Raw genomic sequence first — 144,179 nt, forward strand, 5'->3', positions numbered from 1 at the left:
CCATAAGGGTGGTGTCATCTGCATATCTGAGGTTATTGATATTTCTCCTGGCAATCTTGATTCCAGCTTGTGCTTCTTCCAATCTAGCATTTCTCATGATGTACTCTGAATAGAAGTTAAATAAGCAGGGTGACAATATACAGCCTTGATGTACTCCTTTTCCTATTTGGAACCAGTCTGTTGTTCCATGTCCAGTTCTAACTGTTGCTTCCTGACCTGCATACAGATTTCTCAAGAGGCAGGTCAGGTGGTCTGGTATTCCCATCTCTTTCAGAGTTTTCTAAAGTTTATTGTGGTCCACATGGTCAAAGGCTTTGGCATAGTTAATAAAGCAGAAATAAAGCAGAACTCTCTTGCTTTTTCCATGATCCAGCGGATGTTGGCAATTTGATCTCTGATTCCTCTGCCTTTTCTAAAACCAGCTTGAACATCAGGAAGTTCACGGTTCACATATTGCTGAAGCCTGGCTTGGAGAATTTTGAGCATTACTTTACTAGCATGTGAGATGAGTGCAATTGTGTGGTAGTTTGAGCATTCTTTGGCATTGCCTTTCTTTGGGGTTGGAATGAAAACTGACCTTTTCCAGTCCTGTGGCCACTGCTGAGTTTTCCAAATGTGCTGGCATATTGAGTGCAGCACTTTCACAGCATCATCTTTCAGGATTTGGAATAGCTCAACTGGAATTCCATCACCTCCACTAGCTTTGTTCGTAGTGATGCTTTCTAAGGCCCACTTGACTTCACATTCCCGGATGTCTGGCTCCAGGTCAGTGATCACATCGTCGTGATTATCTGGGTCGTGAAGATCTTCTTTGTACAGTTCTTCTGTGTTTTCTTGCCACCTCTTCTTAATATCTTCTGCTTCTGTTAGGTCCATACCATTTCTGTCCTTTATCAAGCCCATCTTTGCATGAAATGTTCCCTTGGTATCTCTGATTTTCTTGAAGAGATCTCTAGTCTTTCCCATTCTGTTGTTTTCCTCTGTTTCTTTGCCTTGATCCTTGAGGAAGGCTTTCTTATCTCTTCTTGCTATTCTTTGGAACTCTGCATTCAGATGCTTATATCTTTCCTTTTCTCCTTTGCTTTTTGCTTCTCTTCTTTCACAGCTATTTGTAAGGCCTCCTCAGACAGCCATTTTGCTTTTTTGCATTTCTTTTCCATGGGGATGGTCTTGATCCCTGTCTCCTGTACAATGTCACAAACCTCATTCCATAGTTCATCAGGCACTCTTATCTATCAGATCTAGGCCCTTAAATCTATTTCTCACTTCCACTGTATAATCATAAGGGATTTGAATAGGTCATACTTGGATGGTCTAGTGGTTTTCCATACTGTCTTCAATTTAAGTCTGAATTTGGTAATCAGGAGTTCATGATCTGAGCCACAGTCAGCTCCTGGCGGCGGCTGGCACTGGTGCACTAAGCACGGCGGAAGCGGAGCTACCCCACGTCCGAGGTCAGGGGCAGAAGCCGGGAGGACCCCATGCCCGAAGGGCGGCAGCCAAGAGGAGTTACCCAACGTCCGAGGTCAGGGGCAGTGGCCGAGAGTGCCAGGCTACGACGGCGCAGGAACGGCCGAGAAGAGCTACCCAAGTCTGAGGTCTGGGGCGGTGGCCGGGAGTAGCTATCCCACGTCCGAGGTTAGGGGCGGCAGCTGAGAGGAGCTACCCCGCGTCTGTGGTCAGGGGCGGTGGCCAAGAGGAGCTACCCCACGCCCCACGCCTGAGGCCAGGGGTGGCGGCTGGGAGCAGCCACCCCACGCCTGAGGCCAGAGGCTGCGGCTGGGAGAACCAACCCCACGCCCGAGGCCAGGGGCGGCAGTTGGGAGGACCAACCCCACGTCCAAGGAGCAGTGGCTGCGCGGGTGCAGGAGGGCCTAGAGAAGCTATCCCACGTTGAAGTTCAGGAAGGGCAGCGGTGAGGAGATACCCCTTGTCCAAGGTAAGGAGCAGCGGCTGCGCTTTGCTGGAGCAGCCATGAAGAGATACCCCACGCCCAAGGTAAGAGAAACCCAAGTAAGACAGTAGGTGTTGCAAGAGGGCATCAGAGGGCAGACACACTGAAACCATACTCACAGAAAACTAGTCAATCTAATCACACTAGGACCACAGCCTTGTCTAACTCAATGAAACTAAGCCATGCCCGTGGGGCAACCCAAGATGGGCAGGTCATGGTGGAGAGATCTGACAGACTGTGGTCCACTGGAGAAGGGAATGGCAAACCACTTCAGTATTCTTGCCTTGAGAACCCCATGAACAGTATGAAAAGGCAAAATGATAGGATACTGAAAGAGAAACTCCCCAGGTCAGTAGGTGCCCAATATGCTACTGGAGATCAGTGGAGAAATAACTCCAGAAAGAATGAAGGGATGGAGCCAAAGCAAAAAGAATACCCAGCTGTGGATGTGACTGGTGATACAAGCAAGGTCCGATGCTGTAAAGAGCAATATTGCATAGGAACCTGGAATGTCAGGTCCATGAATCAAGGCAAATTGGAAGTGGTCAAACAAGAGATGGCAAGAGTGAATGTTGACATTCTAGGAATCAGCAAACTCAAATGGACTGGAATGGGGGAATTTAACTCAGATGACCATTATATCTACTACTGCGGGCAGGAATCCTCAGAAGAAATGGAGTAGCCATCATGGTCAACAAAAGAGTCTGAAATGCAGTACTTGGATGCAATCTCAAAAACGACAGAATTATCTCTGTTCATTTCCAAGGCAAACCGTTTAATATCACAGTAATCCAAGTCTATGCCCCAACCAGTAACGCTGGAGAAGCTGAAGTTGAACAGTTCTATGAAGACCTACAAGACCTTTTAGAACTAACACCCAAAAAAGATGTCCTTTTCATTATAGGGGACTGGAATGCAAAAGTAGGAAGTCAAGAAACACCTGGAGTAACAGGCAAATTTGGCCTTGGAATAGGGAATGAAGCAGGGCAAAGACTAATAGAGTTTTGCCAAGAAAATGCACTGGTCATAACAAACACCCTCTTCCAACAACACAAGAGAAGACTCTATACATGGACATCACCAGATGGTCAACACCGAAATCAGATTGATTATATTCTTTGCAGCCAAAGATGGAGAAGCTCTATACAGTCAGCAAAAACAAGACCAGGAGCTGACTGTGGCTCAGACCATGAACTCCTTATTGCCAAATTCAGACTTAAATTGAAGAAAGTAGGGAAAACCACTAGACCATTCAGATATAACCTAAATCAAATCCCTTATGATTATACAATGGAAGTGAGAAATAGATTTAAGGGCCTAGATCTGATAGATAGAGTGCCTGATGAACTATGGAATGAGGTTCATGACATTGTACAGGAGACAGGGATCAAGACCATTCCCATAGAAAAGAAGTGCAAAAAAGCAAAATGGCTGTCTGAGGAGGCCTTACAAATAGCTGTGAAAAGAAGAGAAGCAAAAAGCAAAGGAGAAAAGGAAAGATATAAACATCTGAATGCAGAGTTCCAAAGAATAGCAAGAAGAGATAAGAAAGCCTTCTTCAGCGATCAATGCAAAGAAACAGAGGAAAACAACAGAATGGGAAAGACTAGAGATCTCTTCAAGAAAATCAGAGATACCAAAGGAACATTTCATGCAAAGATGAGCTCGATAAAGGACAGAAATGGTATGGACCTAACAGAAGCAGAAGATATTAAGAAGAGACGGCAAGAATACACAGAAGAACTGTACAAAGAAGATCTTCACGACCCAGATAATCACGATGGTGTGATCACTGACCTAGAGCCAGACATCCGGGAATGTGAAGTCAAGTGGGCCTTAGAAAGCATCACTACGAACAAAGCTAGTGCAGGTGATGGAATTTCAGTGGAGCTATTCCAAATCCTGAAAGATGATGCTGTGAAAGTGCTGCACTCAATATGCTAGCAAATTTGGAAAAATCAACAGTGGCCACAGGACTGGAAAAGGTCAGTTTTCATTCCAACCCCAAAGAAAGGCAATGCTAAAAAATGCTCAAACTACTGCACAATTGCACTCATCTCACATGCTAGTAAAGTAATGCTCAAAATTCTCCAAGCCAGGCTTCAGCAATATGTGAACCATGAACTTCCTGATGTTCAAGCTGGTTTTAGAAAAGGCAGAGGAACCAGAGATCAAATTGCCAACACATGCTGGATCATGGAAAAAGCAAGAGAGTTCCAGAAAAACATCTATTTCTGCTTTATTGACTATGCCAAAGCCTTTGACTGTGTGGAGCACAATAAAATGTGGAAAATTCTGAAAGAGATGGGAATACCAGACCACCTGATCTGCCTCTTGAGAAATCTGTATGCAGGTCAGGAAGCAACAGTTAGAACTGGACATGGAACAACAGACTGGTTCCAAATAGGAAAAGGAGTTCGTCAAGGCTGTATATTGTCACCCTGTTTATTTAACTTATATGCAGAGAACATCATGAGAAATGCTGGACTGGAAGAAACACAAGCTGGAATCAAGATTGCCGGGAGAAATATCAATAACCTCAGATATGCAGATGACACCACCCTTATGGCAGAAAGTGAAGAGGAACTCAAAAGCCTCTTGATGAAAGTGAAAGTGGAGAGTGAAAAAGTTGGCTTAAAGCTCAACATTCAGAAAACGAAGATCATGGCATCTGGTCCCACCACTTCATGGGAAATAGATGGGGAAACAGTGTCAGACTTTATTTTTCTGGGCTCCAAAATCACTGCAGATGGTGACTGCAGCCATGAAATTAAAAGACGCTTACTCCTTGGAAGAAAAGTTATGACCAACCTAGATAGCATATTCAAAAGCAGAGACATTAGTTTGCCAACAAAGGTTCGTCTAGTCAAGGCTATGGTTTTTCCTGTGGTCATGTATGGATGTGAGAGTTGGACTGTGAAGAAGACTGAGCGCCGAAGAATTAATGCTTTTGAACTGTGGTGTTGGAGAAGACTCTTGAGAGTCCCTTGGACTGCAAGGAGATCCAACCAGTCCATTCTGAAGGAGATCAGCCCTGGGATGTCTTTGGAAGGAATGATGCTAAAGCTGAAACTCCAGTACTTGGCCACCTCATGCAAAAAGTTGACTCATTGGAAAAGACTCTGATGCTGGGAGGGATTGGGGGCAGGAGGAGACGGGATGACAGAGGATGAAATGGCTGGATGGCATCACTGACTCGATGGAAGTGAGTCTGAGTGAACTCCGGGAGTTGGTGATGGACAGGGAGGCCTGGTGTGCTGCAATTCGTGGGGTTGCAAAGAGTCGGACATGACTGAGCGACTGATCTGATCTGATCTGATCTGTTGAATGAGGATAATAGTATATCTGGCACACAATATGTGCTCAATAAATGGAAGCTGCTATTGTTATCACCAAAGATAACATCCCAAATCAGAAAGGTGAGGCCAAGCTCAGTTCCCAGCTCAGGTCCAGCTCCAGAGCCTACCTTTCCTACAACCAAGGCCCCGAAGACCAGGGCCCGGTCGATAGGGGAAAGCCATGTTTGGACCCTATCATTTCAACAGTGTATGAAAAACACTGAACTGAGTCAGAAAAATCTATTTCTACTCCCCTTTTGATAATCACCTACTGTGTGACCAAATGGAATCCCTTTGTCTTTTTAGGACCCAGTTTCATGAGAACTTTGATTTGGATCAAGAGTTTTCAAACTGTGCCCGCAGCGGCCTAGGGCTCCACAAGAGAGGCCTGAGTATTTCACACATCTCAAAATTCTAATTTTTAAAATATGTTTAAATAATTTTTGAGCTATCCTTCAAAAAACACCTGCTCAAATAAATTCTTCACCCTATTTTAACCCACAAGACATCATTAGTTATTTTGCCACTGGGTTAACTAACTCTGGTCTGGGATCTAACTAAAGCTTCTTCTGCCACCTTTGCTTAATGGAAGGCCATCCTGAGACTGAAAAAAAAGAGCTGTTGGAAAGGACCACAGTGTGTAACTACTCATTCAGTGAAATCAAGGTTGTCTAGAGTCTGTGCAAGCAGAGTCAAACCAAGATGTTCACTGGATCTGAGACTGCTATAGGGATATAGGAACATCATTCACAACCCTGAGCAAAACAGCCTCATTTTTTTTTTTTTATGGGAGGGTTATAACTTTTATTTCTGAAAGTTAAAGTAGATACAGCAATATACAAAAAAAAAAACAAAAAAACACAAAAAACCCCACAACATAATAATATAAATTTTTACACTATTAAGTAAGTATACATTGGAATTTGAATGCAGTGGCCAGGACAGCATCTCACAAACCACCCTATGGGTAGGTTAGGCATCCTTGGGAATCCCTTGGCTAGACAGGGGGCTAGCAGAGAGAATGCAGGCAGGTTCTTTAAGGGAGGGTCTCAGCTCCTCTCAGGGCTTTTGCTAATATCAGGGTTAAAACCAGATACTTATACGACCTAAGAGCCACGGATTTTACGATTTCTGCTCCAGCAAAGCCAGGATTCTTGCCCCAGGTCCCTCATGTTAAGCTTATTTCCATCTAGAGAGTTGGAGGGGAATCTCTCTGCATTACCTGTCAACCCCTGTTTGTCTTGGAGAGAAGGTCTTATCCCCTTCAAAAATTGGCGAATTTGGGTGTAACGCATAGCATCCCTGGAAACTCTGGTCAACTGAGACAAGATGGCTGTAGCCAACCCAATCTAGCTGTGCTTCTGGGTCTGAGGGGCCCCGTATCACAGACCATCCCACATGCTACCTATGTTCTGAGATGCACAGTACATGCAGTTGTTCTGCCTAATTGTGGGGCCCCTACAGGGAGGAGACAGTCACCAGTGCTGGGGGGAGGTGGGAGTGTACAGTCCCTCACACAACAGACAGACCCCGAGCTTATGATTACAGGTGAAGCAGGGAATCTCCAAGAAACTGGGATTTAAAACTTATTGTTTTAAAGCTGTGCTGTTCAATAGAACTTTCTGCGATGGAGGAAATGCTCTGTGTCTATATACTGTAGTCAGGCTTGCCTAGTGAACACTTGAACTGTGGCTCATGAGACTAAGGAGCTGAATTGTTTTTATTTACATTTAATTTAAACTCTAATAACTTGGACAGTGGCTATCTGGATAGTCTTTAAACAATTCTTTGACATTTGAACTTGGAAAGTTAATTTAGACTGTTAAAATAACATCTTCATCTGTTCTTCATACTGGAGTTTTCCCCAGTTGTCACATTTGAAAACAAATGATTCTTCTAAAAATTTTGCAAAAGCAAACAGATCTCTAGGAACCCTTTAAATTCTATGATTCTTGACCAGAGACACAGATTGTTACTGACCTGGGCCCTAGGACTCTTTAATCAATAGAAATTGATAAGAGACCAGATAAGAATTTCAGGCAAGACTTTATTGCAGTTTGTGCTGCAGCAAGAGAGAGAGAAGACAAGAACAAGGTCCCTGAGGAGAGCTGCTTGGGTCGTTAAATGGGGTTAACAGTGGGGTGGGGGGGGGGGGGGTAGTGAGGATCCATGGGCTGGGCAGGGGGCATTGCTAGGTGGTCTGCCCACCCCCTTGGTAATACTGAGTGCAGGACCTTTCCCAGTACCTCACTTTTGCCCCAGGCACCACAGAAATATCTGTTGGTTTATGTCCTTTTTGTATCCTATGTTCACAATTGCCCCAGCTGCACATGCGCACAGTTATTTTCAATCACCTACAGTTCCTTTGTTTTCTTTGGCTCAAGGAGACTTTTGTCCAGGTGCAAGCGCTTCAGTAAGACGGTCCCAGGTCCAGCTATATTTCACCCGCAGAAGAGACTCCTCCTGGGATACTTTGCTCTGTAAGTATCAAGATGTCTATGATTACATGAAGAAAGGACTAGACTAGTTTTGCCTGGCCTGAGTGGAGGCAGACATTATCCAGGGGCAAAAGTCACAGAACAACCACATGGTGAGGTAGTCACGTATTAAATAACTTGTCTAGGGCTTTCCTGGTGGCTCAGTGGTGAAGAATCTGCCCGCCAATGCAGGAGACACGAGTTCGATCCCTGGTCTAGGAAGATCATACATGTCTCGGCACAACTAAGCCCATGCACCACAACTACCGAGCCTGTGCTCTAGAGCCTGGAAGCCATGACCACAGAAGCCCAAATGCCTTAGAGCCCATGCTCCTCAACAAGAGAAGCCACTGCAGGGAGCAGCCTGCACGCCGCAACTAGAGAGCAGCCCTTGCTCACAGGATCTAGAGAAAAGCCCTCACAGCAACAAAGACCCAGCACAGCCCCCAATAAATAAATAACTTGTCTAAGATGACATCACTGGTAAGAAGCAAAGTAGAAATCAAATCCAGATCTGTCAAGTTGTCAAACACTGGGCTGACTTCCTACTGACCACAGCACTCACGGCTATATTGTTTAAGAGAGAAAATACATAAGAGGGATGCTTCCAGAGCCACATGCTTGCCAGTCTGCATTATCTCCCTGGAACTGGGCTTTAAACGTCTCCAAGGAAGGTGAGCCCTCTGACCCACCAGGGTTGCAGGCAGGTAAGGGTGAGAGAAGTCGCTGCTTTAGGTGAAAACACCTCAAGGCTCCTCAGTCTTGTCATAAACTCACCATAAAACATCCCACATCTCATCTTGTTCTCTCCAGTGACCAGTAAGCTCATTGTTCAATGATTTGATTCTTAATAATAATTCTTAGTAATATTCTTTAAATTTCTCCATAATAATTCTTTGTATTAAAAAGAGATTTTCCTCTGAGAACCTAAAAGTACTCTATTCTATGTACTTCCCTGAAACCAGCCAATGAATATAAATTTGCTTCCATTTTTTTTTTCCTTTTCATCAGATTAGGAAACTGAGGCTCAGAGAGATGAAGGCTGAGGGACTAGGGGGTTGGTAGGACTAGGAACAACCTCTAGCCAGGTCCCAACCAGATTTCTCCCATCCTTTGCCCAGTGTCCACACCCCCTAGGGTTTTAGTTAGAGTTATTTCTTCCAAAGGGGCTTGGTTTTGCTCCATCTTATCCAAAAGCCCCTCACCAAGTCACCCAGAATCTTCCCAAGTATACAGAGTGGCAAACTTGGCAAGTGGAGGCAAACTTGAAAGTGGAGAAAATTTACAGAAAGATAAGCTATCGCCTTCTCACTCGTTACTGTCTTCAGCAAAATTCCCTGATTATGTGTGTGTGTTGTACTGTTATTAGTGCTAAGGAAAATGGAAAGAACACGACGTTCTCAAAAGGCTCACAAGCTAGCAAGGGTTACGAAAAGGAAAGGAAGCAGTTTAATCACTTGACGAAAGCACCTGAAGAATCAGGTTTCCCTTGTGTTGTATGGCCATGTTGTTTAAGGGCAAACACTGAAAATGTTCTTTGGTCTACCACAGTCCCCATCACTCTGCCCACACAGGTACTGACCCCAGACCAGCTTCACTCACTGGTGCCGCCTCTAGGACCCAAAATGCTGGTGAGTTTGAGGCCCCTACTTTGTAAAAAGAACACTGTGATAGGAAAAAGGCAGAAAACATAAAGCACTACAGGAGCATTCAGGATAAGACACCAATTGTGTAGCATCTAAACCAAGTCTTCAGTAGGAGCCCACAGGGTGAAGAAGAGAGGTGGGGAAGGGCACCTCGGACAAGGGGTACAGCCGGTGGTCTGGGGACCTGGGAAGGGGTGCTGACATGTTTGGGGGACTGTCAGTGGTTGGGCCGGAGATGGCAATGGCACCCCACTCCAGTACTCTTGGTTGGAGAATCCCATGGATGGAGGAGCCTGGTAGGCTGCAGTCCATGGGGTCGCTAAGAGTCAGACACGACTGAGCGACTTCACTTTCATGCATTGGAGAAGGAAATGGCAACCCACTCCAGTGTTCTTGCCTGGAGAATCCCAGGGACGGGGGAGCCTGGTGGGCTGCCGTCTCTGGGGTCGCACAGAGTCGGACACGACTGAAGCGACGTAGCAGCAGCAGCAGTGGTTGAGCATGGCTGACATATGGTAGTGAGTAGAGAGACTGGTGTTGGAAAGGTAGGTTCCAGCAGATTCTGAAGGGCCTGGTAGTCCATCTCTAAGGCATTAGAACTTTCCTCTGTAAACCTGCAGACCTTGAGCAGACATTGGATTGGGAGAACTAGAAATAATTCCAGATTAATAAGATAGATAACTCACTAAAGTTTGGAAGTAGCCTGTGTGCCTGCATGCATAGTCACTCAGTCCTGTCCCACTCTGTGCAACCCCGTGGACTGTAGCTGTCCAGGCTCCTCTAGCCATGGGATTTCCCAGGAAAGAATACTGGAGTGCATTGCCATTTCCTCTGCCAGGGGATCTTCCCAACCCAGGGACTGAACCGTATCTCCCGAGGTTCCTGCATTGGCAGGTGGATTCCACCACTGAGCCACCAGGGAAGTCCTAATAAATGAATGCATAGGAGGTGGGGGAAGGGGTTTTCCAGACAGAACTGTTCCAGAAGCTCCGAAACAGCTCACTGCTGCTGACACATAAAGGCTTCCTTTTTGATTGAATATCTGTAGCTCTCACATTGTGCCTTTGAAGCTAACACTTTCTTATTAGAAATGAATGCATAAATATATCTACCACAATCCAATGATTCCACTTCTAGATATTTATTTGCCCAAGAGAAATGGAAATTTATGTCTACAAAAGATTTGCTCAGTGATGTTCACAGTCACCACTTTTTTCAGAATAACTGGGAAGGGCCCAAATGCCCATCAACAGGGGAATGGAAAAATAAATTGCTGTGCCTCCATTCAATCGAATACTACAGAATAATATAGCAAAAAGAACTGAAGATAAGGCTCAGCCTCAAAAGTGTTATGTTAGGTGAAGGGAACCAGACACCCCCCAAAAGTACATAGGAATGAATGATTTATATATAAATACATATACTATATTCTAGAAAAGAAAAGGATAATCTGTAGTGAAAGAGCAGATCAGTGGTTGCTTGGGGTCAGGAGCAATAGGGGGGAAAAGGGCAGAGGTTGACAGGGAAAGGTTAAGGCCTGTTAAAACTCATCAAGCTGTTTACATCTAAGATCTGCATACCTATCTTTTACATGAATCATATTAAATATTTTTTTCACCTTGCTGTACAGCAGAGATTGGCACACTGTAAATCAATTATCAGTTCAGTCGTGTCTGGCTCTTTGTGACCCCATGGACTACAGTGCACCAGGCCTCCCTGTCCATCACCAACTCCCAGAGCTTACTCAAACTGCCCATTGAGTTGGTGATGCCATCTAACCATCTCATCCTCTGTCGTCCCTTTCTCCTCCCACCTTCAATCTTTCCCAGCATCAGGATCTTTTCAAATGAGTCAGTTCTTCGCATCAGGTGGCCAAAGTATTGGAGTTTCAGCTTCAGCATCAGTCCTTCCAATGAATATTCAGGACTGATTTCCTTCAGGATAGACTGGTTGGATCTCCTTGCAGTCCAAGGGACTCTCAAGAGTCTTCTCCAACTCCATGGTTCAAAAGCATCAATTCTTTGGCGGTCAGCTTTCTTTATAGTCCAACTCTCACATCCATACATGACTACTGGAAAAACCATAGCTTTGACCAGACAGACCTTTGTTGGCAAAGTAATGTCTCTGTTTTTTAATATGCTGTCTAGGTTGGTCATAGCTTTTCTTCCAAGGAGCAAGTGTCTTTTAATTTCATGGCTACAGTCACCATCTGCAGTGATTTTGGAGCCCAAGAAAATAAAGTCTGTCACTGTTTCCATTGTTTCCCATCTATTTGCCATAAAGGGATGGGACTGGATACCATGATCTTGGTTTTCTGAATGTTGAGTTTTAAGCCAACTTTTTCACTCTCCTCTTTTACTTTCATCAAGAGGCTCTTTAGTTCTTCTTTGCTTTCTGCCATAAGGGTGGTGTCATCTGCATATCTGAGGTTATTGATATTTTTCCCAGCAATTTTGATTCCAGCCTTTGCTTCATCCAGCCCAGCATTTCTTATGATGTACTCTGCATATAAGTTAAATAAGTGGAGTGACAATATACAGCCTTGACGTACTCCTTTCCTGATTTGGAACCAGTCTGTTGTTCCATGTACAGTTATAACTGTTGCTTCTTGACGTGAATATAGATTTCTCAGGAGGCAGGTCAGGTGGTCTGATATTCCCATCTCTTTAAGAATTTTCCAGAGTTTGTTTTGATCCACACAGTCAAAGGCCTTGGCAAAGTCAATAAAACAGAAATAGATGTTTTTCTGGAATTCTCTTGCATTTTCTATGATCCAACGGATGTTGGCAATTTGATCTCTGGTTCTTCTGCCTTTTCTAAATCCGGCTTGAACATCTGCAAGTTCACGGTTCACGTACTGTTGAAGCCTGGCTTGGAGAATTTTGAGCATTACTTTACTTCAGTTTTAAAAAAATAAACAAAAATGAATTTAAAGAACTTTAAGTAAGAGAGGGGAACAGGGACCCAGACAGGTAAGGAGAAAAAGAACCGTTTGGTACTAGCAGAGGTGCGCAGACTTGGTAAACAATCCCGGGGGGTGGGCGGGGACGCCAGGGGCGGGACCCCGGAGCGCCGCGGGAGCGGGCCTCCAGGAGTGCAGTTACTCCTCTCGGACGCTAGGGGGCGGCGTGGGCAGGGGAAGGGCGCGCCGCGGTGACCCGGGAAGTGGCGGCGAGGAGGCGGGCCCGTGCGCGGGAGGCCATGTGGGCGCCGGCGCAGCCGGGAACCGCGCGGGTCGCCATGGCGGAGCTGCAGCAGCTCCGGGTGCAGGAGGCGGTGGACTCCATGGTGAAGAGTCTGGAGAGGGAGAATATTCGGAAGATGCAGGTAGCGGGGCGGGAGCCGACCCGAGGTTGGGGGGCAGCGAGTACGGCGCGGGATTTTCTGCCCCTTGCCGCAGCCGCCTCAGGATCCTTACGCACTACTGCCTCCCAGCCTGCAGACCCGGGTCGGGGTGTCCCTGGGGTCGTCGCTGCGTCCTTGGAAGCACTGCTCACTCTTAGAACTGGAACTTCGGCTGAGCGAATGAAATCTGTGCGCCCTCGGCACGCGCAAGGCCGTTTGCCCGCCCCCCACCCCCCAGGCCAGGCCGGGTAGGGGGTGTCCCCTCGCCAGGGTTGAGAAGCCCCCTGGAGTTAAGGTGTTCAGCCTCCCCCACCTTCCCGTCTTGTGCGGCCGCTTCGCAAGTGAGCAGCCAGAGCCCGCCCAAAGAGCACCGCCAAGGTGAAAGACCGGAAAGCCTACGGTGCTCGGCCTCCTCAATGGCCTGGTCATACTCGGCTCACGCAGCGATGTCTCATATACTGTTCCGCTTTGATCCCCTGAATGTTGTGCGGCTGTTGATCCCCCTTTCCTGACCGGATTGTGGGTTTCGCTTGTCAAGGTGTCCCTGGAGTTAGTGGACCAGTTGCCCCCTGGTGGATGGTTACTAGATCGCTGACCTCTGAACCCTGTGGTTTAGGCACCTGGTTTTCAGAACTTGGCCCAGTCTCATCCTCCACCACCCTCCCCGTCCATCCAGCCTTCGGTTCAACAACTGTCAGTGAGCTAGCGGCAATGAAACACTCTGCTAGGCACCGAGGATAATATTTCCATTCGTGGTTTTAAGCTCTTGGTGTCTATTCTAAGGAGACGTGCAGGTGCGACGCGCCCCCTAGCCTCTGCTGCACTCGGTGGTGGTCAGCTCTGCACGAAGGCTTTCCTGCCTCACCCGTCTCCACCTTCCCCCCCAGGGCCTTATGTTCCGGTGCAGCGCCGCCTGTTGTGAGGAAAGCCAGGCGTCCATGCAGCAAGTGCACCAGTGCATTGAGCGCTGCCACGCACCTCTGGCTCAAGCCCAGGCCCTGGTGACCAGCGAGTTGGAGAAGTTCCAGGTGAGGAATACCCCAGCCAGACCACTCCAGCCCTACGTGCTGCTCTTTTGCAGATGACAAGCGTTGGTTCAGAATTCTTGGCTTTAGTGTCTTGTTTTTGTGTTAACATCTATGACAGTCCTATGTCTGGCTAGTCTTTACAGGGTTTAAAATTCTGGAAAAGGTCCTAGAGGTTGAGTGCTGTAAGAATTTACCATAGAAACAATGCAAAAGGGAGTTCATGACCAAGAGCCTTATGCTTTTTTTTTTCATAGACATCAAATATATGTCTACTGTACTGTATGAAGCTTTGTAAAATATGTTAATTCATTCTTACAATAGCAGAATCCCCAGGAAAGTGGAATAAGCCAGTCTTTAAAAGGTACAGATTAGAGCAAGATCCTACCATCATTTTGTGGGTTTTCCCACCCAGGATGCCCCTACTTACTGATGCTCCTGTGTCACTAAAGAGCAGTCATTTACATGAAGCATTATTTTGGTTGACTTATTGATGCCTGACTCGTAAGCCTCTCTGAGGTCACTAAGAGCCTCCTCTCCCCCCACCCTGCCCCATATTTCTCTCTGGAGCAGCAAAGGGTGTCCCCAGCTTCCTTTTACTCCCTTCTTCTGGGTATACTTTCCTGAAACTTGGGTGGAAGAGGGCCCACTTCTGAATCAGTATTTCATAGCCTGGGATTCTGTTCATGTGGACAGATTTATATCCAATGTGAAACATTTTTATATTCTATATAAAATTCTTCAAAATGACTGGCACTGTAAAAGGATAACTTCTCCAAGATCATGAAACTCCAAAGGGTTTCTCTGTGTTTGACACTTTATTTTACAAGTCTTTCAAAGTTTGCTTCTTGAATTACTGTACAACTTTCTCTTCCATTCATTGTTCAATCCTGCAATCAGACTTACTTTTCCATTGCGCCAGAACCACTCTTTCCACACCCTTCCATGGGGCTAAATCCAATGGTCATTTCTCATTCCTCATCTTACTCAGTCTGCCTGCATCATTGACACAGTGGATCACTCTCCCCCTTGTTTAAAAATATTCATTTGGCCACCAGGATACGATAGCTCACTCTCCTGGTCTCCCCCACAACCCTGCTCCTTTCTTGTTCTCATTTACTGTCTTTTTTACTCTCTCCAATCTCTGAAGAGCACTGGAGTGCCCAGGGTTGTGCTTGGACCTCAATCTAGTTCTGTAGTCTCATAGCAAATATCTATATACTGACAACTCCTGCATTCATGTCTTTGGACCAGCTTCCCTCCGTATCCAGATTCATATATCCAGCTGTTTCCCCAACGTCTTCACTTACTTGTTTGTCCATCTCCCTCCACTGGAATATCAGTTCAGTGAAAGAAAGAGCTTTATCTGTTTTACTCATCACTGTATTCCCCAACAGTAGGGTCCCTAGCATGTAGTAGAAGCTCAATAAATATTTGCTGAATTGAGTATTTTTCTGTAGTGATGCCAGACCTTATAAAATCAGGGTGTTTGAAAGTCTGTAGTTGAGTAACAGTAGCCTCTAGTTCCTTCTTACTTCCTGGAAGGCACTTCTTACAATTTATTCGGTCATTCAGCTGCTTTCTAGGAATGCTTTGTCTGGGCCCTCATGGTGCCACCGTCTGTTTTAATCAGGAGAGTCTTGGTCAGTTCCACTATAGTGTCCCTTTAATTGATCAAGATAATACGCATCAAGCCAAAACACATGGTATAGAACGTGGCACAGGGTAAGCACTTGGTAAACGAAGGTCAGCCTTTCAGCTTCTCTACCCTTTCCCTTCTTGCCACAGGACCGCCTGGCCCGGTGCACCATGTATTGCAATGACAAGGCCAAAGATTCAATAGACGCAGGGGGTAAGGAGCTTCACGTGAAGCGGCAGCTGGAGACCTGCGTGACCAAGTGTGTGGATGACCACATGAACCTCATCCCAACCATGACCAGGAAGATGAAGGAGTCTCTCTCTTCCATTGGGAAATAGCTGTCTGCCAGTGGCCATCAGGGCTGAGGGCAGGAATCAATTTAAAAAGAGGAATGGGGATTTGGGTCTCCTTAATAAGGAGAGTTGATGAATGAGGAAATTAAGAATGGCAGCAAGTCTAAGGCCTGTGTTTCTTTCCTCTGGACGCTGGTTCCTTTGTGTTTCAATCCTAGAAAGTGAAATGGAAAAAGAGCGGTGCTAAAATTTGGGTCACAGATAGCACAGGAGGTTTGTTGTAAGCCTGAATTTCATGTGGCAAGTACTTCTCCTGCCAGTAGGGAGTCTCCCTTGTACCAAACCAGGGCCCTCCAAGGTACCAGATCCTCTTACTGCACAGATAGCAAGAGACTGGCAGGTTCACGTAACCAGCTTATGGTCTAGTGAAGTGTGAAAAGAGGTGTTCTATTTGGTGTCCACCTGCTGTTGACCAGAATGATCACTACAACATTTTCCACAAACTAATAAAATCCATGCAGTCACTAATGTAGAAGGGGGCAGGGGGCTTCCAGGGGGTTTGTTTTGCTTGTTTTTCTTTTATAGACAAGGGCATGACGTTAAAATGTAAAGTTGGGAGAGGCAGTTTGGATAAAAACTTTGAAAGGGTCCCTGCAGGTACTCATTTCTGACCATCAAGATGTGGATGTGTGTTTCATAAAATTCTTACACGTTACATCATTCAGCGGGGAGACCCTGCAAAAATGTAAGAAGCGACTTCACACTGGTAAGGGAAGCAGGTGCTCTCCCTCTCCCTGGCAGCCGTGGTGGGCCCTGAGGCCGCCTGCGGCAGAGTCAGCCGAGCGGCCAGACAATCTTAGAGTGACACTCAGCCTTGAGGGGAAACGGGATTTTGACAGTATAATATGCTCATATTCAGGAATGAACAGTGAAAGAGGAACTATTAGCTACTTAATTAAGAGGGCTATGAAGGACGGGCTTTGGAAAAATCTGCCATGAAACAGGATGAAAGCCTAAACCCAGTGTTGCTTGCTTTGCCCCCTGAAATAAGAGAGCTTTGTTGAGACAATCCCCTGGCAACAAAAAAAGTCAAGGGAGGAAAAGTAAGCAACTCAGGGATGAACTGTGGCCCCTTTAGAGCGATAAAGGGACTGCCCTCCATCACCAAATACCACTTTTGCCAGGGCCTTGGCTACATGCGTTGTTCTTGCCCCAGTTCTGGCCCCTTATCATTTTGATAAGGACCTTGTATTTTTACCAACTTACTTGAAATGACAATATTGTCTGCTGTTTCAAGACTGTGATATATTTTCCTAGTGGTTTGGTTTTCGAAATAAATAATTAATTTTCTTCCACTATTGTGTTTTTTCCCTTATATCTGGACAGTGAATATATAACTTTGTCAGGATACTTTGTAATGTGTGAAATAAATTTAAGATGTCCCAGGGAGTGAAAAGTAGTTACGTGTTTCAGTCCGGGTGCCTATAAATGAGAACTTTGAGGACATACTAGCGCACTGTGAATGTAAGTCTGTTAATGTAAAAAGACAAACTGGAACGCTGAAGAATTCAGTATCCACATCAGGTCTCTAGCTTCCACCGTGGAACTAGGCAGGTGGCCCTGCGCTTCCCACACCCCTCGATCAGTTGTCTGTGTTTGCCTTGTTCTCATTCAGAGGCTGTTACTCGACCCAAGAGCTCGAATGCATATCCTACCGTTCGGAAGACATGGTTACGCCCCAGGAGAAAGGCTGGCTGTTCTCACTGCTCCTTGCAGGTCGTCTCTGGCCTCCAAGGTTCATCCTTTCCATTTCCTCTGCCTGAAGAGCCCTCTGGCCAGGCCCAGCATATGCAACTTCTACCTGTCAGAGGCAGGCAGGATAAGAGCTCTCCAAAGATGTGCTCATCCTAATCCCTGGATCCTGTAAATACACTCCCTTGCAAGGCACAAGGGACTTCACAGATGTTAATTAGGTTACAGACCTGAAAATGGGTTGATTAGCCTGGATTACCTAAGTGGGCCTGATCCAATCAATTTCCCTAGCTGAGGTCAGAAGAGATGAGGCAGAAGAAGTTCCAAAGCATGAGAGGATTCAACCCCTGCTGCTGGGGGGTGGATATGGGGCACATGGAAAGTGTGAGGAGGGATGGGAGTGGCTGCACAGACCCCCAGCTGCCAGCCGGCAAGGAATCAGGACCTCAGTCCTGCCACAACAAGAACTGAGTCCAGTTGACAACTTGAATAAACTTGAAAGCAGATGCCTCTAAAGAGCCTCCAGAAAGGAACACAGCCCCGCCAACACCTTAACTGTGACCCTGTGCAACTAAGCAAAGGACCCTGCAGCGCCACATACCTGACCTACAGAGCTGTGTGATGACAGCGCTCTTGGCAACTCCAGTATGTGGTACAGCACGATTAGCTATTGTCACCACGCTGTACATTACCAAGTGTAGTTTTAACACACTAAATTTGTGGTAACTTGTTATGGAAGCAATAGGAAACTAACATACCATCCTTTAGCACCATCACTCGGTACAAATGCCACTTCCACGAAGCCTCTGGTTTCTCTATCTATTGGTGTGTCCCCTGTTAAGTCTCAAAGCATTCTGCCCCCAAGCCTCTTCAGCCATTACCATGGTCCACCTGGGTTATATAATTAGGGTTATTGACATACGTCATATTTCTCCTACTAGATGATGTGACACTCAGGGCAGTCACTTCAGTCCTGTCCAACTCCTTGTGACTCTATGGATGACCCCGCCAGGTTCTTCTGCCCATGGGATTCTCCAGGCAAGAATACTGGGGTGGGTTGCCATGCCTTCCTCCAGGGGATCTTCCCAACCCAGGGATTGAACCCACACCTCTTACGTCTCCTGCATTGACAGGTGGGTTCTTTACCATTAGTGCCACCTGGGAAGCCCACTCAGGGCAGCATCGGAGCCTTATTCATCCTCCTTCCAGGGCGTAGCACATATATGTAGACTGCTAAATTTTTCTTGGAAGGATGTTTCACAGCTTGTATGGCTAGTTATTGTTTAGAAAAATGGACCTAAAAATATTTGTGACTATAGAAAGGAAGGGCTGATTGATGAAGGAGACTGACAGCATAAGAAAATTAGAAGGGACAACAGTCAGGTAGACAAATCTGGGGATGGGGACAACAGAGGAGGAGATGGTTAGATGGCCTCACCAAGTCAATGGACATGAGTTTGAGTAAATTCCAGGAGTTGGTGATGGACAGGGAGGCCTGGCATGCTGCATTCCATGGGGTCGCAAAGAGTCAGACACAACTAAGTGACTGAACTGAACTGAATCAGCATGAACAAGCAGAAAATTATGTCACTGATGAAGGGACAAGATAGAGCCCCAGAAAATCAACTAAATGAAGTGGAGATAGGCAGCGTTCTAGAAAAAGAACTCAGAATACTGATAGTGAAGATGATTCAGTATCTTGGAAAAAGAACGGAGGCAAAGATTGAGAAGATGCAAGAAATGTTTACCAAAGACCTAGAAGAACTAAAGAACAGAGATACACTAGAAGGAATCAATAGCAGAATAACTGAGGCAGAAGAACGGATAAATGACATGGAGAACAGAATGGTGGAAATCACTGCCACAGAACAGAATATAGAAAAAAAAAAGGAACAGAAATGGAAGACAACCTAAGAGCCTCTGGGACATTAAATGCATCAACATTTGCATCATAGGGGTCCCAGAAGGAGAAGAGAGAAAGGACCTGAGGACATATTCGAAGAGATAATAGCTGTAAACTTCCCTAACTGGGAAAGGAAATAGTCAACCAAGTCCAGGAAGCACAGAGAGTCCCAGGTAGGGTAAACCCAAGGAGGAACACACTGAAACACATAGTAATTAAACTGACAAAAATTACAGACAGAAATAAAATATTAAAAGCAACAAGGGAAAAATGACAATATTCACGGGAACTCCCATCAGGCTATCAGCTGACTTCCCAACAGAAACTCTACAAGCTGAATGGCATGATATATTTAAAGTGATGAAAGGGAAGCACCTACAACCAAGAATACCCTACCCAACAAGACTCATTCAGATTTGATGGAGCAATCAAAAGCTTTCCAGACAAGCTAAAGTTAAGAGAATTCAGCACCACCAAACCAGCTTTACAACAAATGCTAAAGGAACTTCTGTAGGCAGGAAACGAGAAGGAAAAGAGCTACCTACAGAAAATCCAGAACAATTAAGAAAACAGTAATAGGATCATATATATCTGTAATCACCTTAAAAGTAAATGGGTTAAATGCACCAACCAAAGGACATAGACCGCTGAGCAGGTGAAAACGTGTGCATGTATGCACTTCCACTTGTCACATCAGTCTGCTTGACCCCCCAAATTGTATGTAATTATTTTATATTGTTAGGATAATCATGTTCCCACTATGGCGTGCAACTATAATTATCTTTTATTTTTTGTCTGGCTATTGATTGTGAAACCTGATACACATCTTTTACCATGGTGGGTATGTAGCTATTATTCACTTCATACCATTGTGTCATGACTGGTCAACAGAAAAATAATAGAATTCTATATCACCAAAACTACCATTTAACAGAAAAACCTGTAATCACTTTTTAAAATCCAAATGCAAATCAGAATTATCTTGGAATTTTTTGAAAAATACTGATGCCCAGGTGTTGCTTTTTTTCTCCGGAGCTCCAGAGATGTTTCTAATGAGCAGCTCTGTTTAAAAACAACTGGCCTATGTGAGGGCTGTTTACTTTTATCTACTTTGCATCACTTCTTCTATCTCACATTCAGTGCTCCTATTTCACGTTTTCCAATTTCTTCATCTCTTCTTTTTTTTTTTTTTTTGATGTTCTTTCTCATGTCTTTATCAAGCATAGTAGAAAAGCTCTTGTATACATATGTAAATAATATGTATAATATATGTATTTTAGAACACATGACTTTTTGCCTAACTAAAAAATTTATGACATTTTGATTCCACTTGTTTGACTTAGTGTTAATAGGATGCAAGATTTCTAATTTAAAAATAATTTCAAAAATAACATATGGTGTATGTATAACTGAATCACAAAAAAAAAAAATTATACTTTTTGAAATTTAGTGAGAGTCCCTCGGACTGCAAGGAGATCCAACCAGTCCATTCTTAAGGAGATCAGCACTGGGATTTCTTTGGAAGGAATGATGCTAAAGCTGAAACTCCAGTACTTTGGCCACCTCATGCAAAGAGTTGACTCATTGGAAAAGACTCTGGTGCTGGGAGGGATTGGGGGCAGGAGGAGAAGGGGATGACAGAGGATGAGATGGCTGGATGGCATCACCGACTCGATGCACGTGAGTCTGAGTGAACTCTGGGAATTGGTGATGGACAGGGAGGCCTGGCGTGCTGCGATTCATGGGGTCGCAAAGAGTCGGACACGACTGAGCGACTGAACTGAACTGAACTGAACTGAATGTTTATATTATTTCCAGTTTTTCTAAATGTCCTATGGACATCTGATAACAACATATGAGATACAAAACTTTAAATATATTTAGGTAGGATGAAAGATTAATATAAATTAATCTAAGTAGAAATATATTAATTTAAATTATTAATGCATCATTCAAGATGCTCCTATTATTATTTTTTATACACTTGATAAAATATTCTCAGAGAAATGTTAATATGTCTCACTATGATTGTATTTTTTTCTTTTCCCTTATATTTCTTCTGATTTTTGCTTTATGTATCTCTGTTTCTTTGTTGTTAGGTGTCAGATGGTTTTATGATGTCTATTTTCTTTGTGAATTGTACCTTTTATCATTAAAAATATTCATCTTTGCTTCATTTAAAAATTAATCTTTTAAAAAGGCAAATAATAATAGAAAGGAGCACACTTCCATCTCTTCCTCCAGCCCCACAGTCTCCCTCTACTGCCCTCTACTGGCAGACTGTAGCAGAGGGAGCAGACAGAGCAAGAATGCCTTACATGGTTCCGCCCCAGCTTTGTTGAGCAGATAGAGGAGATATTGTGGAGCTGAAGGAGTTGCTTAATAACTGCAACAAATATAAAGTAATGGGAATATCTATATTTAAATAAAATAAGAGAACCATCTTAAATTTCAAATATCTGTTATAGGAAAAGAGTTTCACAGGCAGATAGATAACCAAATACTTATTTTAAATAGAAACCATTTTATTCTTCTTGAATAAAGGAACAAATGAATGGCTAAATGAATGGATGAAGCAGGGTGGATGAATAACAAACAAAGCCCTCCTTGAAGTTTCCATCAGCCCATCATAGAAACTTATTTTCACAGAGTTTACACATAGAGTTTGTCTTGGCAAGATGTTAATGATCAATCTAGATTCTCAAATGCTTTAATCACCACAAGTAATTCCTATACACAGTATTTAGTTCTGGTTGCAGCCATGGAAAAGAAGAGCTATTTCATGAAAAGTGTTTTGGATATATCTGTGTTTTTCTCACAGAATCATAGGACGATACCTTGGTCTGGTCTATTAGTCATGTTTCAAAGGCTGTGTTTTTAATCAGATACACTTTTGTGTAATTGTCTCAATACATAGAAATGCTTTAAGAAACTATAGCATGAGATAATTATATTGGTTTGATAAAGGACTGGAAGCAGGTATTAAAGTTGAGTACCTTCATTTATAATTTTGTTGCAGGAAGGGCAATTTCCCATGCTGAGATAGATACCTCATGGGTGTCCATTTGGAAACAATAATTTCTTGCAGGAGTGGTATGATTATCCAAGCTTATTTTACAGATGAAAAGATGAAGGTTCAGAGGAGCTAACTGGCCTGCCCACCCTCAATTCCTAAACAGCCAAGTGCTGCCTCAGGCATGTTGGTGCCACTGCCCAGGACAGGTGCTCAGTCCAGCCTCCCCCCAGCACAGCACACAGCTAGGAGGACCCCAGGGAATACACATCTCATGGGAAGAACACAGGGCACACACATGGGTCAGTTCAACACTGTTGATACTAAGACAACTGGCTGCACAGAGGAAGGGCCCTGGTCTCCACTCCAGCTAGGCTCTGGTGGGGGGAGGCAGGGGGAGAGGGCAGCAAGCCACAGGCTGCCCGGATTTTCAGAAACACACTCTGTGCTCCTAGGCTGATGTTCTGAGCACATCAGAGTAAGTGGAGAAGCCTGCTCACTGCTGCCCCTAAGCCTCCTCCCCCAACATTCAGGGCTCACTCTCAGGGAAGATTTCTGCGTGAGAGATTCCAGGTATCAGGCGCCAGCCATCACAGAGGCACAGTGGAGAGCCCTGCCACGTTCTCCCTGGTGAAAGATCTGTGTTGGGAGTGAGGAGTGTGGTAGTGGAAGTCAGGCTGGAACAGAGGAGGCAGGCAGGGATGTGTGAGCATTTCTCATAGCCACTGGAGCAAGTTGATTCTGGGCATAAAGTGGTCCCTCCCTCTGTTGGGATTACATCTCCCCGTCCAGGCAGTCCTCACGGGTGGCTCCCTCCAGTGTGGCCACAACTGGTATCCTTGCCTGAACACTGGAGAATGTGTAACTCGCTCTCACCCCCTTCTTCTTGCTGCTCTGTGCCTTGGGCTGATCCAACCACAGCCGCTCAAACAGCTCTCAGGACTGGGTCTCTGAGTGCACCCTGTGAAGCTCCCCTCTCCTGGCTGAGTGAGGGGAAACCCTGCCTCATACACAATCTTCCTCTCTTTTCTTCTTCCCTCCTTCCCTTCTCTTCAACAGAGAGGACATACATTTTGCCCCTTTCAAAGATCTTCAGACATCCTCTCCCTCCAGTCTCTCAAACTCTCTATTTCTTTATTCCCTGAGGTAGGTCATGAGCTAAAAGCGGCAAAGTCAGTTTCAGCCATCCCTCCTGCAAGTCTCACATGGGTGACTTAGCCCCTCATTTAGAACAAGGGGATGTTCCACAGTTACTGTTTGGTCCTACCTGGAGGGCTTCAGAAGGATTCCCATTGCAGTATCCTATCCTAGAGCACAGATGAGTGAGGTATTCCTGGGCTCCAAGCTCGCCCTATCTTCTTCCCACCCACATGACTAGATTTCTAGCATGTCCCCCACAATCTGAGGTTGCCTAAGAGAAGGCTCGCTCCACCAGTGGGTGTACAATTTAGTTTAAAGCACCTGGACCAGGATTCAGGTAGTCTTGTCATAAGCCTGTATCTCTCACTAAAGGGCTGTGGGACCCTAGACAAGTTAGTTACCCTCTCAGGGTTTATGATTCTCGGCTCTTAAACAAAAAGTTTGAGTCTGATGGTTCCCAGGGCCTTTCCAGTTCTAGGATGCAAATCAGTCTAGAGGACTATGCAAGGTCAGGGCCAGCCGTTCTAGGACAGAGATGAGGCCCAAACCCTCTGGGTAGTTCCTGACATTTCCATTCCCTCTGGTGGGCTGCTCTGTATCAGGTGACACGATTGTCCCGGGATCTGTTTCCTGCCTTGGGATTGAGAGAGTCATTTCCTAGGCAGGTTGATAAGGAGTCTAGGGGTCCCCAAGGAGAGAGGGGTCTGGAATTCTCAAGGAGGAAGAAAGGACAAACTTTTTTTCTTTCTCCACATTCTTTAGGATTATATAACAATAATGTATCCTGCCTAAGGACAGTCTTTGGATTCAACCTTCTGTTATCTTAAAATGTTAATTATGGGAGTAGACCTGGTCTTTACAAGGATGTATCTTGCCTGAGGACAGTGTTATCTTAAAATGTAAATTATGGGAGTAGGTCTGATGAGGTCTTTACAACCTCCAGATATTCTTTGGATTATATAACTTCATTGTTAACACTAGCAAGTGGGTACTCTTCCTGCCCCCTTCTGATGCCTATGTCAGAAGCTTTCTCTATCTCCTTTATACTTTAATAAAACTTTATTACACAAAAGCTCTGAGCGATCAAGCCTCGTCTCTGGCCCCGGATTGAATTCTTCTCCTCCGGGGGCCAAGAATCCCGGTGTATTCGTGTGATTCAACAACAACCTTTCAGGATCATGCTCTCTCACAGTCCAGAACAGAGACAAGGGCAAGTCCCTGAGCCTGGGGGCCCCAGGGTGACTTCAAGCCTCAGCAGATCAAGGAAGCTGTGTGTTCCAAAGAGCTTTGTCCCAGGACCTAAAACAGGCAGCGGTAGGAATGTTCTAGGCTCCCCCTCCGCTAAAGATAAAAACATCATGGGCTCACGGATGTTCCCAGTTGTAAATCAATCAGCTAGGATGATTTCTGCCCTTATCCCTTGCCCAGGGTTCCTCCTACAACCTCCATCCATCCTGTCCTCCTGTCCTGGCTTCCCAGCCACCTTAACTGGAGTAGAAGGAAGTTTTCAGCTGCCTCTGACAACAGTCCGCAACTTGGCCAAGTCATTGTGAGAATCCTAAGCTGCCCAAAGCACGGGCGAATAGATAGGCATTCAGGGGCCTCCACCAACCTCTGGGAGCCGGGGTAGCATGGGTCCACTCCGACAAGCAGATCGACGCCCAGTATATGCCAGGTTTCCCCACCCGCATGGCCCAGTCGCAGCCTGTTTTCCAGGAGTCAATGCCCATGAGTAATCCCTCTGCACAGCTATGGGTAGGATTTCTTTCTCATGTTGTTACAGAGATTAAAGTGCTACCTCCTAAGGCCACTGGGATGATTAAATGAGATTTCATTAGTAAAAGGGCTTCCCAGGTGGTTCAGAGGTAAAGAATCCACCTACCAATTCAGGAGATGCAGGAGACTCAGGTTCAATCCTGGGTCCAGATGATCCCCTGTTGCAGGAAATGGCAACCCACTCCAGTACTCTTGCCTGGAAAATCCCACACAGAGAGGAGCCTGGTGGGCTGCAGTCCACGGGGTCACAAAGAATCAGACACAACTGAGCACACACATACAAGTAAAATGTGAAAACCGGCACCGCACAAGCTGCAGATACTAAGAAAGTAAGATCTGCCTTCCCCCGCCAGCTGTTTACCTGAAGCTCAGACTCCCACAGCTGATCCCCGTCTTCTGAGCTCCTTTGAGATTTTGTCAGTCTGAAACCCTAAGTCAGCTTCAAATCCAGCTCTTGAAGAGAACTTTGAAGGTGTCGGGTCTACAAACTCTGAGACACTAAATAAGCTGCCTAGAATCTAACCCATAGCAGATGGCCATGCTGCTGGGCCCGCTGCAGAGGACGGTCTCACGTCTAGGCTTCCACCGCCCCCTGCCGGCTGCAGTGTGATACTGCAGGCAATGCTGGCATCCCGAGCCCAAGGACCCTCAAGTTGAAGCAGTCTACAGAGGAAGACAGCAAGCCAAGGCCAGGTGTCTGAGGAGGGCAACAGCTTGGAACTGCACAGTGGCTTATGGCTCACAGAGCACTTGCCTGTTTGATTTTCACGACCACCCTGCAATGCCTCTGTTCCTAAGCTCAGAAGGGAATTCACAGTCATTGTTCAGCCCTGATAGCCTCACTATTAACAGCTGACCTGTCTCAGCTTCAGGCCACGTCCTATACCCTAATAATACCCTAATAGAATATTCCAGAAAACCAATGAAACAGACCTGTGCAGATCTCAATGCAAATACTGGTGTTATTTCTAAAGCGCTTCAGTTTTAACCATGCTGTAAACAATCCAGAATATTCTGAGGAAAGGAATTTCGTAGGGAAATGCATCTGTGTATGTGTGTGCACCTGTGAGTTTGGTGTGTGGATTCCCTAGCAATGCAGACTGGTTAATATATGGCAGATGTCACCATTTGTCATGATTATGATGATTAATAAGTCTTTCTCACGTGCCAACTAGATGACCGTTTCATTTATTAGTAACATCAAGAGCCGGGGTCAAATGCATGGTTTCCACAGTCCTTCCGGGCCAGAACCGTGGACCCCACCCAGTAGAATTTGGATATTTACACAGTGAAGGCACATGACCTGGCGACGCTGTCCATCAGCACCAGATAGCGATGAAATCACCCGTCAGAGCCAGCAGAGGGAATACCTGCCTTTCTCCTGTTCTCTTTTCAACTGGGGGGACTCTAAACCCAGACAGCATGTCATAGTAAAGGAGTCATGTCTTTGAGCCCTGCAGATCTCTTAAATAACTGGAGTTTTCAGGTCATATATTTATAGACTTTCAGATCCAAAGAAGACCTTAAGAGAGTATTCCAGTCCAATCCTTTCATTTTGCAGTAAAACGAAGCACAGAATAGGGAAGTGACGGTCTAAGGTCACAGAGAAACAGCTGGGATGAGAACTCAGGGTCCTTGGCTGTTTTTTCTCCAGCTGACCTTAATTCGAGTAGCCTCATTTCTAGATGGGAACTACTGGCTTCAACTGAAGATTTTTAAGCCCCATCTTTTCTTAATGCACAGAGGAAGAGGAAGAAACTGGCACATTGTAGGTACTGAATAATTGGGTTCGTTGGCTTTTGCTTTTATGGATTAATCTTACTTCATGCAACTTAAGAAGGTTAAACTCATGGGACTTCCCTGGTGGTCCAGTGGCTAAGACTGCACTCTCCATGCAGGGAACCTGGGTTCGATCCCCGGTCAGGGAACTAGAGCCCACACACAGCAACTAAAAAATCCTGTGTATCACAACTAAGACTCAGCCAGCCAAATAAGTAAATTTAAAAAAAATTTATTTTTAAAGAACACAATTCAAATAATGAATTTCTCTCTTTATTCTCTCCAATGAAGTGATCAGGGGTTTGAATTGCACCCCACTGTCCCATTGCAAATCTAAGTGTGGATCTGAGGTTATAATATGATGTTTATTGAATCAAAGGAAAGGCTTTTTGAGGAAGACACCTAGGCTTAGAGTAACTCTGTTTTAAGCTTCTGGAGGCATGTTAGAATCTTCTTTGAAGGAAAGACGCTGTTAGCACTTAAGCGAATACAAGCTATTCAGGGAGTTAGGACATAGCACGAATACTTCCTACGCCTATTTCAAATACGTGATTAAAACAGATATGAAATGATGCTAATTGCCTATTAGCCATTCAGGCCTAGTAGTTTTGAATTTGCTTATCATCATGATTATAAATCATATTTTTATCAAAATCTTCCAATCCATTCAATGTTCTTCCAACCACCATCCTGAAGAATAACACCTCTGTCATCCTGAAACTTTCAGAGATTCATGTTCTGCAGGGCAAGTTCCATCTTCCATGGAATCCCCAGGGTAGCATAAGAAGACTCCTATGGGGCTTCTTCTTCAGACCCTCAGGGACCAGGGTTTACAGTTTTCTGGTACACAAGTGACACACTAGGAAGGAACAATGGAGAACTAGTTGAAGGGTCTTCCTACAGCTCAGGACACTGCGCCGCATCCCAGCACTGCCAACCACCACCCCCAGACCAAACACCACTCTGCAGTCCCAGCTGTGGGGAATGCCTCCGGGGCAGGACTCCATACCATCCTGGTCATTCATTAATTTTCACCGTACATGTCCCATGTGTCAAGCACTGTGGCAGACTCTGGAGATACTGGGATGACCAGATACAGAAATGGTCCTTTCTCATATGGCACTCACAGTTTTTCAAAAGCCCAACTGGCTCATGGATCAGCTGCTCATGAAAATCCATAGCAGGGATTTTTCAATCACTTCTGTGTTGCAGCATAGCCAAGGCACTTGGGTTAGAATCTTTGCTTGAGTCCGGGGCCTCAGAGGGAGGGGCTCATCAGATCACTGACTTCTGCATTAGATCACTGACTTCTGCATCAGACGGTTTGCACGGAGCTAATTTTGCAATCTCTGTGAGCTTACTGGGAGCCACGCAGCAGCTCTGCTCTCAGAGAAGGTGGGTCTGGATTACTGTCAGCCCTGAGGCCATGGTGGGAAGGTTCTGGGCTACAGTGAGGTTGCTGTACAGTTGTAGGCATCCTTGCTGCCTGGGAGCCCCACACATGGTCTGTGTGTGTTTCACCCCGAGGCTAAAGCTATTGCAAAACTTGAAGGGCCGCCTGACTGGAGACCCATCCGCCTCCCTCACCCTCTGTGCTGACTGCAGATCTGCCTGTCTCCAGGGCCTCTCCTGTACCTTCCCCCTCTGAAACCCAAAATGTCTATCATTTCCTATCAAATACCCAGGAGGAGATACAACTTGGGTATCAGGAAGAATCTGGTTCTGCTAACTCAACAGAGGCTGCAAAAGCCATTGGAGAATGAGTGCAAGGCCCACTCGGCCCAACTCAGAGACTGGGCTGCTTCTGAGGCTCCAACAGTGGACCAATCTGTCCTGGCATGGTCTCCTTTCACCAGGCATTGTTCCCCACAAATATTACACAGGGACTTCCCCAAATGATTCCAGAGACCATGGAGTTCTCTGCTACACACACCTCCAAGGCAGTAACCAGTCACCACACAGGGCAATCAGCTGGTGTCCGAAAAGGCTGCAATGCCTTCCAGGGCACCTCCGCATCCCCGGTATCAGCATGGCACAGGGTCATCACAGGACAAATGTGCTCCATCTCAAAAATTCATTTTTTTCCCTCTCTGTCTCCTTAGTACCTCACACAGTGTCTTTAACAAAGAAGGGTCTCAAAAATGCCACTGGTGGACACTAAAGATCAGGCTCTTCTGGAGTTTTATCCATTACCCTCATCTTTATGCAAATAATGGAATCAGTGGGTGATAAGACCATCTCACAGCCCTCCTTCCTCTCAGGAGACCCAGCCCAAGCTGCAGCTTTAAGGGGATTCTTGTTATCTTCATGCAAGTTGGAGGCGGTGCCTCATGGCAGAAGGTGGTGTGGACCCATGGCTTCCCAGCCAAAAATACAGTAAGGCTGAGAGACAGCCTAACATCTCAGCCCTCCCTCTGCAGCAGAACTTTCCCCAGCCTGTGGCCCCCACCTCCCTGGACTGCGGGGCCCTCGTACCAGAGTGGTGAACTTGTCCACGCAGGCATTGCGGATCTTCTCCGGGGTGGCAGGGCTATCTAGCCGGAAGAGCTCCTTCGTGTTATTATTTGTGTGCTGAGCTCGAGCCGCGCGGATGGCATCCTTGATGGCAAAGAAGATGGAGGCGCCCAGGAAGAGGGGCGGCTCCCCGACCGCCTGAGTGGACAAGAGCAAAGCACAGACAGGGAATCAGGGGAGGGCCAACCTCCACAGCTGCAGGGCTGGAGACCCCAGGGACCCCAGAGCAAGGCAGGAGCTCAAAACTAAACAGGGGCCGAGAACAAGCAGTCTAATAAATGATTCCTCCTTGTGGGCACATCTTTTAAATTTCACTGTGTGATTTTCTCTGATGACACCATGCGAATATAATGGACCATCAAAAGTTGTATAAAGCATTATATTTTACAGACAAAAAAAAAAAAAAAAAAATCTGATCCTTTCCTCATAGCAATAAACCTCAGGGAATAATCTACCTGAAACTCTGTCACCAATATTTACAGTCACCATAATTATACTTACAAGTTGCTGAAACAGAGGTATCATGACCAACAGGATGGAAACTATTTTCTAGCAAAGGCGGTTTCATCCCCCAAAGCATAGATCAGAGACTGCCCATAACAGAGTCAGCAGGGAGGCTTGTTAAAAATGCAGGCCTGGGCTTCCCTCGTGGTCCAGTGGTTAAGAATCCACCCACCAATGCAGGGGACATGGGTTCCATCCCTGATCTGGGAAGATCACATATGCTGTGGGGCAACTAAGCCCATGCAACATAGTCACTGAGCCTGTCCTCTAGAGCCCGGGCACTGCAGGTAGAGAGCAGCCCCCATTCTCCGCAAAGAGAGAAAGCCCACGCAGAAACGAAGACCCAGGGAAGCCAAATATAAATAAATATATTTTTTTAAAATGCAGGTTTAAGGACTCTACCCCACACCTACTGAATCAAAATTCCTAAGGGTGAGTCCCATGGAGCTAACCTTTATATCCTGAGCCCCCAGTGACCCGACACACGCTAAAGTGTGAGAGCCGACGGCAAGGACCACAAGTGTTCCAGGCCCTCCCACTGGAAAGTAAACTGAGATGTGTCTCATTGATTACAAGTAATTATCTGTCTTCCTTCTTAGACCAACAACTGTGTCAATCAGTTTGATGAATTTTATTAACTGTTTTTCATACTTATTGGGGACATGGAGGAAACCGAGGGTAGTTATAACCATCCAGGCATGCTGATCAAGCCTCAAGGTCTAGTGGCGGTCATTGAAGGAGGTGAAAGTGTGTGCACAGGGGAATGGGCTGATTCTCAAGAGACAACAGGGGTGCAGGACCTGCGAGAGCATCTCTGGGACCAAGCCTCAGGGATGAACACCTGAGACGTGGGTGTAGGTCAGGACTTGACCTATAAGACTGACCTAAGGAATCCCTCTGAGTACACCCCGAAAGCTGGCTTAAATGACAGGGAGGTGGTGTCATCCTCAATCCAGTGCCCTGTGCTCCCAGGCGGGTCTGCTCACCGCCCCCCTCACCCCACCTCCAGCCCCGCCCGCTCAGCATCTGCCCCAGGCTCCTGCCAGGCCCTTCTCTCTCTCTTCCATGCGAGCTCCCTGCAGACCCCCATGGCGGGTGGTTTCCCACAGTGCAGACTGGAAGGCAGCACAGACCCAGGGCAATAGTACCTTGGAGGCATAGATGGCCTTCTTGTTGGGGCAGTCACGAAGCAGGGACACCCTGAACTCCGTGGGGATGCTGCCAAACGCGGGGATCTTGTAGGTGCTGGGGCCGCGGGTGTACAGGCTCCCCTCAGGGGAATAGTGTAGCTCCTCCAGGGTGAAGAGGCCCATGCCCTGGACAAACGCCCCTTCCACCTGCAGGACAGACAGAAACCATGGCTACCCTGCCTCCCACCCCCCATCCAAAGACAGGTGCTGCTTTCCACAGCAGGCACCAAGCCCCACCTGCCCAGGCGAACTGAAGAGAAGCTGAAAACAGCCCCCTACTGCTTCCTTCCCCGGCTCCTGCCCCAGCCTGGGATAACCGATCTGGGCCTTTGCCAGCATCGGTGTAGGCAGAGCAAAGGCAGGGACACTGAAATCGGTTTCAGAACTTGTCAGCAGTTCCAGGAGCGGGACAGGCAGTGGTAGGCATAATTTCCTATGAAACCTACTTCAGGGCCGATGCAGATGTTCCTTCCATGAAGCCACAGGAGAAACGGCACCCCCGAGCTGAGAAGTGAGCTCGTGGGGTGATGGTGGCTGAGGGTGTCCCTCAGGGGACCACTAACCCCCGTGTACTGAGAGGGACCATGCACTTTGGGGCAGTCCCACAAGACAGGTTCCATCTTTGGGTTGCGAAGATCCCCTGGGGGAGGGCATGGCAACTCATTCCAGTTTTCTTGTCTAGAGAATCCCCATGGACAGAGGAGCCTGGCAGGCTACAGTCCACGGGGTTGCACAGAGTGGGACACGACTGAGCGACTAAGCACACGGCACAAGACTGGACTTTCTTGGTTAGTAGATTCCAGGCTTTTTGAACTCCCAGACCTGCCTGCCCTCTGGGAGAAGACGGCTCCTGCTGCAGCTCACAGATCCCTTGAAGGGCACATGCCACGCTCTGCTGGCCCACGTGTCTGCTCTCCCAGCCTCACTGCTCAGAATCATGCTATGTGGCACCATCACAGCTAAACAAGTGTGTTCAGAGGGAGACCAGACGCTGAGCATCTCTGTGTCTGCTATGCCAAGCTCAGTGCCTGCCCATAGGAGGGGCTTCCCACACCGTTGTTCAATGACTTAAAAAACAGTTTTATGACTAAGTTTCTATATACTCAGTGATTGTCCAGTTTTGGGAAATACAACGAACCTTTTCTACCGCATGTTCAATATGTCGGTTCTTGATTTCTCCCCCGACTCTGTTCTACCTGCTCTGCTCAATATTCTCATATTTTCCCAAAGTGACTTTCTTGCAGCCATCCCTTTATTCCTCTTGCTGGAACCTGGGGTGGACTCTCCACAACCTCAGGCTTGGTAGCATTTACTTGCTAGAGTACAACAGCCATCATCAGTGGAAGAGGAATAAAGAGGGAGAAAATGCCTCTGCCCTGAGACCCCACTGCCTGCACACTGAACTCAAACTCAATCTTCACTCCCCTCGGTGCCACGTGTATGTTTCAATATTCAGTGTTCCCACTGCCCATCATCTTGCTTTCTGCCGTGTGAATGCCCTTTTCAAGTTTATCCATGTGGATTTGTCTTCTGCCTCAGGAATTGGGTGGACTCTCATCCACTAAATCCCACTCTCAGGGGGACTCACTTGGCACCATGCTCAGACCTCCTTAAAAACAACAGCAGGGGAGACACTGTGGCCAGGGATCCTAGGAGGCATTGGGGCACATCAGTGGCCAAGTCCCTCACCACCCTGATCCCCCAGGAGTCCTACCTGTCCAATATCGATGGCAGGGTTCAGACTGGAGCCAACATCCATGACAATGTCTGTGCGGAGGTTCTAGAATGGATAGCAAAACAAAAGCAGTTTGAGAAGAAAGGGATGTATGGAATAATAGATGGGTCAGGGCAACTCTTAGGTTATTAAGAGCAATAGGAATAGTTCTTTCCCAAGCAGAGAGCTCCAGGCACCCTCAGGCAGCAGTATGAGTAGGAAGGGCAGGCACCCAGCTTCCTGGGGCTTTGAACCTGAGTCCAGGTCAATCGTGTAAGAAAGGCACTGACAAATTACATTCTATGGGCTGAACGCAGCCCGTCCTCTGCTTTTGTGGAACTTGTGAGCTAATAATGGTTTTCATGTTTTTAAATGACTGACAAAAATAAAAAGAATATGTTGTGACATGAAAACGATATGAAAATCACATTCCAGGTGCATAAATTACATTTTGTGGGAACACATTCACGCTCATCTCTTTGCATACATTCATATCTATTTTCCTACTACAAGATAGAGTGGAATAACTGAGGCAGAGTCTCAGAAAATCTAAAATATTTAGTTTTTGGTTCTTTACAGGAAGTTTGCCAAGCCATGACTTAGCACACTATTTTCCCAACCAGAAAGTTCATTCCTCCGCTCTTTGTATTACAGTTTTAGATGTTTCTCTTTTCCCCTTTCATACTAACGTTTTGCAAACTTCTCACCTTATGATCCCCTGTCAAGCAGTCAATTTCCACTTCTGAGCAAGCCACCCCATAGGTGAAATAGTGGAAGGCATTCCCTGAGTTGGTCTCAAAGCTGTAGCCAAGGTTGGGTGTCCTGGGGAGAAGAGAAAATATCGCATATGAATAAGATGGACATGTCCCCACCGCTCCCCTCCAACTCATACACATACAAAGAGTTTGTCCCATAAAATCTTAAGACCCTAAAGGCTTTATTTTTTTATTCAGCTGTTCTTTAAAAAGTCTGTGAGTTCTGAACACTTTGAACCTGTCCATGAAACCCCTGCACGGCTGAGCATCTTGCCCCTTGTCTCTGCTCCATTTTGCCAATGGCCTTCATATGAATCATTCTGCGGAGCTGAGCGGTGCAGGGTCCCAGCATGCTGGCCTCTATGTGGTAGAAACAGAGGTGACAAGTTTGCCTGAGCTCATGGAGGACATGCAAGTCACGCTCCAAAGGATCTACTGAATTAGAATTCAAGAGCTCAGAACCAAAGGTTCCTTCTGGGCTGGCTCCTAGGCTGTTCATACAAGCTCACCCGGGGCTGCTCACCTTTCTCAAGGTGAAAGGTAACAAGATCAGTAACCCGTGCCAACACGGGTGCAGCCACCTGGTATTACTCTTCATCTACGGACCCCTCCTAAGTTTCAACAGATGATTTGAGCAAAGCGTTGTTAAAAAAAAAGCAGATGTTCTTTTTTACACTTTTTCTTTTTTTTCTATTCCTTTTTAAAAATGTATTAGCAAGTTTATTCTAGCATTTGGTGTTAGGTTTTAGACTTGGTTCATTTCTTTTTTTTAAATTTCTTTATTTTGATTGAAGGATAATTGCTTTACAGTATTTTGTTGTTTTCTGCCAAATATCAACATGACTTTTTTTTTTTCAATCCTATCTTATATTATGATTCCAATTTTGCATGAGCTACATTGGTTGTGTGTGTGTGTATTCTCTGTTTATAGCACTCTGTACCTGAGTTATTCTATACCTTACACAGAAATAATAATGTGAGCTGATGTGATAAGAATTTGCATGAAAACAAAACCAATACAGGGCTGAGGGAAAAGTCTTTTCCCAAGAGATGGCCATGTTCTTTGACCTCTAACCTTATCAAGTTCATCTGGGTGTTCCCTGATAAAACTCCAGTTCTATCAACTCTAACAATGAAATAGGAACTTATAAGAAAATCTTCATTAGTTTGTGTTTGTGTAAGTCAAATATTACATAACCAGGGAGCACTGGCAAAACATTGCTTTGCCCTAAAAAATACATATATATATATTTATTTTACATATATAGTGTATATATTTATAAATTTTCACACAAGACCTTTTAAAGCAAACATTCAACTATTTTCCACATTCACTGATCCGTGAAAGAAAAGGTCTTAGTTAGATTTCCCAGAGAAAGCTAAAACATTATGGCTAACAGTAAATATGATCATTTCTTTTCACAGCTTCTAGATCAGACAGGCAGGGCCTCTGCTGAAACAGGGTCTCACTGAATTTTCAAATTTCAGAAGATGCTTTTTTCTAAATCCCATTTTATGTTCCACTCTACATTTTGTAACAAGACCACGTGCTCTAGATCCTCCTCTCATTCTTTTGCAGGAGAGCCTGCTTAAAGCAATATGACACATAGCACAAATAACACACACGGGTAACCCTCAGAACACCAGACACCCCTGGTTCTTACAGGAGAATGCTGAGGGGCATGGCTGGTGACGGACCCATTACGTCATAAAAGAGGGGACAGGTTCAGAGAGGGACCAGTGACCCCCCAAGTGGAATGGTATACTTTAAGACCAGAACTAGAACAGAGGTCTTTCGATATGATAGATCATGCTTTTGGCACATAGTTTGGTAAGTTCACGTATTTCAGGGCCCCTTCAATACACTGAAGTTAGTGGCAGTCCATTGGAGAGAGAAGCATTTTGGTGGACCTGCTCTCTCCTGACCAAAGGCTGACAGAGTGCAGCGCTGGAGGGGCCTGCAGAGGTTAGGATGACAACTCATTGTGAGAGGGGCAAGGTCAGCACCTTACTTACCTGTAAAACCCAGTGGTAGACAAGCTCACTCTATCCTGGTAGGCAGCCATGACCTGAGGAGAGGGAATGGCATCAGGAAGGGGGAAGCATGGCTTCCAGAAACCCTGGCCCGGCACCAAGCTTTCATGAGCTCCTCCTCCTCACCTGGAAGCTGATCAGCTTTTTTTCAATAGTGACTCTCGCTTCCACATGGCACCTCCTGCTCTTCACCACCACCCCCTGCACTAGGCCCTGGTCATCTGAAACCTGGAGCACCACGGTAGCCTCTTAGCTGGTCTTCCAGCCTCAAGTCACCTCCCGCCCTGCCATGTAGCTCAGTCCAGTCAGAGGGATCATCTTAACACACCACACAGTCCTTGTCACTCACCTACTCTAGAGCTTTCCATGATTCTGCACTGTGTACAGAGCCACTGAGCAAATGCCTGATAGTAAGGATTCCAGTCTTCTCTATGGCTTCCAGTAATCCACACATCATTGCTACACCAATCAAAACTCCAGCGTTAACTCTCTCCCAATCCTCATCCCTACACTTCTGCACCTTCATTTATGTGGTTCCTCTGCTGTATGTGTCAAAATCCTTTGCTTCATCAACAATCAGCTCAAGCCTGCCTCTTCATCCACCTCTCCTGTGATGACTCCCTACTCTGGCCATTACCATGGCTCCCTACTCTGTACAATGCTCATTCCCTACTTAACATATTAGCCTTGTGTTCTATTAATAAAGTTGTCCACCTCTCCATCCATTCTATCTCTTTAGTCACTGCAGACAGTGACTTCAGCCATGAAATTAAAAGATGCTTGCTCCTTGGAAGAAAGCTATGACAAACCTAGACAGTGTATCAAAATGCAGAGACATCACTCTGCCAACAAAGGTCTGTATAGTCAAAGCTATGGTTTTTCCAGTAGTTGTGTACAGATGTGAGAGTTAGGCCATAAAGAAGGCTAAGCATTGAAGAATTGATGCTTCTGAACTGTGTGCTGGAGAAGACTTTCACCGAGAGTCCCTTGGACTGCAAGGAGCTCAAACCAGTCACTCCTAAAGGAAATCAATCCCGAATATTCACTGGAAGGACTGATGCTGAAACTGAATTCCAATACTTTAGCCACTTGATGTAAAGAGCCGACTCATTGGAAAAGACCCTGATGCTGGGAAAGATTGAGGGCAGGAGGAGAAGGGGATAATAGAGGATGAGATAATTGGATGGCATCACTGACTCAATGGACATGAGTTTGAGCAAACTCCAGGAGACGGTGAAGGCCAGGGAAGCCTGGTGTGCTGCAGTTCATGGGGTTGCAAAGAGTCGGACATGACTTAGCAACCGAACAACATCTACATAATAAATTTTTATTTTATTCTTCCTTTCTTTCTTTCTTTCTTCCTTCTCTCTCTTTCAATATTCACAGTTCTAAATTTAATTTGTTGTTGATGTAACTTGCATCATGATCATTGTCAACTTCCAAGGACTTTACTATATAAAAGATGCTATTGAGTCCTTTGCAGACACTGCCTTACTCAGTGTTTAGTACAACCCTATAAGATCAGTACTATTATTATATTCATTTTACAGATGAGAAAACTAAAGTTTACACAAAGAATTTCTCTAGGATCTTTACTATATGACATAAAATATATATAGATAGTAGCAGTGGCAGTAATAGCTTGCCTTTTTCAATACAATACAGACACTAAAAAGCTTTGATGCCTGTCATGTCCCAATCACACTCTTCTGATAAAACCCTTTTGGAGGGTTACCTGCTTATAAGGAACACTGGACTACATGGCCAGTAGATGAAGACAAAGCCCAGGTCAACAGATTGTAGAGACCATCATTGAAAACATTGACACTGTCTTACAAATCCATGCTAAAACCCACACTACCAAAATCAACCCACATTCACGTGGTATCTATGAGTGTGGACAGGGAAGGACAGGTTGCGCAAGGCACAATAAGATGAGTAGGTCTAGGAGAAATAGCTTATTTTCTTTGACTCTTTTGAGGGAGACTTGTACAATCTGAGTTGGTTCATGTGTGGTCACATTTTATGGGTTACTATTGTATTCAGTCCTTTCATTGCAACATGAGGGGAAGGTCAAGTGGGGCCACCCTCGCATGTTTGCTTGTGGGCGGAGCTGAGTCTCCCATCTGAGAGACACTTCCTGGCAGCTTCCCTCTGAGGGTTTCTGACGTGCAGGCTTCTAAACCAGAAATCAGAGAACTGGGCTCATTCCTCTCATGAGTGCTTGTATCACTCCTAAAATCAAAGGCGTGATATAAATTTATGGGGAATGTCTTTTGGAGTTTCCCAGGTGGCTCAGTGGTAAAGAATCTTCCTCCCAAGCAGGAAACACGGGTTCGATCCCTGGGTCAGGAAGATCCCCTGGAGGAGGGCGTGGCAACACACTCCAGTAGTCTTGCCTGGGAAATCCCACACAGAGGCGCCTGGCGGGCTATAGTCCACAGGGTCCCCAAGAGTCGGACACAACTGAAGTGCCTGAGCATGGACACAATGTCTTTTTCCCTGTTCCCTCACAGACAAGAGTCTCTGTGGACCCAGACTCCAGAGCTGGGTAATGCAGGAGGCTCCCGGGGCAGCCCTCTCAGAAATGGAGGTTTGAAGAAAACGAGACTCTTTAAGACTGCAGATGAATGGGATGTGGGATGACCTCTAAGAGAAGAATTCTCAGTAAGGCAGGAGTAGCAGTCACCCCCATCTTCTGATGCTCGGGGCAGGTGAACCCCCAATTCCCTCAGGGCTGTCAAGATCTTGGATCAAAAATTCTCAAGTGATTTCCCTCAACTATGAACGTTGTAGAGAAGGGGGCCAGCAAGGCTGAACATTTGCTTCTTCTGTGAAAGCATACAGACACCTCAACTTCTCTTTGCCTTTGTGACTAGATCCTGACCTCCTCTTCCTGCCCAGGGTCGGGGACACAACCCTGCTCTTAATTTCTCTTTTGTCTGCAAACTTACCCAGTCTTCCCAGGAGCCATCAGGATTCTTTTTCTTGAAGGGTTCCAACCTTTTCAGGATGGTCTGGCAAGCTTCCTAAAGAAGAGAGCCCACATGGCAGACACATCAGTCCTCTGCATTCCCCAACTCAAGCAAAATCCTGAGGTTCTCCAAGCAGTGCTGTGCCCAGAGTGCCACTCAGACAGCCATGCCACCCCCTCAGGAATGTCCCAGGCCCTGGGTAGGAGCCACTGGCCCTTGTGCAGAGAGCACTTCACGACTCAGTCCTGAAGTTGACACGAGGGGGAAATGCTGAAGGATCCCTAAGGAGGTGCCTTCTCCCTTCAAACTCCTTCGTCTGATGACATTACCCACCTTGGGGTGGGGGAAGCACGGGGTCTGACCTGGCTGACCCCCAATCAAGGCTCAATTTCGATCCATTGTCTCCTGCTCAGTTCTACCACCCGGGAGTGTGTCCTCCCAGAATCCCCTGCATTCCTCCAACTCCCCTCCCCCTCCACGCTCATCCTTCCAGGCCGTAATGGAAGCGGTAATGGTTCCTGGGCCCCTCTTTTAGCTTGGTGTCCTCCTGGTGAAGAGAACCAGAGGCATGGCCACCACCACAAGCCCGCAAGGGAGCCATTGCAGCTCCTATCCGGGGACTCTCCCGGCCCCCTGCCTTGGGCTGGCCCTCAGCTCGGCAGCCCCCGAGGCTCCTTACATAGATGGCCTGTCCATAGATGTCGGTACTGACGGAGGCGGCCGTGGGAGAGGAGTTGGGCACCGTGTTAGTGCTTGTCTCGCTGATATAGATCTTAGAGATGGGGATCTTCAGAGCTTTGCTGGCCACCTGCGAACAGAGAGGACACTACCTTCTAGGGAAGGGCCTGGCAGGGCTTGGCTGCCTTCTCCCCAAGGTGGGATTCAGATTCACTCTTAACAGGCAAGAAAATAATTTCATAAACCACAATTCTACTGAGGCTGGGATGTTCTCACATCAGTCTGAATCTGAAGTAACACTTTATGGAGTGGTTTGGTTGGATTCAAAATATTCATAAACCTGATGGTGATGAACGATGCCTTTTTAAAACTAACCCTGGCTTTAAAAAAGATTCGGCTTGGCCAGTGCCCACAAGCCAAGCAGGTGTGACAACTTTAATCCAGCTCTGCTGAGAGGAGCCTCACATGTGTGAGGGAAGCCAGTCACCTTTAACACACACCTTACACATGGACACAGAGCCCTTAAGTGCTGGTGATGGAAGCGGCCCGAATCATCACCAACACCTTTGCATAGATGGGGAAACTGAGGCCAAGAGGAGGAGCAGGCTTGCCCAAGATCACATGTAAATAAGCAGCTGGGCAAGGGCTGGAACCTGGGCCTGCCTCTGCTTCTGGGATGTGGCACTGCTCGCTTTTTCACAGCATCGTACCTCCCCCAGACATCACGGTGCTGGGGAGGATGGATACTGTCTCCAGACTCCTCACCTGGACCATCTTGGTGTGAAGGCCTTGGCCCATCTCTGTGCCCCCGTGGCTTACCAGCACGGAGCCATCTGTGTATACGTGGATCAGGGCTCCTGCCTAAGGGAAGAGAAGAATGCCAAACACAAAATTCAGCAAATCCTAACTCAGTTTAAGGCCCGGGACCAAAAGTACTGGAGCCCAGGAAAAAGAAAACCAGCTGTAGCATTTTGAATAGAAACCTCAGACAAAAAAATCCAAGTAGTATACATCTCATGATTTAATAATATAGACCTTCAGTAGTTTGCAAAACTTTAAAAAAATATCTTTCTCTGTCACCCATCCTCAGAGGGAGGGCAGTCATATATGTTTGTCCCGCTTCTTTAGACAAAGAGATGGGATCAGAAAGGCAGAGCACCTGTCCATAGTCCAATAGTCAGGAAAATAATAACTAGGCATTGACCCCAGGTCCAATAGGGATGTACAAATTCAATTTCATTTAAACAGCAGAGAGTTCCTCTGGTCAGCCCTGCTCCCATGACAATATGTTCTTGTTGTGTCGTGCTCAGTCATGTCTGACTCTTTGCAACCCCATGGACTGTAGCCTGCCAGGCTCCTCTGTCCATGGAATCTTCCAGACAAGAACACTTGAGTGGGTTGCCATTTCCTACTACAGGGGATCTTCCCCAATCCAGGGATCAAATCTGCATCGCTTGTGTCTCCTGCGTTGGCAGGCAGATCATTATTACCACTGTGCCACTTGGGAAGTCTTGCAACAGTGCAAACAGAGGGGAATAGGACCCCAGGGCAGTGAAGATGGACAAAATTATACAAAGCAATTACCTGATTTAGAAAAGGAACTGTGAAGCTTATTCCAAATTTGGTAGGAATTATGCACAATCCTCTCTTTTTCCAACAATTCTCCCTAGAGGAAAAAAAAAAATCTCATAGTAACTTCTCCACCATATTCATGTCAGATTGGGAACAAGGCGTCCTTGGAAGTGCCCACTCAGTCTTGGTCATAACTGAATTGTGCTTCGATTGGGCAGACAAAGTGAGAACAGTGGGCATTTGGGTTCTGGATCCTCCAGTGGAGCTGGAACAAGGTCCACCCTTGAAAGTCTCGACCTTAAAGACTCATCACTCTGCTTCCCTGAGAGGATCAGGATTGGGTCAGAGCGCTCTGGTGGTCTTGGACTGTGACGACGCCAGGGAAGAACTGTGGCTTGTTGCTGATAATACTTCCTCTGTGCTGTATATTTGCTTATCCAAGTAACTCTGTGAGAGAGAGGCCAGCGCAATTATCCCTACTCTCCAGATGATGAAGCTGAGACCCAAGGAGATGGAGTGACTACCAAGGTCACATTTATAGATTGGTGTCAGAGGCAGGCACATAATTATCGTGTTCTTAGTCCTGGGCCAAAGCATCGCCTGCCTACAAGGCAGACAAAAGTGCGAAGATGTACCACACTGCTATGAGCCTGAGTGCTGTGACCCGGGAGCCCCTGGGCTGCAGAACATTTCAGGATCTCAAAGAGAGGGCTACGGATGAGTCAGCAAACACAGCAGCCTTCTCAGTTATCTAGTAAGTTATTATTCTTATTCTGAGTTCAGCGAAAAGGCTATAAAATCTGAAACCCCAGAGAACCCCAGAACGTCAGGCTCCTCCCCCACGGCACTTACTTGTTGAACTTGTCGACCTCACTCTTTCGAGCGTAATACTGAGAGCTCTCCAGGCACTCATCCCAGCACCTGGGCACGCTGAACCCCTCAAGTCTCTGGTTGAAGTGGGTCAGGTCCCCTTCTTTGTATAGGTTCCTCCACCGCACCTTCCCAAGCAGAGAGACGCTGAGGCCGTGGCCATGGCAAGAGACCAGGGGGGCGTAACCAGAAGTGGAGCTTCCCGCCCCTCCCCTGCGCCTGCCCAGTGTCTACCCCGACGGAGATGTCCAAAATCCAAAGTAGGCTAAGCCCCTCTGACTTGTTCCTCCAAATTCCCAGCTTACTTCCTCTGCAGGCAGCCCACAGGTCACTGCAACTTCGCTCATCCAGTTCTCGGCAATGAACAGAGCCTGGGGCCCCCCAAAGCCCCGGAAGGCCGTGTTGGAGGACAGGTTGGTCTTGCACAGCCGCCCAGTGCCCCGGATATTGGGGATTTTATAGCAGTTGTCCATGTGGAATAGAGCTCGTTCCATTATCTGAAGCACACACAAGAAACCAGATTGGGAGAGAACAGTGCATGTATCTCATTGGCTCCTCAAAAAAGGAGGCGAGCTTTCAACGTCTGCAGCCATCCCTGCCTTTGCCAGCCCCACAGTCAACCGCTCTTCTTTGGGCCCACAGTATTGTTTTCCTGGGATATCACAACAGTTTCCTTAGTGCACTCCTGGCCTGCGTCTCTTCCCTCTAATCTATGCTTCATACTAAAAGGTAAGATCATAGCAAGTCAAGCACTTGCTTCAGAGTGCCACTTGTTAACACCAGAATAAAGTCTGTATATCTTTAAGTGTGGAATTCAGGACACTTTTCCCAGTATATCTTTTATCCTCTTTTCCGATAGCCTGTTACTCTCACCTTAACGCCCCTCCCCACCATATCCACCTGCTAAAATCCCCATTACAGCTCCCACATGAGGAAGCCCCTCCCAGATCCTCTAGTTGGAATTGATCATTTGCCTCTTTTAAAAAAGTTGGTGATTTTATTCCCATTAAACTTGTACTACAAATAGTTCTAAGAATCTAATACTTCTGTAAGTCATGTAATGCAAACCAGCAGCCCCTCCTTCCACTCCCCAGAAACAACCACTTACTCTGCCAGTCGTTTACATTGTCTTCCACCTCTCTAAATAATGTGTTTACTTTTCCATTTCTTGTTCAGTTTTAGACTTTTATACTGTTTTCCCATCATGGGAAAGGAGGATTTAGTCCTCTCTCCCCAACCCCCGCCCCAACCCTCTTTCTCTTTGTACACACCGGCCTCCTGTCTCCCACCATCCCTATATAGTTATATATTGATCTGATTAACTGTCCATGTAATAATTCTGTAAACATCACTTACAGTTGAACCCTGGAGTTATGCTAGAATTACTTCTCTCTTTATTGATAATATTTCCCGCTTGGAGCTAATAATTATCTTTACTTTTTACCTTGGCTTTGTTTTCTATGCACATATTTCTAAAAAACTGTTTTTAATATGTTCAAACATATTTGATATTCTATCAAGTCTCATCTTTTTTAAGACATTGTTTCTGGAGGCTTCTGACCAACTTTCATTTAAATTGGCTGCCCCAGGCATCTGTGGTGGTGCTTCCCTGGTGGCTCAGATGGTAAAGAGTCTGCCTGCAGTGCAGGAGACCCGGGTTTGATCCCTGGGTTGGGAAGATCCCCTGGAGAAGGAAATGGCAACCCACTCCAGTATTCTCGCCTCGAGAACTCCATGGACAAGAGCCTGACATGCTACAGTCTGACGCGTCTGTTCAGCTGTCACTCACAGGTTTTCCCCGCAAATTCATCCCAATGATTCCCTCTGCCTCTCTCCACATTGCATTTCCTCTTTCTAGATTCCATAACTTCCCCTTTCTTAGTTTTACACCTTCATATTATTGGAGTACAACCTTCAGTCTTTCCAAAAAGAGTATATAGAGAGGTGCCTTTTTGAGAACTTGAGTGTCTGAAATGTCTTTTATTCTGCTTTCAGTTTTAATTCATGATTTGGCTGTATATAGAATTCCAGGTTGGAAATAAATTTCTCATTTACCCTCAGCATTTTGAAATCATTAGCTCGCCAGTACTGAGAAATCTAATCAATACCTTTTCAATTCTTGGAATGAGTCCTGGTTTTGTCCTCTCTGAAAATTGTGAAATCTCCTTTGTCCCCAGGTTTTTTAAATTTTACAATAATGTAAATTAGCATAAGTCTATTTTCTTTTTTTAATTTTTAAAAATATTTAAAAATTTTATTTATTTACTCTATTGGAGGATAATTACTTTACAATATTGTGATGGATTTTGCCATACATCAACCTGAATCGGTCAAACTGATGCAACCACTATGGAGAACAGTATGAAGATTCCTTAAAAAACTAGGAAAGGAACTACCATAAGTCTATTTTCCTTTATTGTGCTGGTTCCTGGATGGGCTCTTTTAATCTCAAAATGTATGCCCACCAGTTTGGGGAAATTTCTTGAATTCCTTCTTAACAGTTTTCCTCCTCGCTCTTTTTTCTATTCTTTCTTTCTGAAGCTTCTATTATTTGGCTCTCCTGGATGGGTCCTCAGATTTTCTTGTATTTTCTCTACTATTTTCCGCATTGTTTCCTCCTTTTTAAAAGTGTGTCTTCAGTTTCTTTCAACCCTTTCACTTTCACAGTTTTAATTCACAAGACTTCATTTTTATTCTTGGACTGCTCAATTTTAATAGGATTCTGTTCTTTAAAGTGTAATGACTCATCTCTTTGATGAGCTAAGTGATAGCTTTTATTTGTTTGTTTCATTTTGACTTTAGTTTACTTCCCCATTTATAGTCTCTTTCCCACAGGTTACTTTTCAGTCTTAGTCATCCTAGATGATTTTCATGTGTCTCAATTCCATTTTTTGCTTTTCTTAGTACTTTCAATTGTACTTCTATTTCATTTTGTCTTTTATTATCTGTCTCCACCATATTGTAACCTTCTTGAGGGTGGAAACAATGTCATATTCTTTATGTCACCACCCTAGGGGTTCAATAAATAATTGCTGGATTGAATTTTAACATTTGTAAAATCTTTGGGGATAAGCCCTGTATCTTTCTCAACCTGATTTTCCTATAACATCAAGAAGCAAGTTTTATAGTTAGTATGATTACTAGAAATGTTTTCTTTTCTGAACAGTTTCTTACCCTAGATCTGAAGTATAAAGCTTCCAAATTGAGCCAATTAGAGAAGCCTTTAGCATGTCCAAAGTGGGAATAATAGAGAATGTCTGTTTTTCTGAAATTTCTTTTTTACAGGAATCTATAAAATCCCATGGACGGAGGAGCCTGGTAGGCTGCAGTCCATGGGGTCACGAAGAGTCGGACATGACTGAGCGACTTCACTTTCACTTTTCACTTTTCACTTTCATGCATTGGAGAAAGAAATGGCAACCCACTCCAGTGTTCTTGCCTGGAGAATCCCAGGGACGGGGGAGCCTGGTGGGCTGCCGTCTATGGGGTCGCACAGAGTCGGACATGACTGAAGCAACTTAGCAGCAGCATACATATATAACTAATATAGTCATAAAGTTAAGATTTAAAAATCTTAAAGATAGTACCATCAAGGTAACTTTGTTAGTTTTCAAAATGACAAAAATCTGTGTCATATGAGAAGATTCAAAGCAGCATTCTCCATAAAAACTAAAGAGTTGAAACAGCCCAATTGTCCATCTAGCGGTGAATGGGAAACAAAATATGGTCCTTGCATACAATGGAATATTCTTCATCAATAAAAAGGAATAAAGGAATGATCCATGCTATAACATGGGCCTCCCAGTCACCCCAGGATGCAGGGGCAGGTCTGACATACACTGTGAGAGAGGTCCCGGCTGTTCCCGGCATTGCTGTAGTGATCCACCTCCAGAGCCACAACCTTCCCTGTCTTCATGAAGCCAACCTGGTAAAAAGGAGAGTGAGCTCTCAATAATTCCCTTCCTTTGTCTGTCTCTAACCATCTCCTCCCACTTAAGCTACCTGGAAAAAAACAGAAAGAATAAGACATCACACCATGAAATAAAGGAGAACTTAAGAGATCCGCAGACTTCACAGGTAAAGAAGAAAGGAACTAACATCTCCCACTGATGGACCCTTCTCCCTGTACTCATCCTTTTTCCTCTCTGCTCCTGGCTTCTGTTCTACCAGCAGAAGTGAGGAGGTAGAAAAGAGACCATTGGTCATGACAGGTCAGGGAGGGAAATGTTGGGAAGAGAAACTAGGAGAGGAACCAGAGAGCCCCCCCTCATAGCTTTTGGGTAGCAGATAGCAGAAGTTACACTTTGCACAAGCATGAACATGCTTTCACTTCCCCAACTTCTTGTGAACTAGACAAACAAAGCCTGACAGGCCATTTCTTGAGCAAGGAGCCTGAAACCTCCAAAGACCAAGTTACTTGCTTGGAGCCCATAAGAATTTGGGAATGAGCAAAACAGTTTCTTTTGGTAAGTTAAGTCATGGAATGAAGTCAGAAGAGGCCAAAGAGGAGGGCTCCCAGGATTATAGCACATTAACATTAGATCACTTTGCAGAATGGATTTACCCCAGGTCTGCTGATAAATTGTGTTTGAGCCTGAGTGGACAAAGACCAGATTTGGACCACAGCAATTTCACAGAAGTTGTGCATAGCAACCCGGGGCATCTGCTGGGAGCTAGCCTGCATTACCCTCCTATGTTGCTGTTGGCTTATTTGAATGTCTCTCCTTGCTATTTCTTCTTTGAACTTCATCAGTTATCATGACAAAAGTCAGAGTGTATCCCAGGATCCCTGAATCTTCATCCCCAGTTTCCTAAGCAGATGACACTGCCCACCCGGCACAACCCCTGACATCTATAACCTTGTATCTGGCCAAGAAGGGGTGTCTGCCGCCAGTTATCAGCATATCCTCATTACGATCCAGCATGCAGCGCACTGGGTGTCCGGTCCTGCGGGAGACACCAGAGGGTGAGAAATCTCTACAACAACCGAGCCTGGTGAGTCTCAGGGATAAAAACTGCAAGGAAGCCTTCTTTCTCCACCAGGACACTATGCTGGACAAGGTAGAGATATACGGGTGTGGGTTATGGGATGTGGGCTGTGTCCTTGCCATCAGGGTACTCACAGCCAGATAGAGGAGATAAGACATGGACACAATGAGTCAGAGGATATTGCCTTCACCCCTATACTCAAGAGTTCTATAAACAGAGGGCTGTGCAAATTCCAAGCAAAAGGTATCTACTTTCCAACAAAGGAAACCCAGGAAGTCTTCCCAGCAGAGGCAGCCTTATTTGTCTCCCCAGAGCCCATTGGAACTCACTTGTATGCAGCCAGGGCCACAGCCACAGACACCAGGGTGCTCCGGGTCTCCTTCCCTCCAAAGCCTCCTCCCATTCTCTTCACTCGGACCAAAATCCGGTTTACTGGAACCCCCAACATTTTTGCAACAAAGGACTGTGGGCAAAAGAACAAAATACTCCCAGGGAATGCATCACCAGGACTTTCTTCATGCTTGACCCAGAGCCTACCTGACACAGAGAAGCCTAATTATTGCTGTGAATTCTGAAATTCCTTGATTCAAGAATCCCCCTCCTGTCCCAGGGCACCCCTTGGGTAGTGGTGCCAGGGTCCGGCACACATCAGTTACTGCACACTGAGGTCACATACTTGTTTAGCTGTTTTAATCAGAGGGGTGAGCAGCTGTTCACAGCATACTATCAGGGTCAAAACCCATTCCATTCAGCCAAGAACTGGTGGGTCATGAGGGTAAGACCAGTTGCCAAAAACACTGGCAACCACTGTCATGTTACACACAATAGAGAAATGAGGACTAGCTGAGCCACCGCAGATCATCTCGTGGTCCCTGTGGCTCTCATTAAGCTCAACTCCTTCATTTAACAGATGAGGAAACTGAGGTCAGATATGATCTGACCAAAGCAAGACAGCATTGGAATGACAACAGCTAACACTTTCTAGGCTCTATCCAAGTTTTAAAACTCATCTAACCATTACAACATCCATGCCAGGCCCTATTTTATAGATGAGAAAGGTTATATAACAAGTTCAGTCATACCAACTTGTTGGAGACAGGGCCTGGCTTCAGGCTACCACCCTCACGTCCCCTCCTGGACCAGCCCACGTCTCCCTCTCCCCTGGCCCCTTGTTGACCTGCTGGACTCCTACCTGGGTTTTCATGGCATTCTGTGTGGACACAAAGAGCTCCATCTCCCCTTCTTCGCCTTTCGGGACAGCAATGGTGCAGTGAGTCTCCAGGTAGAAGTGGTCTTGGCCACCAATGTACAGCTCACCTGGGGAAGCAACAACACTCCCCACAGTGAACCCAATGCTGCAGAGGTTGTGAGTTTGCTTAAGGAGAGAATGTACTTGTCCAGGGCCCTGGGCAGTACCAACGGTCCACAGGGCACCTTTCAGTTCCCTAACCAGGGTGGGCAAGAGTCTCATAGTCTAATCTATCTGGCAGCCAAACCCCAACAAAGAAACCAGGACAACACTGAAATACGTCAGGTGTGAAGCTTTCTTCTCATTGCAGCCAGTGGGAATCAAAGATTTTTAAACTACCATTGTGAAGTGAAGTGAAGTCGTTCAGTCGTGTCCGACTCTTTGCGACTCCATGGACTGTAGCCTACTATGCTCCTGTCCATGGGATTTTCCAGGCAAGAGTACTGGAGTGGGTTGCCATTCCTTCTCCAGAGGATCTTCCTGACCCAGGGATTGAACCCAGGTCTCCCGCACTGTAGGCAGATGCTTTACCATCTGAGCCACCAGGGAAGTCCTTTTGTAAACCTTTTAAACCATTGTAAACCTTTTTAAAAAATAGAAAAGGAGTTAATGAATGTGATTGAGAAGAAAATAAACTGCATCTTCCAGAGCTGAGGTTGTCAGGCCAATTGGAGAGCTGGCTTATTAGTTACAGCAATGCACAAAAACTGATGTAAAAAACAAACCCCAAATGGGTCTGATCAGTAGCCTTGCCCTAGGATGTGAGCTCTAGACCTAATTGCACAGTGGGAGAAGGAGGAGGTGGGGAGAGGAGAGAGTACTAGCTGTCAATGGGTGAGGACTGCCTTCATGCAGATGGGGAGGACAAGGATTCTGTGCAGCTTGGAGCCTGGTGGACCCAAGGCTGGCTAGACATCTGTGATTCTTATCTTCTCTAGGCAGTCTTCCAAATCCAACATGCCATCTCTAGAATCACTTAGGTATGTCTGGTCTAGAGACAGGAGAGTGGAGACTAAGATGCTAACGTTCCATCTTTCCCAGCCACCTGTCTAGTATTTTTTACAAACATCAGAGAGACTCTTCTGTTAAGAAATGTCAGGAAATCACTTCCTTGCTGCAGGGCTCAGGTACATCTCTTAAATTTCACTCAGAAACCAGGGCCACCCCATTCCTACCGTTGCATGGTGCAGCCGTACCTGAAACCACATTATCTGCTTCTGAAAACCCCTTCTTGAGGTCTCCTTTCTCAATCTTCAGCTCAGATCCATAAAAGGAATTATTTTTTATAGCATCCTGAGGATTAAAAAGAAGTTTCAATGACTTGACTTTAAAGGATGGAAGGTGAGTTTAAGGGGCTGGGGAAAAGAAGCTCCTGAATGATTACTTCTTTCTCCTCGCATAAATCACACAGACATCTCTATCAGTATTTTACTCAGACTAAAAGTAAGCTCAGTTGTAACCCAGGGTGTCTTGTTTCTCTGTTTCCTCAGATATAGACACACAACCCTGGTTCTTGGGGAAAAGCAAAGAACCTCTCAAGAAACCAGTTGAAATTGAGGTTGGAAAGGAAGAACTCAGTTTGGCCATTAGTGGACTGAGTCTAGGATCACGATGGGGGAGGATTCACAGGATCACATAATCACAGGACTGGAGGAGATTTAAAAGCCTATCTGGGAAAATCCCACCTGCACCTCACATCTCCTCTAGAGTATCTTAATAAAGGTGCCTCCAGGAACAGAAAGCGTTCCCCTTTCCAGCCAGCCCATCATCCCCCAGTTACCTCAATCGTGATAATGGCAGGAAGATCCTCGTAGGTGACTTTCACAGCATGGGCAGCTCTCTGTGCATGTTCTGGGGTGTCAGCGACCACAGCACCAATGATGTGACCAACACAAGTCACCTAGGAGCAGGGTCAGACCGTTAAAGAACATAACACATTCCTCATGAAGCAAATTATTTTGGATTGTTCAAAACAACAAAGGAAGTCCCGCCCCCATAGTTTTCTAAGGTACATTTAAGGAATGTCCTGGGACCGTTTCATGTTCTTATCTTACTACTGGGGCTTATGTGCTTCTTCCTAAGTGTTTCGAATTAGCAGAATTGGAGTAGGACTTGGAGATAACTAGTCTCAGAATAGCAAACTTGATTCATCTCCAGGGCCAATTCTGAGTGCAACCTGTTGAGAAGCTGCTCAGGATAAAGTGTGGTGATTGATTAGTGATGTTTGCCATGAGCAGCAGAAGGAAAGCATGGCACCATGAAGTGTATCTGTCCACTCAGAGCCACACAACACCCTTGTTCTTCATATGAAGAGATGGAAACCAAGACAGAAAGATCTAAATTGGCTCATTACTGGACCATAACTAAATCTTAATCTCTGACTTGTAGTATTATTTTCTTTCTACCACTCCACTCTTTTTTATCTTCTCTTGCTCAGATTTATACCAAAAGTTTCTCAAAGGCAGCAATCATGTCCCATAGTTCATCTAGATGCCCCAAAGCAGTAGTTCTCAAATACTGATTCTTAGTCATGATAGTCTCAAGTCAGTTTTTTTGGTTGTTAGACTTATAAACTAATTAATAATTATTATTTTCTCTTCATTGAATGAACTCAGTTTCTATTTTAAAAACTTTATGTATCTCCTTCAGGGATGTTTTCCAACATCATCCCCAACAACAAAAATTGTCCAGCTCATCACTTTGGAACATAATATTTCTTGACAATAGGAACCAATATTTCTGTCTCTCATAATTACCTCTTTAGGACTCAATTAAGCTCTTGACTTAGCTGGTTAGCATAGAGGATTTCCAACCTGGACAACTCTCACTAACCATAATTATGGTCTTAGAGGCTCTTGAAGTTCGTAAAGCAATTTGTCTTCTAACAAATGCTCTCCTTTAGTTCTAATGACTCAGGGTTGTAGTTTTGAATTCTCTCCTTCATGTTTACCTCAGTAATAAGTTGAATTTGTCCTTAAGCAACACCTACTCACCGTCAACTTGCAATATTTGATCTGTACTGGAATTATAAAATGACTATCTGAGAACTATCCTATAAGTATACAGGTTTTTATAGCACCTGCCTTGAATGCTTAAAATTTTTTTTTTTTGGCAGAACTCCATATATGGTTGAAATCAATAGTTAAACTCTCATGTAAGTGAATTATCAGTTCACATAGTAGTGGTAGTATAATTATAATTTTTATTCTGTTTACTTTCTGCTTAATGTATAGATTAATGTATATAATACATTCTGCTTAATGTACTTTTATTTCCTTTTAATAAAGGAGCTTAATATTGTACCCTAAGAACCTGATTTTTAGTTAAAATACAGTCACCAGCCTTTTTTTTAATACCACTCTGGCATGGAGTCATCCTACCATGTCTGATACTAAAAGCAGCAGCCATCAATTAAATAAGTAAGTACATCTTAAGTTAACAGTGCTGCCAGGCATATTTCTCCCTTTACTGATTGTCCCAAATACTGCCCAATTGGATGATGGCCACAATATGTGCAAATGCATAATCTTTTCAAGATTAGGGGTCTGAAGAAATGAACACAAATTAAAGCTTAGATACTCATTCCACTGACTTCATTTTTTTTTTTTTTAAAAATCCAAGATATACCGTATCCTTCGCAAAGACTGTCTCATCATTAAAAAGTCCAGTTTCATTACTCCCAGGAATATCATCAGCAGAGAGAAAGCAAACAAATCCTGGCACTTTCTGAGCTTCTGAAACATCAATGGACCTGCAAGAAGGAGTGTGAGGAGTCAGGAAGGAAAACTGAAGCGAAAGACCTGTCACCTGAGAAAGTGCCAAACTATGCCACACCTCAACCTTGTGTATCAGTCATTTTTTCCCAAAAGACTGTATAGTAGAGAAAATCTCTGAAATACCTTCAACTGTGTTTTGATACCTTATAAGTCTTGCTCTTTGTAGTTCCCCATCCAATACCATCCATCCCTTTGCAGGAAGAACAGATACTATCATTTAGAAAAGAGATCTATATCCTCGAAGGGTCCACTGATAGAATTCAAGGATCCATGAAGTTAAATGGCAAAACATTTTCCTCTTAAAAAAAAGATGACCCATTAACCAATCAGATAACCTTATCTTCTTTTCGACAGGCTTTCCTTCATCCTAATTCTACCTCTTTCTCCCTCCTATCCTATCCTATTTGGCAAATGCTGTTTAGATACTTACCATGTGGAGGCCATGAACTGAGCGCTAGCGGGGATATAAGATGAATAGGACAAGTCTGTCCCCGTAGGCCCTGTTCTGGTCTCCACATACAAGGGAACCAAACAGCATTTACTCTGGAGAGCTCCAACTAACATCCACATCATAGTTAATAACCATCCAGAATCAGCACATTAGGGCTCTTGCTGTATCACTCAGTTTCCTTACCTGGAACATGGGGATAATAATAAGACCTGCCTATAGGGCTGTGGAGAGGAATAGATTAAGCATTATGTATAAAATTCTTAAACCAGGCTGCAGCAAATATTAAGTGTGATATGAGTATCTATTCTTTATTATCATCATCGTCTTAGAGGTGGCAATTCTTGCCATTTGGGCTTTCAAAATTTAATAAACAAGTACAAGTGACTGTTCTCTACTGGGTCCTTTGTGGACACTGTCATTTTAAATATGCTATTATACATGGGGAAAATGAGAGCTTAAGCACAAGGTCAAGGTCAACTTGCTAGGCACTGGAACAGGAAGTCAATGCCAGCCATGCTAAGGCCTCCTTCTTCCCTTTAGTGCTGACTCAAGTTTTCTGAAGATTTGTACTGAAGTTTAGCCCATTATGGAGAAGGCAATGGCACCCCACTCCAGTACTCTTGCCTGGAAAATCCCATGGACGGAGGAGCCTGGTAGGCTGCAGTCCATGGGGTCGCGAAGAATCAGACACGACTGAGTGACTTCACTTTCACTTTTCACTTTCATGCATTGGAGAAGGAAATGGCAGCCCACTCCAGTGTTCTTGCCTGGAGAATCCCAGGGGCAGGAGAGCCTGGTGGGCTGACGTCTGTGGGGTTGCACAGAGTCGGACATGACTGAAGTGACTTAGCAGTAGCAGCAGTTAGCCCATTATCCACAGTGCAGATCTAAGACAGGTCTTTCAGCAGCTCCTCATCACTTTTTGGGCCAAGTGTAACATCGCTGGTCAGCACCCCTAAGGCTTTCCTGATCTGGGCCCTGACTATGTCTCCATTATCATCACCCCACCCTCCCAGGCACCACTGAGCCCCTCTTGTATCCTGCTCCTCTCCTGTCTGGGTTGAACACAAATCACTGTGCTCCTCTCTGGACCAGGAGGCCCTGGAGAAGGCTCATTGTCGTGGCACCTCCAGTGCCTGGCGGATGCTCCCGCCTCCCCAAGTGTTTTCACTGCACGCACTTGATCTTGGCGTGGGCCCGGGTGCTGGTGACCAGCCGGAGGAACAGCTCATTCTCGTAGCGAGGAATGTCGTCACAGTATACGGCCTCCCCAGAGGCTTGCATGGCCGCGGCCAGGTGGGGCAGGGGCCGGCCCACTGTGTCCTCCTTGGACTGACCATTGGGCACCTCCTGGAACAACATGGTCACAGGTTTCAGAGAGGACAGTGTTTCTCTATAGGCCCTGGGGAACCGTGGAGAGCTTCAGGCCAAGGCAAATGTGAGGAGTGAGAATGGAGGTGGCAGGAGAGCACAAGGGCAAGGAAACAGTAGGCAGGTAAGAAGTCACTTGAAGAGTGGTCACAGCATCACTGTACAGTCATCAGCAGTATCTGTGGGGGACTGGGTCCAGGTCACCCCCCGGAGAACAAAGCTGCAGGTGCTCAAGTCCCTTCTATAAAGTGGTTACGGTACAGTCGGCCCTCCGTATCCATGGATTCCACATATACAGATGAGGGCTAACTGTAAACAGGAACAAACAAAACAAGGAGCCTAAAGGTCCATTTGTTGAAGGTTGGGTAAATAAACTAGGCTGTGCTCACAGGATGGAAAATACACAATTGCTAAGAGATATTTTTGAAGAATTTTAATTAGAAGGAAATGCTCATGTTAAGTGTAAAAACAGGACATACACTATTGTATGTGTACATGTAATGATTCAAATTCTGTGGGAAAAACATGGTAAAATGCAAATATGTCCATATACACATAGGAAAAAAATGGAGAGAAGTACACAAACATATGGGCTTCCCTGATAGTTCAGGTGGTAAAGAATCTGCCTGCGATGTAGGAGACTCATATTCGATCCCTGGGTCAGGAAGATCCTCTAGAGAATGGCAACCCACTCCAGTATTCTTGCCCAGAGAATCCCATGGACAGAGGAGCCTGGTGGGCTACAGTTCATGGGGTCACAAAGCGTTGGACACAACTGAGCAACTAACTCTCTCACTGTCTCACACAAACATAATAATAATTTTCTCTTGGAGGTAATAAGCTTCCCTGGTGGCTCAGAGGGTAAAGCATCTGCCTGCAAGGTGGAAGACCTGGGTTCCATCCCTGGGTCAGGAACATCCCTTGGAGAAGGAAATGGCAACCCACTCCAGTACTTTTGCCTGGAAAAATCCCATGGACAGAAGAGCCTGGTGCAGGCTACAAGTCCATGGGGTCACAAAGAGTCGGATATGACTGAGCGACTTCACTTTCACTTTAACTTGGAGGTAAGGTTTGGTGTGATTTCTATTTTCTTCTTTATGTTTTTCTATGTTTTTCAAAATGTTCTAAAGTGTATTCAGTTTAAAATAAAATTCCGTTTTATGTGTTTTTTTCAAAGTAATGATAATGATGGCTAGTATTTATTTAGAGTTTACTATATACTGGAATTATCTGAGTTATTTACTTTTATTAACAAATTGAATCCTCAAAACTGTGCTGTGAAACAGGGACCTACCTTACCCACATCTGCAGCTCAGTATAATTATCTTGCCCAAGAGGCACAGAGAGAAAGTCACTTGTCCAAGTGTACAGTTACGTGATGGCAGAGTTTGGATTCAAGTCCTGGCAGTCAGGCCCAGAGTTCATGCTTTGGATTGTTACACTTGAGAGCAGAGGTCTACAAATTGTGGACAACGGCCAAATCTGGCCCACTCTCCGCTTTTGTAAAGTTTCAGTGGTGCTCAGTCACGCACACTCATTTATGTATTGCCTCTGGCCCCTTTTGTGCTACAATGACGAAGTTGAGAAATTGTAGCAGAACCTACGTGGCCCACAAAATCCGAAAAGTTGATCCTTTACCTAGTGCCTCTCAAAAAATTGCTGTTAATAGAAATTTTTAAAAAAAATTTTGTTTACTTGGCATGCTCAAGAGAATGCCTAGCTTTGCACATTAGCCCATGGAGGAACCAGAAAAAAACAAAATGGAAAAAAAAATTTAAGGAACAGATGAAGGTGAGAGTAAGCCCAAGAGAGAAATGAGGTGAGCAAGAGGGGAAATAGCTTCATTCACATTGATATAATTCCTGTTTCCTTCACTAGACATTTGTGCGTAATGGTAAGGAGCTTTAGGCACTGACATACAATGTAAATCAGTCACTCACCAATGGTCAGCATCATCTGAAGTGAAGTCACTCAGTCGTGTCCGATTCTTTGTGACCCCATGGACTATAGCCTACCAGGCTCCTCAGTCCATGGAATTTTCCAGGCAAGAATACTGGAGTGGGTTACCATTTCCTTCTCCAGGGGATCTTCCCGACCCAGGGACTGAACCCAGGTCTCCCACATTGCAGGCAGACACTTTATCATTTCAGCCACCAGGGAAGCTACAGGGCCCCTGATAATAGCCACATAAAGTATGTACTCACTTGGAAGAGCTGGATGTTGGCTGGAGGGTCTTTCTGAAAGAGTAAAGTGGCGCTGGTGTAGGTGGGGTCCAGTTTACCACACTTCTGTGGAGACAAGGTGACAGGTGATCATGACTATTTCTATCCCTGGTCCCAACCTTGATTGTTCCCAAGTGGTAAAAGTAACAACTTTCTCATCTCCTCATCTGCACTCCTTCTGATACTGGCTGGATCTATCTCAACATTTTAACATTGGCTCTGTCAGCATCTCTTCTCCCATCCCTGCACCCTATTTCCTCTGACATACCCAACCAAGGTTTCCCTGCTTCCTGCACTGATGTGTGCTGCTCTGTTGGGAATATCTTTCTCCCCCAGCCTTCCTGGAAAAGTCATTATTTTCCCCCTCAATTTTGTGGGAAATATTTAATATAGAGGAATTATTCATAATATAATCTCAACAAAATTCAGTGGCATGTGAAACTCTGTATGCAGCATGATACCAAATCTGTTTAGAAAATAATATATCCAGATCAAAAGACAGGAAGATGATAGGTTTATAGGTAGACAGATGGAAGGGAGACAGAGAGACGGGGCACACAAAAAGGATTACACACAGATTGGACAGATAGACATGGGGAAAAGATCAGAGGAATAAGCAAAATACTAGCAGTGGTTTATCTAAGATCTGAGAGTAATTTTAATTTTTTCTTTATAGATTTTTGTATTTCTAAAGTTTTCCACAAGTTTTTTTACTTCCATAATCAGAAAAATTATTATAAATGTTTATAAAAGAGGTATCTCTGCTGTCCCCACAGATGTGAAGCCTTTTCTCCTTTGTGCTCCCCCCTCCCAACTCCCTCGCCTCAGTAGTCACACCAGGCTGGCCTTTATTGATCCTATTCTCTCCCATACTTAGCCACCCACCATGTGCGGTACAATCTTATGACATAAAAAGTACAAAATAAACGCTTGCTGGCAAACCCACCTCAGGAGCTGGGCTCCACTTCAACTAACACCCTCTGCTGAATGCACAACAATCCCACCCACCCTGGCTGCAGCAGCCCCACCTCACATTCTTATCACACAACACTCCCATTCAAAGTACATAATCACAGTTGTATCAGCTAGGCTGCAGAAGGCTCATCAGGTCTACCCACCCCCAGATTTTACAGCGAATGCTTAGCAAGAGTGGTGACCTATTCAAGTTCTCCTCTGAGGTAATGACACAGCCAGGACAAGAACCCACATCCCTGGCTCCCAGCCCAGCGCTCTGTCTCTCAACCACCAAGTTGGCTCATTTCCATGTGACTCTCTAGGCTGGGTCCCTGGTCCCTACTCCTCTGTCCTTAGACATCCAGAGGAGAGGAGCATTTGCCACCTGGTCCACAGCCCGTTCCTACCTCAGTCAGCTTCCCAGATCCCAAGACACAAGTGCTACAGGAGCACACAAGTGCTCAGCCTTGCCAGGCTCCACACTCACATCTTTCGACTCCTTGCCCAGTTTCTTCAGTACTGTCAGGTAGAACTTGAAGAAGAAGCTGAGGGTGAGGGTGCGTCGGAATTCAATCATGCCTCCAGGGGCGTCTGGGGATAAGGACAGTTCTTCCGCCAGGCCTGCACACACGTCCTGTAGCAGCTTCTCATTCCAGAACCTGCCAGAGAGCAGGTCATGGGAGAGTGTTCCCAACCAGCTCTCAGAATCACTTGTGTGAGTGGAGTCATGAACCTCAGCTCAAAAATGTGACTCAGATACTTATAGTTATGTGACTTTACCTAGTGCTTCAGATAGTAAAGAATCTGTCTGCAATGCAGAGACCTGAATCTGATCCCTGGGTCAGGAAGATCTCCTGGAGAAGGCAATGGCAACCCACTCCAATATTCTTGCCTAGAAAATTCCATGGACAGAGGAGCCTGGGGGGCTACAGTCCATGGGGTCGCAAAGAGTCAGACACGACTGAGCAACTTTCACTTTCACTTCACACAAGTTACTTAACCTCCTTAAGCCTCCATTTCCTCTTCTTTAAAATTAAATACAAATTTTTAAAAGACCACACAAAAAAATAATAGTTAAATCTATTGAGTTCCTACCACACACTGAGCAATGTCCTAAGTGCTTCATATGAAACATTACTTTTAATGTAAATTAAAAGGTACAGTAGGGGAAATTGTTATACTCACTTTACCATGAGAAAACTGAGATATGGGAGAATTAAGTAACTTGACTTATATTACCCATCTGTTAAGTGTTCAAGCCAGGAATTGGAACCAAGGAGCCTCACTCCAAAGTTAAGCTTTATCTAGACATATGGTTATTGTAAGGATTACATAGAACAGTGCCAGCAAAGTGCTTGCTACAATTGCTGCCATATGACAGCCTTAGTAAGAGCAGTTGCTGTACTAATAGTGTAGCAGCAGTAACAGTAGTAGTAACAACAGCAACAGTAGCAGCAGCAGTACTAGTCCCAGTAATGCTAGCAGTGACAGAAGCATTAATAGTAGTAGTGGAAGCAATAGTAATAGCAGTAGAAGCAGAAGTAATAGGAGAAATAAGAGAAGCACCAGTAGTAATAGCCACAGTACGAGCAACACTACTAGTAGGAGCAGTAAGAGCACCAGCAATAGGGATACGTCTATTAGCAGTAATAGTGGCAGCGGCAGTGCTAGCTGCAACAGTAATAGCTATTGTAGCCGTAAAGTAGTAGTAATAGCATTAATAATAGCTTCTGTAACAGAAACATCAGTAGCAGTAACACTAGGAGTAGCAACAATAATAGTATTAGCAGCAGAAGAGACAGCACAGCAGTAGCAACTGTAATAGTAGCAGTAGCCGCAATCGTAGGGTTAGTCACAGTAGTGAGAGCATAGGAAGAGCAGTCATGATGATAGTAGAACAGTAGTAGCAGTAGTAGAAGAAATGAGGTGAGTAGCAGCAGCGGTAGTAATTGGAGTAACAAAAGCAGCAGCAGCAGTAGTAATAGTAGTTGTGGCTGTAGAAATAAGTAGTAATAGTACTCATAGTAGCAGCAGCAGTAGTACTTGGAGTAATAAAAGCAGCAGCAGCAGCAGTAGTAATAGTAGTTGTGGCTGTAGAAATAAGTAGTAATAGTACTCATAGTAGCAGCAGCAGTAGTACTTGGAGTAATAAAAGCAGCAGCAGCAGCAGTAGTAATAGTAGTTGTGGCTGTAGAAATAAGTAGTAATAGTAGCAGCAGCAGTAGTAATTGGAGTAATAAAAGCAGCAGCAGCAGCAGTAGTAATAGTAGTTGTGGCTGTAGAAATAAGTAGTAATAGTAGCAGCAGCAGTAGTACTTGGAGTAATAAAAGCAGCAGCAGCAGCAGTAGTAATAGTAGTTGTGGCTGTAGAAATAAGTAGTAATAGTACTCATAGTAGCAGCAGCAGTAGTACTTGGAGTAATAAAAGCAGCAGCAGCAGTAGTAATAGTAGTTGTGGCTGTAGAAATAAGTAGTAATAGTACTCATAGTAGCAGCAGCAGTAGTAGTTGGAGTAACAAAAGCAGCAGCAGCAGTAGTAATAGTAGTTGTGGCTGTAGAAATAAGTAGTAATAGTACTCATAGTAGCAGCAGCAGTAGTAATTGGAGTAATAAAAGCAGCAGCAGCAGTAGTAATAGTAGTTGTGGCTGTAGAAATAAGTAGTAATAGTACTAATAGTAGCAGCAGCAGTAGTACTTGGAGTAATAAAAGCAGCAGCAGCAGTAGTAATAGTAGTTGTGGCTGTAGAAATAAGTAGTAATAGTACTCATAGTAGCAGCAGCAGTAGTAATTGGAGTAATAAAAGCAGCAGCAGCAGTAGTAATAGTAGTTGTGGCTGTAGAAATAAGTAGTAATAGTACTCATAGTAGCAGCAGCAGTAGTACTTGGAGTAATAAAAGCAGCAGCAGCAGCAGTAGTAATAGTAGTTGTGGCTGTAGAAATAAGTAGTAATAGTAGCAGCAGCAGTAGTAATTGGAGTAATAAAAACAGCAGCAGCAGCAGTAGTAATAGTAGTTGTGGTTGTAGAAATAAGTAGTAATAGTACTAATAGTAGCAGCAGCAGTAGTAGTTGGAGTAACAAAAGCAGCAGCAGCAGTAGTAATAGTAGTTGTGGCTGTAGAAATAAGTAGTAATAGTACTAATAGTAGCAGCAGCAGTAGTAGTTGGAGTAACAAAAGCAGCAGCAGCAGTAGTAATAGTAGTTGTGGCTGTAGAAATAAGTAGTAATAGTACTCATAGTAGCAGCAGCAGTAGTAATTGGAGTAATAAAAGCAGCAGCAGCAGCAGTAGTAATAGTAGTTGTGGCTGTAGAAATAAGTAGTAATAGTAGCAGCAGCAGTAGTAATTGGAGTAATAAAAACAGCAGCAGCAGCAGTAGTAATAGTAGTTGTGGCTGTAGAAATAAGTAGTAATAGTACTAATAGTAGCAGCAGCAGTAGTAGTTGGAGTAACAAAAGCAGCAGCAGCAGTAGTAATAGTAGTTGTGGCTGTAGAAATAAGTAGTAATAGTACTAATAGTAGCAGCAGCAGTAGTAGTTGGAGTAACAAAAGCAGCAGCAGCAGTAGTAATAGTAGTTGTGGCTGTAGAAATAAGTAGTAATAGTACTCATAGTAGCAGCAGCAGTAGTACTTGGAGTAATAAAAGCAGCAGCAGCAGCAGTAGTAATAGTAGTTGTGGCTGTAGAAATAAGTAGTAATAGTACTCATAGTAGCAGCAGCAGTAGTAATGCTATCAGTAGTACAGCAGCAGCAATACTACTACGAGTAATACCACTAGTGGCAGCTGTAATCATAGTAGTGGTAGCAGCTCTGGTAGTAGCAGTAGTAATAGCAATAGTTGCAGCAATGGTAGCACTACTGGTAATCACAGTAGCAGGAGCAGCAGTAACTTTGTTACAGTTTCAGCTCTTACTTCGACAGCTGACTCTCCGTGGTCTTGAGGGCTGAGATGGTTCTGTCCGCCATTCCGCCATAGCAGAGGGCTAGCTCCTTTACCTGCATGCTTCCTGGCTGGAACAGGACTCTCATGCCGCAGGTCACCTTGGCTATGTCATCTTCTCTCCGGTTTGCCTGCTTGAATGCTGAGAAAAACTCATCCTAAAAATAACAGAAAAATACCTCTTTCCCACGTTGCTTTGCAAAGGCTGCAAACAATGAGTCTGAAGCAGGAAGGGTGCGGTGAAGTCAGAAGACCATCACAGAGCAGCCAGGAGCTGGTGGTGGGGGTCAAAGATGAGGACATAACTACCGCCTTTCCCAGGGGATTTCCAGGTAGCATTCCCAGAAACTGGGAAAGGGTCAGGATTTCTGACCATTGGTCAGGAAAACAGGAAGTCCAGGGACACAGCCAGGCGCTGTGCCAAAGCCTCTATCAACATGACTGCCTCTCAAGCAGATACAATGAGATGCCAAAGGGTGTTGAAACCCAGTGTCAGCTTGGGGCCTCCATAGATGCTCTCCCTGACTTGTCTCTCCCACCAGTCTACTGGCTTCAGTTAGAATTCTCTTTTCCTGAAAGGAAGACTCACACTATGAAACAGTAGCTTTCTTTGTGCTTTGAGCATACATTTCCCCTGGGTCCAAGCCAGGCTCTGTCTTTGGAGATGGGAAGAGAGTGTGAGTAGTTTCTAGGTAAAGACCCATCTGTGTCAGGTTCTGCACAAGGTTTGAAGTGTCCCTGGCACCAAGTTCTGATGAGCATCAGTGGTGGGAGGTTTAAGGGAAAGTGTATTGGAGAAGCACTGTTGAGGTTCAAAATGACCTCGGGCTTTTGCTGAAGAAGCCAAGGAGAGCCCTCCTGATAAGATTTCTGATGTCTAACATAGCACTGGGGCTATGAGCCCAGAGCTGAACTTGATTCTGCAACAGAGGTTCCAACCACTTCCAGGACTGCGCTAGCCCAAAGCAACATTTTCCCCAGGGTTCATGCAGGGTCAGGGTCAGGCCATCGGCTGTTCTTTCTTGAGAAAGACTTCCAAATTCTTGGTATGAAAATCTTTCATTTATGAAATGTTTTTTGTTTACATCTCTACCCAGGAGAATACAAACTGGACCGTTTCCTCCTTCTTTCCCCATCTCATAAGTTTTTTTAAAAAAATCTATTGATCTGTGAAATACAAAAACTCTGGGAATCACTGTTCAAAATAGCCTATAAAGACAAGCTGGAAAATCATTAAGAAACACCACAGGGACATAACTGCTTTAATTGAATCAGCATTCTCATTAAGGAGGTCAAAATCAGCAAGGGCAGACATGCCTTGTGGCACTTGCTAGAGCACCAGCTCTGTAAACCCTTAATACTCTCCTTACTGCTGGTGCCCGGCCTTTCCCAGATCACTCTTCTAAATGCCCATGGAATGTGTAGGACAAAACCACGCCAGGTCAGGATACCACAGGCCCCAAGGAACACAAGCAAGGTGGCCAGAGGATCCCAGACCTGCCCCACCAGGCCAGAAAACCCTCCCATGAAGCAGAAACCCATCCAAGGGAACCCAGGGCATGATGGGTGAAAAAGCACCTGGTCGAGCCCAAGTTTAACAGATGAGGCCCTGACTCACATGGAGGTGCCACTCCATCTGGCACGCACATTGCATGCCTCATCATATGAAAACTGGGGCAGAGATTTACCACAGCTGGGTATATTCTTGGAATTGTGTCACTAGCACCAGCTGCTGATCCCCACCGGCTCCCAGACACCCGCCAGGAACCTTATGAATCCTTTCTTTCCAGTCCTCGCAATAATCTGCACAGTCAGTAAATGTGGGCCCGTTTTACAGATGAGGATTTGGGGCTCAGAAAGATGAATGACTTGTTCAGAACCATACATCTACCTGTCTGGTTTCCTTGTCTGTGCCCTGTGCCCAATACCCTGAAACTCCTCATTGTCCAGAAAGGAATATGGTTTGTTAATAAAGGCCAGGCTCAGAGACAAGAACATCAGTGTTAAAGTGGAGAGATGCTAAGCCTAGTCCTTGAGGCAGACTCTGATCTCTTCGTCTGGAGCCTGGCAGGAGCAGGGCTGATTTGGGTTGTTCTGACAGCGTCTCACCTCCCTGCTGTAGGGGATCTCAATGGAGAGCAGTATCTCCTCTGGACCCAGCAGGGTCTTTCTGTAGCTGGGGAAGAAGGTGTGGTCCATTGGAACTGTTCTTCTGGTGCCTGTACAGAGGCAAGACAGAGAGGGACCAGTGTGAGAAAGCACGGGACAGATCACCAGGGGAATTCTCCTTCCTGGCCCCTGATGCCCACAGTCAGAGGGAGTGGCTGGCACGGCAGGGACCCAGGTGCTCCATCCGAAACCCTTAAGCATTGATGTGTTGGTGACAGCTTAACAATCAGTTCTTTAAGAAAAAGCCCTGACTCTTAGCATTCACAAGCTTCTGTGGTATAAATACTTCTACAATGGCCAATGTCAAGCTACCAGAGCAGCATAGCTCAGTGTGAAGTTGAAAAGAGGGTAGCAAAGAGTTGACACAGCAGGCCTACCACCCTCTGAGAGGTCTGCTTACAAGGCTGGCCACTGGCTGTCCTCTGGGACCTTAGCTTTCAGGAGAGTTCCCACCATTCCCTGATAAGAACAGCTCACAATGCCTAAAATGTTTGTACAAATCATATGGTTTATGGTCAACACCTGACTTTCCTTCTGGAAGTCTGGACTTCTGGTACATGCCAGGCAGAGCTACATGACCAGCCCCACTAAAAGCCCAGGGTGCTGAGTCTCTAACGAGCGTTCCCAGTAGACAATCCTTCATGTGTGTTGTCACAGGTCAAGTTATTCCTGGGGAGAATGAGCGTGTCCTGTGTGACTCCCCTGGGAGGAGGCCCTGGAAGCTTGTGCCTGGTTTCTTCTGCCCCATGCTTCTCTTCCCTTTGCTGATTTTGCTCTCTATTCTCCTTCTGTAATAAGTCATAGCCATGAGTGGACTCAACACTGAGTCCTGTGAGTCTTCCTTGTCCTCCTGAAAGTCCTTAAACCTAGAGGTGGTCTTGGGGAAACCCTTGAGCAAGGAAAGAGGCACAGGAGTAAACTATTACATAGCATTTCTAGTCTACAAATGGAATAAATGGAAATAACCTCAAAGATATAGACAGCTGCAAAATGAAGGAAAATAATGAGGAAATGGTGAATTTTGAGTATTTATTACCTTTGTTTTTAATATAATTTATTTCATTGTGAGGGTATATAGTTTACTGTTTAATAATAGCCATGCTTAACAAATACTCAGACTCCCTGAAAACCCAGCCATCAGCTATGCTGAGTGGCATACTCTGGCCCCAGCACACACCACTGAGTATGGCATCTGGGTGACAGGTCCTATTGTGAATTCTTAATAAAGTGATGGTCCAGCCCTCCTGGACCCCAGCCTGGGTGCATCTCCTTTTGTAGTTTCCAGGGATCCAAGCTTTAGGAAAGCTGCATTATTGAACTTTGGGTTCTGCTTCTGCATTAAGTGACTTATCCTGTGAGACTCCACTCCAGCCCTGGCCCTCTTTCCTGACCTCTGCATGAGGCAGCTCACCTCTGGACATGATGGTCAGCTTGGTCCCGCTGGCCATGAACACAGGGTTGAGGTCGGAGATGGGGCTGGCTGTGATGATGTTCCCTCCAATGGACTAGGACAAGCAAGGAGAATGTGTGAGAGCCCACCCCAGGAAAGTCCAGCTCACACAACTGGCTCCCAAATGCGGAAGGTGGGGGACATCTGCTGAAGGGAGAGCTCTGAGATCCTCCACCCACTGTAGACACCAGACCAGCACAGTAAGAACCCGGGCATTTGGGCAACATGCAAAACTTGAGATTCCAACGCCTGGGGTTGGGTCCCAGCTCTGAAGTTTACCTATATGTAAACCAGGATCAGCTCCTTTACATTTTTTTGTTTGATTGATTTCACCCAACCTTTTTCTGAAAGGGCTGAGACGGTTTATCACTGAGGCTGTAGAGAGTTAGTGAAAGAGAAATAAAAGACAAAGATCAAGGAAAGAGAATAGGAAGCCTTAAGGATGAACAATGTGTTCTAACTGAGCCTCTTTGGCAAAGAATATAAGGAGAATCAGACACAGAGTTCCCATTATTAGAAAAGGGGAAGAAAACCAGTTGCTCCAGGGAGGAAAAGAAAAATCCTTCCCACAAATAGATTTCATCTGAATTGGGGAACTTAGAGTTTTCTGGGTTTGCGTTTCCTTATCTGTAATTGGAAGAGGTGCTTCAGGTAGGGCGAGGGGAATGGGAGTAGGTTGTTTTGCTTTGTTTTTTGTTCTAATTTAAAACAACAGCTACAACAGTAGAATGGGTCAGCTTTCCTCCCAACCCCATCAACAGTTGTGAGACTCAAATGGCGCCAAGTGTGAGAACGCCATCTGCAAACCCTGGATTTGGAGGCTCGTCTGAAGGCTGATTGCAGTCAACGCATGGGCCTCTCTGTCCTCTCAAGGGGCTTTACTTCTGGTTATACCCCTGACTCTGAAAGGCAGTCCGCCTTCCTGTTTTGGCTTCTCCCTAACTTCTCTCTCATCCACCTGCTGGCAGCCTCGGCTAAGTTCAGAAATAGATGGGCAGGCGGCCCCATCTCTCCAGCCTCAGGGGTGAAGATGGAGTCACAGCACGCGCGCCCCCAGGGTGGCCCTCGGGTCACATCAGAAGCGCCCGTGGGGCTCGTTAAAGCCTGACCCCTGCGCCCCAACCCAGATCTGCAGTCAGGTTCTCTGAGAGCAGGGTCCAGGAGTCTGCATTTTCAACAAGCCCCCAGGAAATCCTAAACACAAGTTTGAGGCCTATTCGGGCTGTAATAGAACCCAGACTGGCCCCCTCACCTTGTGGGGAAAGTGCCCATCCTGGGCCCCTAACTAGGGACTCACCGCCACAGACTTGACCTGCCTCCCAGAGAACCAGCGCAGCTGCTCCAGGACTCCTCTGAACACCTCCGTTTTCTGGGTGGGAAGCTTGGCAACTGCCTCGAGCAGGGTCTTTTCCACAGAGCTCAGGGTACAAGCAGCTCCAAAGGAGATCCCTGGGAACACATGCTCGGAATGACAGCCATCCACCTCACAGCTCAAGAAGCACTTCCACACACAGCTCCTAGGAAGCTTCATAGCAACTGAGTAAGGATGAACCAGGATGCACGTCCTTATATGGGTGAAGAAATTAAGGCCCAGAGAGGTCTGGTGACCTGCCCAATGCCACACAGTTAATAAAAGAGCCAGGACTCAAGCCCAGGCCTAAAACCAGAGTGCTTTTCTCTCTAAACCAGTGACTCTCAACAAAATCAGATCTCTGAGGGTGAACTCTTGGCATTTCTTTTTAACAAAGCACCCCAACCCCCCTCCCCACCTACCCCCTATTCTCATGAATGGGTCTGTGTGCAGCCAGGATTGAGAATGATCACTGAAAATATCAAGCTCCGAGCCCATTGGTACCCGACCATGGATGCTCAGTGGAGGAAAGCAGTGAGGGTGTCTGCTTCCCCCGTGCAGGGTGACTCTTGAAAAAGCGGGTGCAGCAGGATTACCACCATCCTCTGCACAACCCACCCCCAGGATGCCAGCCCCTCTGTGGGCTCAGGCAGGGCCCCCCCTTACCCTCAGGTCCATGCTCCACTGCATTCAGCTCAGGGATCCAGGCTGGGCAGATGATCATAGGAAACAGCTGATTCTTAAACTTCATCTCAATGCCTTGAAAGAAACGAAAAGCCCCAAGTTGCAGGGCTCCCACCTCTGCAGACAGCACGGATTTCACATGCTCCGTAGGTGTCTCGGGACTTGGAGGTGCAATGGACAAGACATGGGATAAAGTGCAGTTTCCACATGATCAGCCAGGAAGCTATGTCTTTCTCTCTCTTATCAGAACTCAAATAAGATGAACTTGACTTCATGTGTGTCTATGTGCATGTGTGTTTATTCACAATATTAGAAAAAGGGCATGAAAATAAGTCAGAAACCCTTCTAAACACTTTACGTATTTTAACTCATTTAATCCTCATAATAATCCTATGAAATACTGTGATTTTCTCTGTTCATAGATAAGAAGGGTTTCCTGGTGGCTCAACGGTAACGAATCTGCATGCAATTTAGGAGACATGGGTTTGATCCCTGAGTCGGGAACATCCCCTGGAGAAGGAAATGTCAACTCACTCTAGTATTCTTGTCTGGAAAACGCCATGGACAGAGGAGCCTGGTGGGCTACTGTCCATGCGGTCGCCAAGAGTCAGACACGACTGAGCCATTAAACAACAACAATAGATAGGAAACTGGAGCACAAGGAGGTTAAGTTTCTTTCCTAAATTATACAGTTAAGAATGGGCACATTTCAGTACCAGGGCAATTATTAGAGTTGGGATATAATAGTAATGTAATATGAAGGTCTAACATTCAGACAAAAAGGAAAAATGACTGAGAGAAAAATTCAAATCAACTCCCAGTTCCCAATATCTGTCTGAGTTCTTACGGTGCATGGCTTGATGAGACCAAATGTCTGTATTTGATTTCTGTCCTTCCAGTGAACCAAGTAAGAAACCTCTCTGAACAGACCTGCCTCTATTCCTCAGACCCAGTCAGCACAGCACCCCTCCCAGCCCCACCCACAGGGTTGCAAATAGAAAAGATTAAAAAGGAAATATCTGTGCATCGTCCACCATCTTCTCACGTGCTGTGAAGGGTCTCTAAAGGGTGGAGCAGGCTTTGAGAAGCCTGGTCTGTTTGAATATCAGCTCATAGAATAAAGAAGGGAGAGGGCAATAAGTGATTCATCTTGATAAGGTTTTCTCGATGCCCAGCTTCCCCCAACATCACGGCAGTAGATGGTTACACTGGGGGAGGTAGGGTGCCTGACGGCTGCACTGGGGGAGGTAGGGTGTGGGAGGGAGGAGGAGTAGAGCTGTGAAGTGATCTTAGGCAATTCTTTCTAGTTTGGAGCTTGTAATAACTTTGTGAATACCTTTCCTCTTAGAATCTAACTAAGTCCAAGACATTGTGTGATTCTTGGTAAGGAATATGCCATACCTCCAAGGGCCCCAAAGATTCTTCCAGCCAGTCATTCTCCACCTTAGCTCATGTGACCCTGGGCCCTCGGGTCATGGCTGCACAGGCCGTCGCGATCCTATCACCTGAAGCACGTCTCACCCTGCCATCCAGTGGGTCCCGTTGTTGCAGCAGGGGACTCCATATGGCACATGTGCTCACAAGCGTGGTTCAGTTCTGCACTTTGCCAGTACACACCTGAGCCGGGCCCTCCTCTCTGCAGCTGCAGAACCAACCAGAACCCAGGGCTTGGGGTGGGGGGGTTCTTCCAGAACCAGAGATAGGAGCCCCGACAGGCTAGAATGGGCTGCTCTGAGATGGCCCTGGCCTCTGAGGGTCCTCTGAGACCATCCTGACCTGTGCCTCCATCCTCTCCCCAGATCCTCACTGGGCTTGGGGACCCAGCCAAGGGGAAACGGGCCACACCAGGTGTAGGAATGGACTGAGCCTAGCAGGGGCTAGGGGCATCTCTGCTCCTGAGTCTTCAAGCACCGGGGCTGAGAGTGGCACCTCTGGAGCCTCCTTGGCCTGTTTACATTCTGTGAGGCTCACGTCTGGGGGGTGGCATCACAGGGCAGGTGGCCACAGACATGGGCAACATAGCACAGCCACACTTGGGCATTTCCTCCTTGCCTTACCACATCACCCCCAGGAAAAGGGGGCAGGAGAGTGACATTCATGGAACCCCTAGGGTCTGTCAGGTACTGGCCCAGACACTTGACTCACGTTGCTCCCTTACCCTCAGACTGGGAGACCCTCAAGGGAAGGAGTCTGGTCTAGGTGATCTGGGTACCTCTGGCTCCCCCAGAATACCTGGCATAGGGCCAGGTCTCTGTCAATGTTTATGGAGAACAATCAGCAAGGATCTTGGTTAATACTCAGAGCAACCCTTGAAAAGTGAGTGTTAGTCGCTCAATTGTGTCCAACTCTTGGTGACCCCACGGACTGTGGCCCACCAGGCACCTCTGTCCATGGAATTCTAAAAGCAAGAATATTGGAGTGGGAAGCCATTCCCTTCTCCAGGGGATCTTCCCAACCCAGGGATCAAACCTAGGTCTCCCACACTGCAGGCAGATTCTTTCCTGTCTGAGCCACCAGGGAAGCCCCTTAGAGGGGGCACTATCACCTCCACCTATGAAGTGGGGAAATGAAGGCAGAGTAGGACACACAGAGCCACAAGGGGCTGAACTGGACAGACTGACCCAGAGCTGCCCCACACCCTTACCGATCTCTGTGTTCCCCACCACCAGCTTGGCCTCGGGATGCTGAGCTTTGAGGTCCAGCAACTCCTTCAAGGTGGAGGCTTGGATCCAGGTCACACGCTCCCCTTCAAAACGCAGCTGCTTCGGTGGAACGTCTTTCAGCCTCTGGAAAATGCCATTTTCTTACCGTGTGGCCTCCTCCTCCCCGCTGTGATTCCCAGGGCCATTGCTTTCAGTTTGCAAGAGGATGAACTATGGATTTGCTTCGTACTGAATTCAGAGGGAAAGTGCATGTCAGGGAAGAAGCGAGGGGAAACACTTGGTACTGAGGCAGGACTTGGGTCACAGCTCTTTCACATACATTATTTCATTTAGTCTTTAGAAGAGCTCGGGGAAGAAGGCGCGCTGTTAGTCTCTTCTTTTGCAGGTAAAGGAGAAGCCTGAGGATCAAGGTTATGGGACCTGCTGAAGGTCGCCACCACAAGGTGACTTCCACTGTCCCACACTGTCTCCAGGAGGTGAGAGGGGGGAGGGGGTGGCAGGAGCAGGGCTATCAGAAGGGAACGTAATGGAGGGCCGCTTCTAGTGCATGAGGGGCGATGCAGAGTCAGGAGGGAAAATCCCCAAATCAAACTGATGGTTTTTTTAAAGTTTCATGATCCAGAGAAAGATATTCTGGTGGTCTGCTACAAAGCCATTCTTTCTGGCCCAGTGAACTCTTAAAGTCATCTTCATACATTCACCACCCCTAGAAAAGTCTGCACCTGAGAATCTTTGAGAGTGGCTTGAGTTTTTTCTGTTTGCCGTAAATGTTGGTGTGGAGGAGCAAGATCATCAAGGTGAGAAAATGGGTGTGAGAGGTCCTTAAGACAGGGCTGCAGATCATGGATTGTGTCCTTTGAACACAGCTTTTTTTTTTTTCTTTGTTTGTTTTGTAAATAAATGGACAGCTTACAGAAAGGAGAATGCATTGCTTTGGGGCTTAGACAAGAGATTTAGGCAGAATGTAAGCAAACACTTCTGGAGCTCCCACTACTGTACACGGTATGACAGACAGATCCACTTCTCACATGTGAGCAACACATGGGAAGAGGAGAAGTGTGGGTCCCTGTGGGAACATGCGGCACAGGGACCTGCAGTAAGAGAAACAAAGGAAAATTCAGGCTGAAACCCAGAGGAGAAAGAGGACACAAAGACCCCAGTGGGTGCTAGTGGGACTCAGCAGGTCTCCAGGGGCTCAGGGGGCATCACCTACCAGCAACTCTGGAGGGAAGATGGGTTCCTGGGTGGGATCCAGGGGCATGAACTCCTCTGGGTTGAATAAAGATGGTGAGAGAGTAACCTGCTAGAAAGGGGAAAAGATAAGGGATACACTGTCCCCTGCATTAAAATACCCCATAGGGCTGGCCCAGCCCTCTGTCCAAGTGAGCTCATCCACAGCCCCCAGGCAGGCTGGTTGGGGTGGAGGTTGGGTTGGGGGAGAGGTAGCTCCCAGGAAGCAGGGACAAAGAGGTTTTGCCAGAGGATCCAGGGCTAAGGTGTACATTCACCAACTTCACAGTTTGAGCATAATGGTTTCCTCTTCCAGCTGCCACAGCCCAGAGTGTGGAGACAGCCCACTGGCTCCTTTGACCTGAGGTTGGCCCTCAGGCTTCCAGGCCAAAAAAGACCCACTTACCGTGTGGTCTTTCTTCTGGTTCATGCAGCAGTTTGGGTTGTTCCCATTTCCTCCACAGCATCCACCATTCTAGAGAGATGACCACAAATATCACACAAAGATATTTGCAGAATTTTCACAGAAGCTAAAGAACCTAGATTATTCCTGTCAAATGAAACCTGGGTTTGAAGCCCACCCCAGCATCTAGAGGAGCAGCAGATACTGCACCCCCAGAGCCCACTTGCCTCTGCCCATAGGGAGGGCCTCTGCTTTAGCTACTTTCTCTCATTTGTTAAATATAGATTAAATAACTTGAGGATATGTAAACAGAGAAATTTAATTTTAAGAAAATTTCTCCATAAAAACTAGGTCCTATTTTATCAAAACATCTTTTTGTGCTCACTTTCCTGCTTCCGTACTGCTTCCTGAGGAAGCCTCCCCGAGAGAAATTCCCATTGGTTCTCACAGCACTCATGCCTCTACTTCTAAACCATCAAGTCCTGGGCACCTCCCAGGCTGGAATCTTTGTGGGGCTCCTGCCAAAGATGTCTAGGACCAGAGCTGGGTCAGGGATGTGCCTGACAGCCTCTCACTCCTTATCAGGCACTTCTTGCCAGAAAGTTCACACTCTTTATTCCTCACCATGGACCTGTTCGGGAGGGTATGTACAGGTCTCAACACCTATGGACAGAGGACTTGTTCAAGACCTCTCAAGGTGCCAGTGACGGAGCACAGACTAGAGCCCAGATTGCTACGTCCCCAAACCAATGCACTGAAGGTGGGAAAGGGAGTGTTTACCTGACTGATCTGCCCTAAGGAGGCAGAAGTCTCAGCTCAGGGCCCCAGAAGACACTATAGAATCTTGGAGTTCTACAAGAGTGGGGAAAACTCCCAGGCTCAGTCCTAGACACATTTCCAGAGCAGCCAGCTCCTAGGGGAGTAGTCGGGAGAAATCTTTCTCTACATGAATCATGGAAGACAGCGTTCATGCCACCAATTACTAAACGATGAGCCGCAGCTCATCAGTGTCCCTGAGGAAGTTCTCAGAGAGCCAAGGAGGCTGAAGGTCCTTTGGAAACCTGCAAGAATTCTCAGACTTGCCTCAACCACCCTGCTTGCAGACCCCTCCTGTAGTCACTACTTTACCACTGGATCTCAGAGCTGTCTATTTTCTACCTCCCCACTACTCTTGAGAGTCCCTTGGACTGCAAAGAGACCAAACCAGTCAATCCTAAAGGAAATCAAACCTGAACATTGATTAGAAGGACTGAGGCTGAAGCTCCAATAGTTTGGACACTTGACATGAGGCGCCAACTCACTGGAAAAGACCTGATGCTGGGAAAGATTGAGGGCAAGAGGAGAAGGGAGTGACAGAGGATGAGATGGTTGGATGGCATCAGTGACTCAATGGACATGAGTTTGAGCAAATTCTAGGAGATAGAGTGAAGGACAGGGAAGCCTGGTATGCTGCAGTCCATGGGGTCACAAAGAATCGAACATGACTTCATGACTAAACAACAACACTTTGCCTTTCCCCTCTGTGTTTGGACAAAAAGAAGAGGGCCTCTTCTCATCTCTCTTTTTGGATAAGGAGTAATGTAGGGGAATACTAGGCCCTGCATGCAGTAAGACAACAGCCTCTCTCACCTGATCCTTGTGGGGGAGGACGTATTTCACAAAAGTATGTTTCACAAATAATTAAAGTACCAGCACATTCTTACTTAGATATTTTTTCTTAATAATTCACTGATGTTTTTTATGACATAAACTGTTGTGATGTACGATTATGTGTCACTGCCCTCAAGGTCTGCTGAGGCTGGATAAGATTAGGGTTTTTCCCCAGAGAGATTTCCTCTTTCTGGGTGTGTGCATGCTCAGTCTCTCAGTCATATCTGACTCTTTGCAACCCTATGGACCGTAACCCATCAGATTCCTCTATCCATGGACTTTTCCAGACAAGAATACTGGAATACGTTGCCATTTCTTCCTCCAGGGGATCTTCCCAACCCAGAGATCAAACCTGCATCTCTTGCATCTCCTGCATTGGCAGGCAGATTCTTTACCACTGCGCCACCTGAGAAGTCCAGGCTAAAATGATTAGGCTCAAGTTTATTTTTATGATTCCTCATTTCCTTCTTTGTTATCATTTCTTGCTGTGAACAGGCTGCCTTCCTATAGCATACCTTCCTCACTCTTTTCCAGTGTGGCCATGTAAACTAGATACCTGAGTTTGTCAGAACTGTGTGTAAAACAAGAGTTAAAAGGCTCTGAAGAGGGCCTTGGGGGCTCCAGTGAGTAACATGCATGAGCTTCTGAGCACACTCTGTGTGCCAGTCACTTGAGCTACTTAAAGCACCCAGCTGTACTTGACTCTGCTCTACACTGCCAGGCAGCAGGATTGAGGGAGGTATGGCTATAAAGGGGGCTTAGGAGCCATTTCAACAATGATAAAACTCTGACTCTCAGAAGGAGGATACTTTCCAGCTACACCCAAAAGTCCTTCTCTTTTGAGAAACTAGGAGGGCTGGTCAGATTATCTTTCTTTGAGAAGCCTCCTATGAAATAAATACATGGACAAGATTAACAATCCATGGTTCTCAGGGAAGCCTAAGCAGCACATGAAGATTAAATGTTGGGTAACGGGAAAAAATGTACCAGCATCATAATTTATGTTGCCGTTTACTGAAAATGTAGGATCTGCCAGGCACTGTTCTAAGAGCTTTACAAGGAGTTCTTTCTACAAGCACTTTAAGGTAGGTATTATTATAATCTCCATTTTGGAAACGAGGAAATTTGCCCAATATCATGTATCAATTAAGTGATGGAATGGGATTTGAACCCAGGTCTGCAGACTGAATCTAAGCTTTCAATCACTTTCATTTAAATTCATACTTCCTGGTTCCTCAATATCAAGAGCATTCACCAGGGTGTGCTGTTTCCCATCCTTAGAGGTCCTACCTCCACCCTTTTGGACTATTTGGACACAATACTCCTTTTTTTGCACTGTACCAACTCTAAGGTCAGTGAAAGACACAGGAGTCTGTGACTCTCCCCTCAACCCAAAATCAAATTGAGATGAGACAGTTTGATAGGAGTTAGGATCAACTTGACCCATTGGGGAAATCAGGTGAAATCTGGGGAGATTAAGCAAAGAAAGAGGAAGCCAGCTCTCGGTCCTCCTTGCCATATGGCAGGTGTGTGTGCTGCATTTATGTAATCGGTGCCTGTTCATCCCAGCTGTGGTTTCTCACTCAGAGTTATATGAATACTGCAGGGCTTCACACACTATCTAGAGATCTAATTAGCAGTTTCATAAATCCGGCAGAGTGCCAGTTGCAGAAAGCAGCCTGGATGGCAAGGGAGGAGGGACTCGAGTGCTGAGTCAGGCTGGGTTGTTACTAAATGTCACATTCAGCACCTGCACCATGGCCGAGCATGCCAGACATCAAGGCAGGATACCAAGCCCGAACGCCCTGTAGGAAGTTTACTCTTAGGTGGCGTGTCTGTTTCAGAAGCAGCTCTCCAGGCCTTTCCTGGAAGGAAAGTCTCTGGTCTATTGACGAGAACCACCACTTCCCCCTACACCCCAAAAAAGAATGGCAGAGCCCAGCGTCCTTGCCAGGTACCTACAGCAGAAGTTCCTGCCAGTTGGCTAACTCATCTTTTTTCTCTGTAACCCAGATGCCCTTGGCATCGCTCCCAACTGTGATTCCTGAGTGTTGCTGCTTCAGGAACTGGGCCACTGCTGTCCCAGAGCCCCCACTCACCTTGGCAAAGGTCCGGAAGCCCTGGAGGATGGGTCTGTAGCCTGTACAGCGGCATAAGTTTCCTGTGGGCGGAGGAAAAACCTGCAATGTCAGCACTGGCCCCAGGGCAGCTAAGGGGTTTGTGGCTTTGCTCCCAGCTCAGTTAAATGCTCTCTTTACATATTCTATTTTCTTTGGAATGATCCTCCTCTTACTTGTACCCCTGACTTCCAAACATCTACCACTTCTTCCAGGAATCCTTTTTAGAATGCTTAGACTGAATTGAGTACCCCCCCTAAGTCCTCCCATGGTGACTCCTAGTCAAAGCTTTATCAGTGAGCTTATCAAACTATAAACTCTCTTCCCCTTCTGAACATGGACTCCTTGAGGAGAGGGGCTATCTTCCATTCCTGTGTCCTTGTACCCTGTCTAGTGCCTGACATATGACCAGACTTCATATAACTGACTGGAATAAATGATGCACTGAAAGAAATTGAATGGATGGGAAGCCTTCTCTATTCAATTCAGAGGAAGACATAGCAGGTCCAGCCACCTGGGCCCATTCACAGAAGGCAAAGTGGGGAGCCAGTCCCTGCTCAAGACTAAGAATCAGGGCTGCCTTCCTCATACATGGCCTTTGCCCCATGGAACCCTGCTCTGGGGAAGCTGCCAGGGCAGATGCCATGTCATTGGGTTCTGTGAAATTTCCCAGATGATCTCCTCCCACGCCAGCCACTCAAGGTCACCCTTCGCAGCACAGAGTAGGGTCAGGAAGACAGTGCAGGAAGATGGACACTAAGGCATAAGAACTCAGAAGGTCTTCAAACCAACCAAGTGCTCTTCAAATTAAGAAAGGGCCAATTTCCCAGTAAATCTTAGCTACCGTGATGGGATAGCCTGAGCCTTTCCCTCAAAAGTTCCTGGAAATCCTAGTTCATTCCTGGCTTCACTCTGCCCCTGCCCTCCCCTCCTCAGAAACCCACTTGCCCCTTTGCCTCCTGGGCCCTGCACAAGGCCCATACCTTGGAAAGCATTCTCGATTTCTTCAACAGTGGGCTCAGGCTGATTCCGAAGCAGTGTGTACATGCTCATGACGATGCCGGGGGTGCAGAACCCACACTGAGAGCCATGACTTTTGGCGATTCTCTCCTAAAAGGGGCAGATGACATAGACACCTGTGTTGGCAGAACCCCTGCCAGGCTCCCTACTTGACTCAACTGAAGACAGCTTGCGTTGACAGTCTGCACTGCCCAAAGTCAAAGCCTAGTGTCCTCACTTAGCAGCTGTGACCTCAGCTGGGTTACCAAGCCTCCCTAAACCTTGTCCGTTTGTTTGGCACTACCCTAGCACTTATCTCCAGAGCTGTGCTGAGAATTCAGTGAGATCATTCATGTAAAACGCTTAGCCATCATACCTAGCACAGAGTAGGGAGTCAACCAGTGGCAGTTATAAATAGAACACCCCCCTCAAAGAACAGCGGCAATTAGAACCACTCTCTTCACTAAAGACAGAGGAGGAAGATTTACGATATTTACGTACGTGTGTAAGATCGCACGTGGGGAATGCAAGAACTGTGTCAGGTTCTTTCAACTACACTACCCCACAATCCAAAATCAACCAGATGAATGCATTTTATTCCAAATTAGAACGCCTCTGTGTTCTTAAGTGAAGGCAATTCTTGAAGTCCAATGGATGGAGATTTAAGAATTGGGGAGTGTGTGCTATAGAATTCACTGAAAGCATTGAATGTCACAGAGTTTTCAGACCTGCCAGATCTTTATTACAACGGAATTCTCCTCATCTACATTAGTTTTTAATCTCTTGGGAATCTCTCTTGAAATGTACGTCAAGTAAAATTGCTAGAATGTTAGCACAGATAGTCATTCATTTGAGAAGTATTTACTGAGAATCTATTATGTGCCAGGCATAGTATAGGCCCTGGGGATGGAGCATGTAGAAGAGAGATGAAGTCCCTGGTCTCATGAAGCTCACATCCTTGTGGGGGGAATACTGACAAAAACAAAGAAGAAAATTCGAGGTGAGGGTTGGTGCTATATAGAGAATTAGTTCAAGATGACATGACTCAGAGCGACTAGTGGCTATTTGGAGTGGTCAGAAGGGCCATTCTGATAAAGCGACCTTTAAGGTGAACTTGATTTGGAACAAGGAAGTAAGTTACCCAGGCAGAAGGAACAGTGAGTAAAAAGGCTCTGAGCACAGACAGTGTGAAAATCTGCTGAAAGGCCGGGACAGGTGGAACCCTGGGATGAGAGATGTCAGCTGGGGGAAGAGGAAGCAGCCAGAGCTGCAGCTCTTCACAGCCAGGATTAGGGATCCTGACTGTGATTCTGGGTGTGATGACAGGAAGCCTTTCGGAGAATTTCAGCAGGGCTTGATATGATTGAATTTGTGTTTTTAAAGAATCACTCTAGCTGTTGCGTAGAGAATGGCTGTGGGGGCGTGAGAAGACACAGGGGATCGTGACACTGACGTGGCCTAGGCGGGAGGGGATGTGACTTGGATGAAACAGTAGTAGGGGAGACAGAGAAGCAAATGAAGAATCATTGTAAAGTCTGGAGGCAGAGTAGCTATTACTTCTGGATGGACTGGGTGTGGGTAATGCAAATATCACAGGGGACTCCTAGATTTTTGTCGTGAGCAATTGGGTGGATGCTTTGCCATTGACTCAGACGGAGGAAGACCAGAGGAGAACGAAGTTGGGAGGAAATAGAGTTTTTGTTAAGTCTGAGATCAGACATCCATCTAGTGATTCAAGTAGGCAGCTGGAAATCGGAGTCTGATTTCTGAGGAGAGGTTGGACCTGAAGATATGGAGATGGCCTTAAACTCATGTCGGGAGAGTATGAAGGTGGAGAAGGGACTGGGCCCAGGCCAGAACCCAGGGCACTGCAGTGGTTAGGGACTGAGCTGAGGAGGGGCTGCACATGGTTCCACCACGGAGAGAGGGGGAAAATGTGGTGTCATAGAATCCCAGAGGAAAATGCAAACGGACAAGGGAAAGTGGAATCTAAGCTTATCTGGAGCCAAAAGAAGTGCATCGGGAATAAGGCTCTGTACCATTGGAAAGGGAGGGCTTTCCCCTGATTCTAGGGATGTGATCCCTGTGTTTAAATAGTTCCTTCTTTCTTTCGTCTATTTGTTTCAAAGTAAATTACAAGCTCTCATTAACCCTCTCACCCCTGCTGCAAGTTGGACAAGTTTAGTAACCTACCACTTTCCTGCCTAGGAAGTGAAGCCACACAGGTGACGTAATACCACCTCACCCCACTCTGATGTAATACCACCTCACCCCACTATGACTGGTCCAAGATGCTCCATCTCGGGGTATAATTAGCTTGCTCAACTGGCAGCCCTGGCTCCAGGATTCATGTCAGGGATGCAAGGAAGACAAGATCCGAATGATATGGTACAGGGAATATTAAGAAAAGGGTCTAGCTCAGACACCTTCTGTGATTACACCCTCCCAAAGACCTCAGTTTAACATGAGCACTGGGAACAGCAGTCTTTCCTTCCACTGTGCTCTGCTCCCATGTGGACCCTCTTCCACCTAGTCTATGAACATCCTTTCTCACTCCACAGAACCCTGACTACTGCCCACTCTTGCCCAAAGAGTTCCCAATCTCAACCCATCATCAGGTGCCCTATACCATCAGGGAGAAAGCCTTGGTCAGACACCCATGTGTCTCTGACTCAGCCCTTGCTAACCGCCATTTTAATGAGCCTGTGTCTGGGTGATCTGTGGGTGGGAGGTGAGAGGTGCAATGGAATTCCTGTGGGAGGGAGCAGGGAGTAGGTGGGCTTTTGATCAAAGGCACACAGCATTTGGAATCTTCAATCCGAGAAGGCAGGGGGCTTCCTAAGCACACTTGGGCACAGAGAGGAAGGTCCTCTGCCCCTCCTCCCCCCAGCTCTGGTACAGCTAGACCTCCAGCCACCGGATCTAGTTGATCTCTTGATTCCCACAGGGCCATACAATGTCACCAGCCACTCAAACACAGGAGGGAGCTTCAGGCTCGGGTGTCTCCTCTTGCCACCTCACAGCTAGCCCCTGACCTCCACAAGGAATTGTGGGGGGGTGGCTGGCCAGAATGCCTCCTTGGCTCAGGATGCAATCCTCATCCCAGCAATCCAGAGCAGGTCTGCAGCCTTGGGAAGAGCCTCTGGTTACCTGCACAGGATGTAGCCTCGTCTTGGTGCTTCCAATTCCTTCCACAGTCGTCACAGCCACGTGGTGCAAGGTGCAGATGGGAGCCAGGCAGGCATTGGCAGAAAAGTGGCTGGAACCCCAGATTAAGGTCATCCCATTGACCATTTACGCCATCAGAGCAGACCCGACTGCAGGGTCTGGGAGATTTGTGATGCTTGTGTCACTTCTCCTCACTCTACATTATGTTCTCTTTTCCTCAGGTATCCTCATCTCTCCACCCAGGCCAGGGCCCGAGCCCCTCCAGTGTCCTGTGGGGTCATGCTAGTGCACCCTAGGCCTCTGGGCTGGAGCATGGAAGCCAGGGGCACTTTCAGCTGCCTCTTACTCAGGTAGATCCTGGAGGCTGAGTTAAGAGGAAGCCTCTGGGAGGTCCCTTTTTCTCTATGTGCTTAGTTGCTCAGTCATGTGATCCCATGGACTGTAGCCCGCCAGGCTACTCTGTCCACAGGGATTCTCCAGGCAAGAATACTGGAGTGGGCTGCCATGCCCTCTTCTAGGGAATCGTCCCAACCCAGGGATCGAACCCAAGTCTCCTGCATTGCAGGCAGATTCTTTACAGTCTGAGCCACCAGGGAAGCCTAAGAATATTAGAGTGGGTAGCCTATCCCTTTTCCAGGGGATCTTCCCAATCCAGGAATCAAACTGTGTTGCAGGAAGATCCTTTACCAGCTGAGCTACTAGGGAGGTCCTTAGCCACTTCAGTTTCAGAACCTCCTGTCACTTTTGATTCTCTGCTTTCACTCACCTCCATTTCTCTCATTCAAAGAGGGAGGCAAAAATCCCCAGATGAACAGCCCTTAGAGCTTCCCCACCTCCATCCTTTTACTCATCTCTCACTCACTCATGCAACCAACATCAGTTACTGAAGACCAACCTTATACCAGGCACCCTGCTGAAGGCTGAGGAAATTAAGGTGAATCAGACAAAACCTCTGTCCTTTAATAGCTTGCTTTCAACTCAGGAAAGCAGAAACCAGTGTGAAGATGCAGTTTAAATATCTTATGGTAAAGGGTTGCAGGAGGGCTGTGCACGTGGCACCAAAGAACCAGCACAAAGGGCTCCTAACCCAGTCTTAGGAGGTCAAGGAAGCCTTCCTGGAGGAGGTGGTATTTTGCCCAGTCCTAAGGTGTTAATAAGAGTTAGTCAGGTAGAGAAGTCCTTGAAAAAAGGACATTCAAGATGGGAAACAGCTTGTGCAGACACCAAGAAATGAGTGGACATGGAGCATTGGTAGTTCATATCTGTTTCTGCATGAGCGGAGTGCTGGACCCATGGAAAGAAAGAAAACTGGAGAGGAAAGGTGGGGCAAATTGAAAGACCTCACATGTTGAGCAAAAAAATTGGACTTAGATTGGGGGCAATGGAGGCCTATTGAAGGATTTCATGGGATGTGAAATGAGTCTGAATTTTAGAAAGCTCATTTTATCAGCAGTGGAGAATCTTGTTCATATTTAAAATCCAGGAAGATGCTCCCTAAGACATCATTCTATTATATCCCTGGTCATGATCAAAGCCTATTCAGGAACACAGGGATTTACCCACATGTGTGCATACACACACATACAGACACACACATGCACACAGATACACACAGACACACCATCATTCAAAAGCTGACCCCTGCATCCTAGTCCCCAAAGGCAACCAGCCAGCAAGCAAAGGATACATGATCTTGTCTTGGAGACGATCATACTTGGAGAGCATCACTGTACAAGCCCCACAGCCCCCTTCTCCACAGCCCAGCTTGGTTCCTCTCAGCCCCACTGGAAAGAAAAGGGTTAAGGAATATGAACTCAAATAAAAAAGTCTTTGTTGGGCTGCTGGGAAATGCCTGGGCTGAGCTGCAAGTGAACAGCCATCCATCCACACACAGGCTCAGGGCCCTCAGCCCTGAGGCCCAAACAACCTCCCACTCAGAGAGGCTGCCCTGCAACCTGGGGAGGCAGGGATGGGGCCAGCTCCACTTGCAGAGGAGGAAAGGCCCTGGCCCATGTGTCATTCCCCTGGGACTGGAGCACCACTGCTCTCTATACCTGGAGATCTTCTTGGGATCACAGTCTTCTAGGTGTGGCCTTAACAGGCCCCCAAACTGATCGGCTCACTGGGCAGGTGAATCAGGTGCCTCAAAGATGGAGCATATGGGGCAACCCTCATCACCCCAGCTGGGCATGTAGTGAAGCCACTCAGGCCAGTATAGGACTTGCTGAGTTTGGCTTCCCTCATTCCCTCGCCAAACCTCTTGGACTGATGAAGTCTGGGGACAAAAATTAGAGCTGCATTAAGGGCTTCTGAATATCCATCCCATAAGATATGTGAAAGGAAATTAAAATGAGGATATTTTTGGGGTCAAAAGCCAATATTGGAGACATCGCTTATGTCCTGGGAGAAATTAAGACTCTGGTACTTTTTGAAGTTTGAAAAGTGCCTAACTAATAGGCTGCTTTGGAGAACAGCAATTATGGTGGTCTCTTTCCCGTGGGACACGTAAGCTCCACTGCTGCTTCTCCCTCAAGCCCCCAGGCCTCCAAGCCTTTCAGCTTCCTGCTGAAGATGGGGAGAGCTGGGTATCTTATCTCCTGGCTATTTCCCTAATTTTAAGATAAAGTTAATAACTAACAATGATAGAGCATCTTCTACTTGGAAAGCATTCATACCCATGTTTAATGTTCACAATAATTCGGTTAGTGGGTAGGGCAGGAACTGCTGTAAGAAAGAGTGAAATGAAAGAAAGAAAGAAAGAAAGGAGGGAGGGAGGGAAGGAAGGAAAGAAGGAGGAAAGACTGAGACCCAAGACGTAATGTGAGCCCTGCAAGGTAACAGTCAGTTACTTTGAGTGTTAGGGCCCAAACACAGTCCTCTGATTCTGGATTTGGGGCCTCCTCCTTCACCATGCTGCTGCCTCTTTTAAGGTACAGCTGAAGAGGGCTCTCTAGATCTAGAGTTTTTCCTTTCACTAGCCTGGACCTATGAGATTAGCAGTTGAGATCATTCTAGGGGCTCATGAGGATGAAAGGAAGCAGCCCAAAGTAGTCTAGAGGTCTTCTGCTAGCCTGGGGATCTTTCTGGAAGCCAAGGTAGAAGTCAAGGTTAGAGTCTTCTCTCTTGCCTGGAACTCTGACAAATAAACTCTTAACACAGGCAGCAACAAGCCACAAGGACTTCATATTTACATGAAGTTTTCTTTCAGGGTTGGATTTTATTTGAGATTCAGCATTTAAACCAACTAACGCTATGATCAGGAACTTCTGAGCCTGCTGGGTCTTTACAACCTTATTAGAAAACTAAAATTGATGCCAAGAATCTAAGAATGAGCCTCTCTTCCCAGGCTGCCTAGGTAGATGGGCTGGAAATGGAATTTCATGCAGTTCCCTCATCCTGCTGAGTGACTCTGCCTCTACAAAAATACCATCAGGTCCATGTGCTGTGAACCTCCAGACCTGCCCGCTCCAGGTCAAAAATCCAGGACAAAGTACACTAGAGCCAGCCACTCTCTGATAGGAGGTGAAAGAACAAGAGGGAAGGCCATGGAGTCCAGGTTCGCTCCTGTGGGTGTTGAGACACCTTTTTGCTGTTCCAAAATACATCACTGGAAAGAGCCACAAGACACCCCCACCTCTGGGAGCTGTAAGGGTTTGTTGACAGAGGTCAGGATGGGCATCACTCTACAGCAGACCCCTAGAAAGTTTCCAGTGGTGGGTGGGAGGTTCAGACCTTGGCGCTGGGCTTCAGTCCAGCTCTCCCAGCATGTGTCCAGAAAACGTGAGGTGGGGGAGGCAGGTGCCTGAACACTCCCAGCCTCACTTCCTCCTCTGTCAAAGGGATCACTGTGGAGTCAGTGAGACAGCCTACACAAATCTCCTGCTCTCTGCCTGTACATGGACAGCGCCCATGAGATGTTATCTCCTATTGTCTTTACTGTTGGTTTTGTTCCAAGGTCTCAGAATCCTTTCCTACTATGAAAGAACAAAAGGGATGCGGGATCTTACAGAAGCCCTCCCCACACTGGGGGCGGAGCAACACCCCACCCGCCAGGAGTCCCCCACCCCATGCTTCCCGGCACCTGCCATTCCCACAGTGGATGGTGCCTCTTCACGATTCCCACCTCAGGCATCCCTTTCCCCCAGAATACCCCCTCCTCTGAGTTTCCCTTTCCCTTCGCAGAGCTTGAAAGCCTTCCTGGGAAGCGCATTCCTGCATTAACAAAGGTCCGCTGAGCCAGGCCCCCACCCCACACCCATTCTTCCTGTTGGGGAGGAGAAAGGCCATGAAGCTGGTCAGGGCTAAGGACGGCCTTTTGGAACTGTTTGTTTTATAGGCCCAGGATTAAATCTCAGTGTTACTGGAGTCTTAAATGCAAGAGACCTTGAAGAATATCAAGGACAACATTCTTACTTGGCAGCTGAGAATTTCAGACCCACAGAGTTCAAATGACTTCCTGGGTGAAGTGACAGAGTTGTGGCTAAAATGCAGAGATCCAGAGCCCTAATCCAGCACTCTTTTCTCTGTACTCCATGGCCTCCAGACCAGTTACTAGCAAATGGCCTAGGGCCCAGAGAATGAGTTCCCAGTGGCCCCTCTCCCTCATCCTCACTCCAAAGTCAGGATACACTTTCTTCTCAGGTAGGCCAAAAGGGTTGTTTCTGGATCTGCATTTTTCTCCACCACCTATAAAAACAAACACAAAAGAAAACTATATCAAACACATACTTAGCCATTGTCTCACCCAAGAATTTGCAGAGGTAATGGAGGTGTGTTAAACATATTATGAACATGAAGGTACTTTTCTTGATCATTCCATAAGATGAACATATTATCTGCAAGCCAAATTGTGTGCAAACTGACACCCTGCAATTCTAAAATTCTGTATTCATGTTCTGCTCTGGACCCACGACAGACATGTAGGTGTGGCACCTGCCATGCTGGGCTGATCAAGGCAAAGTCCCCTTTAAGATAAGCATGTCATTTCATTTCCAACTGCTGGATAACATCTGTGTACCCCAGGGACAGACCTCTGGCTTTGCCTCCTGGAGAGTAGACTCTTAGGCAGTAGATGGCCAGACTCGGTCGGCCTGTGATCATAACAGAGTATATCTGAGTTGGGTTATCAAAATCAACAGCACTAACACGGGTTAGAAATGGAGGAAAAGTCTCAAACCAAAGGCCCATGAACAGAATGTTCAATAAGATAGAAAGCTTGTCTTACAAAGTGCAGTGCCAGGTCCTGATGGAAATCATCCAAGGAAATGTGTAAAAACCTGTTTCACTTATCCTCTTGCATCATCAAGCACAATAGGGTTTCAATGATTGGGGTGATTAAAGGGAGAGCACCTGTCATAAGGGGCTTCCCAGGTGGCACTAGTGGTAAAGAACCTGCCTGTCAATGCAGGAGACATAAGAGATGAGGGTTCAATCCCTGGGTCAGGAAGATCCCCTGGAGGAGGGCATGGCAACCCACTCCAGTATTCTTGCCTGGAGAATCCCGTGGACAGAGGAGTCTGGCTTGCTACAGCTCATAGGTTCACAAAGAATCAGACACAACTGAAGCGACTTAGCATACATACACCCACAGAGAGATGTGTGATAAGAGTTTCTTTAGAGAAATCTGTACTAGGGGTCCCACATGTTCCTGAATTATAAGGAAAAGGTATCTGAAATTAAACGACGCTTGCTCCTTGGAAGAAAAGCTATGATAAACCTAGACAGAGTATTACAAAGCAGAGACATCACTTTGCCGACAAAGGTCCGTATAGTCAAAGCTATGGTTTTTCCAGTGGTCATGTATAAATGTGAGAGTGGGACCATAAAGGAGGCTGAGTGCCAAAGAATTGATGCTTTTGAACTGTGGTGTTGGAGAAGACTCTTGAGAGTCCCTTGGACTGCAAGGAGATCAAACCAGTCAAGTCTAAAGGAAACCAACCCTGAATAGTCATTGGCAGGACTGATGCTGAAGCTGAAGCCCCAATACTTTGGCCACCTGATACAAAGTGCCAACTCATTGGAAAAGACCCTGATGCTGGGCAAGGTTGAGGGCATGAGGAGAAGGGGGCAACAGAAGATGAGACAGTGGTTGGATGGCATCATCAACTCAATGGACATGAACTTGAGCAAACTCTGGGACATGGTGGTGAACAGAGGAGCCTGGCATGCTGCAGTCCATAAGGTCACAAAGAGTCAGACATGAGTTAGTGACTGAACAATAACAACAACAAAGACAGACTTGAGAACTAAGTGCAAGGCATGATCCTGGGTCCTGAGGTTGTGGAGAGAAAGCTATAAATTACATTTTTAGGAAAATTGGAGTCATGCTGCATAAAGTCTACAGATTAGATAATAATGATATAGTAACACTAGATTTCTGATTTTTATAAATAGATTGTGGTTATGTAAGAATACCCTTATTCTTAGTTTAAGGGAGAAAGAAGTATGGTATCTGAAATTTATCCTTAATGGTTCATTAAGAAAATTTTATACTTTATATGTTCAACCCAATTAATTACATATTTAAATATATAAAATTATGTACTTATAGATCTATATATCTATGTACCTATATATCATTTTGTTGGCATTCATTTAGCAAGATTTCTTTGTATTCTTCTTGCAACTTCCTTCTAAGTTTAACTTTTTTTTTTAAGTTTAACTTTTAAAGTTCAAAGTTTGAAAAATAAAATTCTTTAGTAGAGGATTTCTCAGGGTTTTGATATCCATTGATTCATCCTTTCCGCATTAATTGGGCACCTACTATGTGCCAACAAAATGGTCTAAGAATATCTAAGAAGAGCATCTTGTGGGGATTCTGGTCTTTGAAATACATTTTGGAATATGGTAATTTACCTGATCACAATCTACTCTGCCAACCCGTTCATTAGCTCCCAAATGGTACATGCCCGGTCTTGGAGATTGTGTTCCTCTCATGCATGTGTGTCCCATAGGCTCAGGCCTGGGAGGAGCTCATAAATGTTGATAACAAGGGGAGTAGGTGGGTAGGTGACTGAGTGTTGACTTATCACTGACTGCTGCTTCTCGTGGGCGTCACTCCTGGACACTTTCAACTGTACCCTCCATGCAGAATTTTCTAGACTTCTCCAGGGGTCAACATCTTCACTAACCAGAGAGGGACTGTTTGAATAACAAGAATACAGCACTCCACGCCCCCGCCCAGCCCAACCGCCCCACAGCTAGGAACAGAGATGCAGACACAGAGAATGGACTGCAGAGAGGCAGACATAGAGAATGGACTGCAGAGAGGCAGACATAGAGAATGGACGTGTGGACACAGCAGAGGAAGCAGAGGGCGGGACAAATTGAGACAGCAACACTGACATGTCTGCACTACCATGTGTGGGGTAGATAGCTGGTGGGAAGCAGATGTATAGCACAGGGAGCTCAGCTCAGCGCTCTGTAACGACCTAGAAGGGTGGGAAGGTGGTTGGGAGAGAGGCTCAAAAATGAGGGGATATATGCATACTTATAGCTGATTCACGTTGTCATACAGCAGAAACCAACACAACATTGTAAAGCAATTATCCTCCTATTAAAAATACATTAAAAAAAAAAAGGATTCCAGCCAAAAGCATGGTCACTACAGTGATACCAAAATACTGGGCAACACTTTCCCTTTGACTCTGACTTCAAATCAGAGGAAGTGGAAGCCATAGTCACCAAGGCCTGTCACCACGACAGAAGGCTCTGGAGATATTTGATCATTTGTATCTTACACCCTCTCCAGGATCACAGAGAGTGAAGACAAGAGTCCTAGACAGTGGTCTGAAACAGGAAGAGGAGGAAGTGCATATTTAAGAGTGAGTCAGCAAGTTCCATCAGCTTCTTTGGTAACCTTCTTGCACAGTGTCTGGTAAAGAAAGATCTAGACCATCTTGAGAATAGAATTGTGAAGAAACAGCTGCCTCTATCTGACTGGGAATGCCTTTCTTGGTCCAGGTTTACAGCACTGTTTTCACCTCATCTCTCCTCGCCTTGCCTCACCACCTTTCCAGTAGATTCTCAAAAGTCCATGTTTACAAAATTAAATGTGCCAATATTCATCACAGAAACTGCTGGAGGTAGTCTAAGTTTCAAGAGATGGTAGGGTTTGATGCCATAAGACCATCTAAAATTTTTTAAATTGCTTTCCTAAGGTGAAAATAAAATACACAGGGAAACAATTTTCAACAAACCAGACTGACCTTGAAATGCTGCTTTCTAGATTCGGTGCATCGCAGCAACCATCCCCAAAGCAAGAACCCTGCACTGTCACACATGAATTGATGGCTTCATGAATCATCAAACCTTTGAGTTAAGTCACGAATCCAGCTGCTCACCCACTACAAAACTCACTTAGAAAAATGCCACGGACGATGCCTCTGTGTAAGTAGTATGTGAAGAAGACCTATTCAGCAACTGTTTCTTAATCTCTCCAATGTACCTGCTGCGTGCGACAGCATTGTTGGAATCCTTGGCTGCAGAAATCTTACAACCACCAACGTGGAAGCTTTGCCTTACCTCTTGGTTTGCTGTCAGAGGCCAACCCTGAAAGCAAGTCAACAAGAAACACTCTGCACCCGAAAGAGCACGGGTGACCTCCTTCCCCAGGGCCACCCGCTGATACCACTGAAACTGAATCCGACCGCCTTGGAAGCCCCTTACATTGCAACAGCTCACAGCATTCCCCTGCTAATCACCCAAACACCTGCTGACAATTTCAGCACTAGTTGCATTTTAATTCTTGAAAACTTCCTCCAAAGTCGCCTAGTTTCTCAACTTAAAATTGCCAATATTGCGAAACAAAATTGCTCTGACTCCTGGGTGTGGTCCTCACCCATAAAATCCACATGGCCATTCACAATGTACAACCACAGCTACCTTTTAACTGTCCACTTCATTCCCAATCAGGGAGCTGAAGCGAGCACCTCAGCACCGGTGGAGGGAGGGCAAGTGGACGACAAGGGAGACAAAGTGATGTGTTTACAGCTCTCTCCAACTGCCTTAAAATTTGCAAAGATTCTTACCCTTCTGGTGCTGCAAGGACTGGTACCCATGTCCTAAGACCCTCCTCTGCCCCATTCCATCCCCACTTTTCCTAGGTCCCTATGCACACAGTGAAGTTGATCCAAGTGGGCAATTTTTATCAAAGAGGTTTGCAATATTTATACATATAACCAAGAGTGGGGGGACCCATGCCCTTTAGGAAACAAGAATTGTGACTTGCCACAAGATGTCAGTATATGTCCTCACGCAAGTTAGCTGTTACATTGATATGATGAAATTTCAGAATCAAAGCTGTGTATACGTTTTACCCTGAGATTAACAAGAAAACACATTCCTGTTCCTTTTCTCAGTAAAGAAAGCAACAAAAGCCTTAGGATACATTTGATTAAACACCAAAATAGAGGTGGGGTGGGTGACCTCCAATCTCACTGAGAACCCTGTCCACATTTCTCAGCTTGGTGCCAACATCTCTACAGGCTGGGAGCCTGGAGGAGGGAAGTGCTCACATATACCCCTCTTCTCTCTTCCCTCCCCATCGCTCCTCTGCCCTATGAAGATCTTGACTGGGTTCTAGACCCGAGAAAGTCTTCTCTCCCCAATGATACCGCAAATTCAGGAATAGCTTTGAAGGAAGAGAGAGAAGGCGAACAAGTGAGTGAGAACCCAAAATAGAGAGGACAAACATTCCTCCCAGGGATCAGGGGAACCAGAGGAAAAGTCAGCTTCTGCTTACCTTTTTGCCATTCACAAAGAAAACCAATTCATCTGCTGTCATTGTCAACAGGTTGGGGGTCCCCGAACTCCAGGTACCTCACGCAGGAGAGGCACTGCCAGTTATCACTGCCCAGCAACTTGACAAATACACCTCCCCCAAAAAGGAAATGAAGTCAGCCCAGGGGAGGGACCAAGCTCAGAGCTTTGGGGAATGGAATGTTCTTGGCACAAGCCACCAGTTTACATAATCAAGGAAAATCCAAACAGCCATACACAGCTCATCACACCCCCAACACTTGTGTCCAAGAGCACAGAGGAAGACACGGTGGATACAGCCTTGGTGCTAGACGACCGTGTGTCTTAGGCATCACCCACACGGAAACTGCTTCATCCCCCTACTTGAAGACAGAGAAGGGAGAGGGGCCATGGTTATAGTCACAGTCATGGCAATAGAGATGAGTCACATCCTCCAAGTCCACACTTGCCATCTGGCTATTTAGTTATAGAGACCCAGACTCAGCACGTAACAGCAGGACTCACTCTCCCAGAGCCTGGAGGTGTCTGGAGTCACCAGAGGCAGAGTCCAGTGCTTCAGATGCAAACTCTGGCATTTGACTCCAGCAGGTCTCTTCTCACTTTCAGAACTCATTGATTTTCATCTGTAAATGGGCAAATGAATGACATCAAGAGCAAAAGGCTGAGGGATAGATGATGTATTGGGGAAGTGCTTTGTAAATTGGCAAACAGCTGAACTTTTTTTTCTGTTGAAAATGCATTCTCAACAGCACAGTAAAAATAATCCTTAAAACAAACCATTTATGAGATTTCCCTTTTGTTTCTCTCCATGAAACACCATAGATTAAACTGTCAGAATAACTCATAAACATATTTTAAAATACTGCACCAAATGAGATGTGCCTATCTCATAGTATAGGCCAAATTAATACAGAGCTGAAAACCCTCCCCATCCAGTTTCCATCAACTCCTGGTATAAACACACATGCATATCACCTACCTGACGCCACCAATGGGCTCTAAAGTCCAGCCCCCCAATGCCCCTCCCAGCTCTCTGTCTCTGTCTCTGACACATGCACACACACTCCAGCATTCTCTCTGGTCTCCTACTCAGCTAGCCTCTCTGAGGTAGGTCACTTTCCCTATACCCCTTGAAGGATACAAGGAGGGAGAAAAGCAGACGTGCTTGTACAGAAATAACTTAGAGAAACCAAAGACTGGCAGGACAACTACCACGAGATCAACCAACACCCTCTCACAACAGCCTCCACTTAAGCAGGAGATGAAATTCCACTTGTTGGGTGGCTGATCCTCCCAGTTTGCCTCCAGATGTCTTGACTTTAGCACTAAAGCCTTGACGTATCTCAGTCCAGGGAAAACAAGGATGACTGGTCAACATAAAACAGTAGTTCTTACCCGGGAAGAGATGATGCCAATCCCAGGAGCCTTTTGGCAATGCCTGGGGATACGTCTTGGTGGCAGCAATCATCAGTAATCAATCTATAATAATAATTCCAACAATAACAATAGTAAAAGAGACTTTTATCTGAGCCAAACTGAGGCCTACAGTTCAGGAGGCATTCTCTCCGATAGTTTTGAAAAACCGTTCCAGAAAAGCATGGTTTGGGGAAGTTTTATATCTTGTCAGAAAAAAATAAAAACATCTACCATGACAAGAGTACATTTCTTCATAGTTTCAAAAAAGACAGGTCAGCACACACACAGGGAGTCAGGAAAGCCCTGGTGCCTGGGAAAGAAGGCTTATTACCCAAGAAGCACCAGAACTGGTGTCTTAGGAAAGGAGGCATTTATCTTTAAAATGGACAGTTTCACTCTGGTCAATGCAGACCCAGTTTTTCTTACTGTTAAAGCAGATGTACAACATATGTTTAATAGGTCACAAAACAGGCTGTCCTAGTTAGGATAAAGTTTAAGTTAATTCATGGATAAGCCAGAATGGCTTCCTCATGCCTCCATATGTGAATATTTCCACCATCATTTCCGTCTTCTGATCAAACAAAATCTTTGAACAGAAAGCAGTGATGACCAGAATCTTTGTCCCTTGATGCCAGAGTAGTTGCTCCCTACCCACAGGTCTCTCAGGGCTAGGACTTCCTCTCTTTTTATTTTTTATAGGAAAAGAGTTGCCGAATTATTCTCATTGAAAGTGAAAGTCTCTCAGTCATGTCTGCAACTCCATGGACTGTAGCCTTCCAGGCTCCTCTGTCCATGGAATTCTCCAGGCCAGAATACTGCAGTGGGTAGTCACTCCCTTCTCCAAGGGATCTTCCCAACCCAGGGATCAAACCCAGGTCTCCTGCATTGCAAGTGGATTCATTACCATCTGAGCCACCAGGGAAACCCAATCATTCTCATTATTGGGGAAGGTACTTGATTAATGGAACAAAGTAAACACAGAGGTATATGATGATGGGTAAACATTTCATAAGATATATTATCAATTATATCAAATTGTTGCTCCAACATTGTACATGTGCTTTTAGCAGTCAGCTTAGAGCAAAGAGCAGTACATCACGTGTACCTTGACAGCTAGGAAAAGAATAATAACGCATACTATGACGATGATAATCCTCTGTAAAGCAAGCTGAAACAAATTGCCTATTACTGATGGACTCTAACCAGATTATTTAAAGGATCTGTTTCCCATACATCTTTTAGCTTTTTTGCAATTTTTTTCCAAGAGAATAACTGACTTTTTCTCAGGTGTTGATATGAGTGCAACAAGAAATGTGAACAATGGCACAAACATCCCTTTGTTTAGCCAGCAAAAAATCTAAGGCAGCCCTGTTATCCAGTACTACTTGGACTAAGCGCTTGAGGGATGTCTGTTGTGCTCTAATGCTGTTTGCACTGTCCTCTGCCAAGTTTTGTCCTTTTGTCCTTTAACCAAAAGTGACTTATAGATTCCTAATCATCTCTCTGTGTACATATACTCCTGCACTAAGAATCAAGATTCCCCAAAGACTTTGCCACCAGGTATCTTGGTATTCTGCTAAAATGGATCTCTTGACTCCATAATGAAAAGAGAAAGAAGGTTCATCTATTGCCTTCTGCAGAGACGATGGGCTAGCATTATGTCAACATAATTATTTTATTTGCCATAAAGACATTTATGTGCCCATCTCTGAGAAGGTGGGTCAGTTCTAAAGCCACACGCAAAGATAAAACTCCAGGGAGCACAAACAATCTCACTGACAGCTTTGTTAACTGGAAGCTTTCTTAACACAGTATTAAAGCATGGATTTTTTTTTTTTTTTGCAGGTTTTCCAAAAGTTATCTGTATGACATTTAATATTTGAGAGTAGCTGGCATAATATACACACGTTATTCTCTTTAAGACGTTTGTTAATTAAGGCATACTTTATTTCAAGTATATTCCCAAATATGACATTTCCATCAAAGCCATAGTAATATAGCCAATGTTTCCAGTTGTGTCTTGCTATTAATATAATATCAACAACTTCAGATATGCAGATGATATAACTTTAATGGCAGAAAACAAAGAGGAGCTAAAGAGCCTCTTGATGAAGGTGAAAGAAGAGAGTGAAAAAAACTGGCTTAAAACTTAACATTCAAAAAACAAAGATCATGGCCTCCAGTCACATCACTTCATAGGAAATAGATGGGGAAAAAGTGTAAACAATGACAAATATTATTTTCTTGGGCTCCAAAATCACTGCAGATGGTGACTGCAGCCATGAAATTAAAAGATGCTTTCTCCTTGGAAAGAAAGCTATGACAAATCTGCTGCTACTGCTAAGTCACTTCAGTCATGTCCGACTCTGTGCGACCCCATAGACGGCACCCCACCAGGCTCCCCCGTCCCTGGGATTCTCCAGGCAAGAACACTGGAGTGTGTTGCCATTTCCTTCTCCAATGCATGAAAGTGAAGTCGCTCAGTCATGTCTGACTCTTAGCGACCCCATAGACTGCGGCCCACCAGGCTCCTCCATCCATGGGATTTTCCAGGCAAGAGTACTGGAGTGGGGTGCCATTGCCTTCTCTGATGACAAATCTAGACAGTGTATTAAAAAGCAGAGACATCACTTTACCAACAAAGGTCTATATAGTCAAAGCTATGGTTTTTCCAGTAGACATGTCCAGATGTGAGTGTTGGACCATAAGGAAGGCTGAGCGCCGAAAAACTAACACTTTAGAACTATGGTGCTGGAGAAGACTCTTGAGAGTCCCTTGGACAGCAAGGAGATCCAACCAGTCAATCCTAAAGGAAATCAACCTTGAATATTCATTGGAAGGACTGGTGCTGAAGCTGAAGCTCCAATCCTTTGGCCACCTGATGCAAAGACCGATTCATTGGTAAAGAGCCTGATGCTGGGAAAGATTGAGGGCAAGAGGAGAAGAGGGTGACAGAGGAGGAGATAGTTGGGTGGCTTCACTGACTAGTGGACATGAGTTGGAACAAACTCTGGGAGATAGTGAAGGACAGGGAAGGCTGACGTGGTGCCATCCATGGGTTCACAGAGAATCAGACCTGGCAACTAAAAAACAACAACAATACAAGGAGAAAAAATTCTTATTAAACTCGTGCGAGTAACTATTTTCATGAACTTAAGAATACTCCACATTCTGGTGGAAACAGGTAGAGAGGAAAGACAAAAGTTTTCATTCTGATTACGAAGGTTTGATTTACCAAATTGGTGTAAGTCATAATTAGCTTGGGCTTCCCTGATAGTTCAGTTGGTAAAGAATCTGCCTGCAATTCAGGAGACCCCAGGTTGATTCCTGAGTCAGGAAGATACGCTGGAGAAGGGAGAGGCTACCCACTCCATTACTCTTGGGCTTCCCTTGTGGCTCAGCTCGTATAGAATCTACTTGCAATGCGGGAGACCTGGGTTTGATCCCTGGGTTGGGATGATCCCCTGGAGAAGGGAAAGGCTACCCACTCCAGTATTCTGGCCTGGAGAATTCCATGGATTGTATAGTCCATGGAGTGGCAAAGAGTTGGACACGACTGAGCGACTTTCACTTTCATAATTAGCTTAGGGGAAATGTTTCCTTATATCTGAAAAAGAAAAATAAAAAGCCAGTAATATTTCAGATCACAAAATCACTAAAACTATTTTTCTATTTATCAATTCATTCAACCCATAGAACTAATTCTTGTTTTGCTTAAACCCAATTTTTCCATTAGTTTTATTACTCTTGCCTGATGATGGAAGGTGATAATGTCAGTGATCATCTCAAGAAGTTTGCAAGGTTTTTGTTAAGGCTCATAGAATTTGCTCAGGGAGACTATGGACGATATACCCCAAGTAGAAAACACATTTATTTTCCAGTAGTTCCTTTGTCATTGTGAAGGCATCAGCCTTGCTGTAAGGGAAAGCTCTAACCCATCAAAAGAAAAGTGGAGTTTGCCAGGAATCCAGGAAGAGCCAAGCAGTCAATTTGAGTTTCCCAAGGCCCAACTATTTAATTTACAGCTATTCCTCACTCATCTTAATTCCTCTGAGTTAGGAGTAGACATTTGCCATGTTACAAGGATGTCAGGATGGCAAAAGTCTGACAATGAGAAGTTAATTTTCCCTGCAGTAGCATGGACTTTATCTATACATAATATAACCTTCACAGATTCTTTTGCTGTTGCCTTCACATGTGCGCAAACTGGGCACTTCCCTGATGCTCGAGTTCAATCTCTGAAAATGAAAGTGGCTTCAGTCATGACTTCGGTCTTTGTGACCCCATGGACTGTAGCCCGTCAGGCTCCTCTGTCCGTGGGATTCTCCAGGAAAGAATATTGGAGTGGGTTGCCATTTCCTTATTTAGTGTAGACTCAATTTTGATGACAGATAACATTTCATATCAGGACATATAAGACTTCCAGGAATTTCACATAAAAATTTCTGGGACACTTATTTTGCATATTTACTAACAACATAAAGATAGTAACAACATAAAGAAGGCTGAATGTTACTTTTTATTTGACAGTGCTTCCCATGACAACATGCTGGATTAGTTTAGGAGAGAAAAATATTTCAAAGTTAGTTCTAAACCAAAAGACTTCAGTTATAATTTGAACATGGGAAATTTTTTCAAAATGTCAAAAAGGTTTTTTAAAACCTTTAGTCAAATAAGTCACCATGGAAAAACATTTAGTCATTAATTTAACCAAAGTGACAATAAAATATTTCAAAGGCAAATACAGAAAGACAACAGATTGCTATAACATATTAAAAAAAAAAAAAAAAAAAGACCTTTCACAATCCATTATCAAAACAGATCAATATTCTGAGAAAGCTTTGTCCTCCTAACAGAGAAAACCAAATTCTAGTCCTGATCACTATCTTTTCTCAGGTCACCTCTTCCACAAACCTCCTGCAACCTACCATATCTAAATTTGTCTATCTTCTTTCTCATTTAGAAATAACCAGATTCTGGACAAAATCATTTTCTTTTTACCTTAACAAAATGCATTTACATTCCTCATATCTTCTTTTATTGGAATCACATCCTACTTTCCTTGAATATTGAAATAGTTTTCTTATTGTTTCTAGTAGGTTTAATTATATTACTATTTTTAACCCTTAAGAACCTTCAGTTCAGTTCAGTTCAGTTCATTTCAGTCACTCAGTCATGTCCGACTCTTTGCAACCCCATGAATTGCAGCACAGCAAGCCTCCCTGTCCATCACCAACTCCTGGAGTTCACTCAGACTCATGTCCATTGAGTCAGTGATGCCATCCAGCCATCTCATCCTCTGTTGTCCCCTTCTCCTCCTGCCCCCACCGCTCCCAGCATCAGAGTCTTTTCCAATGAGTCAACTCTTCGCATGAGGTGGCCAAAGTATTGGAGTTTGAGCTTTAGCATCAGTCCTTCCAAAGAAATCCCAGGACTGATCTTTAGGATGGACTTGTTGGACCTCCTTGCAGTCCAACGAACTCTCAAGAGTCTTGTCCAACACCACAGTTCAAAAGCATCAATTCTTCGGCCCTCAGCTTTCTTTACAGTCCAATTCTCACATCCATACATGACCACTGGAAAAACCATAGCCTTGACTAGACAGACCTTTGTTGGCAAAGTAATGTCTCTGCTTTTGAATATGCTATCTAGGTTGGTCATAACTTTCTTTCAAAGGTGTAAGCACCTTTTAATTTCATGGCTGCAATCACCATCTGCAGTAATTTTGGAGCCCAAAAAAATGAAGTCTGACACTGTTTCCCCATCTATTTCCCACGAAGTGATGGGACCAGATGCCATGATCTTCGTTTTCTGAATGTTGAGCTTTAAGCCAACTTTTTCACTGTCCTCTTTCACTTTCATCAAGAGGCTTTTGTTCCTCTTCACTTTCTGCCATAAGGGTGGTGTCATCTCTAGCAAAAATCAAGAACCAATCATTGCAAGCTGTCTTTTTTATTAGCGTTTCCTGATTGGCATGTTTGCATACATATTCCATAACTTCTAGAAACATACATATTTTCACAACATAATTTCTCTCAATGTGGTATAAGATGTCTTTTCAATAAACCAAACATCTTTAGTTTTTCTCTAATAAAAGACAAAGGTAGGTAAACATAGACTTGTTTAGCAATTAATGTTTCCACATTTATTAAAACAATATAGACATTAAATGAATTCCCATCCTCAATTTAGCAAAACCCTAGTTTCAAGTAAAGATTTCAACAGAAATCTGGAGAAACTATTTTTTTTGGGATAAACTATTTTTAAGCAAATATTGCCCCGAGGTCGGGGCAGTGGCCGAGAGTACCAGACTGCGACGGCGCAGGAATGGCCAAGAGGAGCTACCCCACGTCCGAGGTCAGGGGCAGCGACGAGAGGAGTTATCCCGAGTCTGAGGTCAGGGGTGGCAGCCGGGAGGAGATACCCCATGCCCCAAGCCTGAGGCCAGGGGCGGCGGGTGGGAGGAGCTACCCAACGCCCCCATGCCCGAGGCCAAGGGTGGCGGCCGGGAGGAGCAACCCCAGGTCCAAGGAGCTGTGGCTTCGCGGGCGCAGGAGGGCCTAGAGGAGCTATCCCACGTTGAAGGTCAGGAAGGGCGGCAGTGGGGAGATACCCCTCCTCCAAGGTAAGGAGCAATGGCTGCGCTTTGCTGGAGCAGCTGAGAAGAGATACCCCACACCCAAGGTAAGAGAAACCCAAGTAAGACTGTAGGTGTTGCAAGAGGGCAAACACACTGAAACCATACTCACAGACAACTAGTCAATCTAATCACACTAGGACCACAGCCTTGTCTAACTCAATGAAACTAAGCCATGCCCGTGGGGCAACCCAAGATGGGGGAGTCATGGTGGAGAGATCTGACAGAATGTAGTCCACTGGAGAAGGGAATGGCAAACCCCTTCAGTATTCTTGCCTTGAGAACCCCATGAACAGTATGAAAAGGCAAAATGATAGGATACTGAAAGAGAAACTCCCCAGGTCAGTAGGTGCCCAATATGCTACTGGAGATCAGTGGAGAAATAACTCAAGAAAGAATGAAGGGATGGAGCCAAAGCAAAAAAAATACCCAGCTCTGGATATGACTAGTGATAGAAGCAAGGTCTGATGCTGTAAAGAGCAATATTGCATAGGAACCTGGAATGTCAGGTCCATGAATCAAGGCAAATTGGAAGTGGTCAAACAAGAGATGGCAAGAGTGAATGTCGACATTTCAGGAATCAGCGAACTGAAATGGACTGGAATGGGTGAATTTAACTCAGATGACCATTATATCTACTACTGCGGGCAGGAATCCCTCAGAAGAAATGGAGTGGCCATCATGGTCAACAAAAGAGTCCGAAATGCAGTACTTGGATGCAATCTCAAAAACGACAGAAAGATCTCTGTTTGTTTCCAAGGCAAACCATTCAATATCACAGTAATCCAAGTCTATGCCCCAACCAGTAATGCTGAAGAAGCTGAAGTTGAACAGTTCTATGAAGACCTACAAGACCTTTTAGAACTAACACCCAAAAAGGATGTCCTTTTCATTATAGGGGACTGGAATGCAAAAGTAGGAAGTCAAGAAACACCTGGAGTAACAGGCAAATTTGGCCCTGGAATAGGGAATGAAGCAGGGCAAAGACTAATAGAGTTTTGCCAAGAAAATGCACTGGTCATAACAAACACCCTCTTCCAACAACACAAGAGAAGACTCTACACATGGACATCACCAGATGGTCAACACCGAAATCAGATTGATTATATTCTTTGCAGCCAAAGATGGAGAAGCTCTATACAGTCAGCAAAAATAAGACCAGGAGCTGACTGTGGCTCAGACCATGAACTCCTTATTGCCAAATTCAGACTTAAATTGAAGAAAGTAGGGAAAACCACTAGACCATTCAGGTATGACCTAAATCAAATCCCTTATGATTATACAGTGAAAGTGAGATATAGATTTAAGGGCCTAGATCTGATAGATAGAGTGCCTGATGAACTATGGAATGAGGTTCATGACATTGTACAGGAGACAGGGATCAAGACCATCCCCATGGAAAAGAAATGCAAAAAAGCAAAATGGCTGTCTGGGGAGGCCTTACAAATACCTGTGAAAAGAAGAGAAGTGAAAAGCAAAGGAGAAAAGGAAAGATATAAGCATCTGAATGCAGAGTTCCAAAGAATAGCAAGAAGAGATAAGAAAGCCTTCTTCAGTGATCAATGCAAAGAAATAGAGGAAAACAACAGAATGGGAAAGACTAGAGATCTCTTCAAGAAAATCAGAGATACCAAAGGAACATTTCATGCAAAGATGGGCTCGATAAAGGACAGAAATTGTATGGACCTAACAGAAGCAGAAGATATAAGAAGAGATGGCAAGAATACACAGAAGAACTGTACAAAAAAGATCTTCACGACCCAGATAATGCCAGCAAATTTGGAAAACTCAGCAGTGGCCACAGGACTGGAAAAGGGCAGTTTTCATTCCAATCCCAAAGAAAGGCAATGCCAAAGAATGCTCAAACTACTGCACAATTGCACTCATCTCACATGCTAGTAAAGTAATGCTCAAAATTCTCCAAGCCAGGCTTCAGCAATATGTGAACCGTGAACTTCCTGATGTTCAAGCTGGTTTTAGAAAAGGCAGAGGAACCAGAGATCAAATTGCCAGCATCTGCTGGATCATGGAAAAAGCAAGAAAGTTCCAGAAAAGCATCTATTTCTGCTTTATTGACTATGCCAAAGCCTTTGACTGTGTGGAGCACAATAAACTGTGGAAAATTCTGAAAGAGATGGGAATACCAGACCACCTGATCTGCCTCTTGAGAAATTTGTATGCAGGTCAGGAAGCAACAGTTAGAACTGGACATGGAACAACAGACTGGTTCCAAATAGGAAAAGGAGTACGTCAAGGCTGTATATTGTCACCCTGCTTCTTTAACTTCTATGCAGAGTACGTCATGAGAAACACTGGACTGGAAGAAACACAAGCTGAAATCAAGATTGCGGGGAGAAATATCAATAACCTCAGATATGCAGATGACACCACCCTTATGGCAGAAAGTGAAGAGGAACTCAAAAGCCTCTTGATGAAAGTGAAAGTGGAGAGTGAAAAAGTTGGCTTAAAGCTCAACATTCAGAAAACAAAGATCATGGCATCCGGTCCCATCACTTCATGGGAAATAGATGGGGAAACAGTGGAAACAGTGTCAGACTTCATTTTTCTGGGCTCCAAAATCACTGCAGATGGTGACTGCAGCCATGAAATTAAAAGATGCTTGCTCCTTGGAAGGAAAGTTATGACCAACCTAGATAGCATATTGAAAAGCAGAGTCGTTACTTTGCCAACAAAGGTTCGTCTAGTCAAGGCTATGGTTTTTCCTGCGGTCATGTATGGATGTGAGAGTTGGACTGTGAAGAAGGCTGAGCGCTGAAGAATTGATGCCTTTGAATTGTGGTGTTGGAGAAGACTCTTGAGAGTCGCTTGGACTGCAAGGAGATCTAACCAGTCCATTCTGAAGGAGATCAGCCCTGGGATTTCTTTGGAAGGAATGATGCTAAAGCTGAAACTCCAATGCTTTGGCCACCTCATGCGAAGAGTTGGCTCATTGGAAAAGACTCTGATGTTGGGAGGGATTGGGGGCAAGAGGAGAAGGGGATGACAGAGGATGAGATGGCTGGATGGCATCACTGACTCGATGGACATGAGTCTAAGTGAACTCCAGGAGTTGGTGATGGACAGGGAGGCCTGGCGTGCTGCGATTCATGGGGTCGCAAAGAGTCAGACACGACTGAGAGACTGATCTGATCTGACCTCATTTTTAAGCAAACTTACCGTGACTGAACTGAACTGAACTGAACCATGAAACATAATTAGTCTTAAAGAATCTACCTAACATCCATTTATCTCTATCTGTTTTATTATTTATGAAAATATCATCATAATAAGTTAATTTTCTTGTTGAAAATTTTTCTAACAGAGATGACATGAGTTTATTGACTTTCATAAACCCAGGTACAATTAAAGTATTATTCTATTGTGGATGACTTGTAAAGACATGTCTGTATTAATTATACCAATAACTTAAGCTAACTTTAATACTGAATATTAATTTAATACTGAATATTTCCCACATCACATGAACCCAAAATTCCTTTTAGTAAATTTCTATTATATTTCTGAGAATTTATATAAAAACTTACTTGTTTAAGCTATTTAAATACAGAACTTTTCAATTTAATTTTGATAATACCATCTGAAGGTAGGGACATATAATGTCTATAACATACACACAGACAAACATACATCCAGATACAGAGGGATCTCATAGTTTTTCTGCTGGAGTTTGAAAGGGCCTCTTTTCTCTTTTTTTGTTTAGATTTTAGGTTCTACTGGTTAAACCAAGGCCATAGTCTCAAGAGATGTAAGGTATGCTTACATTTCAAGGGCATGGTAAAACTTATAATTTTAAGCTTTCTCCTAGAAATAATTTTGTTCCCTCCAGGTCAGAATCTTGCACAGATGTTTTATCAAGCCAGCTTTATTTTCTAGCTACATATGTAAAAACCAGTCAGTTTCAGAATGTCAGAAGAACTCCCATATTTGTCATTTTAGGGCCAGATAAGTACTGGATAGTAATGGTTCAGGACCATACATGAGCTCAGACAGAGTTCTAGTGGCTGCCCATCTGGCAGATGGTAGACTTTGGAAGTACTGTCTCCCTTTTACTCTCATTTTATTTAAAAGGTTTGAACAATTTCTAAAGACAGTGTAGTGGATCAGAAGTGTGCTGCTTGTGAGCTTAGCTCATCAAGGTGTTACCCTCAAGTCAGTTCAGCTCTTTTGAATTTCAGTTTCTTCTGCCAGCTGTCTAAAACCTCTACGGGGGCTCAAAGCACTTACTGACAAATTCTTATGTCCGTGTTCCCAGGAGAACCATAAATTAAATGAAGTGTCATCATGGAATTCCCTATGGGACCACTACTCGTTATGATGATCAATTCTCAGACACTTTCTCTAGATTATCAGCTGCCTAAGTATGCCTCAGAGTAGGCAATGGCACCCCACTCCAGTGCTCTTGCCTGGAAAATCCCATGGACAGAGGAGCCTGGTAGGCTGCAGTCCATGGGGTCGCTAAGAGTCGGACGTGACTGAGCGACTTCACTTTCACTTTTCACTTTCATGCATTGGAGAAGGAAAAGGCAACCCACTCCAGTGTTCTTGCCTGGAGAATCCTGGGGACGGGGGAGCCTGGTGGGCTGCAGTCTCTGGGGTTGCACAGAGTCGACACGACTGAAGCAACTTAGCAGCAGCAGCAGCCAAGTATGCCTCTGGGCTTAAAGGAACTAGTATGCTTTCTCTTGAGAGCCCAAATGGACTAATCTCATATAGCCTCTTAAAAATATATATATTCCAACCTTGCCAATTTAAGCCAAATTCGAAAAAGAGGTCAGCCAACACATTTCACTCTAAAGTTTTCTTGTCTAGGAATAGGTCCCTGAGTAAGAAATCACCTCTAGTTCCCCACCAAGGAAAGCATTTCAAAGTTTCTTCTTGTTTGTTGGTCACTCAGTCATATCCGACTCTTTGCAACCCCATGGACCGTAACCCACCAGGCTCCTATGTCCATGAAATTCTTCAGGCAAGAATATAGGAGTGGGTTGCCATTTCCTTCTCCAGGGCAACTTCCCGACCCAAGGATTGAACACAGGTCTCCTGAATTATAGGCAGATTCTTTACCATCTGAGCCACCATGGAAGCTTTAAATAATTTTATTATATTTATTTATTTTTTCATAAATTAATTGATAATTAATTAAATCCCACACATGGCATGTGGGATCCTAGTACCCTGACCAGGGATTGAACCCATGCTCCCTTCATTAGAAGTGTGCAGTCTCAAACCCTAGATCACCAGGGATGTCCCTAGGCTTATTGCTTGGAAATACCCCTCAAGTTCTTTTCACCTAGGAAATATAACAAAAATTTCTTCTAGTCTTTTCCTGCCTAGCAGTTCCTCCCAGGTCTTTCTTACCTAGGAAATGTACTGATACCACAATAAAAGTCCAATATTTAAGATGACAACTTGAATAAAAGTCACAGGAACATCAAACTTAGCATTAGGAGGTCCATATATCAGGAAGAACTCACCAAAGTATCAGAAAAATGCTGTAAAGTTGGGGTGGTGGGGGCTCAAGGGGTCTGTGCTTGATACTAAGTGCTAGTCCAAAGCAGGATCCATTTAACCTCAGGTGGGTTTTTCTGATAGCGTGCTGACTACACAAAGTGATGTCAAAGGAAGTCATCAATAGTCAACCTACAATATAAATAGAAAAGTTCTATTCAAGCCAAACTGAGGACTATAGTCTGGCAGGCAGCTTCTAGGACTGCATGAGAAACTGATTCAAAGAAGCATGTTTTCAGCACAGTTTTATATAGGACTTGGTCACTTCCCACTCAGGCAATCATTAGCCTCCTTCTCTTATCTAGAGATAAAATTCCACTGTTATGAAACTCTGAATATGATTTTTAAAAAAGGCTTACCAGATTGTCATTCAGATTTTATTTCTATAAAAACTCATTTCTATAAGACCAAGATTTAACAAAACTTTCACACCCTTTGACTTAGGATGATTACTTTTAATTTAAAAAAATATATTTATGACCATGTCTTTCTTTGCAGCTTTTCAAGATGCTATAAATTAGGGGCAAACAGTCTAAAATAAGCATTTGTTCCACAAGCCAAAGACCTTCTGTTTATACTTTCAACTTTGGGATGAATTCTCATATTTGGGCTGAATGATGGGATTCATGGTCTTGAAATAGGCCAACTATAACTTACATTACATTAATTCCCTCCATTTTCCTAAGGACTATGTATTTAGGCACTCAGTCATGTCTGACTCTTTGTGACTTTGTGGACTATAGTCCTCCTGTCCCTGGGATTCTCCAGGCAAGAACACTGGAGTGGGTTGCTATTTTCTCCTCCAGAGGATCTTCCCGACCCAGGGATTGAACCCATGTCTCCTGCATCTTCTGTACTGCAGGCAGATTCTTTATCACTGAGCCATCAAGGAAGACCCTTCTAAGAACTTCTTGATTTATAATATGCATTGCATTGGCATGTGAGGTCCCAAAGTCCACAGAAAAGTCAGGTAAACTCTGAGCCCTCCTGGACACAAGCCTCTTCCTCTTGAACAACAATTTTAGGAAATCATAAGAGTGAAAGGAGATCCAACCAGTCCATCCTAAAGGAGATCAGTTCCGGGTGTTCATTGGAAGGACTGATGTTGAAGCTGAAACTCCAATACTTTGGCTACCTGATGCAAAGAGCTAACTCATTTGAAAAGACCTTGATGCTGGGAAAGATTGAGACCAGGAGGAGAAGGGGACAACAGAGGATGAGATGGTTGGATGGCATCACCGACTCAATGGACATGGGTTTGGGTGGACTCCAGGTGTTGGTGATGGACAGGGAGGCCTGGTGTGCTGTGGTTCATGAAATCGCAAAAAGTCAGACACGACTGAGTGACTGAACTGAACTGAAATGAACTGAAGAGAGAAAATACTGCCAAGAGCTAAATCATTATTTCTGGAAGCATGAGCTCCCTTGGGGCCAGGCGCTTCAATGTTCTCTGAAGGTTTGGTCTTGGTCTTGGTTGGGTCGACAGTCGTAGAGTTTTGCTGGTTTTGAGTTGATTCTCTGGTAGCTTGTGTGCTGGCAGATCCCCAGATCCCTGGAGATGTCTCACTGCCAGCCCTTACCCTGTCTCTGCAGCAGGGCCTCTGGTCTGCTCACTCCCTCTCTTTGAATCCAGATGTGCATCTTCCCTGTACCAACCAGGATCCCTGTTCACTTTCTTCACTTACAACAAATTTTACTTGAAAAAAAAAATCGGTTCCATTGTTTATATTATTTTTACTAAGTTTTTGTGCATTATGTGTGTGTGTGCATGTGTGTGTGTGTGTGTGTTTCTTTTTACTAAGACTGATTTCCCTCCTACATATGTCCATTCTAGATGAAAGATTTTGCTATATTCTCACAGTATCACTGCCCGGCGCCCAAGTCCTCCCTTGTTCTCCCAGATGTCTAGATTATTAATCAGTCCTAACAACAGTTCACCAGAACAGCATTTCTTTCCCATAACGTGATTTCTTTAGATCCTTATAAAATTCCTCCGAGAAGAGCAGGGAAGTTATTATTATCTTCCCTTTCCAGGCAAAGAAAATAGAAGTCTGATAAGCTGAGTTGCCAGCTGTCTCATAGTAAGCAAGTACCAGTTTCAACACCTATCACCCACGACCCAGCAGAGAAATCCTCTCTGATGGTTCTTCACTAACTAGGAAACATAAAGCTCAAAACTCTTAGCACAACACTCATGGGTCCTCTCTGTCCAACTGAAATCCAACCTTCTGATTGGTGAAGTTTCTCATGCCTAGATGGTGAGCTCCTGAGATCAGAAGCAGAACCATCTCCTACTACATTGTTTGTGCCCAGCATGGGGTCAGGCATATAAAAAGGACCAATAAATGCTCATTTATTTATCAATAAATGCTCATATATTCATCATATCCACAACGCAAGGAATGAACTAAGGTTTCAGAAATGTCTAAGGCTTTACGATTTCCCCAAACATGGAACTTTCTCCCATCACTCCATACATTGTTAGAACCATTTAAAGTCCCTCACCAGCTTCTTTCCAACTAACCTTCTGTTGTTCATATTAGGTATCCAGCTAGTATTCCTCAGCATAAGGGCCACATTACTCTCTTACTATCGAGAAAAATCAACCCTTGATTTTTAATGTGCATCTGGGAAGTAGATCCCTTTTAGAATCAATAAAGTGGTATTATCTAAAAGTGGATACATAATCAAAACTAAAGGCCTCTAAACTTCAGCCTGGGTCAATATTGTCAACAAAAAGCTCAAAGAATAGAAAAGATCCAGAAGCAAATTTAAACGTACTTTATCTACTATGTTTTTTTGATAATGCCTTTCAATAAACTCTTTAATCTCATCACCATTGTGATGATGACAATGTGGTTTGTCTGGATATCAAGCAGGGTCTCTCTTTCCAGTCTGAGCTGCTCCAGCACAATTCAGGAAGGAGAGTTCTTACTTTTAAAGGGCCAACTCACATATGCTCTGTAGACAATATGGCCAAATGTGTACCACTGGGGAAACTATTTTCACAATTGTTTGCAGCCCTTTTCCTCTCTCCTAACTTATTTTCCTTTTATCATTTGAAATACTATGTAGTATACACAATTACATGTTTTTGTCTATTTCCCCACACCTGCTGCTGCTACTGCTGCTAAGTCGCTTCAGTTGTGTCCAACTCCATGCGACCCCAGAGACCACAGCCCACCAGGCTCCCTTGTCCCTGGGATTCTCCCCACACTTAATAGAAGGTAAGTGTGGCAGGCATTCTACCTCCTCACTAAATATTCATGCCCTCCTTCTCTAATAGAGAGTTTCTGCTGGGAAACTGGTGCCAGCCAGAAATAACATTTCCCAGCCCCTTTACATGTGGATAAAGCTATATTATTGAGTTCTGATTAATGTAATATGGGTGAAAGTGATCCACAATGTCCTGATTGCCATCTTTTCTTCCATTATTTGATCACTGATGTCAATGCCCATTGTAATCATGGAAACCTCACAATGAACACAACAGAACTTCAAGCCAAAGTTCTTAAATAAATACAATGATCTGAGCATTCCTCTCCTCTACCTTTTGCTTATTTGACTTTCTAGGAGCAGGAAATCAGCTTGTATTTACTCACTGAGATTTCTGAGTTGTTTGTTTTAACACCTAGGATTACATTCACTAATACTGGGTTGACTAAAAAGTTCATTTGGGTTTTTCTGCACCATTTTACAGGAAAACTTGAACAAAACTTTTGGCCAACCCCATATAGTAAGTTCCCCAAAGACGGAGATGTTCAAGCAAAACACTGCCTGGGCAGGGTAAGCAATATTTATTCAAGAAATACTTTAAAATTTTCTCTACGGAGTCTTTCATTAATCTTAAGAAAGATCAAATTCTCTATAAATAAGCTCAAATCTGCCTCTGTCACATAAATGGAATAATCAATTAGAAAGAAAGAAACTTCTTAGAATACTGAATGAATGAATGACTGAATGAGTGAATGACACAGTGCAAGGTTTAGTTAAAGGCAAGGAGCATGGCTCAGAGGTCTGGCTTGACCCATGTGCAAAGCTACATGTGTAAATCATGGCCACCAAGGACTGTGGGCTTCTGAGCCAAAGACAATTTTGTTTCCTTCCGACATCCTCGGCCTTTAGTGTTCCCACCCTCGCACTGTTTTAAGGATGGGCTTCAGAGCAACTTCTACATAAGGCAACATTCACACACCCATTCATTGATCAACTTTACTAGGACTCAGCCCTGTCTCAGACATGATGATGGGCACTGGTAGGGTCAAAGAGGCTCGAAGAACATTGTATTTTATAGACAATCTCTGATTTCTGGGCCAGCATTGCAGAAATTGAACATATAACACTACCGTCCCTCCTAAATATCACCACTCCCCAGAGCAAAGCTGCAGATTTCAGGCCTATATATGTTATCATCAGAGAACTTAAGAGTTTCCATCAGACCTCCCAGGGCTGCCTCCCTAGTTTTATTACAGTGACCTCTGCAAAGTCAATTCAGGGTGCAAGAGTGTATAGGAAGATCACCTGCTGTTCCCCTTCTAAATGTGTCCTTGAACCAGAACTGTCCACAGGAACATAGTGTTGTTAATGATGTTATTTGCTGTCTTTCTTCTAAAAAGGAAGGAACACCATCTCCCCTGCTTTAAAAAAAGTCCGTTAAACTACTGTTTACATCCCAGAGCATACAGCCCAAAAAGGGAACAGAGTCCCCAAAACAATCAGAGACAGAGAGCAAGCTGGCCATTTCGGACCTCTCTGTAGACCAAGTTCAGTTTTCCTGATGCTCAAGGAGAGAGAAAAGGAAGCTGAAAGGACTTCCTACATAGAGTCTGCCTTTCTGCATGAGTCCGTCCTGGTGGTCTTATTCATGCCTGGCTGATGCTATCTTCCAATTGTATCTTTCCTTCTGTCCTCTGTTGTACTTTTGGAAACAATCTACCCTTCTCTCCAGTGTCTTGAAGGATAGTTGATCCTTGGAATGTGTGGGATAACATTGGAGATTTGGGAGCTTCCTGGTTGATTCAGTGGTAAAGAATCCACCTGCCAATGCAGGAGATGAGGGTTTGATCTTCGGATAGGGAAGATCCCCTGGAGGAGGGCATGACAGCCCACTCCAGTATTCTTGCCTGGAAAAGCCAATGGACAGAAGATTCTGGCAAACTATAGTCCATGGAGGAGTGCACACACATGCACATTTGAGATTTTAGCCATTTGTGAGTAATCCCAGAGTTTCATGACATATTTGCCATTTTTCTGAAGCATGAATTTTAGACTCATGAGCTATAATGCTGCATCCACATCACAGAATGGTGGGCTATTCTCACTGAGGGATTTAAGGAGATTTCTTATACTGTCAGCTTTGTTTCAGTGCATTTTGTGATGACTGGAGAAATTAAGACATCTATATCTCCCCACTGATCTACAAAGTAACCTTAAGCTCGTTTAGGAGCATCTTATAGTTCTTGCTATAAATGCCCCAAGGGCAGGCCTCTCGTCCCAAGGTTAGTCTACTGGTCAAAGTTAAATAACCAAAATGAAGATCATGGCATCCGGTCCCATCACTTCATGGGAAATAGGTGGGGAAACAGTGGAAACAGTGTCAGACTTTAGTTTTCTGGGCTCCAAAATCACTGCACATGGTGACTGCAGCCATGAAATTAAAAGACGCTTACTCCTTGGAAGGAAAGTTATGACCAACCTAGATAGCATATTCAAAAGCAGAGACATTACTTTGCCAACAAAGGTTCATCTAGTCAAGGCTATGGTTTTTCCTGTGGTCATGTATGGATGTGAGAGTTGGACTGTGAAGAAGGCTGAGCGCCAAAGAATTGATGCCTTTGAACTGTGGTGTTGGAGAAGACTCTTGAGAGTCCCTTGGACTGCAAGGACATCCAACCAGTCCATTCTGAAGGAGATCAGCCCTGGGATTTCTTTGGAAGGACTGATGCTAAAGCTGAAACTCCAGTACTTTGGCCACCTCATGCGAAGAGTTGACTCATTGGAAAAGACTCTGATGCTGGGAGGGATTGGGGGCAAGAGGAGAAGGGGACGACAGAGGATGAGATGGCTGGATGGCATCACTGACTTGATGGACGTGAGTCTGAGTGAACTTTGGGCGTTGGTGATGGACAGGGAGGCCTGGCGTGCTGTGATTCATGGGGTTGCAAAGAGTCGGACACAAATAAGTGACTGATCTGATCTGATCTGAGTGGGAGACTATTTGAAGAGGACACAGATTTATGAAGCTGCTCTTATGTGCCAAGCCCTAAGTTAGGCATTTTATGTGGATCTCATTTACTTTCTACAATATCCCTATAAGATAGATACTATTTCTTATTTTCTATATGAAAAAGCTGTCTGCCCTCAGAGAGGTTTAGTAATATACAAGGCTGGTAAGGGAGAACTAGGATTTGAATCCAAGTTTCTCTGATTCTAGAATCTTCTGAAAGCAATAGGGAGCAAAGACTAGGCTTTCCTAGTGTAACACCACCAATTATAGGGGCTAGAGACAGAGAAGAAACTGCTTCATTGATAAAGGTCTCACTTAACATTGAAGAGGTGTCAGCAGTGAAAAACTTTGATCTTGAGAGAACCAGAGGAGTAGAGCAGACTGAAACAGCAGGGAGAATGTTGTGCAGTGTAGCAGAAGCAGGTTGAAGCCCTGCAGACCTGTCTTCTGAAAAAAACACACAGAAATAGTTTAGTCCTATAACATACGTCATAGATAGGGATCACCCAGAGAACAGAAACTGGGTGTCAGACTCCAAGAATCTTAAGGAATTCTATATTCCCAAAAGAAATGTAAAGTGTCCAAAAGTTCCAGAAAGACAGAAAAAGCAGACAGTGGGAAGTCAGTGCCATCTTAGCGGTCACCCGTCTAACAACTGATTCCCAGGGACCAAGCATAAAGGTGCAAGGTCCCAGGCTCACTCTCCCAGGAGAAATAAATGAAGCAGAATGCATGAAGATTACCATCACTCCTCTAGAATTCCAGTCCAGGATGTGCAGAGAAGGACAAAGGAGGGAGCATTCGTACAGGGTCTACCCAACATTTGGACTCAGTCCTTTTTTTTTTTCTAGGAGAACTAAGAATCTTCTGGAAAGCAGTGTCTGTGGGTGGATTAGTAGCTTCCTGGCACATGAAGGGAACATGAACCTGGATGGGAAAAGCTTTAACCTCCACAGAGGACACCTTTGGGCCTGAGCAGAGTACTGATAGATTTAGGACATAAGCATGCAAGAAGGAAGACGGAATACCCAAAAGAAGCAATAAAAGAGTGGTTCCCAAGGATGATGAGCAATGAATGGCAACTGAAGTTACCTCTGGGACCACTCCATGGCCTCTTAGTCAAATTTTCTACCCCTGTGATTCTTGGGTGTCTTCCAGAACCAGGTGAGTAGCCAAACCAGAATAATTAATAGTCCTTGGTGACCCAGCAACTATAATTTTTCTGTCTTGATCACTATCAGTGTTTTTTCTACATTAAATGCCCCCTATTCATCACCGCTATCTAATTATCACTATTATTCTGAGAATATCATCTGGAAGTAGGAACTAGGATGACAAGGATCTTGTGAATGAATCTCACAGCCCAGTAGCCATGTCTGGGTGCCAGGAAAGTAGCAGCTCCCAGGAACTGCGTGAGGCACCTTGCCTGGAGGCTAAATCACATCAGAGTGCTTCAATGGTGGGTCTATGAGCAGAGTTTGTGAACTTGTTTCAAATATATATATGTACATTTATATATATATATATCTATATATCTCTTGTTCCCAAGGCAAATTTTTCCAGCCTCCCGTTTCTTTGTTATGAAACAGAGCCCTCATTCAACTGATCTAGAGAATTTTGGCAACCAAATACTGAGTTGAGATGAAGCTACGGAAAAAGTCCCAGTCTAGAGGACAAGAGAGTCAGGTGATAGCTAAGGATATGTTCCTCCTTGACACTTATGGCAAGACCCTTTCCTCTCTGGGAAACTCCACATATTCTTCCAGCCCTGACATTCTAGGGTATTATGTCCAGCACAGATCACTTGACATCTGCATACAGGGCTGTGCTATCAGGACCCATCTGGACTCCACCCACCTTCTAGTCTCATTTTCAGCTTGCTCACCCGCACAACCCATCTTTCAGCTATATGGGGAATAAGCCTATTTCCCAATCCCTGAGCTCACCACCAAGTCTCAAGTCCTTTCCTCAGGACCTCCCTCAGCTTAGAACTCCTCTTCCCCATTTCTCTCCCTAATGAAATCCTTAAAAGCTCAGCTTAAATGCAATCAGCCCTCAGACTTCTGCACACAACCACACAAAGGAAAATTCATTGATCTCTCATCTGTTTCCATTGCACTTTACATCTACCTCTATTACAGAACACAGAGACCAGATCTGGTCAGCAGCAGTCCTTCCAAGGGTTGATTTCCCTTAAGACTGACTGGTTTGATCTTCTTGCTGTCCAAGGGACTCTCAGCAGTCTCCACCAGGGCCACAGTTTGAAGACATCAATTCTTTGATGCTCTGTTTTCCTTATGGTCCAGCTCAACAAATATTTGCTTAGTGACCTCTGCTCAGCTATAGACAGCTGAAGAAAAGGCACTGATTCTTCTTACACAGCTTACCTAAGTCTGCTTCCCTCCTGCCCAAAGAGAAAGTCATCTTAATCTCATGTTTATTTTTATCATGATGCTTCCCCTTAATTGTCACCATGCACTTTGGTTTGTATAGCACTACAGCTCTTTTATGGGCTTCCCTGGTGGCTCAGTGTAAAGAATCTGCCTGCAATGCAGGAAACTCAAGTTTGATTCCTGGGTCACGAAGGTCCCCTGGAGAAGGAAATGGCAATCTACTCTAGTACTCTTGTCTGGAAAATTCCATGGACAAAGGAGCCTGGCAGGCTACAATCCATGAGACTGCAAAAGATTCAGATATTAGTTAGCCACTAAACAACAACAACACACACACACACACACACATACAACTCATGGTATCCTCGCAAGTAATACATGGTGTTATAATCCCCATTTTCATCTATAGAAATAGTTCTGAGAGTGAGTGAGCAGCAGAGTGAACTTGAACCCCAGGTTTTAATCCCAGATTCAATGCTCCTGCCTGTCGACTTGATCCTCGAGATTATCACTTGAACACCCCCACTGTTCTCGTGACTGAGAAGCTCATGTAGACCTTGGTAACTGGCCAGGGCAGAGATCTCAACTCTGAACTTGGACATATCAGGAAGATTTAGGGAAGACACTCTCAACATTTATAAACAAAGTTGCAACAACCAACACTGAAAATCTAGAGATCAGGAAGTGAGATTGGCTTAAATCCCAGTCAGCAGAAATGTTAGTTTAAGTAAAATAGCACTTCCCAGAAAACAGCGGGTCAGATGGGAGTTACTCAAGGTTTGGAAATCTGTCATGGGCAATGCTGAGTGCTCTATTGTGAGGAACATTTCAGAAGGGGTTTGGAAAGAATGTTGACTAAAGGTATGGAAGCAGACCAGAAATGGATATGTAAAGATTATAAGGAAAGTGAGAAAGGAACAGGTGGAGAAACTGGTTTGGGCAGAGGATGATGAAGGAAACAAGGAAGTAGCTCAAAGAAAGCCAGCCCCAGCAGAGGGAAGATGAGCCAGTCATAGCTGCCGACTCCCATGGCCTCATGGGCCCCAGGGGTGTGATGAAAATGTAATTGCATCCAACCAAGTAAGTCAGCTCTGACTGGAAGGGGCAGACCACATGCCTAACTGCCCCTACCCAACAAAAGTCCCCAGAAAGCTCAGACAATCTTTTCTTACCTCCCTTCTGGAAAGGAACAGCTGTGACATCAGAGCCTCCCTTATCCTCCAGAAGGGCTTGCCAGGTTCCCTCTGTGCCCTCTCAAAAAGCAAAAGACTTCACATTCAGTCCCTTTCTATTTGGACATAGGGTAGGGCAGCTTTTATTTGGTTTTCTGTTGTGTAGCAAGCAGCATGGTGCTATACCAGACTTTGTAGAATGGGGTAAGGAAGAAGTTAAACACCAGCTCCTGTGGGTAAAGGTCAGTTTTCCAGCATGTAGGAATAGTGTATGTGATATCACTTACATGCAGAATCTAAAATATGACACAAATTAACCTATCTATGAAACAGAAACAGAACCAGGGACATAGAGAATTGATTGGTGGTTACCAAGGAAGAGGGAGGTGGTGGGAGAGGGTTGGACTGTGAGTTGGGATCAGCAGGTACAAACTGGTATATAGAGACTGGATTAACAGCAAGGTCCTATGTACAGCACAGGGAACTATATTCAATATAGGGAACTATATTCCCGTGATAAACCATAATGGAGAACAACATGAAAAAGAAGGGGTGTGTGTGTGTATACAGTCACTTTTCTGAGTCACTTTGCTGTACGGCAGTAATTAACACAACATTGTAATTCAGCTATACTTTGATAAAAAATAAATTTAAAACATAAAACTAAATTTTGTTTCAAATTAAAAAAGAATACAGCATGTAAGCAGAAACAAACCCCAAGAAGCGGTAATTGACATGACCTAAATTAAAGAGCCCAACTTTGCATCCACTTTCACACACCTAGCACCCGTTCTTCTCCTTCAGTAAGGACCTGGAGGATCCAGCCCTTTCCTACCAGAGTCCACTGAAAGGAAAGGAAATGTGTGAAAGAGGGTAGGAAGACACCATTCTGTTTAAAGCTTAACATAACACAGACAAGCCATTCTAATTCCACCATGAATTCCCTGAAGGCCCAAGTGGCCACCGGCCCTGAAACGCCCCCACAGAACCACCACCTGATAATTAGGCACCTTCAAGAGTCAGGAGAGCACGTTAAGGACAGGAATGACAGCAGCAGGTGGAGTGGTGGGTGGCATTGTCTGAGCTGTCGGTGCCTGGTACCGCCCCAGCAGATCCCCTTAATTCTACTGTGCTTTCCAATTTAGGAAGCCCACAATTAGTTCTGAGCAGTGTCCTGCGGAGACAGACCCAGCAGCTGGTCTCTGCCTCTGGATTATCCCACTGTATTCAGGTGGACACTAGGTGCTGGCTCTGGTGTGTGAAGCAACCCTGAGAGGACTGTCTTGGCCAGTGGCTTCAACTGGGAGCTCTATGAGTCTCTGTCTCCTTCCATCAGCCCAGCACAGCTTGTACTGGAGTAACCAACAGGAAAGAAGTTTTCACTGTTTTGATTCCCAAGACTTGTCCCTCCAGGCTCTTCCATCAAACTTCTGTGAACTGATTTTTGTCAGAAAACAACAATTTCCAAGACACTGAAAAATATCTTTCAACACCAGGCCAGTAGGAAGAGATTTCAAGAGAAAGATCCCAGGTAAGAGATCTAAAGAAGAGAATGTTATGCAATGAGTTGTACATTTAGTTGTATGTGCAACATCATTAATATATACTTAGAGAGAGAGGAAGAGAGATTCAAATATTTATGTTCAAATCTCTTGTTCTCCACTCACTAGCTCTGCACCCATGCATAAGAACCCTATGATCTCTAAACCAGCATCCCCATCTGTCTAATGGAGATGATACTTTCCTTACCTGATGGTTTTAAGCTGTTCGTTAATTGCCAGAAATAGAGAAGGTACTCAGACAGTTTCCTGAAGCAGTAGTTGGAACTTGGCAGTATTTTATTCTGTCATTTAGCCACTCTCCCAAGTCAAATGCATCTGTCAGTAAACTGGTAATGTCACATAGGCACTTCCTAGGGGAGAGGTCCTGAGTCCCATAGTGGGATACACCAGCAACAAGCAGATGGGCAGAGGAGCATGAACCCCTCCCAAGAGCCTGCCTTAGGCCACGCTGCTACAGTAAGTGCACAATGTTCCGCACATGTGGGGAGCCAAGCAGAGAGAGGACTGAGTCTCTGACATCCAGGACTTCAGAATCCTTAGGTCTGGTCCTATCCAAGAAAACACTTAGTGACCCAAAAGCAGTGTAAGGATTTGGATGGGAGAGTTACGACACATTTACATTAGATGCAAAAGGTCTTCTGTGCAATTTTATTCTCTCTTTCAGTTCAGTCGCTCAGTCGTGTCCGACTCTTTGCGACCCCATGAATCGCAGCACACCACCAGGCCTCCCTGTCCATCACCAACTCCCAGAGTTCACTCAGACTCACGTCCATCGAGTCAGTGATGCCATCCAGCCATCTCATCCTCTGTCGTCCCCTTCTCCTCCTGCCCCCAATCCCTCCCAGCATCTGAGTCTTTTCCAATGAGTCAACTCTTCGCATGAGGTGGCCAAAGTATTGGAGTTTCAGCTTTAGCATCATTCCTTCCAAAGAAATCCCAGAGCTGATCTCCTTTAGAATGGACTGGTTGGATGTCCTTGCAGTCCAAGGGACTCTCAAGAGTCTTCTACAACATCACAGTTCAAAAGCATCAGTTCTTTGGCGCTCAGCTTTCTTCACAGTCCAACTCTCACATCCATACATGACTACTGGAAAAACCAGAGCTTTGACTAGACGGACCTTTGTTGGCAAAGTAATGTCTCTGCTTTTGAATATGCTATCTAGGTTGGTCATAACTTTCCTTCCAAGGAGTAAGCGTCTTTTAATTTCATGGCTGCAGTCACCATCTGCAGTGATTTTGGAGCCCAAAAACATAAAGTCTGACACTGTTTCCACTGTTTCCCCATCTATTTCCCATGAAGTGATGGGATCAGATGCCATGATCTTCATTTTCTGAATGTTGAGGTTTAAGGCAACTTTTTCACTCTCCTCTTTCACTTTCATCAAAAGGCTTTTGAGTTCCTCTTCACTTTCTGCCATAAGGGTGGTGTCATCTGCATATCTGAGGTTATCAATATTTCTGCCGGCAATCGTGATTCCAGCTTGTGCTTCCTCCAGCCCAGCATTTCTCATGATGTACTCTGCATGTAAGTTAAATAAGCGGGTGACAATATACAGCCTTGACAAATTCCTTTTCCTATTTGGAACCAGTCTGTTGTTTCATGTCCAGTTCTAACTGTTGCTTCCTGACCTGCATACAGGTTTCTCAAGATGCAGGTCAAGTGGTCTGGTATTCCCATCTCTTTCAGAATTTTCCACAGTTGATTGTGATCCACACAGTCAAAGGCTTTAGCATAGTCAATAAAGCAGAAATAGATGTTTTTTCTGGAACTCTCTTGCTTTTTCGATGATCCAGCAGATGTTGGCAATTTGATCTCTGGTTCCTCTGCCTTTTCTAAAACCAGCTTGAACATCTGGAAGTTCATGGTTCACATATTGCTGAAGCCTGGCTTGGAGAATTTTGAACATTACTTTATTAGCGTGTGAGATGAGTGCAATTGTGTGGTAGTTTGAGCATTCTTTGGCATTGCCTTTCTTTGGGATTGGAATGAAAACCGATCTTTTCCAGTCCTGTGGCCACTGCTGAGTTTTCCAAATTTGCTGGCATATTGAGTGCAGCACTTTCACAGCATCATCTTTAAGGATTTGAAGTAGCTCAACTGGAATTTCATCACCTCCACTAGCTTTGTTTGTAGTGATGCTTTCTAAGACCCACCGGACTTCACATTCCATAAATATCTAATCTTCCCTACACTTCGTTCCTGATTCCTTATTGCCACACCACATTTGGACCCAGAAGTATGATTTCTGAAGCCTGGAAAGATATGACCAAGTGACTTCTGCTCACATTTTCTTGGCAGAACTAGTTACTTCAAGGAAATGCGTCTATCTAATTTCTACATTGGGTTAAACGATGGCAATGAGCAACCCCCCAAATTTCAATAATTTACAAGAACAGTGATTTATTTATTGCTCATGTGACATTAATAGCATCATAGAAGCAAATACAGAGGGCTATAAAATAAAAGCTTGTAGGAAGAAATGGTACATGCTGCCTATATTAGGGATTAAGAGAGTAGGGACAGTTACAGAAAAACAGACAATTGATCCTGGCCTTAGATTGGAGAACTTATCATTATGTATGTTATATTCAACAGGAAATTCATTCAACACTTACTGAGTATCGACTATGGACCAGGAACTAATATACAGTGACAAACAAAATCAGCCTGCTCTCTACCATCACAGAAATTAAATATATTTAGGGGAAAAAAACTGACATTAAGCCAATAAACACTCAAATAAATATATATTTACAAATTGGGCTGTTACAATGGAAAACACTAGGCTGTCAGGTACAGGAAGGCAGAGAGCCATCCATGCTGAGGACATGATTCGAGAACCTAGCACTGACAGAGTTAGCCAGGCCAAGGATGTCAGAAAGAACATTCTAGGCAGAGCTTACAGGTTGCACAAACTTCCTGAGAGGAAAAAAAAGAGATTGGATGCTCTAAGTACTGACAGAAGGAGGGATATCAATGTAGTGAGTGAGTGTAAAAGCAGTTCAAGGGTAAGTTAGTGAGGAGATAGATCATGCAAGGTCTTGAAATCACAGTGAGGGTTTTATTGTATTTTTAAGTGAAATAAGCCATTGACAGTTTTCCATCATGAGGAGAGGAGCAATTTGTGTCCAAGTGTGAGACATTATCCTATACTCATTTATAAATCATTTTTACTGCTACCTGGAGAGAAGATTGATGGGAGGAAAGAGTTGACAAAGGAAAACCAGCTTGGAGGTTAGGCAGAAGTCAAACAAAAAGATGATGGTGGCTTGGGGTAAACTTCTGGAAATGGATATGGGCATATCCATGATATTCCAAGAGTACTGATTTAGAGATAGAATCAACAGGATTTTGTGATGAATTAGAATGTGTTGGGAGACAGGAAGCAGTGAATGAGGAAAAGGTAGCAAGAAAGATAGAGCTTCTTCTGCCTGAGAATTTCCTGGTGGTCCAGTTAGGACTCTGCGCTTCCACTGCAGGTGGCATGGGTTTGATCCATGACTGGGGAACTAAGATCCCTCATGCTGTACAGTGTGGCCAAAAACAGTTATTTCCACCTGAATGAAATTTACCCAGATGAAAAAGAATGATGAAATTGGAATGAAAAATTTCTTCGGTATATATTAATTTTGAGATTCCTATGAACCATCCAAGTTAGAAATATCAAACTAGTCATTAAATAGAGGAATCTGAGGCCCAGAAGAAACATCTGGATGATCAATATTTATTTAAGGATCATCATATATGAAGCAATGTCAAAAGTCATGGGAATGGATGGGATGTGGATTTAATGGGAGAAGAGAAGAGTCCATGAATGGCTCTTTGAAGAGCATATAGCATTAGTGTTCAGATGATGGGAGGAAGAACAAGGGTGTTGGCAAAGAAGTTTGAGAAGACTAAGGAGTAGGAGAAAGCCAGGGTAATGTAGTGTCATGCCAAGAGAGGAAGCATTTATTACAAGAAAAGAGAAGTGGTCAACAGCCTAGAACGCCACAGAAAGATCCAGCAAAACATGGACAAAGAAATCAGCATTGGCTTGGGCAGCATAAAGTGACCTAGCAAAATGGGTTTCTATGCAGTGGAGGGTGCAGAAACTGCCATTGAAAACACTGAAGAATTAGTAAGAGGTTAGGGCATGACACACACAGCTCTCGAAAGAAGTGCAGTTAAGCAGGGAAACAGAAAACTTGGGCAATACTTGGAGGAGGTTAGAGTAACATGGTGGTGGTTTAGTTGCTAAGTCATGTCTGACTCTTGCCACCCCGTGGACTGTAGCCTGCCAGGTTCCTCTGTCCGTAGGATTTTCCAGGCAAGAATATGGAAGTGGGTTGCCATTTCCTCCTCCAGGGGATCTTTCTGACCCAGGGATTGGACCTGGGTCTCGTCCACTGCAGGTAACTTCTTTACTGACTGAGCTACCAGGGAAGCCCATGGGTGGTATACAAATGTTGAATATTTATTCGGTGGATCCAGTGGAGAGTAAAGAGTTGAAGAGAGTAGAGGCAGAATCCCTAATAAAGGAACCAACAGCCTTATGAGGCAAATAGGGCAGGGTGGGATCCGGACCAGTAATAGGGAACCTCACTTTGCAGAGGAGGGGAAGTCACACTTCTTCTCAGGCACAGAAGAGGAAGAAAGCTGGGCAGTAATGTCACCAGGGGTTTTGATTTAGCAGTGGGGATAAACAGATAGAGCTTCTGTATCATACACTGCTTTGGGGTTCTTAAAAAGTTCATACATGGGGGAGCTTGGCTAAGCCAGCAGAGTAGGAAGACGCTGAGCTCATCTCCTCCCAAAGTCACACCAAAATCACAACTAATTACAAAGCAGCTGTGAATGCAAATGACCAGAAGGCTAATACAAATACCTTCTACAACTAAAGATATGAAGACGTGAAAGGTTGCAGCTATGAGCCCTGTGCGACACCAGGATTCGTGGCCTCTGGAGGAGAGATTTGATCCAGGTCCAGAGACAAGGCTTGATCACTTGAAGATTTTGTGTAATAAAGTTTTATTAAAGTAGAAAAGAGATAGTGAAAGCTTCTGACATAGACATCAGAAGGGGACAGAAAGAGTGCCCCCTTGCTAGTTTTTAGCAAGAAGTGATATACCTGTTAGCAAGCTGCTAATTAGAGAAAGTGTCGGGAGCCGCATTAGGCATTACTGACAAAATGGAGGCACGGCCCTATACCCTCTCCCTTTGTTCCATAGGCACGGACCCGGAATGAAGGAGTTAGGCTTTGTGATTCTGACTTGTTTTTTCCTTTCCTCGGCTGAGTGGATGGAAGAGAATATTAAGGTGCTTATTGTTTTTGAGAGGAGCATGAGAAGGCATAAAGCCTTCTGCTGCTGCTGCTGCTAAGTCGCTTCAGTCATGTCCGACTCTGTGCGACCCCATAGACGGCAGCCCACCAGGCTCCCCCGTCCCTGGGATTCTCCAGGCAAGAACACTGGGGTGGGTTGCCATTTCCTTCTCCAATGCATCAAAGTGAAAAGTGAAAGTGAAGTTGCTCAGTAGTGTCCAACTCTAGCGACCCCATGGACTGCAGCCTACCAGGCTCCTCCGTCCATGGGATTTTCCAGGCAAGAGTACTGGAGTAGGCTGCCATTGCCTTCTCCGAAGCCTTCTGCAGCTGTGCTCAAAGAATAATTCATAAAGTTAATCATTGACATTTGTTCAAGGACTTTTACAAAAGACTTCCAGGATGAGCATGCAGGCCGCAGCTCAAGGCCATGGGAGGGATTGCTATCTGAAGCCCATTTGTGAGAAAAGCGCTTATGGCAAAGGAGTTTGCTGAATTTAGGGCTTAGGAATAATTAAAATAGTTAGAAGCTAAAGAGTTAAGGATTGCTGTAATGTTAGCATATTCTACTATAGCTTATAGAAATTAGGGACTTCAGAGATATTATTAGCTAGAAGCCCCTTCTAAGAAATAGTGAGCTTAGGATACTAGGGGCAAACAGGACTTAGAAAGACAAGAAATAAACTGAGGAATGTAGTATGCAGCCCAGACATTAGCATGAGTTACAGTGTCTTCACAAGGACACATGAGAAAAAGTAGATGAGAGAATCACTGAGGAAGGAACTCCTGTTGAGGGGCAACAATGATTTTTGGAGAAAAATAAATCTGGGTCAATGGGAACTAAAAATATCAAACCTCTGACCTAATGCTTTTGTAAAAGTATAAAAGAGAATCATAAGCTTGAAACAAACAGGCAGTCCAAGAAAAATGAGAGGCTGCCTCAGTTTCTCGCCGACACAGTTCACCCCTTCAGGTTGAATCCCTGGTTGCTGGAGCTGGGCTCCGGCAAGTGGCGCCTGAACAGGGGACACTGAAGTGTAGGTAATTTGAGATTGTAACGCGGGGCGGTTAGGATTGTACCTGTGGGTGGCCGGCACCCCTCTGCAGTTTAGGCAGGGTGAGGATGGTACAGAATGAATAAGAATATTCTCTAGAAGAATGGGTTTCTCTGCATCTAAGAATAGACAAATGTTTATTGAAATATTACTTCACATGTTATCCCATAGAGGCATTAAAGAAAGCACAGGAAGACTGTCTAAATTTCTACATTTGTTTTATACTTTGCATGGGCCAGAAAAGGTTCCTGTAGATGCTTTTGCTCTGTGGAATATGATTAGAAATGTCCTGGACCCCCCCCCGTCATGAGGCTGTTAGACAGCCTATGGGGGAGGCTATAGCGGTAGGTGGTGGGTCTCCACCTTCTCTGCAGATCATATTTTCTGCCATTGACGAAGAAAAGCAGGGAGACTGTGCTCTACCTCCTGGGGAAGGAGAGGGCTTACAGGACGCTGCGGCCGGGCGCCCTGGCGAGCCCCCTCCCCCTCTACGCAAACCTTTAAAAACTTACCCAGTACTTTCTGATTTAAGTCGATCGCCCTCGCCTCCGTGTGCGCCTCCCAGGGCCCAGGAGTTCCCCACTTTGCCCCCAAAGCCTCCCAAAGCGTTGCCTAAGGCTGAGGAAGATAAAAAGTTTTTTTGAACAAAGGAGCTTTTAAAGCAGATGCTTGCACAATATGTAGAGCGCGCTTCTAGGAGAAAACCCCCTCAGGGGGCCTCACCCAGGCTGGGAGAGAAGCGGGGTGATCAGGGGACTTGGCAACAATATTAACCCCTGACGTGCTGGTTACTCCGATTGCAACGGGAGCGGCTGGCCCCCTACCTGAGGGCATTGTAGGACTTGTGCTGGGGCGTAGCTCGCTTTGTTTTCAAGGAATTTTGGTGGTGCCTGGTGTAGTAGATTCTGATTATATTGGGGAAATTAAAGTTTTGATCTCGCCACCTACCCAAACTGTGCAAATTAATAAAGGTCAAAGAGTAACACAGCTTTTGCTTTTACCTTATTATCAGACAGGAAAAAAACTTGACTTCTCAAGCTAGGGGCCACGGAGCATTGGATCTAATGATCTAGCCTTTTGGGTGCAGGAAATTACAGCTTCAAGGCCTTTGAAAGATCTTTTAATTCAAGGGAATAAAATGTCAGGGCTGTTAGATCCTGGAGCAGATGTCTCTTGCATTGCTGGAAAAGATTGGCCCTCGTCCTGGCCGACATGCTTGACCAGTGCCAGCTTGGTAGGAATAGGGTCAGTGCCCTCGGTTGCTAAGAGCTCACAAATTTTAACCCGGTCAGATGAGAAGGGGGCACAAGGCACCTTTTGTCTATATGTGATTGCTTCACTACATTTTTCTTTATGGGCGAGAGATATATTATCTCAGATGGGAATGCTTTTATATAGCCCAGATAAAAAGGTTACTAATTAATGAATGCTGCAAATGAGGTATAACCCTGATAAGGGGCTTGCTGAAGATCAGCAGAAAATTGTTTCTCCATTAGAGGCGGTTCCTAACAAAAATACAGAAGGTCTAGGATATTCAGATTTATCCTAGAGGCTGTTGCTCTTGCTGCTGACCCTATTACCTGGAAATCTGATGATCTGGTATGGGTGGAACAATGGCCCTTAACAGCTAAAAAGCTACAGGCAGCTGAGGATTTAGTTGTGGAACAACTGGCAGCCAGCCATATAGAGCCTTCTAATAGCCCCTGGAATACTCCTATTTTTGTTATTAAGAAGAAATGAAGAAAATGGAGAATTGTTACAAGATTTGAGAGCTATAAACGCATCTATGGAAGACATGGGGGCCCTCCAGCCGGGCCTCCCTTCCCCAGTGGCTATGCCTTTTCAGTATAATGTGATAGTTACAGATCTACAGAATTGTTTCTTTACCATTCCCCTGGCTGATCAAGATTGTAAGCAGTTTGCCTTCAGTCTCCCTTCAGCTAATTTTAAACAGCCCTAGAAGGTTTCTCAGAGAAAGCAATGGCACCCCACTCCAGTACTCTTGCCTGGAAAATCCCAGGGACGAAGGAGCCTGGTAGGCTGCAGTCCATGGGGTCGCTAGAGTTGGACACGACTGAGCGACTTCACTTTCACTTTTCACTTTGATGCATTGGAGAAGGAAATGGCAACCCACCCCAGTGTTCTTGCCTGGAGAATCCCAGGGACGGGGGAGCCTGGTGGGCTGCTGTCCAAGGGGTCGCACAGAGTCGGACACGACTGAAGTGACTTAGCAGCAGCAGCATAGAAGGTTTCAATGGAAGGTTTTGCCTCAGGGAATGAAAAATAGCCCCACCTTGTGTCAGAAATTTGTAGACCAAGCTGTGCAAAATGTTAGAAGAAAGTATAAGGATTTATATTTGATACATTATATAGATGATATTTTGGCAGCTCAAAAGGACAGAGCCTTGTTGCAACAAATTTTATCTGAATTGATTGAGGCTTTGGAAAACTGGGGTTTAAAGATAGCTCCAGATAAGATACAAGTAAATCCTCCTTTTTCTTATTTAGGGAAGGTGTTAAATACCCATACTGTGAGTCGTGCCCCTTTGCAGCTGCAAAGAGATCGTTTACTAACTTTAAATGATTTCCAAAAATTATTAGGAGATATTAATTGGATGCGCCCACATTTAAAACTGACTAGAGCAGATTTGAAGCCTTTGTTTGATTGCTTAAAAGGCGATCCTAATCCCAGTTCTAAGAGAGAATTGACTAGTGAGGCAGAGTCGGCTCTTGTTAAAGTGGATGAGGCTTTAAGTGATCAGTTAATTAGGGTTAATATTACCAGAGGATGGGATTTAATTATTCTCGCCACGGAGCATACACCTACAGGATGCTTGTGGCAAGAAGCTCCATTGGAATGGCTCCGTCTAACAGTGACCCCAAGAAAAATAGTTTTATCTTATCCCAGCTTGGTGGCACAATTAATTATAAAAGGTAGAAAAAGAAGTGTGGAACTTTTTGGAAAAGAAGTAGCAAATATAGTGATTCCATTCAATAAGGATCAATTGCAATTTCTTTTACAAAATAGTGATGATTGGCAAGTTGCCCTGATAGATTTCCGGGGTCAAATTTTGTTTCATTTGCCCTTAAGCCCCCTTTTGCATTTTTTGAAAACTCATCCAGTGATTTTTCCCAAGAAATTTTCTATTCAACCTTTGGAAGGGGCAATTTTAGTTTTCACAGATGGTTCCTCTAATGGTAAAGCAGTCACAATTATTGATAGAAAATCCCATGTTCAGGTAACTGAAGAGACATCTGCCTAGAGGGCTGAGTTACGAACAGTTATTTGGGCTTTTCAACATTTACGAGACCACACCTTCAATCTTTTGACTGACTCCCAATATATTGTAGGGTTGTTTCCTCATACAGAGACTGCTAATATTCCAGAAAATAAAACTACTATCTTCTCCTTGTTATCTGATTTACAGAAAGAGATTAAGCATAGAGATAAGAAATATTTTGTGGGACATATTAGAGCCCATTCCAGCTTGCCCGGCCCTTTACATGAAGGAAATGCTTTGGCAGATGCATTAACTAAAGTAATTGCTTTAAACTTACATAAAAAGATTGACAAGGCCAAAAATTCTCACAAAATTCACCATCAAAATGCAGCTGGTTTAAGGTATGAATTTCCTATCCCTAGGGAAACAGCTAGACAAATAGTTATGTCCAAACTGCCCAATATTTAATCCATCTCCACCATTAGGAGTAAATCCCCAAGGCCTTAGGCCTAATGCTCTCTGGCAAATGGATGTAACTCATATCCCGGCCTTTGGAAAACTTTCCTTTGTGCATGTTACTGTGGATACCTTTTCTCATGTTATTATAGCCTCTGCTAGATCCGGTGAAGCAGCAAGAGATGTAATTCAGCACTTGTTTCAATGTTTTTCCCAAATAGGACTCCCCGAACAAATGAAAACAGATAACGCCCTGGCTTATACTTCTGCTGCTTTTAAGAGATTTTGTCAACAATTTTCCAGAGTACATTCAACAGGAATACCTTATAATCCCCAAGGTCAAGCCATAGTGGAAAGGGCGCACCAAACTTTAAAAAATCAGATAGCTAAATTAAAGCAGGGAGAATTTAAGTATTCCTCTCCACATCATGTTTTACACCATGCTTTGTAATTAATCATTTAAACATAGACACACAGGGGCAGACTACAATGATGAGACACTGGATTCCTGAAGGGGCTATGACTCGGCCCCGGTCAAGTGAAAAGACCTCCTTACCAGAGACTGAAAAGGGCCAGATGTGTTGCTAACTTGTGGGAGAGGGTGTGCTTGTGTGTTTCTACAGGATTCCACTTCTCCTGTCCGGATTCCTGACAGACTGATTCGACATGTCCAGCCCCATGAGACCTCCAGGATCACAAAGACCCCTGAGGTCACTGAGATCCCTGGGGCCCTGGAGTCCAGGACTGAAAAAAGATGGGGAGACCAAAAGCTCGTTGAGTCCAGGCCTGAAGGAGCCAGGGAAAAGCCAAAGGGCGAGTGACTCTTCACCTGAGGCTTCATCACTAGTACATTGCTTCAGGCACCTGGCGCTTCAGGAGAGACATGCTGATTGACTTCAAACGTATCTGCTCCACCTTGTCGCCGTCATCATACTCAAGCAACCACCTCCAACACGGTACCAACTTGGGGCCAGCTGATACGTCTCACTCAGCAGGCTGAAGAATTAATAAAAAGGGGGAGACATGAGGCCACTCCTATAGTAAAGTTTGTGGCTATGCTTGCTGTGTTGGCTTGTCAGCCGAGGCCTTCTAGCACAGAAAAGGTTCATTGGGCCTATTTGCCTAATCCACCTTCTTTCCAGCCTGTTGATTGGATGAATGAGCCCATTCGTATTTTTGTTATTGATACTCTTCTTTTGGGTGGGACTTCTATCTATCCTGATAATGTTAAAACAGTAGTCAGCACCCTTCAATTTTTCAGGCGTGTCCATTTATCCATCTATTTGCTTTGCCATACCTTCCTCTTTACAAGGAGCAGCTCTCCAGTTTTGAATGGATGCGTTAGCACTTCCTCGAAAGGCATGCTTACAGATTCTCCGAGAAGCGATGGCAAGAGAGACTTTTGGTCTTTACAGCTGCTGATGCTGGGGGCACAAGAAAGACTATTTGATGCCTTAAAAAAGGCAGCCCCTCATTTAAAGGGCTATCTGAGCTGTGCACTCCCCACTCCAGACTCTAATGAGCAAGGACTGCAAGTCTGGGAAAGCATAAGCAGAACTTCGGGCTTTCCTCGTTGGAAAAATTGCTTGTATGCCCTAAGGTCACCTATTCCCATTGTTGCCACCAGACATTTTCTGATCAAATGGGGGTGCCCCTATCTTTCAAATCAATGATGGGGCTTGATTTATGTAGAACCTTATAGGTACACATGGAATAATTCATTTCTACCTATGCCTTTAGTCAATGGCATCCCACTCCAGTACTTTTGCCTGGAAAATCCCATGGACAGAGAAGCCTGGTGGGCTACAGTCCATGGGGTCGCTAGAGTCGGACACGACTGAGCGACTTCACTTTCACTTTTCACTTTCATGCATTGGAGAAGAAAATGGCAACCCACTACAGTGTTCTTGCCTGGAGAATCCCAGGGATGGGGGAGCCTGGTGGGCTGCCGTCCATGGGGTTGCACAGAGTCAGACACGACTGAAGCAACTTAGCAGCAGCAGCAGCAGCAGCAGGTGACATGCTAATGGATGGGTTCCTCCTTTAGTGAGCTTCGATGGAACGGGTCCCATGCAGCCTGAGTTATGGAAAGCATTGGTTGCTATGGCACCTGTGATTTTACATAGACCTTTAAAAGAACAAAGATACATTGTACGGGCCTGCATACATTCTCCCTATGCCTTTTTGTTGTCCAGAAATCAGAGTGATTTGGAAGTTTCTGAAGGAGAAACTGTTTACAATGTTATATGTGTGAATTGTTTTATATCAAATTGTGTTGATGGGAATTATTATAATAATTATACGGCTGAGATGATCATAAAGCAACCTCCATATTTGATGGTTCCTGTAAAATTAGAGGGACAATGGTTGGATGATTATGCATTGAAAGTTTTATAGAACTTAATGGCTTAATTTCTCGACCTTAGGAATTCATTGCAGCTCTGGTTGTGGGAATAACTGCCTTGATTGCCATAATTGCATCAGTCACGGTTTCTACTGTTGCCCTGTCAAAAGAAGTGCATACGGCCTCGTTTGTCGATCAGCTGTCCAAAAATGTCTCCATAGCTCTTACTACACAGGAAATTATAGATAAGAAAATAGAAAATAGGGTCAATGCTTTAGAAGTAGCAGTTCTGCTTATGGGGCAAGAAATTACAAACTTAAAAATTAAATTATCTTTAAGGTACCATGCGGAATTTAAAATGGATGTGCCTTACCCCTCTACAAGTGAATGAGTCCATGCATTCTTGGGAACGCATTAAGAATCATATTTTAGGCATCTGGAATCATTCAGATTTTAGTATTGATATCTCTAAATTACATCAGGATATTCAGGATACGAAGCAGGCGGAGTCTGACTTTTCCTCACAATGGCGTTCTAATTCCCTCTTTGAAAATCTGGAGGGGTATCTTTCCCATGGATCCTTTTCTACAATAATGATTAATGAGGCCATGTGCTTATGCCTGTTAGTTCTGATTTGTGTAATAGCCCCGTGCCTTTTCAGAATACCCAGCCGAAATGTTTCTGCTCTATCTACTGAGTTTCATACCTATGCTCTAAAAAATAAAAAAGGGGGAAATGTCAGGAGCCACATTAGGCATTACTGACAAAATGGAGGCACGGCCCTATACCCTCTCCCTTTGTTCCATAGGCACGGACCCGGAATGAAGGAGTTAGGCTTTGTGATTCTGACTTGTTTTTACCTTTCCTCGGCTGAGTGGACGGAAGAGAATATTAAGGTGCTTATTGTTTTTGAGAGGAGCATGAGAAGGCATAAACCTTCTGCAGCTGTGCTCAAAGAATAATTCATAAAGTTAATCATTGACATTTGTTCAAGGACTTTTACAAAAGACTTCCAGGATGAGCATGCAGGCCGCAGCTCAAGGCCATGGGAGGGATTGCTATCTGAAGCCCATTTGTGAGAAAAGCGCTTATGGCAAAGGAGTTTGCTGAATTTAGGGCTTAGGAATAATTAAAATAGTTAGAAGCTAAAGAGTTAAGGATTGCTGTAATGTTAGCATATTCTACTATAGCTTATAGAAATTAGGGACTTTAGAGATATTATTAGCTAGAAGCCCCTTCTAAGAAATAGTGAGCTTAGGATACTAGGGGCAAACAGGACTTAGAAAGACAAGAAATAAACTGAGGAATGTAGTATGCAGCCCAGACATTAGCATGAGTTACAGTGTCTTCACAAGGACACATGAGAAAAAGTAGATGAGAGAATCACTGAGGAAGGAACTCCTGTTGAGGGGCAACAATGATTTTTGGAGAAAAATAAATCTGGGTCAATGGGAACTAAAAATATCAAACCTCTGACCTAATGCTTTTGTAAAAGTATAAAAGAGAATCATAAGCTTGAAACAAACAGGCAGTCCAAGAAAAATGAGAGGCTGCCTCAGTTTCTCGCCGACACAGTTCACCCCTTCAGGTTGAATCCCTGGTTGCTGGAGCTGGGCTCCGGCAAGTGGCGCCTGAACAGGGGACACTGAAGTGTAGGTAATTTGAGATTGTAACGTGGGGCGGTTAGGATTGTACCTGTGGGTGGCCGGCACCCCTCTGCAGTTTAGGCAGGGTGAGGATGGTACAGAATGAATAAGAATATTCTCTAGAAGAATGGGTTTCTCTGCATCTAAGAATAGACAAATGTTTATTGAAATATTACTTCACATGTTATCCCATAGAGGCATTAAAGAAAGCACAGGAAGACTGTCTAAATTTCTACATTTGTTTTATACTTTGCATGGGCCAGAAAAGGTTCCTGTAGATGCTTTTGCTCTGTGGAATATGATTAGAAATGTCCTGGACCCCCCCCCCGTCATGAGGCTGTTAGACAGCCTATGGGGGAGGCTATAGCGGTAGGTGGTGGGTCTCCACCTTCTCTGCAGATCATATTTTCTGCCATTGACGAAGAAAAGCAGGGAGACTGTGCTCTACCTCCTGGGGAAGGAGAGGGCTTACAGGACGCTGCGGCCGGGCGCCCTGGCGAGCCCCCTCCCCCTCTACGCAAACCTTTAAAAACTTACCCAGTACTTTCTGATTTAAGTCGATCGCCCTCGCCTCCGTGTGCGCCTCCCAGGGCCCAGGAGTTCCCCACTTTGCCCCCAAAGCCTCCCAAAGCGTTGCCTAAGGCTGAGGAAGATAAAAAGTTTTTTTGAACAAAGGAGCTTTTAAAGCAGATGCTTGCACAATATGTAGAGCGCGCTTCTAGGAGAAAACCCCCTCAGGGGGCCTCACCCAGGCTGGGAGAGAAGCGGGGTGATCAGGGGACTTGGCAACAATATTAACCCCTGACGTGCTGGTTACTCCGATTGCAACGGGAGCGGCTGGCCCCCTACCTGAGGGCATTGTAGGACTTGTGCTGGGGCGTAGCTCGCTTTGTTTTCAAGGAATTTTGGTGGTGCCTGGTGTAGTAGATTCTGATTATATTGGGGAAATTAAAGTTTTGATCTCGCCACCTACCCAAACTGTGCAAATTAATAAAGGTCAAAGAGTAACACAGCTTTTGCTTTTACCTTATTATCAGACAGGAAAAAAACTTGACTTCTCAAGCTAGGGGCCACGGAGCATTGGATCTAATGATCTAGCCTTTTGGGTGCAGGAAATTACAGCTTCAAGGCCTTTGAAAGATCTTTTAATTCAAGGGAATAAAATGTCAGGGCTGTTAGATCCTGGAGCAGATGTCTCTTGCATTGCTGGAAAAGATTGGCCCTCGTCCTGGCCGACATGCTTGACCAGTGCCAGCTTGGTAGGAATAGGGTCAGTGCCCTCGGTTGCTAAGAGCTCACAAATTTTAACCCGGTCAGATGAGAAGGGGGCACAAGGCACCTTTTGTCTATATGTGATTGCTTCACTACATTTTTCTTTATGGGCGAGAGATATATTATCTCAGATGGGAATGCTTTTATATAGCCCAGATAAAAAGGTTACTAATTAATGAATGCTGCAAATGAGGTATAACCCTGATAAGGGGCTTGCTGAAGATCAGCAGAAAATTGTTTCTCCATTAGAGGCGGTTCCTAACAAAAATACAGAAGGTCTAGGATATTCAGATTTATCCTAGAGGCTGTTGCTCTTGCTGCTGACCCTATTACCTGGAAATCTGATGATCTGGTATGGGTGGAACAATGGCCCTTAACAGCTAAAAAGCTACAGGCAGCTGAGGATTTAGTTGTGGAACAACTGGCAGCCAGCCATATAGAGCCTTCTAATAGCCCCTGGAATACTCCTATTTTTGTTATTAAGAAGAAATGAAGAAAATGGAGAATTGTTACAAGATTTGAGAGCTATAAACGCATCTATGGAAGACATGGGGGCCCTCCAGCCGGGCCTCCCTTCCCCAGTGGCTATGCCTTTTCAGTATAATGTGATAGTTACAGATCTACAGAATTGTTTCTTTACCATTCCCCTGGCTGATCAAGATTGTAAGCAGTTTGCCTTCAGTCTCCCTTCAGCTAATTTTAAACAGCCCTAGAAGGTTTCTCAGAGAAAGCAATGGCACCCCACTCCAGTACTCTTGCCTGGAAAATCCCAGGGACGAAGGAGCCTGGTAGGCTGCAGTCCATGGGGTCGCTAGAGTTGGACACGACTGAGCGACTTCACTTTCACTTTTCACTTTGATGCATTGGAGAAGGAAATGGCAACCCACCCCAGTGTTCTTGCCTGGAGAATCCCAGGGACGGGGGAGCCTGGTGGGCTGCTGTCCAAGGGGTCGCACAGAGTCGGACACGACTGAAGTGACTTAGCAGCAGCAGCATAGAAGGTTTCAATGGAAGGTTTTGCCTCAGGGAATGAAAAATAGCCCCACCTTGTGTCAGAAATTTGTAGACCAAGCTGTGCAAAATGTTAGAAGAAAGTATAAGGATTTATATTTGATACATTATATAGATGATATTTTGGCAGCTCAAAAGGACAGAGCCTTGTTGCAACAAATTTTATCTGAATTGATTGAGGCTTTGGAAAACTGGGGTTTAAAGATAGCTCCAGATAAGATACAAGTAAATCCTCCTTTTTCTTATTTAGGGAAGGTGTTAAATACCCATACTGTGAGTCGTGCCCCTTTGCAGCTGCAAAGAGATCGTTTACTAACTTTAAATGATTTCCAAAAATTATTAGGAGATATTAATTGGATGCGCCCACATTTAAAACTGACTAGAGCAGATTTGAAGCCTTTGTTTGATTGCTTAAAAGGCGATCCTAATCCCAGTTCTAAGAGAGAATTGACTAGTGAGGCAGAGTCGGCTCTTGTTAAAGTGGATGAGGCTTTAAGTGATCAGTTAATTAGGGTTAATATTACCAGAGGATGGGATTTAATTATTCTCGCCACGGAGCATACACCTACAGGATGCTTGTGGCAAGAAGCTCCATTGGAATGGCTCCGTCTAACAGTGACCCCAAGAAAAATAGTTTTATCTTATCCCAGCTTGGTGGCACAATTAATTATAAAAGGTAGAAAAAGAAGTGTGGAACTTTTTGGAAAAGAAGTAGCAAATATAGTGATTCCATTCAATAAGGATCAATTGCAATTTCTTTTACAAAATAGTGATGATTGGCAAGTTGCCCTGATAGATTTCCGGGGTCAAATTTTGTTTCATTTGCCCTTAAGCCCCCTTTTGCATTTTTTGAAAACTCATCCAGTGATTTTTCCCAAGAAATTTTCTATTCAACCTTTGGAAGGGGCAATTTTAGTTTTCACAGATGGTTCCTCTAATGGTAAAGCAGTCACAATTATTGATAGAAAATCCCATGTTCAGGTAACTGAAGAGACATCTGCCTAGAGGGCTGAGTTACGAACAGTTATTTGGGCTTTTCAACATTTACGAGACCACACCTTCAATCTTTTGACTGACTCCCAATATATTGTAGGGTTGTTTCCTCATACAGAGACTGCTAATATTCCAGAAAATAAAACTACTATCTTCTCCTTGTTATCTGATTTACAGAAAGAGATTAAGCATAGAGATAAGAAATATTTTGTGGGACATATTAGAGCCCATTCCAGCTTGCCCGGCCCTTTACATGAAGGAAATGCTTTGGCAGATGCATTAACTAAAGTAATTGCTTTAAACTTACATAAAAAGATTGACAAGGCCAAAAATTCTCACAAAATTCACCATCAAAATGCAGCTGGTTTAAGGTATGAATTTCCTATCCCTAGGGAAACAGCTAGACAAATAGTTATGTCCAAACTGCCCAATATTTAATCCATCTCCACCATTAGGAGTAAATCCCCAAGGCCTTAGGCCTAATGCTCTCTGGCAAATGGATGTAACTCATATCCCGGCCTTTGGAAAACTTTCCTTTGTGCATGTTACTGTGGATACCTTTTCTCATGTTATTATAGCCTCTGCTAGATCCGGTGAAGCAGCAAGAGATGTAATTCAGCACTTGTTTCAATGTTTTTCCCAAATAGGACTCCCCGAACAAATGAAAACAGATAACGCCCTGGCTTATACTTCTGCTGCTTTTAAGAGATTTTGTCAACAATTTTCCAGAGTACATTCAACAGGAATACCTTATAATCCCCAAGGTCAAGCCATAGTGGAAAGGGCGCACCAAACTTTAAAAAATCAGATAGCTAAATTAAAGCAGGGAGAATTTAAGTATTCCTCTCCACATCATGTTTTACACCATGCTTTGTAATTAATCATTTAAACATAGACACACAGGGGCAGACTACAATGATGAGACACTGGATTCCTGAAGGGGCTATGACTCGGCCCCGGTCAAGTGAAAAGACCTCCTTACCAGAGACTGAAAAGGGCCAGATGTGTTGCTAACTTGTGGGAGAGGGTGTGCTTGTGTGTTTCTACAGGATTCCACTTCTCCTGTCCGGATTCCTGACAGACTGATTCGACATGTCCAGCCCCATGAGACCTCCAGGATCACAAAGACCCCTGAGGTCACTGAGATCCCTGGGGCCCTGGAGTCCAGGACTGAAAAAAGATGGGGAGACCAAAAGCTCGTTGAGTCCAGGCCTGAAGGAGCCAGGGAAAAGCCAAAGGGCGAGTGACTCTTCACCTGAGGCTTCATCACTAGTACATTGCTTCAGGCACCTGGCGCTTCAGGAGAGACATGCTGATTGACTTCAAACGTATCTGCTCCACCTTGTCGCCGTCATCATACTCAAGCAACCACCTCCAACACGGTACCAACTTGGGGCCAGCTGATACGTCTCACTCAGCAGGCTGAAGAATTAATAAAAAGGGGGAGACATGAGGCCACTCCTATAGTAAAGTTTGTGGCTATGCTTGCTGTGTTGGCTTGTCAGCCGAGGCCTTCTAGCACAGAAAAGGTTCATTGGGCCTATTTGCCTAATCCACCTTCTTTCCAGCCTGTTGATTGGATGAATGAGCCCATTCGTATTTTTGTTATTGATACTCTTCTTTTGGGTGGGACTTCTATCTATCCTGATAATGTTAAAACAGTAGTCAGCACCCTTCAATTTTTCAGGCGTGTCCATTTATCCATCTATTTGCTTTGCCATACCTTCCTCTTTACAAGGAGCAGCTCTCCAGTTTTGAATGGATGCGTTAGCACTTCCTCGAAAGGCATGCTTACAGATTCTCCGAGAAGCGATGGCAAGAGAGACTTTTGGTCTTTACAGCTGCTGATGCTGGGGGCACAAGAAAGACTATTTGATGCCTTAAAAAAGGCAGCCCCTCATTTAAAGGGCTATCTGAGCTGTGCACTCCCCACTCCAGACTCTAATGAGCAAGGACTGCAAGTCTGGGAAAGCATAAGCAGAACTTCGGGCTTTCCTCGTTGGAAAAATTGCTTGTATGCCCTAAGGTCACCTATTCCCATTGTTGCCACCAGACATTTTCTGATCAAATGGGGGTGCCCCTATCTTTCAAATCAATGATGGGGCTTGATTTATGTAGAACCTTATAGGTACACATGGAATAATTCATTTCTACCTATGCCTTTAGTCAATGGCATCCCACTCCAGTACTTTTGCCTGGAAAATCCCATGGACAGAGAAGCCTGGTGGGCTACAGTCCATGGGGTCGCTAGAGTCGGACACGACTGAGCGACTTCACTTTCACTTTTCACTTTCATGCATTGGAGAAGAAAATGGCAACCCACTACAGTGTTCTTGCCTGGAGAATCCCAGGGATGGGGGAGCCTGGTGGGCTGCCGTCCATGGGGTTGCACAGAGTCAGACACGACTGAAGCAACTTAGCAGCAGCAGCAGCAGCAGCAGGTGACATGCTAATGGATGGGTTCCTCCTTTAGTGAGCTTCGATGGAACGGGTCCCATGCAGCCTGAGTTATGGAAAGCATTGGTTGCTATGGCACCTGTGATTTTACATAGACCTTTAAAAGAACAAAGATACATTGTACGGGCCTGCATACATTCTCCCTATGCCTTTTTGTTGTCCAGAAATCAGAGTGATTTGGAAGTTTCTGAAGGAGAAACTGTTTACAATGTTATATGTGTGAATTGTTTTATATCAAATTGTGTTGATGGGAATTATTATAATAATTATACGGCTGAGATGATCATAAAGCAACCTCCATATTTGATGGTTCCTGTAAAATTAGAGGGACAATGGTTGGATGATTATGCATTGAAAGTTTTATAGAACTTAATGGCTTAATTTCTCGACCTTAGGAATTCATTGCAGCTCTGGTTGTGGGAATAACTGCCTTGATTGCCATAATTGCATCAGTCACGGTTTCTACTGTTGCCCTGTCAAAAGAAGTGCATACGGCCTCGTTTGTCGATCAGCTGTCCAAAAATGTCTCCATAGCTCTTACTACACAGGAAATTATAGATAAGAAAATAGAAAATAGGGTCAATGCTTTAGAAGTAGCAGTTCTGCTTATGGGGCAAGAAATTACAAACTTAAAAATTAAATTATCTTTAAGGTACCATGCGGAATTTAAAATGGATGTGCCTTACCCCTCTACAAGTGAATGAGTCCATGCATTCTTGGGAACGCATTAAGAATCATATTTTAGGCATCTGGAATCATTCAGATTTTAGTATTGATATCTCTAAATTACATCAGGATATTCAGGATACGAAGCAGGCGGAGTCTGACTTTTCCTCACAATGGCGTTCTAATTCCCTCTTTGAAAATCTGGAGGGGTATCTTTCCCATGGATCCTTTTCTACAATAATGATTAATGAGGCCATGTGCTTATGCCTGTTAGTTCTGATTTGTGTAATAGCCCCGTGCCTTTTCAGAATACCCAGCCGAAATGTTTCTGCTCTATCTACTGAGTTTCATACCTATGCTCTAAAAAATAAAAAAGGGGGAAATGTCAGGAGCCACATTAGGCATTACTGACAAAATGGAGGCACAGCCCTAACCCCCTCCCTTTGTTCCACAGGCACGGACCCGGAATGAAGGAGTTAGGCTTTGTGATTCTGACTTGTTTTTACCTTTCCTCGGCTGAGTGGACGGAAGAGAATATTAAGGTGCTTATTGTTTTTGAGAGGAGCATGAGAAGGCATAAACCTTCTGCAGCTGTGCTCAAAGAATAATTCATAAAGTTAATCATTGACATTTGTTCAAGGACTTTTACAAAAGACTTCCAGGATGAGCATGCAGGCCGCAGCTCAAGGCCATGGGAGGGATTGCTATCTGAAGCCCATTTGTGAGAAAAGCGCTTATGGCAAAGGAGTTTGCTGAATTTAGGGCTTAGGAATAATTAAAATAGTTAGAAGCTAAAGAGTTAAGGATTGCTGTAATGTTAGCATATTCTACTATAGCTTATAGAAATTAGGGACTTTAGAGATATTATTAGCTAGAAGCCCCTTCTAAGAAATAGTGAGCCAGGATACTAGGGGCAAACAGGACTTAGAAAGACAAGAAATAAACTGAGGAATGTGGTATGCAGCCCAGGCATTAGCATGAGTTACAGTGTATTCACAAGGACACATGTGAAAAAGTAGATAAGAGAATCGCTGAGGAAGGAACTCCTTGTTGAGGGGCAACAATGATTTTTGGAGAAAAATAAATCTGGGTCAGTGGGAACTAAAAATATCAAACCTCTGACCTAATACTTTTGTAAAAGTATAAAAGGGAATCATAAGCTTGAAACAAACAGGCAGTCCAAGAAAAATGAGAGGCTGCCTCAGTTTCTCGCCGACACAGTTCACCCCTTCAGATTGAATCCCTGGATGCTGGAGCTGGACTCGGGCAAGAAAGGAAACTCCTCAAAACTGAGAGAGTTGCATCAGGCCCCTCACCCACAACATGCATTTTGAGATCGCGTTGGCACAAGGTCTTAGGGTTAGGGTTAAGGCAGAGGAACCAGAGATCAAATTACCAACATCTTCTAGATCATCAAAAAAGCAAGATAATTCCAGAAAAACATCTATTTCTGCTTTATTGACTATGCCAAAGCCTTTGACTGTGTGGATCACAATAAACTGTGGAAAATTCTTCAAAAGATGGGAATACCAAACCACCTGACCTGCCTCTTGAGAAATCTGTATGCAGGTCAGGAAGCAACAGTTAGAACTGGAAATGGAACAACAGACTGGTTCCAAATCGGAAAAGGAGTACATCAAGGCTGTATATTGTCACCCTGCTTATTTAACTTATATGTAGAGTACATCATAAGAAATGCCGGGCTGGATGTAGCACAAGCTGGAATCAGGATTGTTGAGAAAAATATCAATAACCTCAGATACGCAAATGACACCACCCTTATGGCAGAAAGTGAAGAAGACTAAAGAGCCTCTTGATGAAAATGAAAGAGGAGAGTGAAAAAATTGGCTTAAAACTCAGCATTCAGAAAACTAAGATCATGGCATCCAGTCTCATCACTTTGTGGCAAATAGATGTAGAAACAGTGGAAACAGTGGCAGACTTTATGTTTTTGGTTCCAAAATCACTGCAGATGGTGACTGCAGCCATGAAATTAAACTACGTTTGCTCCTTGGAAGAAAAGCTATGATAAACCTAGACAGAGTATTAAAAAGCAGAGACATCACTTTGCCAACAAAGATTCGTACAGTCAAAGCTATGGTTTTTCCAGTAGTCATGTATAAATGTGAGAGTGGGACCATAAAGGAGGCTGAGTGCCAAAGAATTGATGCTTTTGAACTGTGGTGTTGGAGAAGACTCTTGAGAGTCCCTTGGACTGCAAGGAGATCAAACCAGTCAAGTCTAAAGGAAACCAACCCTGAATAGTCATTGGCAGGACTGATGCTGAAGCTGGAGCTCCAATACTTTGGCCACCTGATACAAAGTGCCAACTCATTGGAAAAGACCCTGATGCTGGGCAAGGTTGAGGGCATGAGGAGAAGGGGGCAACAGAAGATGAGACAGTGGTTGGATGGCATCATCAACTCAATGGACATGAACTTGAGCAAACTCTGGGACATGGTGGTGAACAGAGGAGCCTGGCATGCTGCAGTCCATAAGGTCACAAAGAGTCAGACATGAGTTAGTGACTGAACAATAACAACAACAAAGACAGACTTGAGAACTAAGTGCAAGGCATGATCCTGGGTCCTGAGGTTGTGGAGAGAAAGCTATAAATTACATTTTTAGGAAAATTGGAGTCATGCTGCATAAAGTCTATAGATTAGATAATAATGATATAGTAACACTAGATTTCTGATTTTTATAAATAGATTGTGGTTATGTAAGAATACCCTTATTCTTAGTTTAAGGGAGAAAGAAGTATGGTATCTGAAATTTATCCTTAATGGTTCATTAAGAAAATTTTATACTTTATATGTTCAACCCAATTAATTACATATTTAAATATATAAAATTATGTACTTATAGATCTATATATCTAGGTACCATATATCATTTTGTTGGCATTCATTTAGCAAGATTTCTTTGTATTCTTCTTGCAAGTTTCCTCTAAGTTTACCTTTTTTTTAAAGTTTAACTTTTAAAGTTCAAAGTTTGAAAAATAAATTTCTTTAGTAGAGGATTTCTCAGGGTTTTGATATCCATCGATTCATCCTTTCCACATTAATTGGGCACCTACTATGTGCCAACAAAATGGTCTAAGAATATCTAAGAAGAGCATCTTGTGGGGATTCTGGTCTTTGAAATACATTTTGGAATATGGTAATTTACCTGATCACAATCTACTTTGCCAACCCGTTCATTAGCTCCCAAATGGTACATGCATGGTCTTGGAGATTGTGTTCCTCTCATGCATGTGTGTCCCATAGGCTCAGGCCTGGGAGCAGCTTGTAAATGTTGATAACAAGGGGAGTAGGTGGGTAGGTGACTGAGTGTTGACTTATCACTGACTGCTGCTTCTCGTGGGCGTCACTCCTGGACACTTTCAGCTGTACTTTCCATGCAGAATTTTCTAGACTTCTCCAGGGGTCAACATCTTCACTAACCAGAGAGGGACTGTTTGAATAACAAGAATCCAGTGCCCTCACCTCACCCCAACCAACCCACCGCCAGGAGCAGAGATGCAGACATAGAGAATGGACTGCAGAGAGGCAGACACAGAGAATGGACTGCAGAGAGGCAGACACAGAGAATGGACTGCAGAGAGGCAGACATAGAGAATGGACTTCAGAGAGGCAGACATAGAGAATGGACGTGTGGACACAGCGGAGGAAGCAGAGGGCGGGACAAATTGAGACCGCAACACTGACATGTCTGCACTACCATGTGTGGGGTAGATAGCTGGTAGGAAGCAGATATATAGCACAGGGAGCTCAGCTCAGTGCTCTGTAATGACCTAGAAGGGTGGGATGGTGGTTGGGAGAGAGGCTCAAGAATGAGGGGATATATGCATACTTATAGCTGATTCACGTTGTCATACAGCAGAAATCAACACAACATTGTAAAACAATTATCCTCCTATTAAAAATACATTAAAAAAAAAAAAAAGGATTCCAGCCAAAAGCATGGTCACTACAGTGATACCAAAATACTGGGCAACACTTTCCCTTTGACTCTGACTTCAAATCAGAGGAAGTGGAAGCCATAGTCACCAAGGCCTGTCACCACGACAGAAGGCTCTGGAGATATTTGATCATTTGTATCTTACACCCTCTCCAGGATCACAGAGAGTGAAGACAAGAGTCCTAGACAGTGGTCTAAAACAGGAAGAGGAGGAAGTGTATATTTAAGAATGAGTCAGCAAGTTCCATCAGCTTCTTTGGTAACCTTCTTGCACAGTGTCTGGTAAAGAAAGATCTAGACCATCTTGAGAATAGAATTGCGAAGAAACAGCTGCCTCTATCTGACTGGGAATGCCTTTCTTGGTCCAGGTTTACAGCACTGTTTTCACCTCATCTCTCCTCGCCTTGCCTCACCACCTTTCCAGTAGATTCTCAAAAGTCCATGTTTACAAAATTAAATGTGCCAATATTCATCACAGAAACTGGAGGTAGTCCAAGTTTCAAGAGATGGTAGGGTTTGATGCCATAAGACCATCTAAAATTTTTTAAATTGCTTTCCTAAGGTGAAAATAAAATACACAGGGAAACAATTTTCAACAAACCAGACTGACCTTGAAATGCTGCTTTCTAGATTCGGTGCATCGCAGCAACCATCCCCAAAGCAAGAACCCTGCACTGTCACACATGAATTGATGGCTTCATGAATCATCAAACCTTTGAGTTAAGTCACTGAATCCAGCTGCTCACCCACTACAAAACTCACTTAGAAAAATGCCACGGACGATGCCTCTGTGTAAGTAATATGTGAAGAAGACCTATTCAGCAACTGTTTCTTAATCTCTCCAATGTACCTGCTGCGTGCGACAGCATTGTTGGAATCCTTGGCTGCAGAAATCTTACAACCACCAACGTGGAAGCTTTGCCTTACCTCTTGGTTTGCTGTCAGAGGCCAACCCTGAAAGCAAGTCAACAAGAAACACTCTGCACCCGAAAGAGCACGCGTGACCTCCTTCCCCAGGGCCACCCGCTGATACCACTGAAACTGAATCCGACCGCCTTGGAAGCCCCTTACATTGCAACAGCTCACAGCATTCCCCTGCTAATCACCCAAACACCCCCTGACAATTTCAGCACTAGTTGCATTTTAATTCTTGAAAACTTCCTCCAAAGTTGCCTAGTTTCTCAACTTAAAATTGCCAATCTTGCGAAACAAAATTGCTCTAACTCCTGGGTGTGGTCCTCACCCATAAAATCCACATGGCCATTCACAATGTACAACCACAGCTACCTTTTAACTGTCCACTTCATTCCCAATCAGGGAGCTGAAGCGAGCACCTCAGCACCGGTGGAGGGAGGGCAAGTGGATGACAAGGGAGACAAAGTGATGTGTTTACAGCTCTCTCCAACTGCCTTAAAATTTGCAAAGATTCTTACCCTTCTGGTGCTGCAAGGACTGGTACCCATGTCATAAGACCCTCCTCTGCCCCATTCCATCCCCACTTTTCCTAGGTCCCTATGCACACAGTGAAGTTGATCCAAGTGGGCAATTTTTATCAAAGTAAGAGGTTTGCAGTATTTATACATATAACCAAGAGTGGGGTGGGGGGACCCATGCCCTTTAGGAAACAAGAATTGTGACTTGCCACAAGATGTCAGTATATGTCTTCACGCAAGTTAGCTGTTACATTGATATGGATGAAATTTCAGAATCAAAGCTGTGTATACGTTATACCCTGAGTTTAACAAGAAAACACATTCCTGTTCCTTTTCTCAGTAAAGAAAGCAACAAAAGCCTTAGGATACATTTGATTAAACACCAAAATAGAGGTGGGGTGGGTGACCTCCAATCTCACTGAGAACCCTGTCCACATTTCTGAGCTTGGTGCCAACATCTCTACAGGCTGGGAGCCTGGAGGAGGGAAGTGCTCACATATACCCCTCTTCTCTCTTCCCTCCCCACCGCTCCTCTGCCCTATGAATATCTTGACTGGGTTCTAGACCCGAGAAAGTCTTCTCTCCCCAATGATACCCCAAATTCAGGAATGGCTTTGAAGGAAGAGAAAGAGAGAAGGCGAACAAGTGAGTGAGAACCCAAAACAGAGAGGACAAACATTCCTCCCAGGGATCAGGGGAACCAGAGGAAAAGTCAGCTTCTGCTTACCTTTTTGCCATTCACAAAGAAAACCAATTCATCTGCTGTCATTGTCAACAGGTTGGGGGTCCCCGAACTCCAGGTACCTCACGCAGGAGAGGCACTGCCAGTTATCACTGCCCGGCAACTTGACAAATACACCTCCCCCAAAAAGGAAATGAAGTCAGCCCAGGGGAGGGACCAAGCTCAGAGCTTTGGGACACAGAGAGTTCTTGGCACAAGCCACCAGTTTACATAATCAAGGAAAATCCAAACAGCCATACACAGCTCATCACACCCCCAACACTTGTGTCCAAGAGCACAGAGGAAGACACGGTGGATACAGCCTTGGTGCTAGACGACCGTGTGTCTTAGGCATCACCCACATGGAAACTGCTTCATCCCCCTACTTGAAGACAGAGAAGGGAGAGGGGCCATAGTCATAGTCACAGTCGTGGCAACAGAGATGAGTCACATCCTCCAAGTCCACACTTGCCATCTCGCTATTTAGTTATAGAGACCCAGACTCAGCACGTAACAGCAGGACTCACTCTCCCAGAGCCTGGAGGTGTCTGGAGTCACCAGAGGCAGAGTCCAGTGCTTCAGATGCAAACTCTGGCATTTGACTCCAGCAGGTCTCTTCTCACTTTCAGAACTCATTGATTTTCATCTGTAAATGGGCAAATGAATGACATCAAGAGCAAAAGGCTGAGGGATAGATGATGTATTGGGGAAGTGCTTTGTAAATTGGCAAACAACCAAATTTTTTTTTCTGTTGCAAATGTATTCTCAACAGCACAATAAAAATAATCCTCATAATAAACCATTTTTGAGGTTTCCCTTTTGTTTCTCTCCATGAAACACCATAGATTAAACTGTCAGAATAACTCATAAACATATTTTAAAATACTGCACCAAATAAAATATGCCTATCTCATAGTATAGGCCAAATTAATACAGAGCTGAAAACCTTCCCCATCCAGTTTCCATCAACTCCTGGTATAAACACACATGCATATCACCTACCTGACGCCACCAATGGGCTCTAAAGTCCAGCCCCCCAATGCCCCTCCCAGCTCTCTGTCTCTGTCTCTGATACATGCACACACACACCAGCATTCTCTCTGGTCTCCTACTCAGCTAGCCTCTCTGAGGTAGGTCACTTTCCCTATACCCCTTGAAGGATATAAGGAGGGAGAAAAGCAGACATGCTTGTACAGAAGTAACTTAGAGAAACCAAAGACTGGCAGGACAACTACCACGAGATCAACCAACACCCCTCTCACAACAGCCTCCACTTAAGCAGGAGATGAAATTCCACTTGTTGGGTGGCTGATCCTCCCAGTTTGCCTCCAGATGTCTTGACTTTAGCACTAAAGCCTTGACGTATCTCAGTCCAGGGCAAACAAGGATGATTGGTCAACATAAAACAGTAGTTCTTAACCGGGAAGCGATGATGCCCATCCCAGGAGCCTTTTGGCAGTGCCTGGGGATACGTCTTGGTGACAGCAATCATCAGTAATCAATCTGTAATAATAATTCCAACAGTAACAATAATAAAAAAGAGTTTATCTGAGCCAAACTGAGGCCTACAGTTCAGGAGGCATTCTCTCCGATAGTTTTGAAAAACCGTTCCAGAAAAGCATGGTTTGGGGAAGTTTTATATCTTGTCAGAAAAAAATAAAAACATCTACCATGATAAGAGTACTTTTCTTCATAGTTTCAAAAAAAGACAGGTCAGCACACACACAGGGAGTCAGAAAAGCGCTGGTACCGGGAAAGGAGGCTAATCACCCAAGGAGCACCAGAACTGGTGTCCTAGGAAGGGAGGCATTTATTTTTTAAATGGACAGTTTCACTCTGGTCAATGCAGTTTTTCTTTATTGTTAAAGCAGATGTACAACATATGTTTAATAGGTCACAAAACAGGCTGTCCTAGTTAGGATAAAGTTTAAGTTAATTCATGGATAAGCCAGAATGACTTCCTCATGCCTCCATATGTGAATATTTCCACCATCATTTCCTTCTTCTGATCAAACAAAATCTTTGAAAAGAAAGCAGTGATGATCAGAATCTTTGTCCCTTGATGCCAGAATGGTTGCTCCCTACCCACAGGTCTCTCAGGGCTAGGACGTCCTCTCTTTTTATTTTTTATAGGAAAAGAGTTGCCCAATTATTCTCATTGAAAGTGAAAGTCTCTCATTCATATCTGCAACTCCATGGACTGTAGCCTGCCAGGCTCCTCTGTCCATGGAATTCTCCAGGTCAGAATACTGCAGCAGGTAGTCATTCCCTTCTTCAAGGGATCTTCCCAACCCAGGGATCGAACCTAGGTCTCCTGCATTGCAGGTGGATTTTTTACCATCTGAGCCACCAGGGAAACCCAATCATTCTCATTATGGGGGAGGTAATTGATTAATGAATGAATGAAATGAAGTCACTCAGTTGTGTCCGACTCCTTGTGACCCCATGTACTGTAGCCTGCCAGGCTCCTCCGTCCATGGGATTTTCCAGGCAAGAATACTGGAGTGGGTTGCCATTTCCTTCTCCAGGGGATCTTCGCAACCCAGGGATCGAACCCAGGTCCCCCGCATTGCAGGCAGACGCTTTAACCTCTGAGCTACCAGGGAAGGCTAAATTAATTAATGGAACAAAGTAAACACAGAGGTATATGATGATGGGTAAACATTTTATAAGATATATTATCAATTATATCAAATTGTTGCTCCAACATTGTACATGTGCTTTTAGCAGTCAGCTTAGAGCAAAGAGCAATACATATCACGTGTACCTTGACAGCTAGGAAAAGAATAATAATGCCTACTATGAACGATGATAATCCTCTGTAAAGCAAGCTGAAGAAAATTGCCTACTACTGATGGACTGTAACCAGATTATTTAAAGGATCTGTTTCCCATACATCTTTTAGCTTTTTTGCAATTTTTTTTCTAAATGTATAACCTACTTTTCCTCAGGTGTTGATATGAATGCAACAAGAAATGGGAGCAATGGCACAAACATCTCTTTGTTTAGCCAGCAAAAAATCTAAGGCAGCCCTGTTATCCAGTACTACCTGGACTAAGCGATTGAGAGATGTCTGTTGTGCTCTAATGCTGTTTGCACTGTCCTCTGTCAAAAGTTTTGTCCTTTTGTCCTTTGACCAAAAGCAACTGATAGATTCCTAATCATCTCTCTGTGTACATATACTCCTGCACTAAGAATCAAGATTCCCCAAAGACTTTGCCACCAGGTATCTTGGTATTCTGCTAAAATGGATCTCTTGACTCCATAATGAAAAGAGAAAGAAGGTTCATCTATTGCCTTCTGCAGAGACGATGGGCTAATTATTTTATTTACCATAATTATTTTATTTACCATAAAAACATTATGTGTCCATCTCTGAGAAGGTGGGTCAGTTCTAATGCCACATGCAAAGATAAAACTCCAGGGAGCACAAGCAATCTCACTACAGCTTTGTTAACTGGAAGCTTTCTTAACACAGTATTAAAGCATGGATTTATTTATTTATTTATTTTTGCAGGTTTTCCAGAAGTTATCTGTATGACATTTAATATTTGAGAGTAGCTGGCATAATATACACACGTTATTTTCTTTAAGACGTTTGTTAATTAAGGCATACTTTATTTCACATATATTCCCAAATATGACATTTCTGTTAAAGCCATGGTAATATCTCCAATGTTTCCAGTTGTGTCTTGCTTGCTATTAATATAATATCAACAACTTCAGATATGCAGATGATACCACTTTAATGGCAGAAAGCAAAGAGGAGCTAAGGAGCCTTTTGATGAAGGTGAAAGAGGAGAGTGAAAAAACTGGCTTAAAACTTAACATTCAAAAAATGAAGATCATGGCCCCCAGTCACATCACTTCATAGAAAATAGGTGGGGAAAAAGTGTAAACAATGACAAGTATTATTTTCTTGGGCTCCAAAATCACTGCAGATGGTCACTGCAGCCATGAAATTAAAAGATGCTTTCTCCTTGGAAAGAAAGCTATGACAAATCTAGACAAATCTAAAAGCAGAGACATCACTTTACCAACAAAGGTCAAAGCTATGGTTTTTCCAGTAGACATGTCCAGATGTGAGAGTTGGACTATAAAGAAGGCTGAGTGCCAAAAAACTAACGCTTTAGAACTATGGTGCTGGAGAAGACTCTTGAGAGTCCCTTGGACAGCAAGGAGATCCAACCAGTCAATCCTAAAGGAAATCAACCCTGAATATTCATT

At 44.7% G+C, this 144,179-nt stretch overlaps 2 protein-coding genes and 1 long non-coding RNA gene across 3 annotated transcripts; 1 reads left to right on the forward strand and 2 right to left on the reverse strand.

Moving 5' to 3' along the window:
* Positions 1 to 12,579: 12,579 nt before the first annotated feature.
* Positions 12,580 to 17,072, forward strand: FAM136A (family with sequence similarity 136 member A). The gene is made up of 3 exons (XM_006049242.4): positions 12,580 to 12,742; positions 13,648 to 13,788; positions 15,574 to 17,072. Exons 1-3 carry the CDS (start codon positions 12,617 to 12,619, stop codon positions 15,760 to 15,762), a joined length of 456 nt encoding a protein of 151 aa, XP_006049304.1. The 5' UTR covers positions 12,580 to 12,616; the 3' UTR covers positions 15,763 to 17,072.
* Positions 17,073 to 27,823: 10,751 nt separating this feature from the next.
* Positions 27,824 to 88,546, reverse strand: XDH (xanthine dehydrogenase; the record flags this gene model as incomplete). The annotated part of the gene is given in 36 exon segments (NM_001290869.1): positions 27,824 to 27,939; positions 29,556 to 29,732; positions 31,247 to 31,435; positions 33,003 to 33,068; positions 33,710 to 33,824; positions 35,774 to 35,826; positions 38,746 to 38,820; positions 39,446 to 39,574; positions 40,210 to 40,305; positions 41,029 to 41,110; positions 41,869 to 42,014; positions 42,192 to 42,383; positions 45,725 to 45,811; positions 46,746 to 46,833; positions 47,205 to 47,338; positions 48,068 to 48,192; positions 49,321 to 49,417; positions 49,905 to 50,024; positions 51,752 to 51,875; positions 53,532 to 53,701; positions 55,927 to 56,010; positions 57,386 to 57,557; positions 60,810 to 60,994; positions 62,946 to 63,055; positions 64,417 to 64,510; positions 65,753 to 65,904; positions 66,473 to 66,565; positions 69,135 to 69,276; positions 70,367 to 70,456; positions 70,790 to 70,858; positions 74,536 to 74,597; positions 75,537 to 75,663; positions 78,703 to 78,811; positions 80,408 to 80,504; positions 83,349 to 83,406; positions 88,463 to 88,546. Coding segments are annotated over 36 exon segments (4,002 nt in total). The 5' UTR covers positions 88,505 to 88,546.
* A 41,942-nt stretch (positions 88,547 to 130,488) lies between these two features.
* Positions 130,489 to 140,730, reverse strand: LOC112578015. The gene is made up of 2 exons (XR_003102170.3): positions 139,959 to 140,730; positions 130,489 to 132,134 (listed from the first exon to the last, which is right to left on the reverse strand). It is a non-coding gene; the product is annotated as an uncharacterized LOC112578015 (long non-coding RNA).
* Between the last annotated feature and the right edge of the window lie 3,449 nt (positions 140,731 to 144,179).

The sequence above is a fragment of the Bubalus bubalis genome, chromosome 12, assembly GCF_019923935.1.
Source record: "Bubalus bubalis isolate 160015118507 breed Murrah chromosome 12, NDDB_SH_1, whole genome shotgun sequence".
Classification (NCBI taxonomy): Eukaryota; Metazoa; Chordata; class Mammalia; order Artiodactyla; family Bovidae; genus Bubalus; species Bubalus bubalis.

Excerpts from the sequence above, each read along its gene's own strand:
- FAM136A (XM_006049242.4), top strand. The coding sequence starts at position 12,617 with ATGTGGGCGCCGGCGCAGCCGGGAACCGCGCGGGTCGCCATGGCGGAG. Across the intron at positions 12,743-13,647 it reads AGAATATTCGGAAGATGCAG|GGCCTTATGTTCCGGTGCAG; the intron begins GTAGCGGGGCGG and ends CTTCCCCCCCAG. Across the intron at positions 13,789-15,573 it reads GCGAGTTGGAGAAGTTCCAG|GACCGCCTGGCCCGGTGCAC; the intron begins GTGAGGAATACC and ends TTCTTGCCACAG.